The sequence below is a fragment of the Eleutherodactylus coqui genome, chromosome 8 (assembly GCF_035609145.1).
Source record: "Eleutherodactylus coqui strain aEleCoq1 chromosome 8, aEleCoq1.hap1, whole genome shotgun sequence".
Lineage (NCBI taxonomy): Eukaryota > Metazoa > Chordata > Amphibia > Anura > Eleutherodactylidae > Eleutherodactylus > Eleutherodactylus coqui.
This window is the reverse complement of record NC_089844.1, coordinates 160,451,053-160,595,231: the sequence shown is the minus strand read 5'-3', so window position 1 is coordinate 160,595,231 and position 144,179 is coordinate 160,451,053. Positions and strand designations below refer to the sequence as shown.

General features: G+C 44.5%; 2 protein-coding genes and 1 long non-coding RNA gene across 3 annotated transcripts; all 3 read left to right on the top strand.

Moving 5' to 3' along the window:
• The first annotated feature begins 12,269 nt into the window (after positions 1-12,269).
• LOC136577646 (uncharacterized) lies at positions 12,270-23,270 on the top strand. The gene is made up of 4 exons (XM_066577555.1): positions 12,270-12,474; positions 12,870-13,208; positions 21,948-21,981; positions 23,054-23,270. The coding sequence occupies exons 1-4, from the start codon at positions 12,303-12,305 to the stop codon at positions 23,184-23,186; spliced, it is 678 nt and encodes a 225-aa protein (XP_066433652.1). The 5' UTR covers positions 12,270-12,302; the 3' UTR covers positions 23,187-23,270.
• A 42,218-nt stretch (positions 23,271-65,488) lies between these two features.
• On the top strand, positions 65,489-116,368 carry LOC136577082 (uncharacterized). Its single transcript, XM_066576794.1, has 16 exons — positions 65,489-65,514; positions 78,606-78,898; positions 79,029-79,085; positions 79,535-79,834; positions 80,590-80,937; positions 81,711-82,025; positions 88,056-88,403; positions 90,653-91,006; positions 91,851-92,162; positions 99,922-100,260; positions 103,726-104,052; positions 104,425-104,736; positions 106,244-106,570; positions 113,070-113,408; positions 113,654-113,965; positions 116,327-116,368. Exons 2-14 carry the CDS (start codon positions 78,622-78,624, stop codon positions 113,219-113,221), a joined length of 3,768 nt encoding a protein of 1,255 aa, XP_066432891.1. The 5' UTR covers positions 65,489-65,514; positions 78,606-78,621; the 3' UTR covers positions 113,222-113,408; positions 113,654-113,965; positions 116,327-116,368.
• Positions 116,369-119,681: 3,313 nt separating this feature from the next.
• On the top strand, positions 119,682-122,470 carry LOC136577645 (uncharacterized). The gene is made up of 2 exons (XR_010786537.1): positions 119,682-120,059; positions 121,751-122,470. It is a non-coding gene; the product is annotated as an uncharacterized lncRNA (long non-coding RNA).
• The last annotated feature ends 21,709 nt before the right edge of the window (positions 122,471-144,179 follow it).

The following is a 144,179-nucleotide window of genomic DNA, read 5'->3' as shown; positions in this document are numbered from 1 at the left end:
TAAGGGAGTTGTACCTGCCTTTGTCTACTTATAAAAAAACCCAGTCTGACTGGGGCATGCAGTGTGGGCTGAAGCCCACCAGTATTTTATCTGACGTTAGCTCTGCTGTCCAGGGCACTGCAATGGGATTAATTCATGTACCGCTGGTGGCTTCCTGAGACCTACCCATGCTGTGGGTGCACACGCAATTCACATAGGGGAGTTGTACCGGCCTGTGTCTACTTATAAAAAATCCCAGTCTCACTGGAACATGCAGTGTGGGCCGAAGCCCACCTGTATTTAATCTGACGTTAGCTCAGCTGTGCAGGGCACTGCAATGGGATTTATTTATGTACCGCTGGTGGGTTCCAGGGAGCCACCCATGCTGTGAGTCCACACGGACTTCACATAAGGGAGTTGTACCTGCCTGTCTCTACTTATAAAAAACCCCAGTCTGACTGGGGCATGCAGTGTGGGCCAAAGGCCACCAGTATTTAATCTGACGTTAGCTCAGCTGTGCAGGGCACTGCAATGGGATTTATTTATGTACCGCCGATGGCTTCCTGGGACCCACCCTTGCTGTGGGTGCACATGCAATTCACATGGGGGAGCTGTACCAGCCTGTGTCTACTTATAAAAAACCCCAGTCTGACTGGGGCATGCAGTGTGGGCCGAAGCCCACCTGTATTTTATCTGACGTTAGCTCTGCTGTTCAGGGCACTGCAATGGGATTTATTTATGTACCGCCGGTGGCTTCCTGGGACCCACCCATGCTGTGGGTCCACACGGACTTCCCATAGGGGAGTTGTACCTGCCTGTGTGTATTTATTAAAAAAACCCAGTCTGACTGGGGCATGCAGTGTGGACCAAAGGCCACCTGTATTTAATCTGACGTTAGCTCTACTATCCGGGGCACTGCATTGGGACAAACTACAGGAGCAATACAGCGCTAATGAGACGTTCACAGCTACGCTAGCATTGGAGTCTGCTCTAGGCCCATGATTGCTGAGGGTTTGTGCAGAGGCCTATGTCCTGGGTGCAGTGAAAGTCTGCTTCCTGCCTACGATTGCTGAAGCTGTGGGCCGAGGCCTATGTCGTGGGCGCGGTGCAAGTCTGCCATGTTTGGCCGCTCAGATTTATTAATTGTTCATGTCTTGGGTTGCCTAGGACCCACCTATGCTGTTGGTGCCCAGTTAGTTCCCATTACGCGGTGTTTGACCTGTCTGGCACAAAGACACTGACTGACTTGGGTACGGGGCAGAGTGCAGATGGCTTTCCCCTTGCGGTGTCGATTGAGCTATGCGACACCTTGACAGAATGAATACTGTGTGGGCACATGGATTCCCCATTGCTATGCCCACGTTTGCAGCTCCTGACGGAGGTGGCACAGGATTGGATTTCTCATTGCTTCTGTACAGTATTGTGGGCTATCGTCCCGCCCTTTTTTAAAGAGGGTCGCTGCATGGCCCTGCCAACCCTCTGCAGTGTGTGCCTCCGGTTCCTTCTCATGGCAGACGCACTTATAAATAGACGCAGGGTCGTGTGGGGGGGTTGGGCAGCATGTAACCCAGGAGAAGAGGCAGCGGTGGGTCCCGCAGGCAGTGATTGTGCTTAGTTGGAGGTAGTGTGGTGCTTAGCTAAGGTGTGCCTTGCTAATGAGGGTTTGTCCGAAGTAAAAATTGTTTGGGGGGGGCACTCTTGCCGCTATTGTGGCTTACTAGTGGGACCTGGGAACCTGAGATGCAGCCCAGCATGTTGCCCTTCGCCTGCCCTATCCGTCTCTGTGTCGTTTCCATCACTTTTCCGGGTTTGTTACTCGAAATGAACTCTCGAGCATCGCGGAAAGTTCGACTCAAGCAACGAGCACCCTAGCATTTTGGTGCTCGCTCATCTCTACTGTTGATGGACAGGTGTCTGTGTGTTGACCGCATATTCAGTATGAAATTGTCCATCTACAGCATACCTAGAGCCATCACTCAACAAGGTTAAGTCGGGACTAAGTAGTGGAGTGTCCTTTTTTTTTTTCTTTTTTTTTTTTTTGAACAATCTCTTTTTATTCGCATATCAGATTTGAGAATGAGAATCTTACATAGAAAGCCATTGGTGTTGATTACATTTCAAACATTTCTGAGTTGTTCTATACAAGTAAACATGTACAATTAGTGTCTTTAGACATTAGATACAGTTGTGAGACAACGCTTATCAATTCAAAAAAAATTTGACATTCCTAGCAGATTTCGCTAAAGGGTACATTTCACGTTGGCCATCCCAACCTCTTGTGAATAGTGAGTGTGTAATTACATGGTTAAGGAACATCTCCTAGAACATAGTGACAATTGGAGCAAAAGGTCTTCATTTTTGTTTTTTTTATACATATAAGACTTAGACCAGGAGTTTAATCTTATTGGAGCTTTGAAGAGGGCTAAGCGCTCATCCAATTACTGTCTTGAATCTTATAATGTCTAGAGTTCTTAAAAACTGAACCATTGAGTCTCAGAACCTTATGACTTGTAAGTCGACACTGTGTATCTAAATAAGAATGTTGAAACATTAATGGGCCGTGAAGCTCCGTTTTAGTTGCCCACGTCGGGCTATCAACTCTTACATCAAATATGTAGGGCTTGTTGTAGGTCCCCTGTCCCAAACCATCCGTGGCTTGCTTCACAGCAATGTACTGTCTATGTAAAAATGCTAGCTGAGAAAAAGTAAAATAAAGAAAAATTTAAAAGAAACTAGGTCAATAAAAGCTAGAACTAAAACTAGGTCAACGAGAGGGTCATCGGAAAAAATCTTATTGTGTGAGTTTGAAGTATCACAGTGGTGAAAGTGAAATGGGCTAATTTATGTGGTGTATACCCTTATATGTGTCAGCCATGGTGTCCAGGTTTCAAGAAAAGTGGTTCTGGATCCAGCTTCCCATGCAGCCAATTCCTCAAATCTATATATTTGTGATACCTTGTCTATCCAAATCGACACTGTAGGTATTTGTTTTTCTTTCCAAAAACAAGGAATAAGGAGTTTTGCTGCTGCGATCAAAGTTGTAGGGAGGCATTTTTTTGAGGGCTTAAACTGTTTTGAAGGTTTCCAGAGCAGAACCTCCTCGGTAGAAAATGAAAAGGAGGCTCCACAGATTTTATTTATTTGTTCCGTTATTGCCGGCCAATAGTGTTTAATGTTTGGACAGTTCCACCATATGTGTAATAGGTTGTCCCTCTCTGAATCGCATCTCCAACAAGTATCCGCCTGTGAAAGGTTAGTCTTATGAAGTGAAACTGGGGTTTTATACCATCGGGTGAGTAATTTATACGAGTTCTCTTGAATGCGGACACACTTGGAGAAACCGTGGGAATTATTCAATATTCTCTTAATATCTTCTTTATTAAAAGTGACCCCCAATTCCCTTTCCCACATCCTGAGGAACCATGGTTTATCAGAGGATGCACCCAGTAGTAAGCCTCTGTAAAGATGTGTCATAAGCTTTCGCGGCTTCTCAGGAAGGGAGAGGTAAGTTTCAAACCACAGAGGATCTTTCAGATCGGTTCGGTATCTCACTTGAAATTTTTTGAGTGTAGAGTATATGTTCAGGGTTTCCAGAAAATTAAAAGAATTGCCTGGCAGCAATGACTCAATGTGAGAAGGGTTGTCAATTTTGGCTCCTTTAATAATATCATGAACTGTCAGTGAATTGAGCTTTGTCCATGGGTTCACTGTTTTTTGTATCTTGTTGGCTAAGATAGAGGGAACTAAAGATACAGGTGTCATTGGTGCTAAAATGTGGTGGTCCCTACTACCTGATCTAAGAGAGCATATAACTTTGATTGTGCCCCTTGTAGTTGGACTTAGTGCTTGTGTTCTACATAAGACGTTGTTACTTGTCCATAGGAGGTATTGCCCTACTTGATCTATTAAGGTCCTTTCTAGGTTAAAGGAGGGTGATTCCACACTGTGGTCCACTGAGAAAATCCATCTGGATATATGTATTGCCTTGTAATATAAAAGGATCGGGACTAAGTAGTGGAGTGTCCTTGATGGAATCAAACTTACAAGTTTCCATCTGCATTATTTGGGCGCAGTTGTGATTTTCTTCTTGAGTCGCTTGCTCAGTGTCATCCTGTTCCAGTAAAAGAGTAGCAGGATTCAAAGTCTGACAGTGGGTGATGGTTACGTTTGCAGGCATCAGGAGGGCACATTGGAGTCTCAGACAACGGGCTGCAGACAAGCACTTGGGCTGAACCTGTGTTAGAATGGCAGAGATATCATGTGGTGCTAACAGTTGTACCTCATGATCCAGAACTAGGTCCGCTGACTTGTCCAACGTCCTGGAGATTGACGCTACTGCTCGTAGACAGGAAGGTGATCGTCTGACGATGGGTCCATCCTACTGGAGTAGTAGGCTACGGGTCGTTAGTGCCCTCAGTGCTGCTGTGTAAGGACTGCTGCTATGTGTCCATTGTTCTCAATGCAGTAGAGCCTAAAGGGTTTGTCGTAGTTGGGCAGGCCAAGGGCTGGGGCTGCCAAGATGGCTACTTCTGTAAGTTGGAAGGTTTCTTTCTTGAGACAGTTATACAGTGGCTACATCAGCTGCGAAGCATTCACAGTCCATGGTCTATAATAAGAAACAAGTCCTAGAAAGGTATGTAGTTTAGAGACAGAAGCGGGTACCTTAATGTCCATAATGGCAGATCCTGGGTGAGATGATGAGCTCCTGCCGTGAGACAATATCCAAGAAAAGTCACAGATGAACATCAGAAGTGAAGCTTCTTCTTTGACGCCTTACATCCATTCTTTACCAGGAATTGGAGAGAAATTGAAGTTTCTACACATGTAGCTTTGTCTGTAGCACAGAGCAAAAGGTCATCAACGTATTTTAACAAAACGGCCTGTGATTCAGGTTGCCAGCCTTCCAACACTTGACCCATGAGCTGTGAGAACAGGGAGGGTAATATCTGAGCTCCCTGCAGCATCACAACCCCAGGTATATTGTTTGCCTATGTGTGTGAAAACAAACAAATACCTACTGTCTTTTATACAGAGGGATAGAGAAATACATGGCAGTGGGACTCCTGGTTTCAACCTAACCTGAACTGGTGGTACTGCTAGTCTGCCTATATTCGATGTCCCCTTACTCCAAAGGCGGGGCTGGAGACTTGTTGTAAGCATTGTTCCAGCTCCTCCTCTGACAACAAAGGTGTGCATATGGCTATAGGGGTTTCTAAAGACTGACAAAATGCAGCTAGTATACAGATTTCTTTCTCTGCTAACTGACCCGTGATTTTAACCAACCCATCCTCTCTAAACTCTAAAGGTGTGGATTTTCTGCAGCAAATCCGCTCCTAATAGGTTGAGAGGAGTGGTTTCATTAACCAACATTCAAGTAGTCAGAGAATAATTGGTTGTGAACTTCACTTCTATTGGCTTAGACAAAGGAGTATCTTTTGGTGTTTCATGTACTCATACACATAAAAGACTTTGTTTACTGATGTCACTCTCTTTGACATGTCTGCTGTGTATTACACTGGTGTCTGCTCCAGTGTCTACCAGAAAGGGAAGAGGATCTTCTAAACCTACAGTCAGAGACAATAGCTACTGGGCCCTTTCTGGAGTTACTAATTTGCAAAGGGCAGACGTCATCAATGAGTACAGACACTGGATTACCTGTTTCCTAATGGTCAGAGGAGGACGGTCTGGATTTGAACTGTCCATTCTGAGCCTTAGGAGGTGCCCTACATTGTCTACACATGTGGCCCTGTTTGCCACAGTTGTAGCAAGTGATAGGGTTTCGGGACTCATTATTGTCCTGGTTCACAAGTACTGTGGTACAGGATCCTAGCTCCAAACCGCAGACAACTTGAAGAAGAACCTGAGCCTCTAGAGTACGCCATTCAGGACGGGCGGCTTCTAGTTTGTCCTTCAGGTTCTTTTTAAGACCTCCCACAAAGGCTTGCGTAAGAAGTTGGGCATGTGCAGGGACATTAGGACTGTATCCCAAGTCCCTCCATGCTACCAGAATCCTAGACAAAACATTTTTCTGTTGATTCTATCTCCTCCTGCCTAACATCATGCAGGGTAATTCCTAACTCTGTCATACACTTTGAAGCCCCGTCTTTCAGATGACGTAGGAAAATAGCCCTTGAACCTGACACCTTAGGGTCACGTGGTGGATTAAATTCCTCCATCATCAAGCGGAAGAAGAAGCAATCAGCCTTATGTCTGGCCACTTCTTCTAGGTCTTTATAACAGCAGTCATAAACTCCTGCTAACTGTAGACAAGCTCTGTTTCTCAGGATCTGGCATTCTTATTCTGTACTTACTGACACCATAATTTTCAATTCTTTCTTCTATCTTTCCTTTACCAACCAGGCGGGCACATCTGTCCCACCCTTCAGCTGCCTCCAGGAGTTTAGCATCTTTAAAACTACCTTTATATTCTATCATTGCATTTGACCTCAGACGGGGACTAAGGGTCCCCTGTCTGGTGTCTTGTTTCATGATAGACATCAAAGCCTTACATTCCTTAGCTATTTCTTTACCTTCCATATTCCTTACTATGTTTTTGGCCATTATCCATTCTGACTCATCCAAGGTGGCTTTCTTAGACCATTTATTACCCATGTTTCACTGGTAATCTATATGGGTTTTTAATAACCTTTTTCCTCCTTATTTGAGGAGAGGGTAACCCCATCTGAGGATATCATGTCAACTATGGCAAGAGATTCTTGTCACAAATCAGACACTTTTCCTACAGACAACATACAGTACAAGTGTTCCTGCTGTGTGACTCTAAAAACTCAGACTTCACAGTGCAGGACCCACTTAAACCATATACACAGGTGTTCCCACTTTGTGACCCTAAAAACTCAGGCTTCACATTGCAAGACCCACCTAAACCATCGGTCCCTCGTCAGAGATCCGGAAAACGTTACCAGTAGATTAGGGAACTTAGATCATAGAATAGCCACACTAGGACAATTATTCAACCTATTGATATTATTATGGCCTTTAAACACACATTCATTCAAACCTAGACAACGAGACAGCTTATTTGACAGGGTTCTTTGTCATATAAAATAGACCGAGTTTAGACCTTAAATGAATTACTCAATGTAAATGAACACACTTACCCAACTTTGACCAGACAGAATCACAGAGACACAATGAAGGATAAGAATAACAGTTTCTTACCAGCCGGCTTTGTCCTGATTATGGGTCTGTGCATTCTGTCCGTTTGAGAGTAGGTCGGGTCAGAGGTTCCGGTCACTCGGTCCCTGTTTGGGCGCCAGCTGTTATCGGACCATACCGATACCGATCTGATGACCTCGTTGCCAGGTGCCAAATTGGTAGATATGGAAGCCCGTGATGAGAAGATTTGCTAGCAAATATCTATCAATAGCATGAAACCACTCCATGTTATGTCAAGACACTTCTCCATGAGAACTCAATGAACTCTACCTTATTATCAACAATACCAACTCTTACAGAGGAAGAGGAAGGCGTATTCACAAGTTACTTGGTACAAAGATTAGTGTTACATAGGTGACAGCTTATTGATCATAAGGCTTATTTACATCTACCAAATAGTCTCAAAGCTCTTAAGGCCCATCTCAGACATAGAAATTACTTAAGTCAGGATATTGCTGTTGCATTAGACAATATTTCTGCTATAGTTGTGTGTCTTCTCTGTTACTATAGCTTAGCCTTATTTAATTTGTCTGTTGACTTCTTATCTTAAAATTCCAGTTACAGGCACTACAAAGCATAGGTTTTAGTCTTCTATTTAAGGGTCAATAGTCCAATACAAGGTAAGAAACATACACTTATTGCATTCTGAAACTTAACACTTTATAGTCCATGACAGCTGCAACATTTCATTGTACTGTGCATATATTATATCACTTGGCTAAAGACATCAGCAGTAGGAGATGGTATTTTTGTGGAGGATGAGGCAGAAATTGGGTTTAGTAGAGGGTAAAACATTTTTTACTGCCTTCCACTTCTATGTAATATGAGCTGCCATTACACATCACATCCTGACATGTTACATACAGTACATATCTGTGTGATATTTATTGGGGGGATGTTTTTTCTTTGGAAAGTTGGCATAAAATTACAAAACATTTTCTTCTTCTTCTCTGTAGATTTCAAATGGCGTCCAATTGTAGGAAAGATTCAGATTCCCCGTCTACTTCACGGCGTCCCGGTCGTCCTGCGGTGTAATATTTCGGGGTATTACCTAGATAAAATCTATGTAAAATGGTGGAGAGTTGGTGAACTTAGGATGGTAGATATCCAGAGAGTGACATGCAGGAGAGCGGCCAAAAACATCTACAGCTGTAAAGCCCGTCTGCCCATCACCCCTAAACTGGGGGAACATCAGGGGGCCGAATATATATGTGAGGTGTACCATCCCGCCTTCATGAAACCCATAAAGAAAAGCACAGGGAGGCTACAAGTCACCGGTGAGTGTATATTTATAGAAATATATAGCTGCCTCCGGCTTTACAGAAAAGGATCAGTTTTATTTACTGACTTTTGGTAAATAGTTCTCCCATACCCCGAGACCAGATGACAGGCGTGGCGGAGGAGTAGGTGCTCTTCTCTCCCCAAACTGTACCTACCAGGTCATCCCCCCTGTACCCTCACTCACTTTTCCATCATTTGAAGTACATATGCTACGGCTTTTCCGCCCGCTGTCCATGCGAGTAGCAGTTATCTATCGCCATCCCAGGTGCTGCTCGCCTGTTTTTGGACCACTTTGCTGCCTGGCTCCCCCACTTCCTATCCTGTGAAATTCCAACCCTCATCTTAGGTGATTTTAACATCCCCACTAATGACCCCAACTCCCAATCTGCCTCTCAGCTTCTTTCACTCACCTCCTCCCTTGGTCTCTCTCAACTCACAGCCTCTCCCACTCACAGGGATGGCAATACTCTGGATCTGGTCTTCCTCCGGCTGTGCTCTGCTTCCAACTTCACTAACTCCCCTCTCCCACTCTCGGATCATAACCTCCTCTCTTTCTCTGTCCCGCTCCCTAACATCTCTCCAGACCCACCTACCTACAGTACCTACAGGAACCTTAAGGCCATTCACACCCAGAACTTTGCTGAATCCCTACAGTCCTCTCTGTCCCCCATCTCTCTCCTCACCTGCCCCAACCTGGCTGCCGCTCACTACAACACCGCTGTCAAACATGCCCTGGATGAAGCGGCGCCCCCCAAGACCCGAGCCATCCGATGTAGACCACGGCAACTCTGGCTCACTCCTCAAACGCGCTTCATCCGGCGGTGCTCTAGAAGTGCTGAACGGCTATGGAGGAAATCGCAAACATCCGCAGACTTCCTCCACTACAAATTCATGCTCAGAACCTACAACCTTGCCCTCCACCATGCCAAACAAGTCTATTTCACCTCTCTACTCTCCTCACTATCCCACAACCCTAAACGTCTCTTTGATACTTTTCACTCCCTTCTCAGCCCTAAACCGCAGCCCCCGGTGACGGATCTCAGTGCTGAAGAGCTGGTTGCTTACTTCAAAAAGAAAATTGATGACATCCGTCAGGAAATAACTTCCCAACCCCAGACTAGCCCTGACCCTAGTCTTGTCAGCACTGCATCTAGCTCCTGCTCACTGTCTGTACTCAGACCAGCGACAGAGGAAGAAGTCTCCAAATTGCTCTTCTCTGCTCGCCCCACCACCTGCGCTAGCGACCCCCTCCCCTCACACCTCCTCCGTTCCTTCTCCCCAGTGGTCATCTCCCATCTCACCACTATATTCAACCTCTCTCTGACCTCTGGCATCTTTCCCTCTTCTTTCAAACACGCCATCATATCCCCACTGCTAAAGAAGCCGACTCTGGACGCGACTGATGCTGCCAACTACCGACCCATCTCAAACCTCCCCTTCATCTCCAAACTACTAGAACGGCCTGTTTACTCCCGCCTTGTAAGCTACCTATCAGAGCACTCTCTCCTAGACCCCCTACAGTCTGGCTTTCGACCTCAACACTCGACAGAAACTGCCCTTACAGGGGTATCCAATGACCTACTGACAGCCAAATCGAGGGGCATTTACTCCCTACTGATCCTCCTCGACCTCTCCGCAGCATTTGACACTGTTGACCACAAACTCCTCCTCAGTATGCTATGCTCCATTGGCCTAAAGGATACTGCCCTCTCCTGGTTCTCTTCCTACCTATCTGACCGCTCTTTCAGTGTCTCCTTTGCTGGCTCTACCTCCCCTCCTCTTCCCCTTGCTGTTGGGGTCCCCCAGGGCTCTGTCCTCGGCCCTCTTCTTTTCTGTATCTACACAGCCCCTATTGGACAAACCATCAGGAGATTTGGCCTCCAATACCACCTGTATGCTGATGACACCCAGCTATACACCTCTTCCCGTGACATCTCTGCACCTTTCCTCCAAAACATCACTAACTGTCTGTCCGCTGTCTCTAACACCATATCCTTTCTCTACCTAAAACTAAACCTCTCTAAAACTGACCTGCTGGTATTTCCACCCTCCATTAACCGACCTCCTCCTGACATCTCCATCTCAGTGTGTGGCGCTACCATAACTCCTAGACAACATGCCCGCTGCCTTGGAGTCATATTTGATTCTGATCTCTCTTTTACCCCCTACATCCAATCTCTGGCCCGAACATGTCAGCTGCACCTCAAGAACATCGCAAGAATCCGCTCTTTTCTCACTGTGGACACGCTAAAAACGCTTACTGTTGCCCTCATCCACTCCCGGCTCGATTATTGCAACTCGTTGCTGATCGGCCTCCCCTGCACCAGACTCTACCCTCTCCAATCCATCCTGAATGCGGCAGCCAGGCTCATCTTCCTGTCCAGCCGCTACTCGGACGCCTCTGCCCTGTGCCGGTCACTGCACTGGCTGCCCGTTAAATACAGAATTCAATTTAAACTCGCCACCTTCATCCACAAAGCCCTCCACAGTGCAGCGCCCCCCTATATCGCCTCCCTCATCTCAATCCATCAACCAGCCCGGGCTCTCCGCTCTGCTAACGAAACCAGACTGAGCGCCCCTTTAATTCGAACTTCTCATTCCCGCCTCCAAGACTTCTCCAGAGCAGCACCGGTCCTCTGGAACGCACTACCAAAGGCTACCCGAGCAATCCAGGACTCGCAGAACTTCAGGCGTGCTCTAAAAACGCACCTCTTCAGGGAGGCGTACCGAATTCCCTAAACAAACCCCTCTGTACTCCGCCTGATAACATGCTCCCTGACCTACTGACTGCAATCCCAGCTAGCCATCATAAACCGCTCCTGCAGTCATACTGTTTCTGCCGTCACACGGCCAAATGTCTGACCATTGTCTGTGTATAGCATCCCTCTCTCTCCACCTCGCCATACCGTGCACATCTCCAGCCCCTTTACCTTCTGTATCACCCCATTACTTGTAGTATGTAAGCTCGTTGGAGCAGGACCCTTGCCCCTATTGTTTCCATCAATTGATTACTATGTAACCGTGGTTCTGTAATGTTTGTACCTTTGTCTTTCTGTATCCCCCTGTCTATGTAAGCGCTGTGGAATATGTTGGCGCTATACAAAAAAAGTTTATTATTATTATTAATAAATTAAAATAACAAAATATCTCTTGATATATTCTTCAGTTAAACTCCCCCTCAGAGTCCGGCTCTACTCACATTGCATTTGGACTCTATATCTGGCATACATGTCAGGAAGATTTTTACAACCTATGTACCAACACAAGGTCCAATGCCCACGGATGGAAATTCCGCTGCAATTTTTGCTACAGAATTTCGGCTGGGGCACGCTGTCATAGGATTGCATTCGTTTATGCAATCCTATGCTCACAGCCGTTATTTGACCTCGTGAAAATTCGTGCGGTAAACAAATTGCGGCATGTTTGATTTCTCTGCAAGCCTCGCACAGAAACTTCACTGCCGGCGCGTCGGCTTCACTCTGCGTGGCTGTGCAACATTTGGCACATCCCAGAGCGGAGGAGAAGATGCCGGACAGGTAAGTAAAAAGGTCAATGCTGGGGCACAGGCCTAAAGCCCCAATGTTTGCCAGAATATAATACACAGACGTATAATAATCATCCATAAGCCTTATGTTGAAAGCAAAATGTAAACCATGCATTATGTGTTTATTGGGGGCATCTGCTGTAGAGGAAAGTGTAACAGGCTGTGTGTTCACATTTCAGTAAAGCCCAGGCTGTCACAGCCGGCGATGAGAAGTTTGTGTATCTCTGGAGAGATGAAGTATTTGCTCAAGTTAGAGAACTTTTATCCTGCAAGCATCAGGATTACATGGAGGTGCAGAGTGGGAGGATCAGAAGACGTCATGTCATCCACTGAATTATTGGATGATAATCCTGACACAACCTACAGCATCTCCAGTGAGGTCCGAATCCCTGAGGATCGTCACAAGGATCCAAGATTCACAGTACGAGTGACCTGGGAACATGAATCTATGGAGAGCCCGGAATCCAGGGAGCTGTCTATCACAGATCCAGGTGAGGTGCGGAATGTTACCTCCTCGCTGACCTCTAATACTTGTATATATGGAGAGCGCAGGATGAACCCAAGAGACTTTCTCCGGCACATGAGGACTAGCTGTCTAGTTTGGCTTTAACATTTCATTGTACAGCAAATATATAATATCCCTGTGCTAAAGATATCAGCAGTAAGAGGTGGTATTTTTGCAGCAGGATGAGGCAGAAATTGGGTTTAATGGAGGGTAAAACATTTTTTACTGCCTTCCACTTCTATGTAATATGAGCTGCCATTACACATCCCATCCTGACATGTTACATACAGTACATACCTGTGTGATATTTATGTGGGGGATGTTTTTTCTTTGATAAGGTTGGTTTAAAATTACAAAACCTTTCCATGTCCTGTTCTATAGATTACAGATGGCGTCCAGTTGTAGGAAAGATTCAGATTCCCCGCCTAGATCATGGAGTCCCGGCCGTCCTGCAGTGTGATATCTCGGGGTATTTTCCGGATGCAATAACTGTTATATGGTGGAGACGTGCTGGACATAAGAACCATGAGGTAGCTGATGGTGCTGCTAACCAGAGTGTGACATCCAGGAGAGCGGCCGATAACACTTACAGCTACACCGCCAGTCTGCGCATCACCCCCACACTGGGGACACATCAGGGGGCAAAATATATATGTGAAGTGGACCATCCCGCCCTGGAGAAACCCATAGTGAGAAGCACAGGGAGGCTACAAGTCATCGGTGAGTGTATATATATATATATTTGTAGAAATATATAGCTGCCTCCATGCTAATCTGTTCCTGGGCTGGTGGGAGGAGCATATGGTCTTTACAGAGAGTAACGCACAGTGGACTGATAACATCCCACTGTGGTTACGATATATTGATGACGTGTTAATCCTAGGGTCAGGGACTAAAGAGGCATTTATTGATTTTGTTGCATCTCTGAACATCAATCCCATCAATTTAAAACTTACAATGGAGATACAGGAACAATCAATAACCTTCCTGGATGTGAGAATATTTAAAACCTTAGAGGGTACCCTTATGTCAACCCTCTATAGAAAACCCACCACCACAAACAGTCTCCTTGCCTGGGGAAGCTGCCACCCGTACCCTCTGAGAAGGAGAATCCCTAAAGGCCAATACTTACGCCTAAGGCGAAATTGTTCAGATTTGGATGACTTTAAAAAGAAGGGTGTACAATTAGGAGAAAGATTCGTCAAAAGAGGTTACCCAAGGAGTGTCATTGAGGAAGCATATAAGTATGCGGAAGAACAAAGCAGGCCCAGTTTCCTGGTCCCTAAAAGAAGGGACCCTGATAAAACGATACAGATCATTACAACCTTTGATAATGGGGTACCCTACATGAGAAACTTGCTAACCAAATATTGGGACATCCTGCAGGATACAGATCGGAAAGAAATTCTTTCAAAAAACCCCCTACTGACCTTCAGACAAGGTAGAAATGTGAAGGATATGGTAGTCAAAAGCTACCTTAAACCACCCAAATCAATATAGACCTGTGGGGAGGTTCCCCTGTTCTGATTGTTTGGCATGTGATAACATTCTAAAAGGACAGGTGTTCAGAAGCGCAGCAACGGGGATCTCCTATAAGATCGGAGAGTTCATAAATTGTCGCACTTCTGACCTGGTTTATGTAGCTACTTGCCCATGTAAAAAGAATTATGTGGGCAAAACTAAACAAGAATTCAGAAGGCGCATTCTAGCGCACATCGGGAACATCAGACGGGGTGATAATACACCGGTAGCAAACCACATGAGAAAACATCATAATGGCAACCCCGATTTGATCAAATTCCAGGGGATTGAGACGATACGAAGTTATGGACGCCGAGGCAATTTGAACAAAAGACTTCTACAGAAGGAAGCGCAATGGACGTATAGGTTGGACAGCGTTCAACCTAATGGACTAAATGAGGTCCTATCATTTGTGAGTTTCTTATAGCCATGCATGCGTCCTTTTTGATTTATTTGATACCAAAGGGCCCACTTTTGTGGCCGGAGTCTACTTTCACTAACCATGCTTGGCACCCCCACCAGAAGTCCCTTTAACCGTAAATGAAGCATTCACACTCACTTGACAGTCCTCCTCATTAGGCAACTGGCCAATACTGTACTTCCTCTTTCAATGAATAACATCATCTCCAGTTGGATTTGCATTTTTACTCCATCGTAAATTCTAGTATTAATCTTATCCATCCAGGACTAGAATTGATTAAAGCAATAGACACTATCACTTTTACTGGCATCTATGGGACACACGTTACCCCCTATTAGAATATTTGTGATGCATAATGGTCTCTAAAACGGGATATATCTATCATACTTACCCTTTATTCCATCTTGTGGATTATGGTCCCGTTTAAATCCCACTCCCTTAATTATAATGTGTAGCAATGGGTAAGCATGATGCGTCGGAGCGTGCTGACGTCATCATGCGTGCCGACGTAATTACGTGACCCGGCGGCCGGACTGAGCGCTAAGCCTCGGGATTTAGTCTGGCGATCAACCTGAAACATAGCCATGCTAAACATAAGGAGCAAACCGCTGCAGGATGGAGATCCTTATATATGGGGATGGATGCCTTTTTAGGTAAATCCCAGCACAGTTGACACAGAATGAGGAGGTTCGGCCCCCTGCAGGGGGTTGTTCTGTTATTGTGGTGAGTGATTGGCTCAGGGGAGACCACTCCCTTTATGGGTGTGGTGATTGCCTTTATAAGATCTGATCCAACACTTTGCAAGTCATTAGCCACTGGCCTACCACAAGGGTCAGTGATGCTGTCTGTTTGTTATTTTGTCTCTGATAGGGATTGAGGTGGGGGCTGGGTACTTTTAGATACAAGCTGCAGCCTTCGAGTTCTTAAGTGGACTCCTCAAATTCCGTCAGCATAGACAGTACTATTAGGCCTGTCTTTTGGTTGGAAAGTGATTTATGCACCATCCACTTTTCCACTATCTAGAAAGGTTCCTGATGAAACTACTTCATTTGTAGTGGAAACGCGTTGAACCTGAACCTAGGAATTTATACTCCAAACTAGATTTTCTTTTAACTAGTATAGTGTTTATTCTGGTGGAACTTCGTTTCCAAAGACCTTGATCAGTTACATATTAGTATGGGAAGTAGCATTTATACAGCCCAGGCCACTGATTAGAAAAGCCCTATTGTATGTGGCAGTCCACTACTTTAGCCACTAGGGTATTTGAGCAGAAGCCTCAGGGGCAGATGACAGGTCCTTAATTCCGCTACTTTCCGTCCTGCCTTTTTTCAGGCATTTGTTTTGTAGTCTTATTTTGTCCCCTTGTGTCTTGTGTGTTGGTCTAACCAACGATTTAAGATTTAATTACAATAAAGGTTATATTTTAGGAATACAGAATCCTTACAGTGAAACTCCCTTTTAGTGATCTAGTTGATTCTTCTGCCTTAGTGGAAGACTTTGAATTTTGATAGATAGCAGGTTTTCTTTCAGCCAACATGGATATGAACTCTTGGTTAGCAGATGCTAACTCTGTTTTTTCTGATAAAGTTTTTAGTCCGCAGTTACTACATACCAATATCAAAACATGTTTCAAACACCTTAATACTATCTATAAAGAATACACCTGCAATTGGTGGGAAGTACAAGGCCTACAGAAGTATCTGGAACATCAGATTGTACCCCGCGGTCTGAGATCCCTCTTATTACCACCACCCAAGTGCCGCACACTCGAATTTATGACCAGATGGGAGAAAGAAAATACTGAATCCTCCGTTAGACTTATCAAACCTTTGCTTGAGAAAGAAAAATTGAGCCTTGAGAAAAACTCAAGGACTCTTAATGAAGCGATTGAAAAGGCTAAGTTATTCTCCGCTGATCCAGATTTTCCAAATAAGGAGAAACAATTACAAGAGAACTTTGATAAATATGTATTATACATTAAAGAAAAGAACCATCGCTATTTCATGAGGGATTTACAGGATTTTAGAGATAATAAAGTCTATAGGATGACGGATATGAAATTTGGGACGGACATAAGTTCCTCGGAGACCGAGATATCGGAGAGGGAATCGAGTTATTCCAATGCATCTAGGGTTCATTTTTTAGGGGGAAGCCGGAATCGCCAGAGGGGGCGTCCTTGCGGCAGAGGCCGACAGCCCACCCAGAAAAATACTGGTATCCTAGGCCAGCCAATCGGCCAGTACTTTATGAGGGAGCAAAGAGAACCCAATTAATTCCATCTAAGATAGGGGAACGCTCCCTAAATAGATCAGCAAGATCTGATCGTGACCCAGCAAAAGGTATAGACAGTAACTCTCCTACAACCAGTGCCCTCTTGTCACTGGGCTTACCTCATAAGGGGGATGAAGGATCCAAAATGTTGGGGACATCCCCAACATTAAAGGTTATATTTTAGGAATACAGAATCCTTACAGTGAAACCGACATTTGGTAAATAAATTAAAATAACAAAATATCTCTTTATATATTCTTCAGATAAAACCACCCCCAGAGTCCGGCTCTGCTCACATTGCATTTGGACTCTATGTCTGACATACATGTCAGGAACATTTTGCAACCTATGTACCAACATAGAGCCCCAATGATTGCCACAGTATAATACACAGACGCATAATCATCCATAAGCCTTATGTTAAAAAAAATGTAGACTGTGCGTTATATGTTTATTGGGGGCGTCTGCTGTAGAGGAAAGTGTAACAGGCTGTGGATTCCTATACAGTAAGGCCGGTGGCACGTGAACAGATTTGCATTGTCGAATGCGCGATCGGTGTCCGCAGCGCGGATCCGCAATAACTTCCAACACACTTGCGGAATCGAATAGCAATTTTCGTGGAGGAGGAAAAATCGTAGCATTCTCTATTTTTGTGTGAATTTCAAAGACAATGGAAACCATCCGACCAGCAGCCTATCCATAATTGACATTGCAGATAGGTCGCAAGTAATCGCGTCATCGCCTAGCGACAGCGCGGGAAAAATAAACATTTTTTAAAATTTGTACTGCGCATGCCTGACGGTGAACCGCCGGCTCAATCCGCAATAAAGATTTAAACATTTCCGTTGTGGACACTAGCCGCATTCGGAGCAGGATTCTGCTATGTGCTCCAGCATGCGTAATCCGACCCATTCGTGTGTCGCCAGCCTAAAGAAAAAAAAGTATTCTAATGTACTATATATCTACTTAGTGGATGTCGAGGGCACTCTTGGCATCTGCCATGTCAATAATGCTCCATGGACCCCTTCAGCATATTTATCAGGAGGTACAATGAACATGGCCTTAGATATATCTTTATGGAGATAATGATATCTTCACAATAAAGGTCTTTTTAAACGGTCCTGATATCAGCATTAATGTTCCTCTGAACGTTTGTTCGCCCGACAATCAGGCCGTGTAAAAAAGACAATTATCCAACTAATGAGTGAGCGCTCGCTGGCTGATCATTGGTATTCAGTGAACATGAAGATGCTTTCTGATCGGCTCTGTATGTCTCTCCATGTGAACAGGGAGGTATATAGCCATCCAGTGGGGCACAAACTATCTTACTAGTGTTCATCTCCATAATCCAATTCTTGGCCGGTGTAGAAGAAAATTAAATGAGCTCCTGATTTATTATAACGAATGACAAACTGATACAAGTGGAGACTAATGTTTCTGTTTTTGGACTGATTTGTTAAAAAGAGGAAACCTTAGTTTCTTTTTGTTTCAGTTTGGTATCTGTGTCTGAATAGGTTTGTAGGATTGTAGACAGATCCATTAACCTGTCTCCTCCCTACAGCACTAGAAACTAAGGCCGGCAGCATATGATATTTGGGGTCGTATTCGTGGATGAAAATTGCTCATTAAAGACTTAGGGCGGACACCCACTGGCGATTTTTTTCTATCTTGTGCTGCGAGAGCAAGTGAAAACACTCTCCTCACAGCACAAGAAAGTCGCCGGGATGAGAATGGGATATCGCCAGTCTTTTCAATGGGGCCAGCGGCAGCAGCGCTAGCCCCATTGAAAAGATAGGGAGAATACCTGTGACAGCTGTGACAGCTGTGGCAGAAGTGCAGCATGCTATCCCATGCTGAAAGTGCTGGACAGCAGTGTCGGGGAGCCTGCTGGAGGACATGTCTGAGCGGCGGAGAGGTGAGTAAATTTTTTATTTTTTTTTTACCACTTAATGATGATTTTTCAGAGAAGTGCTTATATTTCAAGCCCTTCCCCCAAAATCATACTGCAGGGTTTGCCACAAACCAACTGCTTTCAATGAGACTGGCAGCAGCGCCGATCCCATTGAAAGCAATGGGATAGCATGCTGCACTTCTGCCACAGCTGTCACAGCTGTGACAGCAGTGGTAGAAGTCTGCAGTATTCTCCCTATCTTTTCAATGGGGCTAGCGCTGCTGCCACTGGCACCATTGAAAAGACTGGCGATATCCCAGCATCATCCAGTTTTTTTTCTCGCACTGCAAAGCGAGTGTTTTCACTTGCTCTCGCAGCGCAATAGAGAAAAAAATGCCAGTTGGTGTCCACCCTTTGGTTGCCTAAAATAATGCAGTGAATATGCAGTAACATCTGTGTTCACATTTGTCTCTTTTTTATTGCACCCATGTGTTCTGTGGACTGTGAAAAAACTGGCATCACTTGGGCCGTCTTGGCTTTTTTTGCCGACGCATAAAAAATGCAGTGGAACTGGATGCAACAGAGATTTACAAAAATGCATATATGCACCAAAAATACATATACACAAACAGCAAAAATGGGGCATTTTTCACGGAGCAAAGTTGCATATGCCTGTGTGAATAAGGTCCGAGGTCAATGGAACTGCAAACCTGCATGTAGAAGCAATCTGCAAACACTGAACATGTTGGTTCATAAAGGACATTGCTATTATATTTACTGTGCTCATAATATATAAGGCTAGTAGTGCGCATCTCCATCAGCTGCCAGCGACCAAGTGACCCATTTAGGCCTCTCTTGGGGCCTAAGGCCTCATGTCCTCGGGGAAAATCAGGCCCGCTAAGGATTCTCCATGGAGAATCCGCAGCGGGTCCCTCCTGCCCCGCGGACATGAGCGCTGAAAATAGAATATACTCACCTGCTGCAGGTCGTGCGTGTCTTCCCTTCGGCCCGGCGGATGTGCTCGGCATGCCGGCTGCATGCGGGCCGAAACAAGAAGATCCGGCCGGGAAGGAGGAAAGACATGCACGACCCGCAGTAGGTGAGTATATTCTAATTTTAGGTCTCCCGCGGATTCGGACGGCTTCCATAGGCTTCAATAGAAGCCTGCGGGAGCCGTCCGCGCGGGAGACCCGCACGAAATGGAGCATGGTCCGGATTTTTTCCTGCACGCAGAGAAAAATGACATCCGCAGGTATTTAACTACCTGCAGGTGTCTAATGCATCCCTATGGGGCGCGGATCCGCGTGCAGGAAAAACGCTGTGGATTTTAAATCAGAATTTGTAAGTGGACATGAGGCCTAGGTCTCCAAATGAACTCGGGGAAATTTGAATCCAGATACAAGATACTATAATGAAAAGGCTTTGGGACAGATGGGTGGATAGGACAAAAAAGGAGGCAGCCCCTCCCCCACCTGCACACTGCTAAACAGACTAAGTTCTTCTGTACTTCCTACATAAATGCGCTCACACTCGTACACCATAGCTTCTACATGCAGTAGACACAAACAGGAGGCACACAGTAGCAGAAAGCTGCAGCCCACTTTCCCTGACTTCATTTGGAGGCTCGGACCCGAACAGAGGTGAATGTTTAATGTCGGGTCCCATCTACAAGAGGTGGCTGGCAGACGGGTCCCACACTGTGATGGAGATGTGCGCTAGGAGCCCCGTGGTTTATGTGTGCGGTATATATACCAGTTACACAATATAAGCCCCACATATACAATGTCTGTAGCGCTCTGTGCCTCATGCTTACTTCTGCTCTATGTAATACCCATGGCGTACCGGCTCCGCACACATATGTAGGACCTGATCACCGACTTGGTCTATTCTGCATTATGCAAATTGATAATGGAGAGAAAATAATTCATTCCTATCTGTTGTTACACGGATATCAATGCGATTAAAAAGAAACAAAACTTATACTGCAGCAGCTGTGTAAAAAATAAGAGTAAGCGCGGCTTCACATGGGTATGTACTATGTTGGGCACACCTCAGAGCAAAGTTTTTTGCACCTTGAGTGAGGCTATTTTGCGCATGGATCGGTGTAATTTACTGTACTTTTTCTGCCCCGAGTTCATCCAGTTGTGTATTGTCCCACATTTGCGCATCTCCCCCCCCCCCCCGATTTCTATGGGGACCTTTAGTGCGCACAAAAGTATAGCATGCTGCGGTTTTTTCAGCATGCGTTAAATTTAAATGCAAAACAATGGGTGTGAGCACGAATCCATTGAAGTCGATGGGTTCTATTCTGTGCATATTACACACACAAATTTCATGCGCGCAAAAAACACATGCAAATAAGCCAGATTCATACGGCTTTAGTCACAACTTTCATTGAACGCCACACAGACACCCGTCTGAGCTCGATGGACCCCAACATCCAGGGTCCATGGATACGGAAAATAGACAAGAATAGGACAGGGCAGCAATTTTTTTTTCAGTGCTTGGTAAAATCATTCATGTGAACGGCATCATGATCTGTAATGGAGCCGTGTGCAGAGCATGGAATACACGGACCACACACGGCCTGAAAATACAGCTTTGTGAACGGGCCATAATTTATCACTGAGTCTGTCACTAAAGGGGGACACAATTGTTATATACTGTATTTTCTGCTTTATAAGATGCACTTTTCTTCCTTCCAAAGCGTGCAATCACGCTAACTAAATCGCGGTCGCACAAAGACCCTTGCAATCGCGCGAACAAATGTGCGGTCACTCTCCAGTTTTCTCTCCTCCCCACTGCCCCCATACATGCTGTTGATTGGTGGTGAGTGCCGGCAGGAACTGCTCCTGCATCCTTGCCTCCACCAATCGGCTTCCCCCCCACTTGACAAACAAGCACTGCTGTGACATGGAGCTCTGCTGTTTCAGACCTCTGCTGCTCCATCGCCCGGCACTATCCCCTGCACTGTCCCTGGGTGAGTACAAAATATTTTTTCCCTATTTTCTCCCTAAAACTGGGGTGCATCTTATCATCCGATGCATCCTATAAAGCGAAAAATACGGTAATCATTCCTGGCAGTACATGAGATTACTGATAGATGATATTTGCAGCCTCACACTACAGCGCAGCGTGACGTCCGTCCCCCGAGGATGTAATGACTATATAATCCCAGAATGTCAGTGCTGTATAATGGGGACATTACAGGGAGACGGGTGGGATGTACCTGCGAGGATCAGGTGATATGGAGCAAAATTTCCCCAGCAGTCGAGTAATTATCAGATTTACCAGTTTCTGGAATATTCTTATGTCACATTGTAAATTCCTACTAAATCATCTCCTTCTGTTTCAGATGTAGAAAAGAAAAGTAGAGGCATCCTAAGATGGTAAGTCATTCTATTAATCCAGCAGAGTTATTATATAGTAAATGGTAGCAGGTGTGATGAGTCATATAGGTGACAGCTGGGTGAGGATGCCGTCACTGACCGGTCACATCTCTACACGGACATCACTGATTCTATAGTGTGATACTGTGTCTGACTTATGTGGGGGTCTATAGTGGGGGGCCACAACCCTTCCAGTGAGGGGATTACTGAGCCCACCATGAACTGAGCTTTATGTTTAATCCCTGTATAGTGAGCGCTTGTATAGTCTACATCACCTCCTCCTTTAGATTGTAAGCTTTCAGAGTCAGGTCCATCACTGTGAGATGCTATTTAGTTCTGAGTGTTAAGTATTGTGGATCAGTTTTATTAAGGTTATTACTAGAGTTAAGCAAACATGCTCATCCGAGCTTGATGCTCGTTTGAGTATTAGCATACTCGATGGTGCTTGTTACTCGAGCGAGTACCACTCCGAATTTGACTCCTTCCCGTTTTGACCCCTCACCGCATTAACACTTCCTGCTGTGATGTGCCAGTGTCCGTATGTCCACAGCAGTATGTGGAGAGATAGAGAGAGAGAGAGATAGAAAGATAGAGATAGAAAAAAAAAACTCAGCACCGGGCGGGTCAAATACAAAAATGCTCGGGTCTCCCTTTGACTTCAATGGGGTTTGTTACTCGAATAGAGCTCTGAATATTACGAAAAGCTCGACTCGAATAACGAGCACCCAACCATTTAGGTACTCGCTCATCTCTAGTTATTACTATTACCACTACACCATGTACAGTCCATTCCCACCGTGTCACGGTGACTGTATGATTTCTGCAGCGCTCAGTATCCGGTATATACAGTCCTCAGTCTTTGGTGATCTCCTGTTCTCAGTCCCCGATGACCATGGAGTTACCTCTGTGCCCCCTGACTATTATAGGACTTGTAGCCAACAATAAGATAAATCAGCTGATCCATAGACGGACGTCTCCTGTATACAGAACCAGCCGACATCACAGAACACCCTGATCTTTATGGCTTTAGAAATTGGGTTAAAAGAGAAATAATCGGTGTTGTCTTTTGTAGGCTTAAACCAATACCCACATTTGGTGCCGAGGAAAAAGTGGATCAGCGAGCAGTTGAGGTAGATGAAGATATAAAAGAAGAGCCGCAAGAAGAAAGAGAAAACTTAACTCTTGAGAAAGACAATGGAAGTTAATGTCGTTCTTGTATGACCAATCAGGCGTTTCAAAGATCGCAATGGATGTTTATGTGTGATGTATGGATTCCCACAGTTGGGAGCAACAATGTCCGAGCCAAAGTGCCAGAGAGATTTTTTATGTGGATTCATTCTACAGAGCCATGATTATACTTCACTCTTTGTGAATTCATGAATGGGTGAGTGAGTGCTGCCTCTGATTGGCTGAGCGCAGGGACCAATCAGAGGCAGCTCTCAGGAGAACTGCCGGCCGGATGCGGCTGAACTCCGGCTGCTGGGAAAAGCTGAGTATACATTTTTTTTTAATTTTTACACATTTTAGGATGATTTTCAGGGAAGGGCTTATATTTTTAAGCCCTTCCTGAAAATTTATCCCGCACTCGCTGGCAGCCCATTGTTTTCAATGGAGCCGGCTGTATTGCCGGCTCCATTGAATTCAATGGGCGAACATCGTTCTTCTCTGCCACAGCTGTTACAGCTGTGGCAGAGGAGAACGATCTTTAGTATATGTTCTCAATGGGGTCGGCGCTGCTGCCGCCGGCCCCATTGAGCGCATATATAGAACACAGCGATGCGCAGAACACACATAGGCGCGTTCTGCGATTCGTTGTGTCCTATAATTGATCGCACATCCGCATAAAAAGACATGTGACCAATCCCATTGGGATGCATTTGGTCTATAGATCTGCAGATCGCAAGCGCGTCTGCAGATCGGACCAAAAAACGGTTGTGTGACCGAGGCCTGAGGGGGCAGCAGGAGCTTGTGTGTCCTTAAGTAGTAAAACGAGTACAGGACTGCTGGTGGGCTTCAGTATGAGGGAACAGCAGGGGCTTGTGGGTTCTTAAGGAATAAGATAAAACTGAAAATTAATTTTGTACAAGGAGAAAAGAAAAATAGGAGAACTTTAGTGCTCAGATAGAGTTTCAATAAAAATCTGTCTCTTCAATGCTGCAGAAATATTATTTTAATTTTTATTTTATGTACACAATCAATAGTCAGAATTCATTTTATGTTTTGGTCAATTCAAGACCTTTATCAGATAATCTGACATAGTATAAAGTTTCTTGACATTAGATAAGAATACCAAATACTAAAAATGTATAAAGTATGGAAGATCTTCCTTTTGTTAAATAAATTTTTTCAGCTGATTCAATATTCAACCTCTGCCTTCTGGAGTCCCTTCTCACCACTGTAACATCTACACAGAGGTACCACACTACACTCTAGGGAAAAGAAAACAAGGTTATGGTATTGGACACCCCTGTGGTGCCCAATCCCCACACCTTACTGGCGCAGGTGCCACATACCTACTTCACAGTGTTGGACTTAACAAATGCTTATTTCAGTGTTCCCCTCCCCCCAGACTGCCAATACCTTTTTGCCTTCACCTTTAAAGGTAAACAGTATGTGTGGATGGTTCTCCCGCAGGGTGCTCACAACTCGTCAAACATGTACACTCAGGCACTCCAGTCAGTGTTGCTGTGTTGGCCCCTTCCACCTGGGGTGATATTTCTGTAATATGTTGATGATCTTTTACTGTGTGCTGATGATTTGGAAGCCTGCCAACAGGCTACTATCTCACTGTTGATTTTCCTTGCAAAAAATGGCTGCAAAGCCTCAAAGAAAAAACTACCGGTTTTGCAAAGAAAAAGTTGTTTAATTGGGCCACTACCTGGCTCAAGGAACCAGATATCTGACAGAGAAATGGAAGGTCGCTTTCCAGGTCATTCCTGTGCCCTCCTCTGTTGCCAAACTCTAAACCTATTAGGCCTTATCTCCTACTGCCGTCCATGGATCCGCTCTGCTTCATCTCTCATGCAACCACTCTATGACTGTCTCTCAATCACTCCCTGCTCTCTAACTGCAGAATCAACTGACAACTTTCACACTTTACAACTCTCTATTCTCAGCTCTCCAGCCTTGGGAATTCCTAACTATACTCTACCTTTCACTCTTTTCTGCACTGAACTCTCTGTCCATGCAACAGCAGTATTGACACAAAAACATGGAGGGTGACCAGGACCGCTTGGATACTACTCCATGCGATTGGATCCAGTGGCTCAGGGAGCTCCCTCAAGTGTCTGTGTGGTGGCAGCAGTATAAGCAATGGTTGACAAATCCTCTGAATTAGTACTGGACTACCCCCTAGTGGTCCTCACCCCTCATGACATTCAGAGCATACTGACACAGGTCCAACATAAACATTTGTCTTTGGCACGTCAAATCCAGCTACAATGTGCCCTGTTTATGACCTTTTCAGCATTGCACTACGTTGAACCCGGCTACTCTTCTTCCAATCCAGTACCCTGGTTCAAATGGGGGAGGAAGAAACATAGGTGATTTAGGTACTGCAGATCTGTTATTTTTAAATCCTTTGCAGCAAGACTCTGATTTATTTGAAATAGAACATCACCATTACTGCCTAGCATTGATGCAACAAGAAACTGCAGGTTTTGAAACAGTTACTGAAACCCTATTTGACAATGCACATTTTGAGCTTTTTGTAGATGGCTCCAGGTACCAGGCTGAGGATGAACGATTCCACACCGGATATGCAGTGGTCACATAACATGATGTCCTAAAAGCAGAAGCACTGCCTTTGCATGTCTCAGCACAAGAAGCAGAACAGAAAGCCCTCACTGAAGCATGTAGAGTGGCAGAAGGTAAGATGGCAAACATTTACACTGATCCCCGGTATGCATTTGGCATTGCTCATGATTACAGTCCACTATGGAATTAAGAATGGTGCAGCAGTGCAGAGACTTATGGAGGCCCTACTCCTACCTGAAAAAGTAGCAGTCCTCAAGGTGAAAGCTCACACCAAAGCCGACACTGGAGAAGCAAGAGGCAATGCCCTAGCAGACTTCACAGCAAAGGCAACGGCCCTCAAGCCGTGGAAGAAAGAAGAAAAAAAGATACTGACTGCACAGTTCAGAGACAAAAACTTAGACATTGCTATGCTAAAAATTTTACAGTCACAAGCCAGTAAGGAAGAAAAGGATAAATGGACTAAGATGGGAGCGACAGAACAGGGCGGCGTATGGCGAACAGACAACAGAATTTGCCTACCCTTATCCCTGTATGTCATGATGGCCCAGCTGATGCATGGAAAGACACATCTATCAAAAGCAGCAATGATGTTGACGCTTGAACGAGGATTGGTGGCCCCTGGATTCTCTGTAGCTGCTGCATCATTTGTTCTATCTTGCATGATCTGTGCCATAAGTAACCCAGAACAGAAGGTAAAGGTGCCACAAAAACACTTGCCTAAGCCACTCTACCCATTTCAGAGATGGCAAATTGACTATATTCAGCTTCCACCTGTTGGGAAGTATGAATATGTGCTTGTTTATGTTGATGTCTTTTCAGATTGGATTAAAGCCTACCCTGTCACCAAGGCAACCTCATAGGTAACTGCAAAGAAGCTCATGAATGAGGTAATCTGCAGATTCGGGGTACCAGAAGTGATTGACTCAGACAGGTGGCAGGAGCAGATGTCTATTACAACTTTACCTGCAATAAGTCTGTGGTAGGGAAATGTGCACAAGTATCACTTAACCAGATGTCAGCAACAAATGATTCAGTGATCCTGTGCAGCCGAACAAAATGGCAAAATATGATCAATAGTATGAGGTGTAACAACACTGTAAAAAGCCCTAGTCATAATAGGCATGTCAAATTACCCACCGGTTGGGTCTTTTCTTGTGGAAATATTACATATACCCACATTCCTGCAAATATTACAGTAGGACCATGTGTTCTGTCCCGTCTAAGTATTTTTATGTATCAGAAGCCAGAACATCTGCACCAGAGCAAGAGAGACAAAAGCGTTAAACTAGAACTGTGAAGGACCTCCAACCTTTCTAAATAACTCAGAACTCTATCCTGTCCTCACCTATGCACAGTTAACATGCACTGTTTACTTTCTTACTTAGCCTCAAACACCCTAATGCCAGTAACAAACGTAACAGTCACCCTCATAAGTCTCCTAACCATCTGCACATGAGCTCCTCACTCAGCACGAATGTAGAGTGATGATAGCAACTACAGTAGCTGAAAGACTATTGCACTGAAGAACAGTACGCACCACAACTGAAGTACGTAACCCTGATGTAAGGCTCGTGTAAAACCAGAGTACAACACTTAGCACGGTGAGAAGGAACGTACACATGGTAGAAAATAGCCACACATTAAGCTATGCCGAACGGTAACACCACTCCAGGGAGGAGGAAGCCTGGCCCTAACCTGGCAGGTGAGGTGAAGGGTCCCTACCTAGCAGCGGAGTATTTGCCCCACAGTCTTCATCCTGGGCCCTGACTGTCCCTGAAGGGACCCCTCGAGAGATGAACTGAACAGCTAAGCAAAACAGAAATGAAAAGCAAAATACAACTGAAAAGAAACCTGCAGCAACTTATCTGCAAGTAGAAAAATACCCAGCACAGCTGGAATGGAATAAGCAGCACTGATCACCAGGAGGTGTGAAAATATAAAGCCACTTTGCACCTTAAAACTAGCAGAGTGAAAACCACACCTCCACCCTACTCCCAGGCATGACTAATCCAGCATGCATCCATGCAGCAAAGACAGACAGCACCAGCAGTCTCTGCACATGGTGCATTAACCCTTGACCTGCATAACAAGGCAACAGGTCTTTACCTGTGCTTAGGCCACCCTGCCACGATGTTGTTGCGACCAACAAGCTGCGACAATTTGGATATTGTTGTGTTGCTGCATACAATGTATACCTTCTTTAATCTATATATATAAAGACGAAAGCCCTCACTGACTGATTCACTGACTGACTCGCCACTAATTCTCCAACTTCCCGATGTCGTAGAAACATGAAATTTGGTAAGAGCATAGATTATGTCCAAATAGGAAAAGTAAAGCGGTCCCAACTCGGTTATTCAATTCTAACGCAAAAGAATTAGCATCGAAATTTTACGTACATAATCTAAATCTCTCACTTCCCAATGTCATAGAAACTTAAAATTTGGCACGAGCATTGAATATGTCATAAAAAGGAAAAGTTAATCGGTCCCAACTCGATTATTCAATTCTAGCACAAAAGAACTAGCGTCCAAATTTACGTACGGAATCTAATTTTCTAACTTCTTGGTGTAATAGAAAGTTGAAATTTGGCACGAGCATTGATTATGTCATAAATTGGAAAAGTTAATGGGTCCCAACTAGATTATTGAATTCTAAGCGCAAAAGAATTAGAGTCCAAATTTTAAGTACGGAATCTAATTCTCCAACTTCCCAATGACATAGAAATTTGAAATTTTGCACGAGCATTGATTATGTCATAAATAGGAAAAGTTAATGGGTCCCAACTCGATTATTCAATTAAAAATTCCAAAAAAATTAGCGTCCAAATTTTAGGTATGGAATGTAATTCTCTCACTTTCCGGTGTCATAGAAACGTGAAATTTGGAACAAGCATTGATTGTGTCATAAATAGGAAAAGCTAATGGGTTCCAACTCAATTATTCAATTCTATACGCAAAAGAATTAGCGTCCAAATTTTACGTACGGAATGTAATTCTCTCACTTTCCGGTGTCATAGAAACGTGAAATTTGGAACAAGCATTGATTGTGTCGTAAATAGGAAAAGCTAATGGGTTCCAACTCAATTATTTAATTCTATGCGCAAAAGAATTAGCGTCCAAATTTTACGTACGGAATGTAATTCTCTCACTTTCCGGTGTCATAGAAACGTGAAATTTGGAATGGGCATTGATTACATCATAAAGATGAAAAGTTAATGGGTCCCAACTCGATTGTTTGATTCTAAGTGCAAAAGAATTGGCGTCCGAATTTTACGTACACAATCTAATTCTTTCACTTCCCCGTGTCATAGAAACTTGAAATTTGGCACAGGCAATAATTATGCCATAAATTGGAAAAGTTAATGGGTCCCAACTCCATTATTCAATTCTAAGCGCAAAAGAATTAGCGTCCAAATTTTACGTACGGAATCTAATTCTCTCCCTTTCTGGTGTCATAAAAACTTGAAATTTGGCACGGGCATTGACTTTGTCATAAATTGGAAAAGTTAATGGGTCCCAACATGATTATTCAATTCTAAGCGCCAAAGAATTAGCGTCCAAATTTTACGTATGTAATCTAATTCTCTCACTTCCCGATGTCATTTTATATAAAGGAAACATTGCATGCTTACCTCCACATGGTGTTTCCTGGGTAACGCAAAGAACCATGCAAAATGGTGAACATAATTTTTTCCCGGTATTTCTAAAGGAACCACGACTTCATAAGATTTTCCGTGTGAACACCAGATAAATACCAGTGCAAAATTAACTCAGGCGAAGCCGGGTATATCAGCTAGTCTATATATAAAGGCGAAAGCCCTCACTGACTCACTGACTGACTGACTCACCACTAATTCTCCAACTTCCCGATGTTGTAGAAACATGAAATTTGGCAAGAGCATAGACTATGTCCCATACAGGAAAATTAAAGGGTCCCAACTCGATTATTCAATTTTAGCGCAAAAGAACTAGCGGCCAAATTTTACATGCGTCATCTAATTCCCTCGCTTCCCGATGTCGTAGAAACATGAAATTTGGCGCGAGCATTTATTATGTCCAAAATAGGAAGAGTAAATTGATCCCAACTCGATTATTTAATTCTAGCGCAAAAGAATTAGCATCTAAATTTTACGTATGTAATCTAATTCTCTCACTTCCTGATGTCATAGAAACATAATATTTGGCAAGAACATTGATTATGTCATAAATAGGAAAAGTTAATAAGTCCCAACTTGATTATTCAATTCTAAGCTCAAAAGAATTAGAGCCCAAATTTTACGTACAGAATCTAATTCTCTCACTTCCTGATGTCATAGAAACATGAAATTTTGCATGAGCATTTATTATGTCATAAATAGGAAAAGCTAATGGGTCTCAACTCGATTATTAAATTTAAAGCACAAAAGAATTAGCGTCTAAATTTTACGTACGGAATCTAATTCTCTTACTTAAAATTTGGCACGAGCATCGATTATATCATAAATAAGAAAAGTTAATGGGTCCCAACTCAATTATTCAATTCTAAGCGCAAAAGTAGGAGCGTCCAAATTTTACGTACTGAATCTAATTCTCTTACTTCCCGATTTCATAGAAATTTGAAATTTGGCACGAACATTGATTATGTCATAAATAGGAAAAGTTAATTGGTCCGAACTCGATTATTCAATTCTATGTGCAAAAGAATTAGCATCCATATTTTACGTACGGAATGTAATTTTCTCACTTTCCGGTGTCATAGAAACGTGAAATTTGGCACGAGCATTGATTATGTCATAAATAGGAAAAATTATTGGGTACCAACTCGATTATTCAATTCTAAGCACAAAAGAATTAATGTCCAAATTTTACATACGGAATCTAATTCTCTCCCTTCCCGATGTTGTCGAAATATGAAATTTGGCACAAGCATTGATCTATATATATAGAAGACGAAAGCCCTCACTGACTGCCTGACTCACTGTCTGACTGACTCACCACTAATTCTCCAACTTCCCGATGTTGTAGAAACATGAAATATGGCACAAGCATAGATTATGTCCAAAATAGGAAAAGTAAACGGGTCCCAACTCGATTATTTAATTCTACCGCAAAATAATTAGCGTCCAAATTTTATGTACAGAATCTAATTCTCTCACTTTCTGATGTCATAGAAATTTGAAATTTGGCATGAGCATTGATTATGTCATAAATAGGAAAAGTTAATGGGACCCAACTCGATTATTCAATTCTAAGCACAAAAGAATTAGCATCCAAATTTTACAAACAGAATCTAATTCTCTCACTTCCTGATGTCATAGAAACATGAAATTTTACATGAGCATTGATTATGTCATAAATAGGAAAAGTTAATGGGTCCCAACTAGAGATGAGCGAGTATACTGGCTAAGGGCAATTGCTTGATCGAGCATTGCCCTTAGCGAGTACCTGCCCGCTCAGGAGCAAAGATTCAGCTCCTGGCGGCAAGCGGGGAGGAACGGAGGGGAGATCTCTCTCTCCCTGTCCCCCCCCCCCCGCTCCACCCTGCTGACTGCCGTAACTCACCTGTCACCCGTGCCAGCAGCCGAACCTTTTCTCCCGAGCGGGGAGATACTAGCTAAGGACAATGCTCCATCGAGCAATTGTCCTTAACGAGAATGTTCGCTCATCTCTATTCCCAACTCGATTATTCAATTTAAAGCACAAAAGAATTAGCGTCCAAATTTTATGTGCAGAATCTAATTCTCTCACTTGAAATTTGGCACGAGCATCAATTATATCATAAATAGGAAAAGTTGATGGGTCCCAACTCGATTATTTAATTCTAAGCGCAAAAGTAGGAGCATCCAAATTTACATACTGAATGTAATTCTCTTACTTCCCGATGTCATAGATATTTGAAATTTGGCACAAGCATTGATTACGTCATAAATAGAAAAAGTTAATGGGTCCCAACTCGACTATTTAATTCTAAGCGCAAAAGAATTAGCATCCAAATTTTACGTACAGAATCTAATTTACTTTCCAATGTCATAGAAACTTGAAATTTGGCACGAGCATTGATTATGTCATATATAGGAAAAGTTAATGGGTCCCAACTCGATTATTCAATTCTAGCGCAAAAGAACTAGTGTCCAAATTTACATATGTAATCTAATTCTCTCACTTCCTGATGTCATTTTATATAAAGGAAACGTCGCATGGTTACCTCCACGTGGTGTTTCCTGGGTAACACAAAGAACCATGCAAAATGGTGAACAGATAATTTTTATCGCGGTATCTCTAAAGTAACCACAACTACATAAGATTTTCCGTATGAACACCAGATAAACACCAGTACCAAATTAACTTGGGCGAAGCCATGTATATCAGCTAGTATCTCTATATATGGGATGTTTTGGGCATGCAAGAAACAGTCTTGATAATACCCTTAGCCTAACCACACGTTAAACAGAAGTAATAATAATGCAATCTGATATTTTTTTAACCTGTGGAAATGATGTTTTCTTTGTATTTTATGTTCAATATTTGGTTCTGCCAAGTACGGAGACAAGCAAAGAGACTTCAGAATGCCTACCTGTATGAGAAATAAAACAGCCACTGAAGAGTCAGTTATGGTGGGAATCGGGTAAGAAAAACAGAAGAAAAATAAAAAGACAAGCCCCGCAGGGCTGAAATACAAAACCTTGAATGTACCTTTAATGCAACTTCACCAAGGATCTTCAGATAAACTGCTTTAAATGGGGGAAATATTAAGTTCTGTCCTCCATTTAATGTCTCCTGTTAGCCATTTTATGAACATTAACTTTCTCATCTCCTCTTAGAAAACTCATGAACTTTAGCCTAATTCTTTTTCCAAGCCGAGATCTGGATTTTCTGGGCTTGCAACCAGTACCGCCAGCACAGCGATTCTCATGAAACATATCTAAGTTGTTATGTCTTGAGGTGGTGTGGAAATGAACTGTTTATCAGTTTCTCATGAGATCATGTTATCATTTGTCACCTCATTTCTCAAAACAACTTGCATACAGCTTTGGCATAAAGCCACTCCCTATCTTTCTCCATAAATGTCTATGTTTTTAGAATAAACTTTAGAATTCTTTAAGATACAGCAACCTGTATGTGTCATTGACTTCTCTGGAATATCCCCAACACATTGCATACTCATGGTCTGAGGTGGTTGTCATTATAGGCGGTGCAATGCATCATCTGTACTTTTGTTAAAATAAAGACGGTATTGTACCTACCTCCTGGTCCAGCACTCTGAAGGGTCCTAGGGAAGCCTAACAGGTGATAAGTAGGCAGACATATAAGGGAGCATGCACTGGTTGCAGTGCTAAGCTAGCAGGTGATTTGGAAGAATCAGCACCAGCCAAAACCTTAGTTTTGAGTGTCCAGAACTCAATCAGGAAGCTTCACTTGCTTTCCAGTCACAACTGCTGACAAATCAACGATAACTCCTATTATGGTTGACATAGGCACAGACACAGTATACAATGTTGTCCTTGCTAGAACTAAAACCTCAAATACTGCAGGCCTCATGGTGGGGAAACATTCCATCCCTCTCCCTCGTCCACCATAACCTATGCATGAGGACCATGAGCGTGAACCCCAGCAGAGGATTAGCAGCATGCCATAACATTATGCATCTGGTATAAGTCCTGGGATCCCTTTGGTAATTTCAAACAGGAAATGTTATGATGCCTCCACCTATTGGAATATAGTTTTAAGTCAATGTCCAACCATTTAACAGGCCTGACTGGGAATATCAGCCAAACCAGAGTAATCTCCAAAAGGAGGAGATAACCCTCTGCAGACAGTTGTTTCCAAGAGGAACAGTGCAAGGCCTATAAAGTCTACTCACATCTACTAAGTGGTCTCCACAAGGAAACACTCTACCCCACCGTCACACATCGCAAGCCTCTCACTCAGCCAAATAGAAGCCTACTGCCTATGGATAAAGGGCAAGATCCCCAAACCAGGCTGTTTGTAGGTTGTATGTTTTCCTTATGGAGAAGACTCTGATTGGGTTTATATTCCCAGTCATGTTGTAAGACCTGTTAGAAGGTTGGACATTGGTAGGGAAGCTACCTTCCAATAGGTGGCACTGCAGAGACTTTGTACCATCGTCAATTTACATATCATATAAACAAGGAATAGTCTAAGTCCATCAAAGTTCTCCAGTCCATCAGGGAAGCGGAAGAAACTGTTCTATGTTATCAGCCATTATAGGCCAACAAAAGACCTCCTGCTCCCCAGCTCACAGGACAAGAAGGATAAAGAAAGAAACTAAAAATTATTGAACCCCCTTAATTATTTCTTCCCTGTTGTATATGTCCCACCACCACAATCTGTAGAGCTGTACTGTACATATTGTAGATGTAATTGTCAGCTTCTGTCCTTTAACAACCTGGTTAATATTTACCACCGAGATCACATCTGACCTCTAGGAATGGATATTTTTTCTGGAACATGTTCATGTTATCAGTTACTGAGAGAAGTAATTACACATATAAGTGAATGTGCAGAACATCACTGTGTGACCCTTCTAGTACCTCATCTATTCCAATACATTACATGTACAATAACAGTTAGAGGGGTCGTCTGATGGACATTCTCTGTGCAAATCCCCTAAAATCACATATACATCAAAAAGGAGGGTCCTCCACTAAGGACATGTGTCATATGGCTTATTCACATGGGTGTAATATATGTTGTGTCCAGGAAATTCAGATGAAATACACATGATTATAGTTAGTAGCAGGCAAGCATAACAAAACTCATCCATCGTGCGTCCGCAAAAAAACAAATGCATTTTATGCAGTGTGCAATTCCATATGCCGTCCACATGCAGTCCATGTGTCCACACTTACTTCAGTAAATCATACATTTCTCACATCAGCAAAAGAAACAAAATTTTTTTTCTGCATGTCTTATAAAATATGGACCGCACACAAACTGCACGTGGGGGGCAATCAAATGCTGTCCGATTTCTATATTCCCACTGACTTAAATTAGCGAATCTTGTTTATAAATTGCATCAGAACTCTGTATTCTATGAGTGTTTTTCTTGTGATCCAATTATTGGAGTAAAAAAAACCCGATGTATATCTTGATACACTGACTGATATGGGGCCATATGCTGTCTGTGTTACAAAGACTGAATATACTCTTGTACGCCACCAGGCTTAAACCTCTGGCTCACTAGAGTTTTTTCAGTCCATGTTTTCAGTCCATTATCTTAAGATAATGGACAGTTTTCTTATTTTGGGGACATGAAAAACGGATGGCACATAAAACTGACAACAGATAAAAAAACATTGGACGCAAAACACTGATACATTTTTTTACACTAGTGTATTGAGGGCTGGGGGCTCTAACAAATGAGCCATTCAGTGTATGTCACTAAAATATGTTCATAGTGTCCCTTCATTTTCCATATTGTGAAGGAAATAAAATGTAAGACTTAAAATACAATTAGAGAGCCTCATGGAATTAGGGAGCGAGATAAGATGGCGGTGCATTATCTTATATGGCAGTGTTAGGAGTAGGTAGTGTAGGAGTCACTGTGGGGTCAGGACAGGAATACTCGGAGAAGGAGTATTCTGCCCAGTGATGGTTGGGATAATACCAGCAGTGGATTGGACGGAAAAAACGGTCGGAGAACTGATCTGGTTGCCAGGCAGGTGCAGGTGGCCTGGCAGCAGCTGTGAATTGGAGCAGTGGAGCCAGCGTTTTTTTTTGTCTAGGGGTCTATGGGACTTGTTAATGTTAAAATCGAATCGCGCAAAATCGCGATTTCGTGGTAAATTGCGATTTTTGCCGCAATACATTTTTAACATTAGAAAGCCTCATAGACACCTGGGAAAAAATAATGCAGCAAATTCACAAACGCTAGTGGGTAGTCACCCTTAGGCCTCGGTCACACGGGGCGATTTTTCACGTGATTTGCGCATGCGATCTGTGATTTTATAGAATCATTGATTTGCAATGGTATCAGACACATGGGTGCTTTTTATGCGCTTGTCCGATAAATTATAGGACACAAGAAATCGCAGATCGCGCCTATCTGCGATCTGCGATTCCTTGTGTTCTCTATATGCGCTCAATGGGGTCGGCGACTGCAGCGCCGACCCCATTGAGAACATATACTACACAAATCATTCTCCTCTGCCACAGCTGTAACAGCTGTGGCAGAGAAGAATGATGTTTGCCCATTGAATTCAATGCAGCTGGCAATACAGCCGGCTCCATTGAAAGCAATGGGCTGCCGGCAAGCGCGGGATGAATTTTCGGGAAGGGCTTAAAAATATAAGCCCTTCCCTGAAAATCATCCAAAAATGTGTAAAAATAAAATATATATATATACTCACCTTGTCCCTGCAGACGGAGTTCAGCCGTGGCTGGCAGTTCTCCTGAACTGCTCTGAGTAGTATTCAGCAAGCGGGGATTTAAAATCCCCGCCTGCTGAATGGGCTGCCTCTGATTGGTCATAGCCCTCACCAATCAGAGGCAGCTCTCACTCACCCATTCATGAATTCATGAATGGGTGAGTGAGTGCTGCCTCTGATTGGCTGAGCGCAGGGACCAATCAGGGGCAGCTCTCAGCTATTGAATGACAGCTGAGAGCTGCCCCTGATTGGTCCCTGCGCTGAGCATGCAATAAAAAAATAACGCTTTTATTCCTCCATAGAAAATGTATCCTTATATCTATAAGATCCTCTTTTTATGTATATGGTATGCATATACGCACTCATTACTATCTATTATTATTCCTCGTGTGTACCTAGCAGATGGTTTCCAATGCCCTTTGATATTACTGGAGAGTTATGTTTGATCCGCACTACATAACAGTGCTGATGTGCATGTATGGATACTGCTGGAGAGCTATATTTGTTCCACATTATATAACTGTACATATATGGCATCACCACGGGTTTCTGTGCATTTGTTTACCTGGATAACCATATAAATGGGGATATTTTATTGAAGTTTAGATACGGAACTATGGTGCAATTTTGGATTTTAGTGCATGCGTAGTTATGTTATAGACCTGCAGGCTTGTTCTATTCCAGGGGTTGCTCGGCAACTTTGATGCTGTATTGATAGTCACTAGAGATGAGCGAGCACCAAAATGCTCGAGTGCTCGTTACTCGAGTCGAACTTCCCACGATGCTCGAGGGTTCGTTCCGAGTAACGAACCCCATTAAAGTCAATGGGCGACTCGAGCATTTTTGTATATCGCCGATGCTCGCTAAGGTTTTCATTTATGAAAATCTGGGAAATTACGAAAGTGATAGGAACGACGCAGAAACGGATAGGGCAGGCGAGGGGCTACATGTTGGGCTGCATCTCAAGTTCCCAGGTCCCACCATTAAGCCACAATAGCGGCAAGAGTGCCCCCCCCCCCCCCGCACTGTCAGCATAAAGATCGTTCTCCTCTGCCACAGCTGTAACATCTGTGGCAGAGAAGAACGACGTTAGCCCATTGAATTCAATGGAGCCAGCAATACAGCCGGCTCCATTGAAAGCAATGGGCTGCCGGCGAGCGCGGGATGAATTTTCGGGAAGGGCTTAAAAATATAAGCCCTTACCTGAAAATCATCCTAAAATGTGTACAAATAAAAAATTATGTCAGCATAAAGATCATTCTCCTCTGCCATAGCTGTACCAGCTGTGGCAGAGAAGAACGATGTTAGCCCATTGAATTCATTGGAGCCGGCAATACAGCTGGCTCCATTGAAAGCAATGGGCTGCCGGCGAGGGCGGGAGTGAGACCTCCCCTCTGGGTGAGTGGGTGCTGCCTCTGATTGACAGCTGAGAGTTGCCCCTGATTGGTCCCTGCGCTGAGCCAATCAGAGGCAGCACTCGCCCATTCATGAATTCATGAATGGGTGTGAGTGAGAGCTGCCTCTGATTGGTGAGGCTGTGACCAATCAGAGGCAGCTCATTCAGCAGGCGGGGATTTTAAATCCCCAGCTGCTGAATACTACAGAAAGCAGTTCAGGAGACCTGCCGGCCAGACGCGGCTGAACTCCGGCTGCAGCGGAAAGGTGAGTATACATTTTTTTTTTATTTTTACACATTTTAGGATGATTTTCAGGTAAGGGCTTATATTTTTAAGCCCTTTCCGAAAATTTATCCCGCGCTCGCCGGCAGCCCATTGCTTTCAATGGAGTCGGCTGTATTGCCAGCTCCATTGAATTCAATGGGCTAACATCGTTACAGCTATGGCAGAGGAGAACGATCTTTATGCTGACATTTTTTTTTTTTTTTACACATTTTAGGATGATTTTCAGGTAAGGGCTTATATTTTTAAGCCCTTCCCGAAACTTCATCCTGAGATCGCCGGCAGCCCATTGCTTTCAATGGAGCCGGCTGTATTGCCGGCTCCATTGAATTCAATGGTCAGTGCTTGTTTAATCGAGACGAGTACCGCGTGGTGCTCGTCTCGAGTAACGAGCATCTCGAGCACCCTAATACTCGAACGAGCATCAAGCTCGGACGAGTATGCTCGATCATCTCTAATACCACAATAATAGAGGAGGGACTGCAGCACTACCAAGACAGCTGAAGAAACAGCTGAGGGAAAATGGGGGAAAAAAAAAACCCAATGAGTGCACGCCTATCCGGACACTGGACTCCAAGTGTCCATAAATGAATGCATGCAATAAGTATAAGAAAGGCAGCACACTGGAATAGATCCTCTTACCAGTAGATGTCCATAAAAATGTTTTTATTCATGATCCACATACAAAAAATTGCGACGTTTCGATCATCCGCTGTGATCTTTCTCAGGCATATACACCAGCAGACAATGATCGCTTTAAATAGTGACATTAACCTATCACCCACATTGTATCCACCCACATTCAATTAAAACATATAACTCACAGGTGTTCAACAGGCATCCGCCGCTCCACCGTCCATACAGCGTCTCATACATCATCATGCAGCGTCCATTTAGTTTGTTCAGATCCTCCCACATCGGGGTGTGCACAAGCATATGCAGAATCGATCCCTGTGTCATCACACAGCGCATCCCGGCGTCATGACGTCATCACGCTGAGCGTCATCATGTGACTAGTCACATGACTTGCAGCGGCCATCTTTGATTCCCCATAAAAACCATATTTATCAAACAATACATCAGGATACACAGAGGGCAAAGGAAAATCTACAACCAATGATCCTTGTAGTAATATATATGTCCCTGCAGCATTATAGTCATGACATCTACAGCAGGTAATTACTGCCTATCAGAGTAGTATTGTATTATTTAGGACAATAAATGTATTCTACATCCATATTGATGTTAAAATGGAAACACAAAACCACTAAATGATACATCAGGGGGTATCCTATGTGTTATGTTATACTTTAGTGTGTTAATCATAGAGTCATAGATATCTAATGAAGACATCATGCATCACATTCATAATTTGTATATCTCTTTATTAGTTGCATCAGAAAAACAAAAAAATTTTTTTAGACAAATGGGACAAATTTCCCTAGACACGCGTTCAAAAATAATATTAGATGGTACAGAACGAATCCAGATTGGACGTATAAACTGCATGAAGGTGGAACGACAGATATCATAGAACAATCCTGTCAAAAAAAACAAACACATAATTAATATAAAATGCATAAAATCAATCCATTTATATACGCATATATGTATTGAGGTGTTATATAGGCAACTGATGCATATAAGAGGTCATAATGGATAACTTATATATTCACAGGTTTAAAGGGGCAGTACATAGAAACACATCAGAATGGGATGTGTAGGCATAAATTACAGATGGGGAGTAACATGATATTCAATGTTTAGGCCCTTAGGGCATAGGGTCTCCAATTCAAATATCCATTTTAATTCAAGATATTTCAATTTTTTTTTATTCTATCCCCACCTCTCAAGTCAATCGGAACATGATCTATCACTCGATAGCGTAATTGGCTGACCGAATGGCCAGCCTCTCGAAAATGCTTAGCCACTGGAACGTCAGTATATCCCGTTCTAATTGTGCTTTTGTGTTTGCTTATACGTGATTTAACGTCCTGTATTGTCTCGCCTACATACATTAAGCTGCACGGGCAACTGATCAAATAAATCACATATGATGTATTACATGAGTACGTGCCCCTAATGTTGTATTTTTTACCGGTTCTGGGATGTGTAAAAGAGTCTCCCCTGATGAGATTATTACATCCTGCGCAGTTCAGACAGGGGAAATTGCCATGTCTGTCAGAAACACGAATAGCCGAAAATTGGGGTGGGTCTGTCTTCATCAAAGAATCTTTAAAGTTCCGCCCCCTACGGTATGACATTAATGGGGGGGGAGGCAAATTCCGTAATTTCAGGATGACCATTGGGCAGTATTGGCCAATGTTTCCTCAAAATTTGGGCAATTTTTCCACTAACTGGACTATACGTACTAACAAAGGGGATTCTCACTGTTTCCTTCCTTGTTGTACGTGTGTTAGTCAAAAGAGAATCCCGTTCAACATGTTTTACCTTCTCATTTAATTGTTGAACCAGCCACTCAGGGTAACCTCTGGACATAAACTTTTCACACATTTGTGTGAGTCTCTGATCGACATACCTGTCGTCCACAATGCGACGTGCCCTGAGTAGCTGGCTCCATGGCAATGACCTCACCATCTGTGGAGGGTGGAAACTGTCAAAGGTCAAGAGATTGTTCCTGTCAGTGGGTTTGACATACAGATCAGTTATTAAACGACCATCTAGATTAGTAATTGAAACATCCAGGAATTGAATTTGGGTTTTTGAATAAACCAACGTAAATTTGAGTTCCGGATATATATTATTTAATTCCTGATGAAACGTGTTAAGTTGTTCCACTGACCCCTTCCAAGTAAAAAAGATGTCGTCAATATACCTCCACCAAGACTGGACAAGGGTCCAGCTTGGGGAGGTATATATGTAGGTGGTTTCAACATCGTCCATGTAAAGGTTCGCATAAGTGGGGGCCATATTGGACCCCATCGCGGTACCTGTTTTTTGGCGGTAGATCTAATCGCCAAATAAGAAATAATTCTTCTCCAGAACCTCCTCTAGTAGGGTAAGAAGAAAGGATAGACTGCAATTAGACATATCAGTGACTGTTAATCGTTTCCTCACAGCGTCAATACCTTTGTCATGGCTTATGTTCGTGTAGAGCGACACGATATCAAAGGAACCCATTATTGTCTCAGCATTAACTTCCAATCCCTTGATTTTATTTAAAAAATCAGAAGTGTCTCTCACATAAGACGCCGATTCTGTAACATATCTATGTAACACCACATCCAGAAATCTGGAGGCTCGGCTAAACAATGAGTCACGTCCGGAGACAATCGATCGTCCGGGAGGATTTACTAAGTCCTTGTGGACTTTCGGAAGAATATACAGAATCGGAGTCTTAGGATGGTCCGGTAGGAGAAAATTACATAACTTTTTATCAATGATGCATTGATCAACCGCATCCTCCAACAAAAATCGTAGGTTGGCCTGGTACTGGATGGTAGGGTCATGTTCAAGACATTCATATACCTCTGTGTCATTAAGCTGTCGATGAACTTCATTGTTATGCTTGATTGTGTCCCACACAACCACCGCTCCACCCTTGTCGGCCATACGTATGGTAATGCTGTCATCATCCCTCAATGATTTTAGGGCTGCCCGCTCAGTGTGTTTCAAATTATTTTTGATATGTGCATATTTATAATTTGCTCTTAATTCAGCCACGTCTTTTAACACCAATTTTTCAAAGGCATTGATAACACTATCAGAAGTAGGGGGTTGAAACATACTCTTGTTGCGCAGTCCAACCCCAACCGAGGTAAAAACCTCACGGGGGTTGGACTGCGCAACAACGGCCGAATCACCCACACTTTGTACAGAAAAAAATTGCTTAAGCTTAAGACTTCTAAAGAGTCTCCTGCAGTCTAAATCGGTGCGAAACCAATCTACTGTTGGGACAGGACAAAAAGACAAACCTTTTGCCAAGACTTTAATCTCAGTTTGAGAAAGTACCTTAGATAAAAAATATTGATGACCAATGTCTGTTCATCTATTGGGTCCGCTGTCGTGCCTCCGCCCTCATGATTATACGATGTCCTCCTCTTCCTGGGTCTCTGATGTTTGGGGCCGCCCCTCCTTCTCCGGGGTCTCCAATTACACTCCCCCTTAGATTCATAAGTGGGGGGCGAGACCCTAAAAAAGAAGAGGTAGAAGAAGCAGCGGAATTTGCGGAAACCTCTCTTCTCCTAGATTGTTTCCTATATCCAGACGAGATATTCTCACTTAGTGTTTCTGGTGGAACCAAGATTCGTGTTTACTTTCGCTTGGCATTCATTGATACCACAGTCCTGCCATTCTTTGGATGTGTGTGAGTGCTGCCTGTTGACATTTTTTCTATTCAAGTTGTGTTCCGATTATTACAGGCCTGCACCCCGAAAGTAGACTGCCATAATGGATAATCTCCTGGGTGATGCACCAGGATCTTCTATCATGTTTACCTACACTGAAGAGGACGCTCAGAGGATACTTGCGGGGGCCAAATGTGATGGATCATTTCTGAGCACACCATCCGTTGAAAAACTTTGACGTAGATGGAAAACGGAAAAGAAGGAGGAGTTATCACTGATGTTTCATATGACAACTCTCAGTGAATACTTCAGAATTAAACGCATACTAAGGGGTTTGCGACCCCATGTGCGTCCTACACTTATCCCTAACAATTCAGCTTTTTGTGCGAAGTTTATTACCATCATAAATAAGCTTTCTTTTGACATTATTCTCCTAAACATCTAATATTTACAAATAGAAATTCAGATGTGTAAGAAGAGGAATGCCGATTAGAGATGAGCGAACGTACTAGTTTCGGGTGTTTTTGCACTCGAGCACCACTTTTTCCGAGTAACTGACTACTCGGACGAAAAGATTCAGGGGGCGCCGGAGGGTGGGAGGCGGCGTGGTGAAGCAGGGGGTAGCAGTGGGGAACAGGGGGAGCTCTCTCTCTCCCCACTCCCCTCTGCAACCCCCCGCTCACCCCCGGCACCCCCCGAATCTTTTCGTCCGAGTGGTCAGTTACTCGGAAAACGCAGTGCTCGAGTGCAAAAACACCCGAAAAGAGTACGTTCACTCATCTCTAATGCCGATATTGAAAAATTGTTATCAGAGGCTATACCAACGCAGGACCGCGAACTGTTCTATAGAAATAAATCCTCCTTATTGACACGGCATAAAGAAGAGTTGGGAGACATTAAACGTGCCACATGGTTCAGAACATTATTCATGACACCATCACAGACACCACATCCAGAAGCATAAGGCCTCCTCCCCAATTTAAATTATGGCTAGCCAGGGAAAATTTATATGACACCACGGGATGTCTACACTCATCAGAAAAAGATGCTACATATTACTCCACTCATCACAATACTTACACATGAATAGACATGTTCATTACTAGAGATGAGCGAGCATGCTCATCCGAGCTTGATGCTCATTGGAGCATTAGCATACTCGAGAGTACTCGTTACTCGATCGAGTACCACGAGGTGCTCGAGAAATTTTCATCCTCTCCTCCACACATGTTTTGCACCTTTTCTTAGCCAATAAACATGCAGGGAAGGCTTTGGCACCTCCTGCTATGACGTGCCAACCCAGTGCACATCTATAGCAGTGACTGGCTGGCCGGATCAGGTGACCTACGAGCATAAAAACTCAGGTCACCTGATGCTCGCCGCACACGCAGGCTGGATTAGTTCAGGGAAAGAGCTGCTGCTAATCAGGGAGAGTATAATTTAGAGGTTGCGTTTAGGCAGGGATCCCCTTTACAAGAACCCAACAGTCCTTTTTGGGACTACAAGTCAACTTTTGTGCATCAGCAGTTTGGCTGGCTAGGAGCAGTAGTGCGCACAAACCATTCACAAGCATCCTGGCTGTATACTGCATACTGTTACTGGTTGTATTCAGTATACTACTAGTGGTGTACACAGAGTAGATAGGAAGTAACAAAACTCCTAACATTTTTCCTTTTTTTACTTGTTTGGGGGCTTAAAGCAAACGCTATATACCCCTGTGTGTGTCCTGTCGATGCATGCTCCGTAGCTTGACTGTACGCAGTTTACAGTGCATATTTTGGCCTAAAAGCATACGCTATATACCCCTGGGTGCGTCCTTTCAAAAAACAGTATCTAACAAGACTATACGCAGTTCACCTTTGTTTTTTTGGGGCTTAAAGTGTATGCTATATATTCCTGTGTGTCTTGTCAATGCATACTCTGCAGCTTGACTGTATGCAGTTTACACTGTATTTTTTTGGCCTAAAAGCGTATGCTATATACCCCTGGGAGCGTACGTTCAAAAAACACTTTCTAACAAGACTATTCGCAGTTTACTTTTGTTTTTTGGGGGCTTACAGTGTACGCTATACACCCCTGTGTACGTACTTTCAAAAAACACTTTCTAACAAGACTATACGCAGTTCATTTTTCCATTTTTGGGACTTAAAGCAAACGCTATATACCCCTGTGTGTGTCCTGTCGATGTATACTCTGTAACTTGACTGTACGCAGTTTACAGTGCATGTTTTGGCCTACAAGCGTACGCTATATACCCCTGGGTGCGTCTTTTCAAAAAACACTATTAAACAAGAGTATGCGCAGTATACTTTTGTTTTTGGGGGGCTTACAGTGTACGCTATATACCCCTGTGTATGTACTTTCAAAAAACACTTTCTAACAAGACTATACGCAGTTCACTTTTGCATTTTTGGGAAAAAGTGAAGGCTATATACCTCTGTGTGTGTCCTGTCGATGCATACTCTGTAACTTGACTGTACGCAGTTTACAGTGCATATTTTGACCTAAAAGTGTACCAGTTTGGATTTACAAGAGGACAACAAGCTCTCGATGGCACGAGACATTTGATAGACCTAGTAGATGACACAGCCTTAAGTCAAACTCCTTTTCCGATTCTCTCCCTATACACGGAGGTGTCCGATAGGGTTCACTGGGAATATATGTTCCAGATACTAGAAAGTTTGGGATTGGAGGGTTTGATATCTTAGAAATACTGAACCAATTTGGATCTTTGTCATATTACAAAATTAACCCCACAAAATCTTAAGTGATGGGAATCAATCTAACACAAAAGAAATCCAAACTACCTAATTACTAATTTACCATTTCGCTGGAGCCTGCAGTCAATCTATTATCTAGGAATCAAACTCACCTACAAAACCAGTGACTTGGTAGGTGCCAACTCCCCCCCTCTCTTTCTAACCCCTTAGTGACGAAGCCTGTTTGAGCCTTAATGACCAAGCCAAATTTTGGTAATCTGACATGTGTTAATTTACCATAGAATAACTCCGTAAAGGTTTTGCATATCCAAGTGATTTTGATGTTGTTTTTTCGCCACATGTACTTCATTTAGGTAGTAAAAATAGTCTGATTGAATTTGTGTATATTTATTAAAAGCACCAAAATTGGGAACATTTTGGAAAAATTGGCATTTTTTCACATTTTCAATTGTAATTTATCAAATATGTGCAAACATACTGTACACATTTTTGATAAGATATATATTTTTATCTGTTTACTTTATTCTGGATGCACATTTGAAAAACTTTCCCTGTTTTTTAACCATTTAGGAGACTTACAAATTTAACAGGGGATTTCAACATTTTGAGGAACACTTTCTTTTCCTACACCAAGCCAAGATTTCAAAAGCTCATAGGTATCAGAATGATAGATACTGTGGAAGAATTTTTTAAAAAAGGACACCTAACTCAGGTAAAATTAATAAGTATACATCACAAGTGACTGTGCTGTTAACAAAAACTCAGAGAAGAGATCTGAATTCAGTCAATGATAATGGGGTTCTGGTTCTCAACCACCCAACACCGTAATTTTATTAAAAGCAAAGGAAAGGCATAACCATCATATAGATGTGGGATGGATTATACAAATGTCACATATGCAAGATATATGGATAAATACATTTTTGGCTGCAAGATGATTTTCCCAAGCTAAAATATCATTTTTGGCATAACAACATTGGTATTTGCTGATGTCGTGCAAACAGAACAATTAAAGGATAACCCCTTCACACTCAGCACTTCTAGGTGCATCCTGATTCCATTTCTGAGATAAATTGGCAAATAGTTGTGTCTCCAACATTCTGGGAAAGTACAAGATTTCATGGTTCATGAATGGGGCATGATAACCTCTCTGAATGCCTTAAAGGGATCATCAGAATGAACTATTTCTTTCAACCAATCTAAATTCCGCTCACAACTCCCTCCTTTTTATCTCAGAAAGGGCTTTCAAGGATGCTATACTATGCTAGAAAACTTAAAACAAAGTAGACCTGCTATACTTGCTATGCTCACTAGCCCTGCCTGAAGAGACCTGCCCTGAGGAAAGTCAGGAGATTTTCCTCCTACTCCTCTGTCCCATCCTCCAACTGGTTCAGGTCTCAACTATCCCTGTATCTTCCCTAATTAGGATACCTCAGACAAGTAGCAAGAGAGGGGTTATATACTAAGGCAATTCACCATAAATTAGTTTATATATGCATTAATAAATGAGTCCAATAATAGTTATTATATTAAATTGTCTATTGTATGCACATTGTAATCCTTTAGTTCTTTCAGCAGTCATAGAACTCTTTAGTGTACGATCGTTTATCAACAATACATGCAGTTGTCAAGTTTCTGCAGCGTATGTTTTCCACACAGGGTACAAGGCACTTTGTCAGTTGTCAAAACAGTCATAACGTGAATTTCAGGGTTTTGTGAGTCCAAAGGCTCCTTAGGAGATTGTTCTGAAAAACATCTACAATTAGTACTTATAATTTTCTTGGATATCATAATAACAATCTTAATGACTATAACAATCACCAGGATCAATAATACTCCTTGCAAAAGATTGTTTACAACCCCTGAAATCATACCACCCAATCCCTTGAACCAATTTACTGGGATAGCCACTCTGGCCACTTAGTCTCATCATTAGATATAGCTTTGCGGTATAGTTCCTTCACCTTTCTGACTTGCTCCAGGTCATGCATAATCTGTAATGTTCCCAGACATCATGCTGCTGAACATCGAATTCTTGCGAGAAGAAGTGACAGCCTGTAAAGAAAGGGCTACGATGACCGAAAGGCAACTTAGGGAATCTGTTCCTTCCCAAGATTGGAACATTTGTTATAAGAAAAAGGATGATCTTTTGAAAAAATATAAAGAGGATCTGGAATTCACAAAGAGAAAGAAGTGGTTCCGAGATTTGGAAGACTATAATCAGAACCAGGTTTACAGTTGGCATAGTCCAAGGAATGCAACTTCACAACAGATGGGAGATAGAAGGCGGAGGCAAAGGAGAAGATTTCGTCCACGTAAGGACTTCGGCTTTTCATCAATGGGTTCCAGCTCAGCTGAGGACCTGAACGATGATGGTTAGAGAGAGGAGCCTTTTTTGGCGACTGGTGGGCCACCTCGGAGGAAGAGGAAAGAAAATCCAAACTCAGGAGGAGACGGGGTGGACGCAAGCACCACAGGTCACGGAAGAATGGCAGCCGGTATGTGGACCAGGTCGAATGGACGGCCACCGCAGATGGAGGAGAGAGGTGTGAGGACCCCAAGGAGAACTTAGTTGTAAACATCCCATCGAGAGAACTTTCGGATGCTGAGAACAAGGTATTGAGTAAAGGCTTAACGTTTTGCCCGACGAATCGGGTTGACTGGTTCCAGACTGATTTGGACTTGTAAAGGTTCTTCAGGATTTTGCGTTTGAAAGTACATTTCTCTGGTGATCAAGATGGTGCGGCGGTTGCTGCGCAGTCCAACACCCGTGAGAGTTTTTCTCTCGGTGGTGTTGGACTGCGCAGCAAGAGCCATTTTCAGCCACCTGCCAATAATCATGCTGTGGAAACATATGTTAACCTGGTAGAGGAGGATGTGCAGAAATTGAGGTCTAGGAGTTTTGTGAGGAGGAGGAGATATGATAGCAACATCTCTAGAAGGGAGAGGGAAGCTGTTAGATCTTTATCTGAGGATAAAAAAATTACTATACGGTCAGCTGATAAAGGGGGCGCAATAGTGATTCTGGATACAGAGTTCTATACACAGGAATTAATGAATCAACTAGCTGACACGCAGGTGTATGAGAAACCCGATAAGAACCCCACCTCAATTTTCCAGAAAGATCTAAGGATTATGTTGAATGAGGCCCTTATAAATGGCATTATTGATCAGCCATTAGCAGACTTTTTGGAGGTGAAATATCCAAGGGTCCCAATAATATATACCCTCCCTAAAATTCATAAGGACCTCCAGCATCCTCCGGGTCGCCCCATAGTATCGGGGTGCGACTCAATTTTTTCGAATGTCTCCAGATTCCTAGATAGGATATTGTGTCAGTTTGCCTTTAACGCAGAGTCCTACATTAGAGATACCAGTCATTTTCTTGAAAAATTGAAGACGATTGAGGTGTCTGATACAACAGTGCTTGCAACGTTCGATGTGGTAGCATTGTATACGTCCATTGAACATCGAAAAAGAATTAGTGCTGTGAGACGTTATCTTGAGCAGTCTGACATCACTGGTGGATGTGTGGCCTTTACCCTGTCGCTGCTGGAGTATATCCTCACCAATAACTACTTTGTTTTTGGTGAGGTATACTACCGGCAGCGACAGGGTACTGCTATGGGGTCGCACGCAGCCCCCAGTTACGCTAATATTTATATGAGAGCCTTTGAGGAAGATTTCATACGTACCTCGCCATTTTGGACATCTATAAAAGCGTGTTGGCGCTTTATAGATGATATCTTTGTAATTTGGGAGGGCTCCGTAGATGATCTACTACAATTTCAGAGTTCTATAAATGCAGTGTATACAGAATTAAAATTTACTTTAACGCACTCTTTAAGAGACATCCAATTTTTGGATGTACGTGTGTTAAAGACTCAGGGCACGTTGATAACTGATCTGTATACCAAGCCCACAGACCGGAATAACATCCTCCGCTATGAGAGTTTTCACCCGAGACCTATGTTAAGGTCTTAAGGGTAAAACGTATAACAAATGATGGATCTTTTGAGGACCGTTTGGAACAAATGTGTTGCAAGTCTAGATCTAGAGGTTACCCGACACCTTTACTGGACAGCGTTAAAAGAAGAATTAGAGATGTGGATAGAGAACAACTTTTTGTGCCCAAAGCAAAAGTAGAGAACAAGAGGGTTCCATTCGTGATGACATATAGTGACATGAGTCACAAAATTGCATCTGTTGTGAAGAAGCACTGGCCCATAATACAGAGAGGCTGTAGAGGCATACAAGAGTTTGAGACAAAGCCTATGTTAGCATACAGGTGGGGAAAGAATTTGAAAGATAGTCTGGTCAACACAATGACTGATGTTAGTAGAGTTGGTAGACAGGGGTTGTTGGCACCAGCTCGTGGTGGCAATTTCCCATGCCTATCACGTGTTTGTTGCAACAACATGGTGAAAGGAGATTCCTTTAGGCACCCCTTAACAGGTCGTGCTTTCTCGATCAAAGAAAGGTACACGTTTAATAGCAGCTATGTGATCTATTTGTTGACTTGTCCCTGTGGTGTCGGTTATGTGGGAGAGACTACACAGGAGGTCAAGAAACGGATTATACAACATAAAAGCAATATACGTACAAAAAAAAAGGATTTACCAGTTTCTAGACACTTCATGGAATGCCGACACTCAGTTAATCAACTCCGTTTTAGGGTTATTGATAGTGTCCCTGAATTGAGTAGGGGAGGGGACAGATCCTTGTTGCTGAAACGTAAGGAATTAATGTGGATCCACACGCTTGACACCATGCACCCTAAAGGGTTAAATCTGTAATACTGCTATTTACCGCATATTTGAGCCGTTATTTTTTAACACTTTTTTTATTGTACTGATGTCAACACTAATCCCTGTTTCTCTCTTTTGTTGTTTCAGCTTGCTGTGTTATCCGGTCCCCGAACACAGAGTTACTTCTACGTATGCACGATTAAATTAATTTTCACGCTGTTTTTGGATATTAAGTTAAGATTAGAGATGAGCGAACGTACTCGGATAAGCACTACTCGTCCGAGTAATGTGCTTTATCAGAGTATCTCTCCGCTCGTCCTGAAAGATTCGGGGCGCTCCGCTGCTGACAGGTGAGTCGCAGCGGGGAGTGGGGCAGAGTGGGCGGGAGAGAAGGAGAGAAAGATCTCCCCTCCGTTCCTCCCCGCTCTCCCCTGCAGCTCCCCGCTCCGCAGCGCGTCCCGAATCTTTCAGGACGAGCAGAGAGGTACTCGGATAAAGCACATTACTCGGACGAGTAGTGCTTATCCGAGTACGTTCGCTCATCTTTAGTTAAGATCTTATAGGTCATATAATGTTGATTGCTTGATATCATTGGCAGTGGTCTATTTTTGGATATAAGTATTGGCATAATAAAGATTTATAATATTGATTTGTCTTGGTTATATACTTGTTGTGGGTGGTTATTAATCACTACAGATTAAATAGCCATGTATACAGATAATGTGAGAGCATTCCTGTATGGAATATAAAAGGTTAATGCTTTTGGAGCTTTAATATTTTGGTCAAGTACTGAATCTTTATATGAGTAGGAGGTACTTACAACATACAAATCTGGGATATGTATGAGTTCATTATGCCTTACCAGTCTATGGCAGATAATACAGGGCCATGCTAGTGTCTTTTTTACGCCAACAAAATGGAAGTGTACATTCACTAGCTAATCACCGTGGTGATTAGATGCAGGACACCTATTGGCTATAGAATGGCATGCCTCCTCAGCATGGTCAGGTGTTGCCATGGACACCAAAAGGTTTATTTTCAGTAGATCGCTGCTTGAGCACATGATGTGCCGGGATTGAGCGTAATGATGTCACGGATGGGCGGGGCGCGCATAGATCATGCGGCGCCGCGCGTTGTGTTGAAGCCATGGATTCTATTAGGTTATGCCAGGATCGAGCGTACTGACGTGATTGATAGGCGGGGCGCACTTGGATGACACAGCGCCGCACGGGGTGATGACATCGCGGCGTCTGCCCCTCTTGTTGTTAGGAGGGCGCCGGAAGATGATGCGGCGCGGTGCACTTTGATGACGCTGCGGCACCTGCCCTGGATACCAGAGCTCAACTATTGGCTGGATGAGGCTGAAGTGCATTACGTGGGAGACTCTGTGGTAAGGTGACCGGAACCAGCAGCTGTTTGATATACATTGATTGTAAGATGGGAGTGGTGATTAGGGATTGATTGCATTGGTTGACATGTTTGTACTTTTAGTATATAAGGTGGGGGGATAGGGGTCAGTAGCATGCTTGATAAAGACCAGCAATGGTCGAAACGTCGCTGCCTGTACCATCTGTTTTTATGGATTTCGAATAAAAGAACATCTTTTTACATCATCTCCTTGTCTGCTGTGGATCTTCTTCACTTTTCAAGTTTTTTCGTTAACTAGAATGCCCCCCTTCACGTCCTCCGCAACGTCTGCATCTGCAGTCTATGAAGGGGTAGAGGTTAATCTTCTGAACATTCTAAAACAGCTGCATACTTACTCATTTAAGTATATATCATATAACCATGAATTTCTGTTCAACATTCCTGTCTAGGTGCAAATTCCCTTCATCTCCATACCTGCTCTTGAGTATTTTTGCCTCATATACCACCCATACCAGATCCTATCATGTAATTTCCCTGATCAGCTTTTCCCCGATCCCATCACATCGTGGGTATTCTCTAATCGGTCATGGGTCCCATAGAAACCGTGAAAAGTAGCGAACTTTGTTTTCAGTATTTGCTATGTAAAATCTGTTTATGAAAATGACACCTGGCCGCGGATTGCGATCCTTTGGCTCTCTGTCATTACCCCTGGCTAGTGTCCCACACATTACAGTAGCCAGTTTAATCCAGGCAACCAAATACAGACCAGCAGATTTTGGAGAGGAACTTGCACTTGTAACCCTTAAATATATACTTGCGTAAGTGATTATGTAGTATTTCTAGCAATACAATACACCCACTAAAATCACAAGAATATAGTCATGATATAATGGTTGCACCTATGTGCCAAGCAATTAAAGGAGCTTTGGTTTTCTATTCAGTTAAAGTTACAGTATAAACACACCAGTCCATAACAGACCATTCTCGTGAACATTTTAAAATTACATGGCAAGTGAAAAACCCATGCTACTGATTTATTTAGACACGAACCACAACGCATTCACCCAAAGCTCACATTGCAACACTGTACTCAAACTTATACAGGCAAAAGTAACATCCACACATCAATCAGCACACAAGTAAAATTTGTTTTAGAGTAGTAAGAGAATATAAACATACAGTTATGAACATAAAAAGGTTATACAGTGAATAACCACCGTATATTATCCAATTAAAATATATTACCATACATAACTAAAGACAGTTAAAGAGGAGATTGCATGATGAAATATGGGCTACGCACTTGGCACAGAACCAACAGACTATCAGCTATGCACCCACAATCGCAGTGCAAACACACAATTAACAAACTATTCACATCAGAAAATTAAATCTAGTCATGATCGATTATATTTCATACTCATATACATAAAGGTAACAGATTCATCAGACAGCGCTCTTACATTCTCTTTTTGCATAACTTACTTAATTGCACATTAATAAAACATCTGGTTTTAATTTAACCTTCCGTAGTGTAACATATTAATACTTTACTAGTGTTAACAACAAAACTCCTATGGGCATGTCACATAGCATTCTCTACCCCCCCCCCCCCCCCTTTTCCGTCCTCTTAAACATCACTACGTACATCTATTAATCCGCTCCACCTTACCACTACTCTGTGGGTGGTATAGAGTATGGAATGCCTGCTCTATTCCCAAGGCCTTTGTCACCTCTTGACATACTTCAAAAGGTAAGTGTATACCTCTGTCACTCTCAATCACCGTTGGTATTCCATGCCGACACATACTAGGACATATTCATAGATTTCATTCTTAGGAAGCTGGATGAAATTATTCTGCAGTCGCTGAAAATTGGCGCCAGGCACTAAGATAAACACTGCCAGTTTTTGGAAATTTGGCCTTCTGCAATATGGTATCAGTATTCTTCACTGCAGCCTTCCCAAATGTAATTTTCCCCAAATCAACAATTGTTGGCTTATACTTTGACATCCTGTTGAGTTTGGTAAGAATCACCCCCATTGCAATCCGGCAGGGAGAGCCAGTCCCGTCTTCAGATATCTAGCTATGTAAATGACCTTTGTCTCGCAACTGTCAGTGTGCGGCTATCCCACAGCCCAGTTACATGTATCTACACTCTATTAGTAGCCAAAACCGTAGAGTCATAGTAAAGCACTGTATAAGGCAAGCGTGAATTAAAAAAAAAGAAATGCAAAACATTTCAAAACCTACGCGTCAATACCAGAATGCCGTTTCGAAGCATCAAAATTATTTGTACATTCAAGCTCATCAATTGTACAGAAAACAACATAGCAGCCTTCTGGGGTATAAGCAATGTAGCAAAGCTGAATAACGACACAGGAAGACAAGGCAGCAATGGGAAAGGGAAGAGTTAAAGCGTGAATACAAAGCAGGAAATGATATGTAGCGGAGGCTTTACTGCGCTGCTTGTAGTAGGACAGGAAAATAATGAAACAAATGAAACAACAAAAAAAGGAAATACAAAGAAGATACAAATAAGCAATAAGGTAATTTTACCTGATAGGGAGCAAGTTCAATAATGCTGAAGCTGTACACCTGACACTGACACCGTAGACGACCCCCTCTCTTGGGAGAAGTCAAGAGAAAATCTCTTGCCCCGGGGTACTGCTTCGTCCGAGAGAAGAAGGGCGTTGCTCTCTGTTCAGTAATAAGTGTAAAGGAATAGCATCTCGCTGGGGCCTCCAAACTGTGGAAGAACATTTTAAATAAGTACACCTAACTCAGGTAAAATTACCAAGTATACATCACAAGTGACTGTGCCGTTAACAAAAACTCAGAGAAGAGATCTGAATTCAGTCAATGGTAATGGGGTTCTGGTTCTCAACCACCCAACACCGTAATTTTATTAAAAGCAAAAGAAAGGCATAACCATCATATATTTATGGGATGGATTATACAAATGTCACATATGCAAGATATATGGATAAATACATTTTTGGCTACAAGATGATTTTCCCTAGCTAAAATGTCATTTTTGGCGTAACAACATTGGTATTTGCTGATGTCGTGCAAACAGAACAATTAAAGGATAACCCCTCCACACTCAGCACTTCTAGGTGCATCCTGATTCCATTTATGAGATAAATTGGCAAATAATTGTGTCTCCAACATCCTGGGAAAGTACAACATTACTAAGTGTCTCATGGTTCATGAACGGGGCATGATAACCTCTCTGAATGCCTTAAAGGGATCATCAGAATGAACCATTTCTTTGAATCAATCTAAATTTCACTCACAATACCCCCACAAATGATCCCATTTTAAAAAACTGCCCCTCTTAATGTATTCAATAAGGGGCATTATGAGTATAATGACTCCACGTTTTTTTTTTCAGGAGTTAATGCAATATAGAGGAGAAACATTAAATTTCATATTTTTGAAAATATGTCATTTTAAAGTCAGGTTTTTTTTTCTAGAGTGCACATGAAAATCAGAATTGACACCCCAAAATGAATACTCCTGTTTGTCCTGTATTCAGAAACATGCCCATTGTGGCCCTAATCTTATGTTTGTATACACTACAGGGCCCAAACTGAAAGGAGCAGCCGGAGGCTGAATGAATCTAAACAAAGCAGAAGGGAAAAATTACAATTTTCTTTTTTTTGGCAATTGTGTCATTTTACAAACAGTTTTTTTTGTACAGCACACATTTGAATGAAGACTTGCACCACAAAATGGATACCCCTGTTTGTCCTGTGTTCAGAAACATACCTGTTGTGGCACTAACCTTCTGTTTGCATGCACTGCGGGGCTCAAACCGAAAGGAGCAGCAGGTGGCTTTCAGAACAGACATTTTGCTTGAAGGTGTTTTAGGCTAATTGCACAATTGTTTATTCCTTGAGCTGCCAAAACGATGGATAGCCCCTTACGCATGACCCCCTTTTGAAAACTAGACCCCTTAGTGAATTCATCTAGGAGTGTATTGTGTTTTTTTGATTCCACAGTTTTTGAATGAATCTAAGCAAAGTATAAGAAAATAATTAGGATTTTAATTTTTTTGGCAATTGTGTTTTTTGTATAGCACACATATGAATGGAAACTTTCACACCACAATGGATACCTCTGTTTGTCCAGTGTTCAGCAACATACCCATTGTGGCCTTAAACCTCTTACAGGACACATGGCTAGGCCTATAATGGAGGGAACACCGATTGGATTTCAGGGCACAACTGGATAAATTCCAGGCCCTATTGCCCACTTAAAGAGCCCTTGAGCAGCTAAAACAATAAAGAACCCCCACAAATGACCCCATTTTGAAAACTGGACCCCTAAACAAATTCATTTAGTGGTGTACTATGTATTTTTACTCCACAGTTTTTGAATGAATCTAAGCAAAGCAGAAGGAAAAAATGTTTTTTTGGCAATTGTGTCATTTTAAAAAAAGATTTTTTTGTACAGCACACATATAAATGAAGACTTTCACCCCAAAATGGATACCTCTGTTTGTCTCGAGTTAAGAGACATACTCATTGTGGCCCTAAGCTACTTACAGGACGCATGGCTAGGCCTATAATGGAGGAAACACCCATTGGATTTCAGGGCACAACTGAATAAATTCCAGGCCCCCTTGCTCACTTGTAAAGAAAAAAAATTGACGCGGCCGTATGTGGAATCCAGTTGCGTCCGCCATTATGCTGAAGGATGCTTTCATCGAAGTCAGGGTAAGGTATACGGATAAAGATCCCATCTAGGGTAAAATATGGAAATATTGGGTAAGTAATTTCATCTCCCCTCACAGATACGATCCGTAAGGGGAGATGAAACTTTAACTTTTTAAACTTTTTTTTTTTTTTTTTACACTTTTTAACTTTACATGATCATTGTTATTTGATGGATAACAGTGATCATGTGACTGGAAAACGCATACAGCAGTCCCCAGTGACATCTCCCTATCCTCCATTGGATAACGGCGATCACGGGCCTGGGGACCGTTCACTGCGGTCCCCGGTGACATTTCCTGCCTCCCGGCTACCTTCAGGAACCGGAAGCCAGGAGATTTCAAATTTGCCAGGGCTCCCAGCCTTCTGCGCTTGCGGCTAACATAATGCCGCCTGGCACGCATGCACAGAAGGTAGGCATTGGGTCCCGTGGACCAGAACACTGCGGGACATCGTGGAAGATGGGAGTGAGTAATCTCAACTGCCCTCATGTATCCAATCCATGGGGGCAGCTGAATCTTTAACTTTTTAAAAACTTTTTTGCACTTTAATGCTATCAGCGCTATCCATTAAATAGCACCAAACACATTGCCGGAGTGGGGGTGGGGAGTTTCCCACAGCCCGGGATGACAGCTCCATGTTGTCAGCTACCTCCAGGCACTGACAGTATGGAGCTGCCATGCCCATAGTCCACATGGTTTTAATCCCCACAGGATGCATGTTTCTACGTCCTTGTGGATTAAAGCCCACTTAGGCATGATGTAAAAACACTATGGGTGGTTCAGCAAAGGGTTAAGGTCAATATAAAAAGGATTGAACAGACTAGCTGCTTAAACTGAATGGGAAGAATTAGGAGGTACAAAATCTTAATACTCCCTAAGATCCTGTATCACTTAAGAACGCTGCCAATTCTTATTCCATTAATAATCTTCTCCTCTGTCCACAAACAAATTAATGCATACATCAGACAAAAAACAAAACCCCGGGTCGCTTTCCATACAATGACTAAGTTCAGGAAACACGGAGAATTGAGCCTTCCTAACCTAAATAATTACCACAAATCATTTCTATTAGACCAATCCAAATTTTTAAGCACCTACCACCTGCCAAAAGTGGCGTCTTATAGAATCCCATTGTGGATTGGAAGGCATATTTAGTGACATTCCATAAATATTTTTCTCTTTCGGAACCGGCACCATGGAAAAAAAATCTCTAACAAAATACCCCGCAAAATCACAAAACAATCAGAAAACTCCTATCCCCTTTTCAGGATCCCAACCTAGGATTTTCAAGTCCCAACCTTTCCACTGAAACATGGTCCTCTTTGAGAATCAAATCAGTCATAGATTTTTTATCACCATGGCCAACCTATACCTTTTTTCCCTGTTAAAAGAAAGACCCGAAGTTTCCTCATCAGAATTCTACACCCTTATCCAAATCAGGAAATTTATCCACCCAGATACGTATGTTTATATACCAACTAGCTGATATACCCGGCTTCGCCCTAGTTAATTTGGTACTGGTGTTTATCTGGTGTTCACACGGAAAATCTTATGAAGTCGTGGTTACTTTAGAGATACCGGAAAAACATATGTTCCTCATTTTGCATAGTTCTCTGCGTTACCCAGGAAACACCATGTGGAGGTAACCATGCAACATTTCCTTTATTTAAAATGACATCAGGAAGTGAGAGAATTAGATTTCATACGTAAAATTTGGACGCTAATTCTTTTGCACTTAGAATTGAATTATCGAGTTGGGACTTATTAACTTTTCCTACTTATGACATAATCAATGCTCGTGCCAAATTTCAAGCTTCTATGACATCGGGAAGTGAGAAAATTAGATTTTGTACGTGAAATGTGGACGCTAGTTCTTTTGCGCTTAGAATTGAACAATCGAGGTGGGAGCCATTAACTTTTCCTATTTATGACATAATCAATGCCCGTTCCAAATTTCATGTTTCTATGACACCAAGAAGTGAGAGAATTAGATTCCGTACGTAAAATTTGAATGCTAGTTCTTTTGCGATAGAATTGAATAATCGAGTTGGGACCCATTAACTTTTCCTATTTATGACATATTCAATGCTTTTGGCAAATTTCATGTTTCTATGACTTTGGGAAGTGAGAGATTTAGATTATGTACGTAAAATTTCGACGCTAATTCTTTTGCGCTTAGAATTAAATAATCGAATTGGGACCCATAAGCTTTTCCTATTTATGACATAATCAATGCTCGTGCCAAATTTCACGTTTCTATGACACCGGAAAGTGAGAAAATTACATTCCGTACGTAAACTTTGGACGCTAATTCTTTTGCGCTTAGAATTGAATAATCGAGTTAGGAGCCATTAGCTTTTCCTATTTATGACATAATCAATGCTCGTGCCAAATTTCACGTTTCTATGACTTCGGAAAGTGAGAAAAATGCATTCTGTATGTAAAATTTGGACGCTAATTATTTTGCGCATAGAATTGAATAATCAAGTTGAGACCCATTAGCTTTTCTTATTTATGACATAATCAATGCTCCTGCCAAATTTCGAGTTTCTATGACACCGGGAAGTGAGAGAATTAGATTCTGTACGTAAAATTTGGACGCTAATTCTTTTGCGCATAGAATTGAAAAATCAAGTTGGGACCTATTAACTTTTCCTATTTATGACATATTCAATGTTCATGGCAAATTTTTATGTTTCTATGACTTGGGGAAGTGAGAGATTTAGATTATATACGTAAAATTTGGACGCTAATTCTTTTGCACATAGAATTAAATATTCGAGTTGGGACCCATTAGCTTTTCCTATTTATGACATAATCAATGCTCGTGCCAAATTTCACGTTTATATGACACCGGAAAGTGAGAAAATTACATTCCGTACGTAAAATTTGGACGCTAATTCTTTTGCACATAGAATTGAATAATCAAGTTGGGACCTATTAACTTTTCCTATTTATGACATATTCAATGCCCATGGCAAATTTCATGTTTCTATGACTTGGGCAAGTGAGAGATTTAGATTATATACGTAAAATTTCGACGCTAATTCTTTTGCGCATAGAATTGAATATTCGAGTTGGGACCCATTAGCTTTTCCTATTTATGAAATAATCAATGCTCGTGCCAAATTTCACCTTTCTATGACACCGGAAAGTGAGAAAATTACATACCGTACGTAAAATTTGGACGCTAATTCTTTTGCGCATAGAATTGAATAATCGAGTTGGGACCCATTAGCTTTTTCTATTTATGATATAATCAATGTTCGTGCCAATGTTCACGTTTCTATGACACCGGAAAGTGAGAAAAATACATTCCGTACGTAAAATTTGGACGCTAATTCTTTTGCGCATAGAATTGAATAATCGAGTTGGGACCCATTAGCTTTTCCTATTTATGACATATTCTATGACCGTGCCAAATTTCACGTTTCTATGACACCGGAAAGTGAGAAAATTACATTCCGTACGTAAAATTTGGACGCTAGTTCTTTTGCACATAGAATTGAATAATCGAGTTAGGACCCATTAGCTTTTCCTATTTATGACATAATCAATGCTCGTGCCAAATTTCACGCTTCTATGACACCGGAAAGTGAGAAAATTACATTCCGTACGTAAAATTTGGACGCTAATTCTTTTGCGCATAGAATTGAATAATCGAGCTGGGACCCATTAGCTTTTCTTATTTATGACATAATCAATGCTCCTGCCAAATTTCGAGTTTCAATGACACCTGGAAGTGAGAGAATTAGATTACGTACGTAAAATTTGGACGCTAATTCTTTTGCGCATAGAATTGAATAATCAAGTTGGGACCTATTAGCTTTTCCTATTTATGACATATTCAATGCTCATGGCAAATTACATGTTTCTATGACTTTTGGGAAGAGAGAGTTAGATTATGTACGTAAAATTTCGACGCTAATTCTTTTGCGCATAGAATAGAATATTCGAATTGGGACCCATACGCTTTTCCTATTTATGACATAATCAATGCTCGTGCCAAATTTCACGTTTCTATGACACCGGAAAGTGAGAAAATTACATTCCGTACGTAAAATTTGGATGCTAATTCTTTTGCGCATAGAATTGAACAATCGAGTTGGGACCCATTAGCTTTTTCTATTTATGACATAATCAATGCTCGTGCCAAATGTCCTGTTTCTATGACACCGGAAAGTGAGAAAATTAGATTCCGTACGTAAAATTTGGACGCTAGTTCTTTTGCACATAGAATTGAATAATCGAGTTAGGACCCATTAGCTTTTCCTATTTATGACATAATCAATGCTCGTGCCAAATTTCACGTTTCTATGACACCGGAAAGTGAGAAAAATACATTCCGTACGTAAAATTTGGACGCTAATTCTTTTGCGCATAGAATTGAATAATCGAGTTGGGACCCATTAGCTTTTCCTATTTATGACATAGTCAATGCTCATGCCAAATTTCACGCTTCTATGACACCGGAAAGTGAGAAAATTACATTCCGTACGTAAAATTTGGACGCTAATTCTTTTGCGCATAGAATTGAATAATCGAGCTGGGACCCATTAGCTTTTCTTATTTATGACATAATCAATGCTCCTGCCAAATTTCGAGTTTCAATGACACCTGGAAGTTAGAGAATTAGATTACGTACGTAAAATTTGGACGCTAATTCTTTTGCGCATAGAATTGAATAATCAAGTTGGGACCTATTAGCTTTTCCTATTTATGACATATTCAATGCTCATGGCAAATTACATGTTTCTATGACTTTTGGGAAGAGAGAGTTAGATTATGTACGTAAAATTTCGACGCTAATTATTTTGCGCATAGAATAGAATATTCGAATTGGGACCCATACGCTTTTCCTATTTATGACATAATCAATGCTCGTGCCAAATTTCACGTTTCTATGACACCGGAAAGTGAGAAAATTACATTCCGTACGTAAAATTTGGATGCTAATTCTTTTGCGCATAGAATTGAACAATCGAGTTGGGACCCATTAGCTTTTTCTATTTATGACATAATCAATGCTCGTGCCAAATTTCGAGTTTGGTCTGCCTTTACTCATCTTTTTTCACACACTACAATCTTGGCACCATTTCTTAATGTCATCTCTCATGCTAATCCAATAGAAACATCTATGAATAGTTGATTCAGTCTTTTGTACACAAAAGTGTCCTAATTGGTCATGGTAAGCAGTCAGATTCATACTTGCATCTTGCCGGGGAATTAATATTTGTTGTACTCTGTGACCGATAACAGGATCAATAGAATTTCTGCATAACAGATTTCTTCTGAGGAACAGTCTCTTTCTTTGTCACCATAGCTGTTGTAGTTCTGTATCTGGATGGCTTTGTCTAATCCTCCTGCGTGTGGTGCCTGAAGAAAGGTAGTCTATGAGTTCACAGATTATTCAACTTTCTGTTTGCAGACTGAACAACTGTTGATCTTCTTTCTGTGTTGCTGGTACAGTGTCTTTGGTTTGAAAAGCGTTCAGATGAGTGGTTTTGGCACTGAAATCTGGTATTTCTATTTCCTCCTATTGATCATCCTCAACATCTGCAGAGTCTCTTGCATAAGGAAAACAGGATAATGCATCGGTGTTGGCGTTGCTTTTTCCAGCTCAGAATGTGATAGCAAAGTTGAAGTTTGGAAAACTGGATACCCACTGTTGCTCTAAGGCACCCAATTTGGCAGTGTTCATGTGAGTTAGGGGGAAGTTGTCAGTGACGGCCACAAAGATAGATGAAGTAAAATAGTCTTTAAATATCTGGGTGATGGTCCAAACCAGCGCAGTAATTCTAGCTTAAAGAAACTGTAGGTCTGGTCATTTCTTTTGGTCCTTCTGAGGGACAGACTGGTAAAGGCGATGACTCTTTCTTGCCCGTCTTGCACTTGGCTGAGTACTGCTCCTAAACCCTGGAGACTAGCATCAGTGTACAGGTGAAATGGCAAACTGTAGTCAGGGTAAGCTAAAATAGGAGGGGTAGTCAGTCTCTTTTTAAGAATCTGAAAGGCCTGTTCCTGCTCTTCCCCCAGTGTATAGCTACTGGTCTACCTGGTGGAGTTTTGGGCTGCCCTCTCAATAGTTCTTTCAAAGGAGCTGCAATAGTGGCAAACTTTGGGATAAACCTCCTGTACTATCTTACAAAGCCTAAGAAATGGTGTACATCTTTGAGTATCTTTGGGGTAGGCCAAATGGTTACCACTTCTTATCTTTTTAGGATCAGGGCTAACTCCTTGTGCAGTGACAATATGCTCCAGATAGTGAACTTGTTACTTCAGGAAATGAAACTTGTAAGGTTTTACTTTCAACCGGTGCTTGATCAGGATCTTGAATACCTCATTCAAACGTTCCAGATGTTTCTCGTAAGTTTTGGAGTATAGCATGACATTGTCTAAGTACAGAAGAATGATTTCAAAATTCTTATGGCCCAAACATTGTTCCATAAATCTCTGAAACGATCCTGGAGTGTTACATTGGCCAAAAGGCATGCAGTTCAACTCAAATAAACCCATAGGTGTAGTAAATGCAGTCTTCTCATGAACTAGTTCTGCCTTAAGAACCTCTCAATAAGAGCCTGGCAGTCTTCTCCTTGTGGACCAGGTTTGGCATCATAACAGCATTTCTGTGCAGGAGATATGATGAAAGGTCTTACATCTTTGATCCTTGCTCTTCCAACTTTTTCCCTGGGGTTTTTGAATTTCTGTTGGGCAGATAGAACCTTAATACTAGTTTGGTTCTTGTCCACCACATGTCAGTAAATTCCTGTTTTTGTCCCAGGGGAAATGTTAGTTAGGAAACACAGGTGTGGGATTTTGATATGTTACAATAAAATTTATTTTTGGACGTATCTGGTATTTTTTATTGAATGCACAGGCAGATGATCATATTACTTCCTTTGTGTACTCCTCAAGGACTGAAATCACACTTCTTGGTGATAGCTTGGGCACAGTCAGAAATACCAGAAACAATGTATACATTTTCCTCATTTGAATGTATAGAAACACTTTCAAAAATTGCACAATTCTCCTTCAGGTTGACCATTCAGGACAGGCCATATTATAGTGAACTGCTAAATGCAAATAAAAAGAGGGCCTTGAGAGGAGATGGGGTATAGAAGACAGGAGGAAGATAAGCCATCACACCATGAAACAGGTTTTGTTGAGTATCTCAACCCACTGTCCTACAGGCTTTCCATATACCCCACCACCACCACCACACACACACTTGTACGCCCTTAAAGGGGTTCTGTCATTAGAAAAAAAAATGAATACTAGGTTACCTTTTCCTCCTCAGACAGCCTTCTTACCACATCTCTTCGCCGATCTTCTCCTGGCTCCTCCAGCCCCCAGGTCACGTCACCTCCCGCCGGCCTGATCCTCTTCTTTCTGTTATGAAGCGTACATTGCCGACATTCTGCTTCCTGCACATCAATGTACAGTACATAACTAATGACATAGCCTTCCATGCCTAGCAGGAAATGCCGAATCCTATGTCGGTCTATTGCCAAGGCTGCACATGCATAGTTTCTTGATGCGAGTGTTCATATACTATTACTGCAAGACACCACGCATGCGCAGTCGCAGCAATAGTCCAGCATAGGATTCAGTATTTCCCGCTAGGCAGTGAATGCTACATTATTAGGTAATGGGTACACTGACCTGCAGGACACAAAATGCCTGTGCATGTACGCTACATCACAGGAAGAAGAGGATCCAGCTGGCTGGAGGTGAGGTGACCTGGGGGACTAGAGGAGCCACGAGAAGATGAGGCAGGAAAAGATGCAGTAAGCAGATGTCCTGGGGAGGAATAGGTAAGTACAGATAGTCCCCACTTGCGAACGTTCGAGTTACGAATGTCGCAAGTTACGAACAATCTGTGAGCACAGTATGATGTAATGCTATGGCATTACATCATACTGTGCAGGGACTGGACAAGCTTCTATGAAGCCTGTCCGGTCAGATCGCGGGACACTGTGCGATTGCTAGGCAGCCGGGGGCCTTCTGAAAGATAGGCGCTAGATAGGCACTCTGCATAGGCAGCCCTGGGGCCTTTCAGAAAGCCCCCGGCTGCTTAGCAACCGCACAGCGTCCTGCGATCTTATCGCGGGACACTGTACGGGACCCCTGAACGTCGGAGGCAGCAGTTCCGACGAGCTGCGCCGCTCATCGGAACTGTTAACGCTTTAAATACTGCTCTCTATTCTGACTGCTGAGTTCCGCTGAGCAGCGCAGCTTGTCGGAACTGCTGCCGCTGGGTACCGGCTGTTCGGACATACAAACAAATGTACTTGTGAACAGGCTCCTGGAACGGAACCTGTTCGCAAGTAGGGGAGCATATGTATTGATTTTTTTTTTTTAAATAACAGAACCCCTTTAACCCTTTCTCCAAAGGCTTCTTCATCCTGCCCAATTTTTCTTCACGGTTGCCCTCCGATCATCCATATCTTTCATTCTCCCCTCTTTTAGCCCTATCCCATATACATTACTGTCTAATGGCAGAACCAAACAGTGCTGAGCGGACCCCATTGACTACAATGTGCTTTTTCTCCCAGTATTTTCTACCGGATCACCCTGACATAGTAACATAGTATGTAGGGCTGAAAAAAAGACCTTTGTCCATCCAGTTTAGTCAAATCACCCCCCCCCCCCACCCCCCATTATTCATACAAAGGAAGAACAAAAACCGCAATGAGGTAGAAGGCAATTTTCATTTTAGGGGGGGGGGGGGGGGGGGGATTCCTTTCCAATTATTCCAATCTGAATAATCCCTGGATCAGCAATCCTTCTGAGTAATCAGTGATTATAACATGTAATATCATAATGCCCTAGAAAGGCGTGCACTACAAAGTAATAAGGTAATAATTATAATACAAGGAAAAAGGAGGGAACATGAGGTGACCCTGATAGGTTAGAGTTATTACTAATAAAGGGACACTCGAGTAATTTTTTTCCCAATTATTCATTTTGTAGCTATCCCCCCATTATATATAAGTGGTCTAGTGTTACCTTGGGTAGTTATGTCTTTTTGCTTAAAACTCCTGGCCTCTTTCTCCTTAGATGGTCATGTGATCTCAATTCTGGCAAGCTCAGATCTACTTGGGGTTGTGTGTTCATTTCATAGTCAGATTCTCAGTCTGTGTGATGTTATATGCACCTACCACTGAAACTGCCTATATATGGACACAGACCCTCCTATCACAGTTACTGATGATGATCACACAACTGTTGTCACACAGGTATTATAAAACAGATCACAGCTCATCCGCCTGACCATAAGCTTATGGTCTGTAGCTTATTTAGGAGAATATAGAAGGTAATAATATTTAAACTGTCCCCCAGCAAGGCAGAAATGGTATAGCCTCAGCTAATGCTGTGCTAATAAATCATGAGATTGATGTGAAAGTAAAAATTCTCACTCTGAGGATGGCGGCTGATAAGCATCAGACAGGGAGCTGCACTGCAGGTAAGTGGCTGTAATATACAGAGGAGACCTTCAGAGTATTACTGGCATTCAGGTGAGGGTGGCAGGGTAAGAAAAAATGTTTTCCGCCAAAGTGGCCTTTAATAATTTTTTCATAAGGCAGCCTTATGGACATAAGCTGCAGCACAGATGTGAACAAAGTTTTATGGATCTCCTACAAACAGCACTCAGGTATATGGAACAGCCTCCCAGTATAAAGTACAGGTGAGAAGTGACCTTTCATCACGGGGCTGAATATAAAAACCCATCCAGCATATCTCCACAATAGGCAGAGCTGGTCGACCTCATTGCCTCCTCCCTGAGGGGAGGGGGGATGAATGTTGTTTCACTTCTGAAGAGGCCAAATTAGCAAGGAGGAAGCCAAGCAGGAACAAAACAATGTAAGTGACTCCAGCGCCCGGAATATTCCCTTCTCTGTACGTACAGCACTCAGGTATGTACAGCACTCAGGTATGGAAGAGCTCACAGGTTGTATCTAGTAACTCTCTGCAGGGGACTGTGCATTATATTAGAGTGTAAGCTCCTACGACAAGTGCTGAAGCTTTGTGTGTCTAGGCACAGCATATACAGTGATGTAATCGCTCACATCCGCACTGACTTCTACAGACAGGAAATGCTTCAAACTGAAATTAGCAAAACCGAGAAATGTGCTATATGTGTTGGGCCTCGTCAGTAAGACTGGAGGGTGGAGGATCCGGGGTTTGCTGCTTATCTGCGCCATAAACTTGCTGAATATTTAACTCTTGCTTGACCTCACTGTATGCAGCAACCAACGTACAGACTAGTACTGACCGCAGTCATCAGAAGGGGAGAAGAGAGCTGATCCTCAGATACATTGTATTACTAGATGCTACATCCAGAGAGTCAGAAGGTTACAGAGGGTGGAGTTCCCTAGGGCCGCTTTAACACAGGTGACAAAATCGTGCGATTTTCTCACAATGCAACAATGCTATAAATCACATGAATGTGAAGCCAGTGCTTTTCAATGGGTTCCTTCACATTAGCAATGTTTTGTAGGCTGCTACATTGAGAGAAAAAAAATTGCAGCATGCTCTATACAGCCACGATTTACAATATTTTGTAGCCCGTGTTTTTCTATGGATTCCTTCTTTCTGTTGCATCGTACAAAACTCAGTTTTTGTGCGGTGCGATGCAACTTTTGCAGTAGGAAGTATTGCTGTTTGTCCCTAAAATAAGCCCTAGCTACATCTATATATATAAAATTGAATGTATGTGTGGGTGTGTGTGTGTCTGTTTGTCCTTTATGCGCTACTACACCATTCATCCGATCGCCATGAAACTTTGGGAAGTTGTTGAGTACACTCCTGGGAAGATTATAGGCATAGTACATTTATCCTATGATAAATAGCGTGCGTGCGAGCGTCGTCGACAGTTACGCCCCCCACGTAGATCGTTCGATTTCCTTCATTGCCACTAATTCACTCACTTCCCGATGTCGGAGAAACATGTAATTTGGCACGAGCATTGATTATATCCTAAATAGGAAAAGTTAATGGGTCTCAACTCGATTATTCAATTCTAAGCGCCAAAGAATTAGCATCCAAATTTTACATACGGAATCTAATTCTCTCACTTCCCAATGTCATAGAAACTTGAAATTTAGCACGAGCATTCATTATGTCATAAATAGGAAAACCTAATTGGTCCCAACTAGAGATGAGCGAGCACCAAAATGCTCGGGTGCTCGTTACTCGAGACGAACTTTTCGCGATGCTCGAGGGTTCGTTTCGAGTAACGAACCCCATTGAAGTCAATCGGCGACCCGAGCATTTTTGTATATCGCCGATGCTCGCTAAGGTTTTCATTTGTGAAAATCTGGGCAATTCAAGAAAGTGATGGGAACGACACAGAAACGGATAGGGCAGGCGAGGAGCTACATGTTGGGCTGCATCCCAAGTTCCCAGGTCCCACTATTAAGCCACAATAGCGGCAAGAGTGGGCCTCCCCCTCCAAACAATTTTTACATCTGAAAAACCCTCATTAGCAAGGCATACCTTAGCTAAGCACCACACTACCTCCAACAAAGCAAAATCACTGCCTGCATGACACTCCGCTGCCACTTCTCCTGGGTTACATGCTGCCCAACCCCCCCTCGCACGACCCTGCGTCCGCAGCGCACACCAAAGTCTCCCTGCGCAGCCTTCAGCTGCCCTCATGCCACACGCTGGCCTCATAGCCACACCACCCTCATGTCTATTTATAAGTGCGTCTGCCATGAGGAGGAACCGCAGGCACACACTGCAGAGGGTTGGCACGGCCAGGCAGCGACCCTCTTTAAAAGGGGCGGGGCGATAGCCCATAATGCTGTACAGAAGCAATGAGAAATCCAATCCTGTGCCACCTCCATCAGGAGCTGCACACGTGGGCATAGCAATGGGGAACCCATGTGCCACACACTATTCATTCTGTCAAGGTGTCTGCATGCCCCAGTCAGACCGGGGTTTTTTATAAATAGTCACAGGCAGGTACAACTCCGCAATGGGAATTCCGTGTGCACCCACAGCATGGGTGGCTCCCTGGAACCCACCGGCTGTACATAAATGTATCCCATTGCAGTGCCCTGGACAGCAGAGCTAACGTCAGATTAAATGCAGGTGGGCTTCGGCCCACACTGCATGCCCCAGTCACACTGGGGTTTTTTATAAGTAGACACAGGCAGGTACAATTCCCTATTGTGAAGTCCGTGTGGACCCACAGCATGGGTGGCTCCCTGGAACTCACCGGCGGTACATAAATAAATCCCATTGCAGTGCCCAGCACAGCTGAGGTAACGCCAGGTTTAATGCAGGTGGGCTTCGGCCCACACTGCATGCCCCAGTCAGACTGGGGTTCTTTATAAGTAGACACATGCAGTTACAACTCCGTGTGGACCGACAGCATGGGTGGGTCCCAGGAAGCCATCGGCGGTACATAAATATATCCCATTGCATTGCCCAGCACAGCTGAGGTAACGTCCGATTAAATGCAGGTGGTCTTCGGCCCACACTGCATGCCCCAATCTGACCAGTGTTTTTAATACATAGACACTGGCAGGTACAAATCCCTCATGTGAAGTCCCTGTGGACCCACAGCATGGGTGGCTCCCTGGAACCCACCGGCGGTACATAAATATATCCCATTGCATTGCCCAGCACAGCTGAGGTAACGTCCGATTAAATGCAGGTGGTCTTCGGCCCACACTGCATGCCCCAGTCTGACCGGTGTTTTTAATACATAGACACTGGCAGGTACAAATCCCTAATGTGAAGTTCCTGTGGACCCACAGCATGGGTGGCTCCCTGGAACCCACCGGTGGTACATAAATATATCCCATTGCAGTGCCCAGCACAGCTGAGGTAACGTCAGGTTTAATGCAGGTGGGCTTCGGCCCACACTGCATACCCCAGTCAGACTGGGGTTCTTTATAAGTAGACACATGCAGTTACAACTCCGTGTGGACCGACAGCATGGGTTGCTCCCTGGAACCCACCGGCGGTACATAAATAACTCCCATTGCAGTGCCCAGCACAGCTGAGGTAACGTCAGGTTTAATGCAGGTGGGCTTCGGCCCACACTGCATGCCCCAGTCAGACTGGGGTTCTTTATAAGTAGACACATGCAGTTACAACTCCGTGTGGACCGACAGCATAGGTGTGTCCCAGGAAGCCACCGGCGGTACATAAATATATCCCATTGCATTGCCCAGCACAGCTGAGGTAACGTCTGATTAAATGCAGGTGGTCTTCGGCCCACACTGCATGCCCCAGTCTGACCGGTGTTTTTAATACATAGACACTGGCAGGTACAAATCCTTAAAGTGAAGTCCCTGTGGACCCACAGCATGGGTGGCTCCCTGGAACCCATCGGCGGTACATAAATGTATCCCACTGCAGTGCCCTGCTCAGCAGAGCTAACGTCACATACAATACAGGTGTGCTTCGGCCCACAGTGCATGCCACAGTCAGAGTGGTAATATGTACCTTAACAGTAACCGTGTTGATGGGAATGTGGTGGCGACTGCGGACCTAGTAGCGCGGTTTTATTTAGTTGGTTTTCGGAATGTGGCCAGGATTAAGTGGGCCATGGCGGGGGGATGGTGGGGGGGCTCCCTTGTTGTGTCGGTAAAGGTGAAATTCTTGGACTGCCACCAGACGGACCAATGCAAAGGTATTTTCCAAGAATGTTTTTATTGTTGGAGGAGGAGGGGGATGTTTTTGAGGCTCTGTGTGTCCTCTCAACGTGTCCGTGGTTATATGCACCTTAACAGTAACCGCATTGGTGGGAAATGGTCTCGCCACCATCATGTCTTTGGGAAGCCTCCGTTTCCACACCCCAGTGACATAGCATTAGCAGCGGTATAGATAGAGCCCAGAATTAGTAACATTTCAGCGGTAGCATTAGGGACAGGCCCCAGTAACATATCACTAGCAGCATTATAGGGGGAGCACAGTATTAGTTCCATTTCAGTAGTAGTAGCAGTCCAGACAGGCCCCAGTAACATATCACTAGCAGCAGTATAGGGGGAGCACAGTCTTAGTTCCATTTCAGTAATAGTAGCAGTCAAGACAGGCCCCAGTAACAATTCTGAAGCAGCAGTACAGGGGGAGCACAGTATTAGTTCCATTTCAGTAGTAGCAGTCAAGACAGGCCACAGTAACATTCCCATTGCAGCAGTTTAGGGAGATAACAGTCTCTTTCACATTTCAGTAGTTGCAGTATAGACAAGGCCCCAGTTACATTTATGTAGCAAAAGTGTAGGCCAACCCCACACACCTTGCTGTAGCATGAGTGCAGGCGAAGCCCATAAAAATTACTAGGATTACACTGTAAGCAAGGGCCCCAAAAAATTGGTGTACCAACAGTACTAATGTACCTCAGAAAAATTGCCGATGCCCAAGCAAGAGGGCGGGTGAAACCCATTAATCGCTTTGGTTAATGTGGCTTAATTTGTAACTAGGCCCGGAGGCAGCCCAGTTAAAATAAAAATTGGTTCAGGTGCAAGTTTCAACGCTTTAATGAGAATTGAAACGTATAAACATTGTTTACAAAAGTAATATGACTGAGCCTTGTGGGCCTAAGAAAAATTGCCAGTTCGGCGTGATTACGTAAGGTTTCAGGAGAAGGAGCAGGAGGAGGAGGATGAATATAATACACAGATTGATGAAGCTAAAAGGTCCCCGTTTTTGATGGTGATAGAGAACGATGCTTCCATCCGCGGGTGCAGTCTACGTATTGTTTAGGTAGCGCTGCTGTCCGCTGGTGGAGAAGAGAAGTCTGGGGAAATCCAGGCTTTGTTCATCTTTATGAGTGTAAGCCTGTCAGCACTGTCAGTTGACAGGTGGGTACGCTTATCCGTGATGATTCCCCCAGCCACACTAAACACACTCTCTGACAAGACGCTAGCCGCAGGACAAGCAAGCACCTCCAGGGCATACAGCGCGAGTTCAGGCCACGTGTCCAGCTTCGACACCCAGTAGTTGTAGGGGGCAGAGGCGTCACGGAGGACGGTCGTGCGATCGGCTACGTACTCCCTCACCATCCTTTTATAGTGCTCCCGCCGACTCAGCCTTGACTGGGGAGCGGTGACACAGTCTTGCTGGGGAGCCATAAAGCTGGCAAAGGCCTTAGAGAGTGTTCCCCTGCCTGTGCTGTACATGCTGCCTGATCTCCGCGCCTCCCCTGCTACCTGGCCCTCGGAACTGCGCCTTCTGCCACTAGCGCTGTCGGATGGGAATTTTACCATCAGTTTGTCCACCAGGGTCCTGTGGTATAGCATCACTCTCAAACCCCTTTCCTCTTCGGGTATGAGAGTGGAAAGGTTTTCCTTATACCGTGGGTCGAGCAGTGTGTACACCCAGTAATCCGTAGTGGCCAGAATGCGTGTAACGCGAGGGTCACGAGAAAGGCATCCTAACATGAAGTCCGCCATGTGTGCCAGGGTACCTATACGCAACACATGGCTGTCCTCACTAGGAAGATCACTTTCAGGATCCTCCTCCTCCTCCTCCTCAGGCCATACACGCTGAAAGGATGACAGGCAAGCAGCATGGGTACCCTCAGCAGTGGGCCAAGCTGTCTCTTCCCCCTCCTCCTCATGCTCCTCCCCCTCCTCCTCCTCAACGCGCTAAGATATAGACATGAGGGTGCTCTGACTATCCAGCGACATACTGTCTTCCCCCGCCTCCGTTTCCGAGCGCAAAGCGTCTGCCTTGATGCTTTGCAGGGAACTTCTCAAGAGGCATAGCAGAGGAATGGTGACGCTAATGATTGCAGCATCGCCGCTCACCATCTGGGTAGACTCCTCAAAGTTTCCGAAGGACCTGGCAGATGTCTGCCAACCAGGCCCACTCTTCTGTAAAGAATTGAGGAGGCTGACTCCCACTACGCCGCCCATGTTGGAGTTGGTATTCCACTATAGCTCTACGCTGCTCATAGAGCCTGGCCAACATGTGGAGTGTACAGTTCCACCGTGTGGGCACGTCGCACAGCAGTCGGTGCACTGGCAGATGAAACCGATGTTGCATGGTGCGCAGGGTGGCAGCGTCCGTCTTGGACTTGCGGAAATGTGCGCTGAGCCGGCGCACCTTTCCCAGCAGGATGACAAGCGTGGGTAGCTTTTCAGAAAGCGCTGAACCACCAAATTAAAGACGTGGGCCAGGCATGGCACATGCGTGAGGCTGCCGAGCTGCAGAGCTGCCACCAGGTTACGGCCGTTGTCACACACGACCATGCCTGGTTGGAGGCTCAGCAGCGAAAGCCAGCGGTCGGTCTGCTCTGTCAGACCCTGCAGCAGTTCGTGGGCCGTGTGCCTCTTCTCTCCTAAGCTGAGTAGTTTCAGCACGGCCTGCTGACGCTTGCCCACCGCTGTGCTGCCACGCCGAACAACACCGACTGCTGCCGACGTGCTGCTGCTGACACATCTTGATTGCGAGACAGAGGTTGCGTAGAAGGAGGAGGAGGGTGGTTTAGTGGAGGAAGCATACGCCACCGCAGATACCAGCACCGAGCTGGGGCCCGCAATTCTGGGGGTGGGTAGGACGTGAGCGGTCCCAGGCTCTGACTCTGTCCCAGCCTCCACTAAATTCACCCAATGTGCCGTCAGGGAGATATAGTGACCCTGCCCGCCTGTGCTTGTCCACGTGTCCGTTGTTAAATGGACCTTGGCAGTAACCGCGTTGGTGAGGGCGCGTACAATGTTGCGAGAGACGTGGTCGTGCAGGGCTGGGACGGCACATCGGGAAAAGTAGTGGCGACTAGGAACCGAGTAGCACGGGGCCGCCGCCGCCATCATGTTTTTGAAAGCCTCCATTTCCACAAGCCTATATGGCAGCATCTCCAGGCTGATAAATTTGGCTATGTGCACGTTTAACGCTTGAGCGTGCGGGTGCGTGGCGCATACTTGCGCTTGCGCTCAAACAGTTGCGCTAGCGACGGCTGGACGCTGCGCTGAGAGACATTGCTGGATGGGGCCGAGGACAGCGGAGGTGAGGGTGTGGGTGCAGGCCGGCAGACGGTAGTGCCTGTGTTCTGAGAGGGGGGTTGGATCTCAGTGGCAGGTTGGGGCACACGGGGGGAGAGGCAGTGGTGCAAACCGGAGGCGCTGAACGGCCTTCGTCCCACCTTGTGGGGTGCTTGGCCATCATATGTCTGCGCATGCTGGTGGTGGTGAGGCTGGTGGTGGTGGCTCCACGGCTGATCTTGGCGCGACAAACCTTGCACACAACAGTTCGTCGGTCGTCTGCACTCTCAGTGAAAAACTGCCACACTTTTGAGCACCTCGGCCTCTGCAGGGTGGCATGGCGCGAGGGGGCGCTTTGGAAAACAGTTGGTGGATTATTTAGTCTGGCCCTGCCTCTACCCCTGGCCACCGCACTGCCTCTTCCAGCCTGCCCTGCTGCTGCACTTGCCTCCCCCTCTGAAGACATGTCCTCAGTAGGCTTAGCAAACCAGGTTGGGTCAGTCACCTCATCGTCCAGCTTCTCTTCCTCCGAATCCTCTGTGCGCTCCTCCCTCGGACTTACTGCAATTACTACTACCTGAGTGATAGACAACTGTGTCTCATTGTCATCGTCCTCCTCACCCACTGAAAGCTCTTGAGACAGTTGCCGGAAGTCCCAAGCCTCATCCCCCGGATCCCGGGAACTTTCCAAAGGTTGGGCATCGGTCACGACGAACTCCTCCGGTGGGAGAGGAACCATTGCTGCCCATTCTGGGCAGGGGTCCGAGAACAGTTCCTGGGAGTCTGCCTGCTCCTCAGAATGTGTCATTGTAATGGAGTGAGGAGGCTGAGAGGAAGGAGGAGCAGCAGCCAGAGGATTCAGAGTTGCAGCAGTGGACGGCGTAGAACTCTGGGTGGTCGATAGATTGCTGGATGCACTTTCTGCCATCCATGACAGGACCTGCTCACACTGCTCATTTTCTAAAAAAAGGTCTACTGCGTGGACCCATTAATTGTGAGATGAATTTGGGGACACCAGAAACGTGCCTCTCTCCTAATCCCGCAGCAGTCGGCTGCGATACACCTGGACCAGGAGCTCGGCCTGTGCCCACACCCTGACTTGGACCTCCGCGTCCTCGCCCACGTCCTCTAGGCCTACCCCTACCCCTCAGCATGGTGTATTACGAGTAGAGCAGACACAGAACGCTGTAATTAAATGTGCCGCTTATTGGCCTGTGGTTGGAGGCTGACTTCGCTTACGGAACGCACAGCAGAGCCAGGAAACAATTTTGCGCACGCCTGTAGTGAGACGTAGGTGCGTATGACTGAGCTAGTGGAATTCACAGCGCAGAAGCAGTCAAGTGGCCAAAGGGCAGTGGTAGGCCTTAAGTATTGTGCTTCAATTTTTTTAAATGGTGAGCTGAAACACCAGACAGATACTGTATGCAGCGTATATTATGTATACTGTTTCCCTCTGGTGCTATGACGGCGGTGATGTAACGGGCACAGCAGAGCCAGGAAACAATTTTGCGTACGCCTGTAGTGAGACGTAGGTGCGTATGACTGAGCTAGTGGAATTCACAGCGCAGAAGCAGTCAAGTGGCCAAAGGGCAGTGGTAGGCCTTAAGTATTTTGCTTCACTTTTTTAAAATGGTGAGCTGAAACACCAGACAGATACTGTATGCAGCGTATATTATGTATACTGTTTCCCTCTAGCGCTATGACGGCGGTGATGTAACGGGCACAGCAGAGCCAGGAAACAATTTTGCGCACGCCTATAGTGAGACGTAGGTGCGTATCACTGAGCTAGTGTAATTCACAGCGCAGAAGCAGTCAAGTGGCCAAAGGGCAGTGGTAGGCCTTAAGTATTTTGCTTCAATTTTTTTAAATGGTGAGCTGAAACACCAGACAGACCCTGTATGCAGCGTATATTATATATACTGTTTCCCTCTGGCGCTATGACGGCGGTGATGTAACGGGCATAGCAGAGCCAGGAAACAATTTTGCGCACGCCTGTAGTGAGACGTAGGTGCGTATGACTGAGCTAGTGGAATTCACAGCGCAGAAGCAGTCAAGTGGCCAAAGGGCAGTGGTAGGCCTTAAGTATTTTGCTTCAATTTTTTTAAATGGTGAGCTGAAACACCAGACAGATACTGTATGCAGCGTATATTATGTATACTGTTTCCCTCTGGCGCTATGACGGCGGTGATGTAACAGGCATAGCAGAGCCAGGAAACAATTTTGCGCAAGCCTGCTGTAACACTTAGCTGCGTATTAATTAGGACTACTACCCCCAGCAGACACGCAGTACACTGAAGATGGTCACAGGCAGCCCAAATATAGTATTTTTCCCCACTTTTTTTTGAAAAAGCCCACTGCCTATATAGACAGTATATCTCTTTCACCTTTCCCACTGTCCCTGCCTCACCAGTACTGCCCCTATACTCTGTACAATGACTGCAGACTGAGGACGCAATGGTCTGCATGCCCGATATACAAAAAAAAAAAATTGTGCAACACTGCTCCCAGCAGCCTCAACAGTACTGCACACGGTCAGATGTGGCCCTAAGAAGGACCGTTGGGGTTCTTCAAGACGAATATAACACCTAACGCTCTCCCTATAGCAGCAGCAGCATCCGCAGCACTTTCCCTGATCTCTGTCAGAATGCATCTGTGGCGAGCCGCGGGCGGGGCAGATTTTAATACTCGGGTGTCACCTGATCTCCCCAGCCACTCACTGCAGGGGGGTGGTATAGGGCTGGAACGTCACAGGAGGAAGTTGTAATGCCTTCCATGTCTTTCTATTGGCCAGAAAAGCGCGCAAATGTCTCAGAGATGAAAGTGAAAGTAACTCGAACATCGCGTGGAGCTAGTCTCGAGTAACGAGCATCTCGAACACCCTAATACTCGAACGAGCATCAAGCTCGGACGAGTACGCTCGCTCATCTCTAGTCCCAACACAATTATTCAATTCTACGCGTCAAAAAATTAGCGTGCAAAGTTTACGTACGGAATCTAATTTTCTCACTTCCCGATGTCATAGAAACTTGAAATTTGACATGAGCATTGATTATGTCATAAATAGGAAAAGGTAATAGGTCCCAACTCGATTATTTAATTCTATGAGCAAAAGAATTAGCGTCCAAATTTTACGTATGGAATCTAATTCTCTCACTTCCCAATGTCATAGAAACTTGAAATTTGGCACAAGCATTGATTATGTCATAAATAGGAAAAGGTAATAGGTCCCAACTTGATTATTAAATTCTAAGCGCAAAAGAATTAGCGTCCAAATTTTACGCACGGAATCTAATTCTCTCACTTCCTCATGTCATCTATCTATATAAAATTGAATGTGTGTCTGCGTGTCTGTCTGTTTGTCCTTTATGCGCTACTACACCATTCATCTGATCGCCATGAAACTTTGGGAAGTTGTTGAGTACACTCCTGGGAAGATTGTAGGCATAGTACATTTATGCTTTGATAAATGGTGCGCGTGCGAGCGTGGTCGACAGTTACACCCCCCCCCCCCCACGTAGATCGTTCGATTTCCATCATTGCCACTAATTCTCTCACTTCCCGATGTCGTAGAAACATGAAATTTGGCACGAGCATTGATTATGTCATAAATAGGAAAATTTAATGGGTCCCAACTCAATTATTCAATTCTAGGCGCCAAAGAATTAGCATCCAAATTTTACGTACGGAATCTAATTTTCTAGCTTCCCAATGTCATAGAAACTTGAAATTTGGCACAAGCATTGATTATGTCATAAATAGGAAAAGTTAATGGGTCCCAACTCGATTAATTAATTCTAAGCGCAAAAGAATTAGCGTCCAAATTTTACGTACGGAATCTAATTTTCTCACTTTCCGGTGTCATAGAAACGTGAAATTTGGCATGAGCATTGATTATGTCATAAAAAGGAAAAGCTAATGGGTCCCACCTCGATTATTCAATTCTAAGCGCAAAAGAATTAGCATCCAAATTTTACGTATGGAATCTAATTCTCTCACTTCCTGATGTCATCTATATATATAAAAATGAATGTATGTATGTCTATCTGTCTGTCCTTTATGCATTACTACACCATTCATCTAATCGCCATGAAACTTTGGGAAGTTGTTGAGTACACTCCTGGGAAGATTACTGGCATAGTACATCTATCCTACGATAGGTGGCGCGCGTGCGAGCATCGTCGACAGTTATGCCCTCCAGACAAAGATCGTTTGATTTCCATCTCAAGCACGAAAGCAAAAGGCATTACGAGCAAGTGTGTTCAACTACAAAATGATGCATCCGCCAAAACGGTTCGCAAGACAGTTGCTGGATATTGAGAATCCTGAGGTAAAATGAAAGCTGTGCTGTGATTGGTTGCTATTTCTTATACTGCTGAGGTAACATGAAAGCTGTGCTGTGATTGGTTGCTATATATTATACTGCTGAGGTAACATGAAAGCTGCGCTGTGATTGGTTGCTATATATTATACTGCTGCGGTAACATGAAAGCTGCGCTGTGATTGGTTGTTATATATTATACCGCTGAGGTAACTTGAAAGCTGCGCTGTGATTGTTTGTTATCTAGATATATAAAAACGAATGTATGTATGTATGTCTGTCTTCGCAGCAATGCGCGACGGGTAAGCTAGTAAGAAATAAAAATAAAAAACAATACATCACCTAACAGGCGCTGCCCGCTCCCCCACACTTTTACTGAAGCTCCGGAACTTGTCTGTAGCCTTCAGCCAGTGCTTCCTGTTTGGAGGTTTAAAAACCCAGTCTCCAGGAAGCACAGGCTCTGATTGGATTAGCCGCAACACTCGAGAACCAATCATTGCAGTGCTCGATGAACCAATCACAGTGATTCAATGCGATTGCTGTGATTGGTTCATCGAACACTGCAGTGATTGGCTGAGCCACAGCGTTTGAGAACCAATCAGAGCCAGCAATTCCTGGAGTTGGGATTTTTTTAACCCTGTCAACAGGAAGCGTTGCTTGAAGACTACAGACAAGTGCCGCAGCTTCGGGAGAAGTGCATCAGAGCTGACAGCGCCTGTTAGGTGATGCATTGTTTGTTTGTTTTTTATAGTAACCAGAGCTTATTTTTTGGGATAGGGCTTATATTTCAAGCCTCCCAAAAAATCCCAGTAAAACAGTGCTACAAAGTAGCGCAACTTTGTAGCACCACGAAATCACAATATTGCCACAAGAAAATGCAGCAATATTGCACGGAACACAGCTGTGATATCACTGTTGCCTGAGAAAAGAGGCCTTAAGACCATGTGACCCATCAATTCACCATCACACCAAATTAATAACTTCCTACACAAATCCAGAGATAAGGTCAACAGAAATGTCATTATATGATATACAGAAAGGCTGAGCCTATTTTAACTCCTTAAGGACCAGGGTGTTTTGATCCTATAGGACCAGACACTTTTCAGGGATTTGACCCATGTGGTGGTGTTAAGGCCCTATTTTTTTTCCTTCAGCTACCAAAATTATTTTTGTTGCGTTTTCTTTTTTCGTTTTTAAGGGCTATTTTTTCGTATCCTTTTTCACTGTGTTTTTTTTCTGTTTCTTTTTGCTTTATTACAGGTAAAAAGCAAAAAAAAAAGTTTTCACACTCTCATTTATTTTTATATTTCACACTTTTCCACTGTACCTGGGCCGTCCATAGGTGGAGCATCCATATGAGCCCACATTAAATGGAAAAGCATCTCACAGTAGTGACAATAATAACTGGAAGATCTCATCTGGGTTTGCTAAGCGATCACTGGATCAAATACTAGAAGCCACACTTCCACTTACTCATTGAGCTCTATGTAGTCCACAAAAGTAGAGGGGAATATACGCCATGACAAACTGCTACAGTTCTAGACCAAAGGAGGTCCAATGCTACTAAATGGGGGTCTCTAATAAAGTGGTCATTTAGTGTCCATTACTGTCTCCTAGATTTATTTCTATTGTAGTCTTTAATGGAGTTGTCTTACAAAAACAGTGCCTGCAGTAAGGTGGATGTCATGTGACAGTCCCTTATAGGAGGAGATGGGGCTGACGGTGAGAGACGCCCTGGTCTACGCTTTGGAGAATCTGGAGAAGATGGGATTTAAGAAGTTCTGCAATCAGTTACCTGAAATTAAAGTAAAACCGAACTATAGGAGGATCCCGAGGGGCAAACTGGAGGGCAAGGACTGGGGGGATGTTGCTGATCTGATCAAGGAATACTACAAGGATGTTTATGGGGTTGAGGTGACTCTGGAAGTTCTAGACAAGATCAATGAGAAGAAAGTAGCGGAGGAACTACAGGAAGACTTGAAAAAAGGTAACAGGATGCCTTAAAATAGTTAAACTATCCAAAGGAAGCTCTGAAATCACAGTATTGGCACTTTCACTAATTATTAAGTCATGTGACCTGTTCGCTGCCATTAACCTTTTCCTCTATTTCTGTACAGTGAACCGATTTGTAAGGCTAAAACAAGTGGGGGAATCGAGGTGTTTAGATCCTAAAGGTAAGAATAAGAAAGCACAGCTGTTTTGGGGTTATTGGCCCTCATCAGTGCACAATAGGGTTGGCCAGAACCCCAAACACCTGTCTGTAGATGGGTGACTTGTACTTATGGTTAAGACTCTGGTTTATAACTTTAGTCATGTTATAGGGCTTGTTAAAAGGTCAGTCATTGACTTATAGGAAGGCTACTTTACAATAAGTGTCAGTCTAGAGACATTTTTCCATCTCTATTTGTATACCTTTTTCCCAAGGAGCCCTGCATGGCCTAAAAGAGTCCCTACAACATCTTGGCATTCTCCACAAGTAGAACCAAGTGTAATATTGAAATATCCCTCAGCTGCAGGAAAGTACAGAAGTACCGATGGAGGTTTTATTAATGCAGAATCATTGGCTATTTGGAAGGTTAAATAATTGTTTGTAATGAACATGAAGATATTTTGTGGTTTTCAGCCAGACCCATGACGCTACGCCTGAGTGACACGGGCGAGGTGGTGTGCTCTGTCACCCTAGACACATTTTATCCCGGATATCTCCGCATGGAATGGAAGTGTGGAAGAGAGAAGTCAACAGACGTGTTATCATCCCAGGACCTCTACGAAGAAAGTCCTGATCAAACATCATTCTCAGTGCGCAGTCAAGTCACAATTTCTGAAGATTCCCTCCGAAGTCCAGAGTCTGAAGTACACGTCAGCTGGGAACACGAGTATACAAACACTAGGGGGCAGCAAACACGGTGTAGCAGAGATCAAGGTAGGAAGATGTATATAAAGAGCTATCAAATACAATACAGTTGTAAGATGATTCGTGTTTTGGAATGGCCGAATCAGAGCCCTGACCTTTAATGGGGTTACCTGGCAATTTCTATTGATGACTTATCTTCTCAGATTCCTGTGTGGTGGGCAGTGCTGGTAATTGCAGATGCAGCACCCATTGATTTTAATTACTAATGCTAGCTACTTAACCAGAGGTGGAGCGATCTGCTTCCGCTCTGTACACTGTGTTATGGATCCTGAACTGCGAAACACAGCCGATCAACTATTGATGACTTATCCTGAGGATAGGTCATCAATAGTTGATCGGCTGTGTTTGTGTGACTTGAAGAGGGCTGTGCACACAAGGCATCCCAGAAATATTGATAAACTGAAACACATTTGTAGGGCAGAAGGGTCCAAAATTCACACTCACCATTGTGTAAAGCTTATTTACTGTGGGTGAGTACTTGATGTGCTCAATAAAAGTCATGAACAGCACAACTGTCCGCGTCTTTTTAGTTAGTTAGTCTATAAATGTGGCTTAGATACAATGAGACCATAATTTATTAGTGATCAATTTAGAAATTCCAGGGAGTTCACTTACTTTTTTGCAACTGTATATCACCAACTCATACCTATTTCCTTCCCTCGGGAGATAATTCAGAAATCTGAAGTTATTGGGGCTGTTTGGTGGGATTGTCACTCTGGTGTTTTGATTATTCTACATCCGCATGTAATGTGTCTCTCCGGCAGATTTCCCTTGGAGGCCAGTAGTGGATGACATACAGGCACCACCATGTATATATCACACCGTCCCCGCCATCCTACAGTGTCACATATCAGGATATTACCCGGACGCTGTCACTGTGAAGTGGTTCAAGAAAAATAAGAGGACTCTGGAGTTATGTGAAGAAACTGATGATGCTCCCATTCCAAAAATCAAATCAACTAAGAATCCAGACCACACCTTCAGCTGTACAGCGCAGCTAATGATAACACCTGCAGTGAAAAGCCACCAGGGGTCTGAGTATATTTGCCAAGTGGAACATCCTTCTCTGGAAAAGGCAATCAAAAAAAGTGCAGGAGGAATCAAAATGCTGGGTGAGAGTCTAGAAGACACCGATATGTAACAAAGGTGATCACATGTCCTTAGCATTGGTTATTTGCATATGGTGCATTCTTTAAGCTCAGTGATGGTGTGATGGAGAATTAAAGGGGTTACCTAGGACTCAAATAGTTTTTGAAACTTGCTCAGGGTGATGGAAAACTATAAAAGAAGGTGCACCTGCCTCACCCGATCCCCTGCTTACTGCGTTCCACTAGTATCTGGTTAACTGCTGCTCTGTGTTTCTTCCCGTAGTGATGATGTCACATGTAACCACTGCAGCCAATCACTGGCTTACTTCAGATGCTACTGCAACAGGAGGTGAAGAGATGTGAGGGAGCCGGCACTAGCAGAATGAGGCTGGCAGGAGATATGTTTTTTCTGATACGGATCTGATACTTGACCTGCAGCAGAAATCATGGCTCAGTCTCAGAATGCTGCAAATTTGCATGTAGATCCGCACGTGAATTTAACCCCATGGGACATATATGTGTCTCGATATGGTTTCTGTGCAGAAACTGCGCCAAGAATTGACATATAATTTTTTTTTTCGCAACATGGATCTCAAAATTCACACGTGTAAAAATGCATTATAGTTAATGGAAAGTAACATAGTTCAGGTTCTGCTGTGGATTTCAGCACTGAATGCACACAAACAATCAGCCGTGTAAACTTGGTCTTGGGGTGTAATTATATGTGTCTTTTTGAGGTTTTTGCCTCTGTTGTCATACATTATCTCACCTACTTTATAAATGTCTCCACTCTGCAGCTAAACCTCAGCTGGAGCCGATAGGGAAGACCCTGCTGGACGGCATGCTGGTGCAGTTTTCGTTGCATCTTCATAGCTTTTACCCTAAAGACATGAAGGTGAAGTGGCATCGGGGGGAGCAAGAACACAGAAAAGGTGTGAAGCAGGGGACGAGACACATGGAAACATTCACAGAACAGGAAGATTCATTGTTTTGCATGATCAGTGAATGCTGCATTCTGGGAGATGGCTTTACAGATCCTGAGTATAAACTGTATGTAACCTGGGAGCACGAGGCTATGGAGGGACCTGAGACAAGGACGTTGTCCGTAAGAGGTAGGAGATGGCACTAATCTATCATGTACGGCATTCTGATTGTGGTTCAGACTCTTTCCCCTTCCATCGTCTCAAAACACACCTCTTGGCTCTTGATTCACATCTCTAGTTCCCTTGAGTTTGGGGCTCCATGTATTCCACTCATGGTGCATGTACCACACCTCAGGAATCAGTGCATGGGCATTGATCTTCCCTGCTTGGGCCATCTTGCTTGCTGATGCATTCACTTTTGCGATTCACTTTTACTCCCTGGGAAGCTGCTGAGACCACGGTGCATGCGTGTGAGGTCAGCACACAAGATGGTCTTAGTAAGGACCTATTCCAAAAGTTTAACAGTGGGTGGAGCACGCAATGCCAATAAAGAGCCAAGGGGCATGTATAGCAGGCTCTGGGATAGCCTCTACCCTCTCAACCTGAGGCATAAGCCACTGCGGGTTTGGTTCATGAGGTCTTGCGTCCAATGTAGGGGCAATGAAGAGTCACGCTTCTCTGTACAGGCCCTGGCCTGTTCGATCACTGGAAGGCTTTGACGGAATCCATGGTTACATCCAGCTTGCTTGGCCTGTGTAGTGGTGGCAAGAAATTCATGCTAATTCCACATGCTGGACAAGCTGGAACACGATTTGTGAACACAACAACAGCAGTCATTACTGTCAAAGAACACAGTCTCTGAGTGTCTGGATTGACATTTGTTGTCCTATCCCTCTTGGCTTGGGAAAATTTTGAAAAAATTGTAATTTTTTCACATTTCCAACTGCAATATCTTAAATATGTGCAAACATACTATAGAAATTTTTGCTAAGATATATATTTCCACCCCTTTACTTTATTTTGGGTGCACATTGGAAAAACTTTCGTGTTTTTTTAACCATTTAGGAGACGTACAAATTTAACATTACTTTTTAGCATTTTGAGTAACAGTTTGTTGTCCTACACCAAGCCAAGATTGGAAAGGCTCATGAGTGTCAGAATAATAGATACCCCCACAAATGACCCCATTTTAAAAACTACACCCCTTAGTGTATTCAATGAGGGGTGTCATGAGTATTTTGACCCCACAGTTTTTTTTCAGGAATTAATTCAATTTAGAGGAGAAAAAGTAAAATTTCATATTTTTGCAAATCTGTCATTTTAAAGACATATTTTTTTCATATAGTTTACATGAAAATGAGCATTTACACCCCAAAATGGATACCCCTGTTTCTCCCGTGTTCAGAAATATACCCATTGTGGCCCTAATCTTATATCTAAGTCCACAACGGGGCCCAAAATGAAAGGAGTAGTCAGTGTCTTTCAAAACAGAAATTTTGCTTGAAGTCCTTTTAGGCCCCATAGCACACATGTAGAGTTCTTGAGCACCCAAAACCATAGAAAACCCCCACAAATGACCCCATTTTGAAAACTAGACCCCTTAACGAATTTATCTAGGGGTGTACTGCATATTTTGACCCCACAGGTTTTGAATGAATTCAAGCCAAGCAAAAGGAAAAAATTAGGATTTTCGTTTTCTTGGCAATTCTGTCATTTGCTTTTTTTGTACAGCACACACATGAATGAAGACTTGCACCCCAAAATGGATACCCCTGTTTGTCCCGTGTTCAGAGACATACCCATTGTGGCCCTAATCTTATGTCTGGATGCACAACAGGGCCCAAAATGAAAGGAGTAGTCAGTGGCTTTCAGAACATCGATTTTGCTTGAAGTCCTTTTAGGCCCCATTGCCCACTTGTAGAGTTCTTGAGCGGCCAAAACCATAGAGAACCCCGACAAATAACCCCATTTTGAAAACTAGACCCCTTAACGAACTTATCTAGGTGCGTACTTTGTGTTTTAACCCTACAATTTTTGAATAGATCTAAGCAAAGCAGTAAGAAAAAATTACGATTTTCATTTTTTGGGCTATTGCGTCAATTTAAAAACAGTTTTTTTTGTACAGAACATGTATAAATGAAGACTTTCACCCCAAAATGAATACCCCTGTTTGTCCTGTGTTCAGAAACATACCCATTGTGGCCCTAATAGACTTACAGGACACATGGCTAGGCCTACAATGAAAGGAATACCCGTTGGATTTCAGGGTACAACGGAATAAATTCCAGGCCCCATTGCCCACTTATAGAGCCATTGAGCGGCCAAAACTATAAAGAACCCCCTCAAATGACCCCATTTTGAAAACTAGACCCCTTAACAAATTAATCTAGGGGTGTACTGCATATTTTGACCCCATAGTATTTGAATGAATCTAAGCAAAGCAGAAGGAAAAAGTTACGATTTTCAATTTTTTTGGCAATTTTTTAAATTTAAAAACAGTTTTTTTGTACAGTGTACATAGGAGTGAAGACATTCACCCCCAAATGGATACCCCCGTCTGTCCCGTGTTCAGAAATATACCCATTGTGACCCTAATTTACTTACAGGACCCATGGCAAGGCCTATAAAGGAGGGAACACCCGTTGGATTTCAGGGCACAACTGAATAAATTCCAGGCCCCATTGCTTATTTGTATGGAATAAAAATTGACTCCCTAAAAAATATCCCCCCCCCCCCCCGCGCCCTTTTCGGCGTTCGCAAATCTTAGATAAAAGTAATAATGTGAACTGTGTGGTATTTCCGAAGACGGGTAATTACGGAGGCTGGTTGGAATGGGCACATGGGGCAATAAAACCGTGTATCCCCCATCCTCTCATGCTTTTTGGGGGTATTTCTTGACCTCAGTGGCGGGTATGGGGTGTAAAAAGTGGCGCTCTGTGAGTTTCCGTAAGCTTGCTGAGGTGCGGTGGTCTCTCACAGAAGACGCTCAACAAGGTGCTCCTGGAACTGCAGGAAGGCAAGCATTCCCGGGGCTTCTTGTAAAATACGTATTACTGGTAGCAGTCTGAATAACGCCGGGCTCACGCAGCCGTAGGCAGAATCCGCTTGCGGAGGCCCGCAGCGGATCCCATCTGTGAGCCCGGCTGTGACCCTGCGTACGGCCGCGTAATGTACTGCGCATAACTGCCTACTCACACAGGCAGTCATTCATTGTACAATTTTTTTTTTTGTTTGTATTTCCCGCACCGTCACTTAGCAATGACGCGGGTACCCGCAGCCTGTATACAACGTAGTTGCGTATGGGCTGCTGGTATATCCGCGACCATAGAGCACAATGGGCTCTATGTTGCGGATATCCGCAGTAAAATAGAACCTGCTGCATTCTCTTTTCTGCGAGTGGATTACGCAGTTCCGACCCACTAATGTGAGTGGAATTGTGTAATCCAATGCGATTGATCTGCGTAATACCGCAGATCAGACGCATGCGGAATCCGTAATTCCTTTCCGGTCATGTGAGACCGGCCAAAGGTAGAACGCTACCTTTTTATCACGTGACCGGGGACCGCTCAACGAGGCCACCCGTCACTGCTCCAGGCTCTCGGCGACCGAGATTTTACGTTTCCTGGGCTCCCCGCCTACTGCGCATGTGTCCGGTATTTTGCCGGCGGTCTCATGTGCAGAATCTGGGAAAGTTCACGGAAGAAGATCGCGTCGGGGTGCAAATACGGAGACCTCCGGTAAAAAGTTTCATCTCATCTCACCGATCGCATCGGTGAGGGGAAATGAAACTAACTTTTAAAAAAAACTTTTACGTGATCGCCATTATCCATTGGATAACGGCGAACACGTGATCAGGAATCGCTCACCGCGGCCCTCTGTGAAATTTCCAGTCTCTTGGCTAAGTTTTTTACACATGGCAGCCAGGAGCAGAGGGATTTTAAATTTCCCGGGTCCTGAGCCTCTCTGTGCCCGCGCTCGATGTCAATCATCGGGCACGCATGCGCAGAGGGGGCCTCAGGTCCCGGAAGACCGGGACACCGCTGAGGACCGGGGGTAAGTATTTTTACCTCCCCTCATGGATCCGATCCATGAGGGGAGGTGAAATTAACCTTATTTTTACTTTTCTTTAACTTTTTCGCAATCACCGCTATCCACTGGACATCCCCTCATTCCCCCGGGGACATCCCCTCATTCCCGGCTACCTTCAGGATCCGGGAACCAGGAGATTTTAAACTCCCCGGGGTTCCCAGTCTTCTGCGCATGCGCGTGACGTCATTCATCTGGCGCGCATGCGTAGAAGAGCCGAGCCGGGTCCCGGAGGACCCATTCCTCGCGGCGGACATCGGGGAAGTCGGGTGAGTACTTTCAGCTGCCCTGATGGATTCGATCCGTCAGGGCAGCTGAATCTTTAACTTTTTCACAACTTTTATTTACTTTATTGCGATCGGCGCTATCCACTGGACAGCGCCAATCGCAATGCCGGGGGGGGGGGGGTCACCGCAGCCCGGGATGACAGCTCCATGCTGTCGGCTACCAGCGGGCACCGACAGCATGGAGCTGTCACGTCCATAGCCCACGGGGCTTTATTCTCTGTAGGACGCATGTTTTTACATCCTCAGAGAATAAAGCCCACTTGGGCAGGAAGTAAAAAACACTATGGCCCGGTCGTTAAGGGGTTAAAGTAATGATACACCATTTTTACATGCTAATGACAAAATTGGATAACAGTGTAAAACAATATACAAGAATAAAACACTATAACGGCGTACACCCCATTACAAACATGAAAACAATGGAAAGGGAAGAGAGCCTAGACCAGTCTTGCTTACCATAAACAGTGCACCTTAGGGAGAGCATTTAGGAGGTGAGTGAGGAGACTTATAGGGCCCCCCATGCTCCTCTGGGTAATATGCAAATAAGGAAGATGGAACAATACCTTTGCAGCGCCACCTATTGGATGGCAGCATTCCTTCAAATCAATGCATACCCTTTATACTGGTCTGTAGAGCAATGATTGGGAAATTAAAACCAAGCAAGAATCTATACACAGACAGCTGTTTTGGGGTTTTTGTCCCTCATCAGTGTGCAGTAGGATCCTGACTTGGCTTTTAAAAGGCCTATGACGTAGGTCAGGAGGGGTAACAGTACTCCTTAGGGAAAGCACCAAGAAGGTGAGTGAGGTGACTTTTAAGACCACCCATGCTCCTCTTGGAAATATGCAAATAAAGTGGTGTTACCCCTCCCGACCTTTGTCATAGGCCTCTCACTAGCCTAGCCCGGAAACTAATGCATATCGATGAGAGTCAAAAACCGCACAACAGCTGTCTGTGTATGGATTCTGGCTTGGTTTTCAATTCCCAATTATTGCTCCTCAGACCTGTATAAAGGGTCAAGCATTGATTTGAAGGAATGATGTCATCCCATAAGTGGCACTGCATAGGTATTGTTCCATCTTATTTACAAATATTACAACAATGGCACCTTCAGGGTATTGGAGTCACTGTGAAGAGATGTTACAGTTAGAATCATCTGGAGATCCCACATCTTTGGTTAGGATTGGTTAAGGGTGATAACTTTAGGAGATGGACATCTTTAAGCAATATCTAATCTCTTTACCATTTATGACAAGTTGGTGTCACTCGCCTATCGGATAGGTTTCACACATGCATAAAAGATTAAGGAAACTTGGAGTTTATTTTAAGTCCTGGCATCTGCTACGGTAGTATTTATTCTATCTACAGCACATGCACTACTTAGTACATACAGTCCTCATGGTTCAGAACCCACAGTTTCTCTGTCATCACCCCTCACCCCGGAAGTCTAGAGGTGTGCTCCTCTATCAGACTTGGGAAGGACCCCGACTCGTTTGTGCCGGACCTCAGGCTCCTAGTTCTTTATGTCGCATCTTCACAAACCTCTCACTCTGGCTCTTAGCAACTTCCCCCCTGATTGTTGCAGGAACTGATACTTTTATGTTGCTTCCTACCACACTCACAGGTGTTACCTCTTATTTCTGCATCCTGAATACCTGTCTACCACCTTCTGCAGGCCATTCTGTGTATTGCGCTCCTACACATTATTAAAGTAACAAGAAATACAGTGGCAGAAGTCATCAGAGTCACAGAAACTTTCTAAATGTCACCATAAGAGTGTTCCATGTTAGCGCTGCTGTGACTCTAATACATAAAATAAGAGTTGACTTTGAATGTTTTCCCACAGATCTTCCCTGGAGCCCGTGTGTGGATGAAATCTTTGTCCTCAGGTTAGAAGATCAGCTAAGAACCTGCATGATGTGCTATATTACCGGCTACTTCCCAGATAAACTGAGTGTGTCTTGGTATAAGACGGAGAATGAAGTTACTTCTGCCGTGCAGGACTCCCAGGACACGGCGACAAAGATTGAACCGCGCAAAAGGGAAAACATGACATTTGGTTGTACTGCAGTTCTACATTTTACTCCAGATGCTAAGAAGGACCAAGGATCAGAATTTATCTGCAGGGTGGAGCATCCCAGCCTGGAGCATCCGATAGAGAGAAGCAGCGGACCCCTCCGTATATTAAGACAAGGTAAAGAGGAGTGATTACAAACATGGATCCCACTATTCTGCAATGTAGAGACTTCATCTGTTTATGGACCCCGTTGTTTATCTCTAAAGGAGTTTTACCAACAAAGAAAATGTTTGATTGCTGGGGTTTCGAACAGAGAGCTTGACACCCAGCCACAGCACACCACAACTACCCCATGTGAATGTTCTATGAGATGGAGGGGGATTGCTGAGCACATTCATCTCCGCCTGTTCCGTAGAAGTGAATGAAACAGAGGTTGGACATATGCACAGCTGATCAAATCACATGGGGCAGTTAGGGAAACCTCAATGATTAGACATTTTTCCCCTATCCTGTGGGATAACTCCTTTAGGGCTCCTGCACACAGGCGTAAGCATATTCACACTCGCCAGAGGAAGATGTAATTGCACTCTGAATGGAGCGCTATCACATCCTCTGGCGAGCAGATCCACGCTCCATTCTGTAGTTTTACCCACTGCCAGCCCTGTTCACATCAGCACAAGACACACCCGTGCCATGTTCGAACAGAAAGGATAGTCTAATGAGTAGACTGACCAGCCTAATTAGTCCTTGGTGTTATCTCTCATATTAACATCTCGAAATTTCATTATGAACAGGTGAACATTTGAGCACCCCTTAGACTCCTATGGGGCCTTGGGTGCGCAAATGCGTACAAAAATGGAGCAAGTGGAGGAAACCAATTGAAACCTATGGGTTTTAAAGGTTGCAGTTCCTATAGCTGATTTTCTGCAAGTGTGCAGGAGGCGTCAAACAGGTTGTCTGGTATACAAAACACAGCCTAAGGGCTTCTACCCACTAGCGCTTTTTTTTAACACTGCGATATCGCTGCGTTTTTTTAACGCAGATGTCAATGGGACTTTCTATTGTTAAAATCACAGAAAAAGCGCAAACTTGCGATTTTTGTGTGATGCGATTTTAACATTAGAAAGTCCCATTGACATTTGCATTAAAAAATCGCTGCGATATCGCAGTGTTAAAAAAACCTTAGTGGGTAGAAGCCCTAAGGCTAATTTCACAGGGGCGAGGGCGATATAGGGCTGCAAAACATGTGATTTTTGTCACAGATGCAAGGCATTTTTTGTTCCAAATCACCTTGCATTACTTCAGGAAGAAGCGGTCCTCCGCCGCTGCTATCGCGCAGTCTGTCCCTTTGTTTTCAATAGGGAAACCTCGCATCTCATCACACCGCCTGCACCTCGCACGTGGTGCAATACTGTTTCCGGCCCCATTGAAAACAAATATTTGATGCGATGTAAGAGCACGCTCAACGATAGCATGTGCAGCTATTAGTTTCCCACATCGCGGTGCGGTAAAGCATCGCTCATGCGTATCACCTCATTCGGGTACATATTAGTGCGAGACTTGGGTGTCTTGTAGCACACAAATCTTGCACGAAGGGGAATTCTAATTCAGCAGGATTTCAATACTTGTCAGAGAAGTTTCCCAAGATCAGTGCAGCAAAACAGAAGGAATTTTTGTTGGAACCCAAATTCGGGAGGTTTTGCAAGTTATAAAATTCAATGATGCTCTTAACATTAAAGAAAGAGAAGCATGGCAGCTTTTAGATGGGTTTGTGAAAACCTTCTGGCCAACCATAAGTCTTGTGCTTCTGAAGCTGGTGTTCAAAATGTTGCACAATGCATTTCAGGAAATGGGCTTCATATGTCTTTGAAAATGCATTTTTTGCATTCGTATCTCAACTTTTTTCCCAAAAACCTGGTAGCAGTGAGTGATGAGCAAGGCGAGCGTCTTCACCAAGATATTCAACGGATGCAAAGTCGCTACCAAGGATTCTGGAATGAAAGCATGATGGCAGATTACTGCTGGATGTTGTATGGTGATGATCCAGGCAAAGTGTCCAAAAGAAAGTCATATTTACAGCAATTTTAACGTTTTCTTTGGTAAAAAGTATAATATGAATAAAAATGATTTCATTCCTGGTACATTCTGAAATATACTTAAAATCGGCAAAAATCATAGGTGGTCATATTTCAAAAACTGAACGTGGTAGGAAAAACTGAATGCATATTCGGAATCAGCATGAAAAGTTGGTTTTTAAAAATGTATTTTTGTTTATGATGAGAAAAAAAAGTTTTATTCTGTTGACCAGTGAGAGTTTAAGAGAACCTTCTAATGAGTCCATGTGACAATATATCAGATGGAAATCCATACTGCGGCTTCATGTTATTGTACATGTAATGTCTGATCATTTTATCCTGTTCCTACAGCTAATGTATCATTCATAGTAAGAGACATTGAGGGTCCTCCAAAGCTGATTGATGGAAAAGTAGCCACCCTCTACTACACAGTGGACCACTGCCCTGAGGACCTGAGTGTGACGTGGCTGATGAGGAGAGCTGGACAGGTCCAGAAAATCCAGACGTCTCCGATGGGAGGACATGAAGTAGAGAGCTTACTGGATACATCCTATGTGATCAGATCACAACGGGAGGGACGTCAGTATGTAACATCACTGAGCTTCATACCACGTATGGAAAGACACAAAGATGTGACCTTCATCTGTAGAGGTGTCAGCAATCAGCATAATGACGAGAAGACGTTTCACTGTAAGACCATTTATGGTAAGATATCGACATTATGATATATAAACTAAGAAAGCATATATATGACCTACTACATGGACGGGGTGCACTTACTCTTCTGTACAATTAGCTTGTGGACAAAATGTCCTTAAACCTGTAGAGAGAATTATCTATGGGGACCATCATCAGCTGTTTGCTGTGTTATTCTTTTGTGTTGCATCTCTGTGATCTGAGAACTGTTATCTTTTACCTTCTCACTCAACCTACCCATACGAGGGTTTGTTCTTTGTGATAAGTTGTATGTTTTAATGGCTATATCCTGGGGTACATATAACTTTGGAAAATGTTAGTTTGTTAAAGGAAATCTGTCAGCACTTCCCCTCCAAAATTACTGTACTGGCCCGATGGCTCAAAAGACACGGATTATGAATGTTACTTTTATCTTTCTACTTAATAATGTTCCCTTGATGTCTGAGTGATGGTCTGTATTATGAATGCCTGATGATATCAGATAACCTTTAACGGGTTGTCCCAAGATTTTATCTTATCCCCTTTCCACTAGATTGGTGTGGGTCTGACAGCTAGAAGCCCTACCAATAACAAAAATTTAGGCCTGTGTCCTCCTGTATCAATAGAGCCAGTAGTTGAGTATACTGCTCCATTCATCTCTGCTCGACTACTGAAAAAAAGCCAAGTACTCTAGGCCTGTAGTGTGAATAAGCAATAAGTTGAAATTCCAGGACAATCCCTTTAAAGTAAACTGTAAAATGTATCCAGTTGCCGATGTTCAATGAGCAGACATGAGATGTAGTTATTCAGCCTGGATGAAGAGTGTTATGACATGTGGAGAGATGTACACCTTATTCTGTCCTTCACATTTCAGTAAAGCCAAGGCTGTCACAGCCAGTGATGAGAAGTCTCTTTATCTTTGGAGAGATGAAGTATTTGCTCAACTTGGAGAACTTTTATCCTAAAAGTATCAGGATTACATGGAGATGTGGAGTGCGAGGATCAGAAGATGTCATATCATCCACTGAATCATTGGCCAATAATCCTGACAAAACCTACAGCGTCTCCAGTGAGGTCCGAATCCCTGAGGATCATCATAAGGATCCAGAATTCACAGTACGAGTGACCTGGGAACATGAATCTATGGAGAGCACGGAATCCAGGGAGCTGTCTATCAGAGATTCAGGTGAGAAGCGGGACGTTACCTCCTTACTGACGTCTAATGAAAATACTAATGACCACCTGTCTGTGGGTAATAAGTGACTGACTGTGGGAATTACATGTGGTGATGTCACCATCATGTGATCAGTACCAGGCTTCTGAGCTCCGCCCCTGATCATGACGGTGACAGCATCACAAGTCCTAAACTATGCTGAACCTGACAGCAGCCATGTTTACCGTTGTTCAGTGTTGAAAAAAAACGTTGCTTTTGTGCAAACATGTCAGTATGTGACATGCATGTAGCAGAGCTTTGTGTGTGACATGCATGTAGCAGAGCTGTGTGTGTGAACACTAGTAGTATCTAGAGATGAGCGAGCACCAAAATGCTCGAGTGCTCGTTGCTCGAGTCGAGCTTTCCGCAATGCTCGAAAGTTTGTTTCGAGTAACGAACCCCATTGAAGTCAATGGGCGACTCGAGCATTTTTGTATATGACCGATGCTCGCTAAGGTTTTCATTTGTGCAAATCTGCAAAACCTACGAAAGTGATGGAAACGACACAGAAACTGATAGGGCAGGCGAGGGGCAACACACAGGGCTGCATCTCAGGTTCCCAGGTCTCACTATTAAGCCACAATAGCGGCAAGAGTGGTCCCCCCCCCAACAATTTTTACTTCGGACAAACCCTCATTAGCAACGCACACCTTAGCTAAGCACCACACTACCTCCAACCAAGCACAATCACTGACTGCGGGACACACGGCTGCCTCTTCTCCTGGGTTACATGCTGGCATTGCTGTCCAACCCACCCGCACGACCCTGCGTCCGCAGCGCACACAAAAGTGTCCCTGCGCAGCCTTCAGCTGCCCTCATGCCACACGCTCGCTTCATAGCTACACCACCCTCATGTCTATTTCCACATGCGTCTGCGATGAGGAGGAACCGGAGGCACACACTGCAAAGGGTTGGCAGGGCCAGGCAGCGACCCTCTTTGAAGGGGGGGGGGGGGGGGCGATAGCCAACAATGCTGTTAAGAATTGATAATAGATTGACGTTCCATCTTCATTTCAATCCGTTGCCACATCTGTCAGGAGCTGCAAACGTGGGCATAAAGGGGAGTCCGCTGCCAACCCAGCAGTTCAACACATTTCCACAATGCAGTAATACTAGATGTGGGAAGTATGTGAGCGGGTCCTGTCCCAGAAAACACCTTGTGTGGCCAAGGTGCTGCGAGTGACATAGCAATGGGGACTCCATGTGTCCACACACTACTCATTCTGTTTGGGTGTCAGATACCTCATCGACAACACAAGGGGTAAACCATCTGCACTCTGCACCCTACCCAAGTCTGTCAGTGTTTTGGGGACATACAGGTAAAACACCTCAATGGGAAATCTGTGTGCACCCGCAGCATGGGTGGCTAGCAGGAACCCACAGACGGTACATAAAGAAATCCCATTGCAGTGCCCCGGATAGCTGAGGTTACGTGAGAGGAAATACATGTTGGCTGCGGCCCACAGTCCATGCCCTAGACATTCGTGTTTTTTTTTAAAGTGCCAGGCAGGTACAACTCCGCTATGGCAAGTCTGTGTGCACCCACAGCATGGGTGGCTAGCAGGAACACACAGACGGTACATAAAGAAATCCCATTGCAGTGCCCCGGATAGCTGAGGTTACGTGAGAGGAAATACATGTTGGCTGCGGCCCACAGGCCATGCCTTAGACATTCGTGTTTTTTTTTTAAAGTGCCAGGCAGGTACAACTCTGCTATGGCAAGTCTGTGTGCACCCACAGCATGGGTGGCTAGCAGGAACACACAGATGGTACATGAATAAATCCCATTGCACTGCGATGGGAAGACTTAGTGCACCCATAGAATACACAGACCCCTGTAATATTCCTGTAGCAAAGGTATATGCTGACCCCAGTAACAGTTATGTTGCAGAAGTCTAGGGAGACCCCAGTAACATTTCTGTAGTAACAGTATAGACAGACCCCAGTAACATTTCATTAGCAGCAGTATATGCAGACCCCTGTAACATTTCAGTAGCAGCAGTACAGGCAGAGCCCAGTATTTGTAACATTTCAGTAGTATCAGTATAGACAGACCCCAGTAACATTTCTGTTGTAACAATATAGACAGAGCCGAGTAACATTTCTGTAGTAACAGTATAGGCAGACCCCAGTATCAGTTCTGTAGCAGCAGTATAGGCAGACCCCTGTAGCATTTCTGTAGCAGAAGTATAAGCAGACCCCTGTAACATTTTTGTTGCAGAAGCATAGGCAGACCCCTGTAACATGTCTGTAGTAAAAGTATAGGCAAACCCCAGTAACATTTCTGTAGCAGCAGTATAAGCAGACCCCCTGTAACATTTATGTGGCAGAAGTATAGGCAGACCCCAGTACCATTTTTGTAGCAGAAGTATACGCAGACCCCCTGTAATATTTACATGGCATACCATTAGCGTAGGCGAAGGCCGGAAAAATTAGTTGGATAAGAGTTTTGGGCTGGGCCCCAAAAATTAGTGTACCAAGAGTACGAGTGTACCTCTGAAAAATTTATTAACCGAGAGGGCAGGTGAAACACATAAAATTTTTTTTAAAGATACAGCTCATTGTTGCTTAATTTGTAACAGAGCCTGGAGGCAGCCCTGTTGAAAAAATTGTTACAGTCTCAATACTTTTGAAACTTAGAAAAATTGTAAAAACATTGGTAGATGTAGATGAGCCTTTTGGGCCGCAGAAAAATTGGCCGTTCAGCACGATGACATGTTGTTTCTGGAGGAGGAGTAGCAGGAGGAGGACTAATGTCAGAGACAGATTGACAAAGTTAAATGCCCCGTTTAACGGTGATAGAGAAGAGTGCTTTTATCTGCGGTTGCAGCGAAAACAATTTTTAGGTTCCGCTGCTCTCCGCCAGTGGAGAAGAGAAGTCTGGGGAAATCTAGGCTTTGTTCATCTTTGTAAGTGTAAGCATGTCGGCACTGGCAGTTGACAGGCGGGTACGCTTGTCCGTGATGATTCCCCCAGCTGCACTAAACACCCTCTCTGACAAGACGCTAGTGGCAGGACAAGCCAGCACCTCCAGGGCATGCAGCACAAGTTCGAGCCACGTGTCCAGCTTTGACACCCAATAGTTGTATAGAGAAGAGGCATCACGAATGACGGTGGTACGATCGGCTACTTACTCCCTCACCATCTTTTTACAGTGCTCCCTCTGACTCAGCCTTGACTGGGGAGTGGTGATACAGTCTTGCTGGGGAACCATAAAGCTGGCAAAGGCCTTGGACAGTGTTCCCCTGCATGCGCTGAACATGCTGCCTGATCTCCGCGCCTAGCCTGCTACTTGGCCCTCGGAACTGCGCCTTCTGCCGCTGGCGCTGTCAGATGGGAAGTTTACCATCAGTTTGTCCACCAGGGCCCTGTGGTATTGCATCACTCTCAAACCCCTTTCCTCTTCGGGAATGAGAGTGGTAAGGTTCTCCTTATACCGGGGGTCGAGAAGGGTGAACACCCAGTAATCCGTAGTGACCAGAATGCGTCTAACGCGAGGGTCATGAGAAAGGCAGCCTAACATGAAGTCAGCCATGTGTGTCAGGGTACCAATACGTAACACATCGCTGTCCTTACTAGGAAGATCACTTTCCGGATCCTCCTCCTCCTCCTGCTCCTCGTCCACAGGCCATACATGCTGAACAGATGGGAGGCAAGCAGCATGGGTACCCTCTGCAGTGGGCCCAGCTGTCTCTTCCCCCTGCTCCTCCCCCTCCTCCTCCTCCAAAACGCGCTGAGATATAGACATGAGGGTGCTCTGACTATGAAGCGACATACTCTCTTCCCTCGTCTCCTGTTCCGAATGCAAAGCGTCAGCCTTTATGCTTTGCAGCGAACTTCTCAGCAGGCATAGCAGAGGAATGGTGACGCTAATGATTGCAGCATCGCCGCTCATGTGCAGCGTAGAGTTCCACCGTGTGGGCACGTCGCACACCAGCCGGTGCTCTGGCAGATTAAACCAATGTTGCAGGGTCCGCAGGGTGGCAGCGTCCGTGGTGGACTTGCGGAAATGTGCGCAGACGAGGCGCACCTTGCCGAGCAGGTGTGACAAGTGCGGGTAGTTTTTCAGAAACCGCTGAACCACCAGATTGAAGACGTGGGCCAGGCATGGCACGTGTGTAAGGCTGCCGAGCTGCAGAGCCGCCACCAGGTTACGGCCTTTGTCACACACGACCATGCCCGGTTGGAGGCTCAGCGGCGAAAGCCAGAGGTCGGTCTGCTCAGTCAGACCCTGCAACAGCTCGGGGGCCATGTGCCTCTTGTCACCTAGACTGAGTAGTTTCAGCACGGCCTGTTGACGCTTGCCCACCGCTGTGCTGACACGCCACGCCACACCGACTGCTGGCGACGTGCTGCTCACATTTCTTAATTGAGAGGTAGAGGTCGCGTAGGAGGAGGAGGAGGGGGAGGGTTGAGAGGAGGTGGCATAGACTGCCGCAGATACCAGCACCGAGGAAGGACCCACAATTCTGTGTGTGGGTAGGACGTGTGCAGTCCCAGGCTTTGACTCTGTCCCAGCCTCCACCAAATTCACCCAATGTGCCGTCAGGGAGATATAGTGGCCCTGCCCGCCAGTACTTGTCCACGTGTCCGTGGTTAAGTGGACCTTCCCAGTAACGGCGTTGATGAGGGCACGATTGATGTTGCGGGAGAGGTGCTGGTGTAGGGCTGGGATGGCACACAAAGAAAAATAGTGGCCACTGGGAACCGAGTAGCGTGAGACCGCCGCCGCCATCATGTTTTTGAAAGCCTCCGTTTCCAGAAGCCTGTACGGCAGCATCTCCAGGTTGATCAATTTGGCAATGTGCATGTTTAATGCTTGAGCGTGCGAGTGCGTGGCGGCCTATTTGCGCTTGTGCTCCAACGCTTGTGCTAGCGACTGCTGGATGCTGTGCTGTGAGACATTGCTGGATGGGGCCGAGGACAGCGGAGGTGAGGGTGTGGGTGCAGGCCGGGAGGCGCTCGTGCCTGTGTCCTGAGAGGGGGGTTGGATCTCAGTGGTAGGTTGGGGCACAGGGGGAGAGGCAGTAGTGCGACCAAGAGGCGGTGAACGGCCTTCGTCCCACCTTGTGGGGTGCTTGGCAATCATATGCCTGTGTATGCTGGTGGTGGTGAGGCTGGTACTGGTGGCTCCCGGCTGATCTTGGTGCGACACAGGTTGCACACCACTGTTCATTGGTCGTCCGCGCTCTCACTGAAAAACATCCACACCTTTGAACACCTAGGCCTCTGCACGGTGGCTTGGCGCGAGGGGGTGCTTTGGGAAACAGTTGGGGGAGTCTTCGCTTTGGCCCTGCCTCTACCCCTGGCCACCCCACTGCCTCTTCCAACCTGTCCTGCTGCTGCACTTGCCTCCCCCTCTGAAGACCCCTCTTCAGTTGGCTTAGCAAACCAGGTCGGGTCAGTCACCTCATCGTCCAGCGGCTCTTCCTCCGAATCCTCTGTGCGCTCCTCAATCGGACTTACTGCCCTTCGTACCTCACAGATAGACAACTGTGTCTCATCATCATCGACCTCCTCATCCACTGAAAGCTCTTGAGACAGTTGCCAGAAGTCCCCAGCCTCATCACCCTGACCCCGGGAATTTTCCAAAGATTGGGCATTGGTCACGGCAAACTCCTCAGGTGGGAGAGGAACCATTTTTTCCCAATCAAGGCAGGGGCCCGAGAACAGTTCCTGGGAGTTTGTCTGCTCATCAGAATGTGTCATTTTCATGGAGTGAAGAGGCTGGGAGGAAGGAGGAGCAGCAGCGAGAGGATTCAGAGTTGCAGCAGTGGACGGCGTAGAAGACTGGGTGGTCGATACATTGCTGGATGCACTTTCTGCCATCCACGACAGGACCTGCTCACACTGCTCATTTTGTAATAAAGGTCTACGACGTGGACCCATAAATTGTGATATGAAGTTGGGGTCCCCAGAAACTTGCCTCTCTCCTAATCCTGCAGCAGCCGCCTGCGATTCACCTGGACCAGGAACTCGGCCTGTGCCCACACCCTCACTTGGACCTCCGCGTCCTCGCCCGCGTCCACAGCAACGTTCTCTAGGCCTACCCCTCAGCATGGTGTATTACGAATAAAGCAGACACAGAGCGGTCTGAATAACTATGCAGTTAGTGGCGTGCAGTTGGAGGCTGACAGCGGTTATGTTACACACACTGCAGTCCGCAAAAAATTATACGCTAGGCTGCAAAAAGGCCTAGCTGGGTAATAGTGAGCCACTACAACTCCCAGCGGCCACGCAGTAAAATGCACACGGCCATAGGTAACCCTAAGAAGGAGCTTTTTTTCAATTTTTTTTGAAAAAGCCAACAGCTTAGATAGCATGTATATGACTTTCCCTCTATAAGCGGCTGTGGCCATACACTGTGCGTGAAGTTGACGGGACGCACAGAGCGGTGTAAAAAGTTATGCAATTATTGGCTGCACTTGGAGGATCACAGCGGTTATGTAACGCACGCTGCAGGCCGAAAAAATTATACGCTAGGCTGCAAAAAGACCTAGCTGGCTAATAGTGAGCCACTACAACTCCCAGCAGCCACGCAGTAAAATGCACATGGTCACAGGTAGGCCTAAGAAGGAGCTTTTTTGTGGTACTTGTTGACAGGATTCTACACTAGCACTGTCCCTGCCTCACCAGTACTGCCCCTATACTCTGTATAATTGACTGCAGACTGAGAACGCTATAGCCTGCACAGCCCAAGATGAAAAAAAACAAAATTTGTGCAAAACTGCTCCCAGCAGCCACAACAGTAATGAACACGGTAAGATGTGGCCCTAAGAAGGACCGTTGGGGTTCTTGAATCTGCTACCAGTAGCCTAACACTCTCCCTATAGCTGGAACAGCAGGAACAGCACTCTCCCTAATCTCTGCCAGTGTGTGTCTGAGGCCAGCCGTGGGCAGGACAGCTTTAAATACTCGGCGGTCAGTTGATCTCACCAGCCACTCACTGCAGGGGGGTGGGATAAGGAGGAAGTGGTAATGCCTTCCCTGCATGTCTATTGGCCAGAAAATGGCGCAAAACATGCGGGGAAGGAAATGGAAATGACTCGAGTACCGCGTGGTGCTCGTCTCGAGTAACAAGCATCTCGAGCACCCTAATACTCGAGCGAGCATCAAGCTCGGACGAGTACGCTCGCTCATCTCCAGTAGTATCCCTTCAGAAGCTTTCCAGGTTTAAATGCTGCTGTATCAGTATTGCGATTTTGTACATTCATAGTTGTTTGCACTGTCAACAAATTGCAAATAATAACAATAGCTTACTATTTGCACAGGAACATTTTAACTAACTCCAATCCCTTTCACTATGTTATAGTTGCTCGATGCATCTGATGTAAATGGTGCATTTGATGAAAGCGGTGCATTGCGCCAATAGAAAACCTAGTACTATAATTTCCTAATAATTACTAGTACTGCTAAATATGGAGAGCAGAAGATGAACCCGGGAGACTTCCTCCGGCACATGAAGACTAGTGCTCTAGTTTGACTGCAACATTACATTGTACTTTACATATATTATATCCCTGTGCTAAGAGATGGTATTTTTGAAGCGGGAAGAGGCAGAAATTGGTTTTAATGGAGGATAAAACATTTCTATGTAATATGAGCTGCCGTTAGACATCACATCCTGACATGTAACATACAGTACATACCTGTGTAATGTATATGTGGTGGATGATTCTCTTTGGTAAAGTTGGTTTAAAATTACAAAACATTTTGCTGTCCTGTTCTGTAGATTACAGATGGCGTCCGGTTGTAGGAGAGATTCAGATTCCCCGTCTACTTCACGGCATCCCGGCCGTCCTGCAGTGTGATATATCAGGGTATTTCCCAGATGTAATCACTGTGATATGGCGGAGACATGCTGGACCTCAGTTATATGAAGGGACTGACCCTACTGCTAACCAGAGTGTGACATCCATGAGAGCGGCCGATAACACCTACAGCTGCACTACCTGTCTGCCCATCACCCCCACATTGGGGGAACATCAAGGGGCAGAATATATATGTATAGTGGACCATCCCACCCTGGAGAAACCCATAGAGAGAAGCACAGGGAGGCTACAAGTCAATGGTGAGTGTGTATACATTTATAGAAATATATAGCTGCCTCCAGCTTTATGGAAAAGGATCAGTTTTATTTATTGATAAAAAATTAAAATAAGAAAATATCTCTTTATATATTCTTCAGTTAACCCCCCCCCCCCTCCCCGAGTCCGGCTCTACTCACATTGTGTTTGGACCTTATATCCGGCATACATGTCAGGAGCAGTTTGTATCCTATGCCCCAACATAAAGCCCCAATGTTTGCCACAGTATAATACACAGATGTATAACCATTCATAAGCCTTATGTTGAAAATAAAATGTAAGCCGTACGTTATGCGTTTATTGGGGCGTCTTCTGTAGCAGAAAGTGTAACAGGCTCCACTGGATCGCGAATCTCGGCTGCCGCTCCTCTCTAGAACCCAGACGCTCATCTTCATCTTTGCTCCTCTCTTACTGGTGACTCTCCTCTCCTTCCGCCCGCTTCATGCGCTCTTTACTACCTGAGTTCACTTTTTCTGGGCTGCACACGACCCCTCCCTCTAGGTCCCATGATCAGTTATCTCCAATCACATAAGTTCTCTCCGACGTAGAGGATGACCAATCAGCAATTTAGCTGCAGGCAGTCAATCGTCAGGCGCCCATTTCTTGGTAGATCACCTTTAACCCGTTATGCAGGAAAAATCACTATTTTTCCTCAGAACAGTGCCTCTTATGTCCCCCTAAGGGCTCATAGCGAGGTCCCCAGGACAGGCTACCCCTTTACCTACACTGTAGGACCCTCCAAATCACTACAGTTGCCCCCTACTTAAAACATAGCCATCCTCAGTGTTAACTATGATCCAAGGAATTAGACAGGTGTATTCATATATATTTTGACTACATGCAAGTTTATAGTATTTTTGAATTGAAATCTTGGGTTAGGACGAAGTCTTAGATTCCAGCTGGTTATGAGGCCCCTACATTATACTTCTCCCCACATTCTGAAAATTGTGCATATCACAGTAATGCATAAAATTACATTTTAACAAACTGTAAGGCAGGTAACCTGGAAGGGAAGAATTAATAGGTTATCAGCCGACAAAGGTTATGAATCATAAGTCCTTCAATAGTTCACATTATTGAAACAACCTGAAAGCAGGTGTAGAAGGCTTCTAGGTGACTGCCTTTTGGTAATGGATTTGGAGATCATCTCCTGGTGCAAAGGGGCACGCAGATTATGAATTCAGGAGGCACCTGGTGGTCTCCTAGGACTGGATTCTCCATAAACAAATAGGAAACCAAACAAATATCTCCAAGTAGTCTCCTGGGGCAAATTTCTTTGAACATTGCAAACTCGCTGAGTAGTTTCTCAGCGCACAAACTTTGTAACAGTCTCTGAGTAGTCTCTCAGGGCAATTCTTAATATATTTAATCCACGGGTAAACAGAAAAACGCACCAAAAACCAAAAAAATAAATAGAATGCAAAAAAATAACTGTTCTTGTGGAGAATGGGGAGGCAAGTAGTTATTCGTGATAACGAGTATGTAGCTGTTCTCTGGTGCTTCTTGTGGACAGTCCAGAGGTCCACACTGGGGTTGCTGGGAGTCTTCTCCTGGTGGAAGTGTAGAATGGGTAGGAATCTGCTGCAGACTCAGCTGTGGATTCTGAAGTGGAGTCCGTGGTGCTGGGGACTGTAACATCATCAATTGACTCTGGTACCCAGTCATGGGATTAGCAAGGTCAAAGGCAGGTGGACACAGAGTGTTTGTTTTTTTCGGCATACTCGGCTTGGGTTCAAAGTCAGTGTCCATCCTTTCCGCTACAAAATCCGTCTGTTCCGGAGGTGGTGTGTTTGCACAGAGCTTAAGTCGATTGATGAAAAATATGAGGTCTCTTGTTAGTCTGGGTAATACAGTACTGTCCCTTCTCCAGAGAAGGAATAGATGATATCATGTATGGTTGTATCTCCCAGTGGGAATCGAGCTTGCTAGTTCGATGTTCATTTCAAAGCCAGACTTGATCTCCACTCTTACAACAAACAGTAACTTCATCAACAACATTTTAGGCATAGAGTGACAGACATTTATCCCTTGACCGTCTCCTGCTAAATAGGATGAAGCCACCAGGCTAGGTTAAGTGATTGCTGTACTAGAAGGTTATTTGAGGAGGAATGAAGAGGACAGCGCAGGCTCTCCTGTGGACACACTGACCATGTAGGGGCAAGTTAACTCATGGTTGCGATGAAAGGAAACCCTGCCATGTCTGCACTAGCTCAGGTTCTTTCTGGCAGGGTTGAAAGAGACTCCGCTCCCGCTCCTGGCTCCACCAGATTGCGAATCTTGGCTGCCGCTCCTCTCTAGAACTGACTGGCTCCTCTTCGTCTTTGCTCCCCTCTTACAGCTGACTCTCCTCTCCTTCTGCCCGCTTCCTGCGCTCTTTATCACCTGACTCCACTTTTCCCGGGCTGCACACGATCCCTCCCTCTGGGTCCTGTGGACAAATCAGCAAATTAGCTGCTGGTGGCCAATCGGCAGGTGCGCTGTTGCTGGGTAGATCACCATTAACCCATTATGCAGGGAAAAGCAGTATTTTTTTCCCTAAAAGGTTCCTCCTATGTCCCCCTAAGGGCTCATAGAGAGATCCCCAGGACCTATTACCCGTTTGCCTACCCTGTATAACCCTCCAGATCACTACACAGGCTGAGTTCTATTTTCGCTAACAGATTACATAATTCCAACCTGCTAATGGGAGCTGAATTATGTAATCCAATGCACATGATTGAACAGTGTATCATACAATTGCGGAATCAACAATTCAAATCTAGTAGTGTGAGACCGGCCTAAGCTATAGTGCGGTTATGGGATTTGACAGGAGTAATTTTTTTTATATTCTTGCCCACTCCCACGATCCAGGGGCGTCCCGCTTTGAAGTCAGTGGGCGGCATGAAAATCTGGCTCTTTTCAGTGTGACGTGCGCATGCTTTCCTATACAAGTCTATAGGAGAGCTCTGGATTTTCAATTAGTGTGCAGGCTTTGCAGGTAGACAACGCAGAACCAGCAAGTAGATAAGTAAGAAAAATATGGCAATTGATTCACTGTCACCTGCCCTATTTCCTTTTGATTTTGGAGCAATTGTTTCGGTCAAACAATTGTAAGGATATATGGAGAGCTCAGGATGAACCCGGGAGACTTTCTCCGGCACATGAAGACTAGGGCTCTAGTTTGGCTGGCACATTTAATTCTACTGTACCTATATTATATCCCTGTCCTAAAGACATCAGCAGTAAGAGATGTCATTTTTGCAGCGGAATGAGGTAGAAATTGGGTTTTATGGAGGGTAAAACCATTTTTTCCTGCTTCCACTTGTATGTAATATGAGCTGCTGTTACACATCACATCCTGACATGTTACATACAGTACATACCTGTGTGATATTTATGTGGGGGGGATGGTTTTTTTTTTTGGAAAGTTGGTTTAAAATTACAAAACACTTCCATCTCCTGTTCTGTAGATTACAGATGGCGTCCGGTTGTAGGAGAGATTCAGATTCCCCGTCTAGTTCACGGTGTCCCGGCCGTCCTGCAATGTGATATTTTGGGGTATTTCCCAGATGCAATCACTGTGTTATGGTGGAGAGTTGATGAACTCACAATCTACGGTGCTGTTAACCAGGATCGGATATCCATGAGTGTGGATAATAGCACCTACAGCTGTACCGCCAGTCTGCCCATCACTCCCACACTGAGGGAACATCAGGGGGCAGAATATATATGTAATGTGAACCATCCCGCCCTTGAGAAACCCATAGAGAGAAGTACAGGGAGGCTACAAGTCATCGGTGAGTGTATATACATTTATAGAAATATATAGCTGCCTCCAGCTTTATGGAAAAGGATCAGTTTTATTCATTGACATTTGGTAAATAAATCAAAATAACAAAATATCTCTTTATATATCCTTCAGTTAAACCACCCCCAGAGTCCGGCTCTACTCACATTGTGTTTAGACTCTATGTCCGGCATACATGTCAGGAGAATGTTACAACCTATGCCCCAACATAAAGCCCAATGTTTGCCACATTATAATACACAGACGCATAATCATCCATAAACCTTATATTGAGAAAAAAAATGAAAAAATGTGTGTCATGTATTTATTGGAGGCGTCTGCTTTAGAGGAAAGTGTAACAGGCTGTGCGTTCACATTTCAGCAAAGCCCAGGCTGTCACAGCCGGTGATGAGAAGTCTGTGTATCTCTGGGGAGATGAAGTATTTGCTCAACTTGGAGAACTTTTATCCTAAAAGCATTAGAATTACATGGAGGTGCGGAGTGGAAGGATTAGAAGACATCATATCATCCACTGAGTCATTGGCCGATAATCCTGACAGAACCTACAGCATCTCCAGTGAGGTCCGAATCCCTGAGGATCGTCACAAGGATCCAGGATTCACAGTACGAGTGACCTGGGAACATGAATCTATGCAGAAACCAGAATCCAGGGAGCTGTCTATCAGAGATTCAGGTGAGGAGCGGGATGTTACCTCCTCGCTGACCTCTAATACTGTTATATATGGAGTGCCTGGAATCCTGGGAGCTGTCTATCACAGATTCAGGTAAGGAGCAGGATGTTACCTCCTCGCTGACCCCTAATACTGTTATATATGGAGAGCCTGGAATCCTGGGAGCTGTCTATCACAGATTCAGGTAAGGAGCAGGATGTTACCTCCTCTCTGACCTCTAATACTGTTATATATGGAGAGACCGGAATCCAGGGAGCTGTATATCAGAGATTCAGGTGAGGAGCGGGATGTTACCTCCTCGCTGACCTCTAATACTGTTATATATGGAGAGCCCGGAATCCAGCGAGCTGTCTATCAGAGATTCAGGTGAGGAGCGGGATGTTACCTCCTCGCTGACCTCTAATACTGTTATATATGGAGAGACCGGAATCCAGGGAGCTGTCTATCAGAGATGCAGGTGAGGAGCGGGATGTTACCTCCTCACTGACCCCTAATACTGTTATATATGGAGACACGGGAATCCAGGGAGCTGTCTATCAGAGATTCAGGTGAGGAGCGGGATGTTACCTCCTCTCTGGCCTCTAATACTGTTATATATGGAGAGCACAAGATGAACCCGGCAGACTTTCTCCGGCACATGAAGACGAATGCTTTAGTTTGGCTATAACGTTTCATTGTACTGTACATATTGTAGCAAGGGGGGTTCACTTGCCTCGGGATCGCTGACCTCTCGTACCAGAAGTGGCGCACCATACGGGTAAACACGGCTCAGAATTGGCGTATATCTTTGTCTGGCTTCTGCCAGCGTTGATTTTACAGCACGTCACAGCGCAGCAAATCACACAATGTCCATAATGTCAGTAAGCACCCCAACTTGGGTGGGAGTCCAGGGGCGTCACCCCTGTCGGACTCTTGCCTTTTCAGGCCACCAGCCTGCAGCATCTTCCTGTGCTGCGCTGGCCCTCTCTCTCTCTAATGCTTTTTTAGCAGGAACTGGCTTTTATCTGGTTCCTGCTCCACCCCTTGGTTAACCCTCACACCAGAAGTCCTGTCTCTGGCCCTCTACAGGCCCTTCTGTGTATTGCACTACTACAATATATTATATCCCTGTCCTAAAGACATCAGCAGTAAGAGATGGTATTTTGCAGAGGAATGAGGCAGAAATTAGGTTTAGTGGAGGCTAAAACATATTTTACTGCCCCCCACTGCTAGTGCTCTAGTTTGGCTGGCACATTTAATTCTACTGTACCTATATTATATCCCTGTCCTAAAGACATCAGCAGTAAGAGATGTCATTTTTGCAGCGGAATGAGGCAGAAATTGGGTTTTATGGAGGGTAAAACCATTTTTTCCTGCTTCCACTTGTATGTAATATGAGCTGCCGTTACACATCACATCCTGACATGTTACATACAGTACATACCTGTGTGATATTTATGTGGGGGGGATGGTTTTTTTTTTGGAAAGTTGATTTAAAATTACAAAATATTTCCCTCTCCTGTTCTGTAGATTACAGATGGCGTCCGGTTGTAGGAGAGATTCAGATTCCCCGTCTACTTCACGGCGCCCTGGCCGTCCTGCTGCAGTGTGATATCTCGGGGTACTTCCCCGATGCAATCACTGTGACATGGCGGAGAGGTATTGGACAGCAGTTCTGTTTATATACTGACCGTTCTGTGACATCCATGAGAGCAGCCAATAACACTTACAGCTATACAGCTCATCTGACCATCACCCCCAAACTGGAGCATCTGGGGGCAGAATATGAGTGTTTGGTGTTCCATCCCACTCAGGAAAAACCCATACAGAGAAGTACAGGGAAGCTACAAGTGACCGGTGAGTGAATACACATTTATAGAAATATATAGATGCCTCCAGCTTTACAGAAAAGGATCAGTTTTATTCATTGACTTTTGGTCAATAAATTAAAATAACAAAATATCTCTTTATATATCCTTCCGTTAACCCCCCCCAGAGTCCGGCTCTACTCACATTGTATTTGGACTCTATGTCATACATGTCAGGAAAATCTTGCATCCTATACCCCAACATAAAGCCCAATGTTTGCCACAGTATAATACACAGACGTATAATCATCCATAAGCCTTATGTTGAAAAAAATATATAGACCGTGCGTTATGTATTTATTGGGGGCGTCTGATGTAGAGGAAAGTGAAATAGGCTGTGGGTTCCTTCCTATACAGTAAAGCCGATGGCACACAAAAAGATTTGCATTGCAGAATCCACGGTAGACATCTGCACCACAGATCTGCAGTAAATACCGTATGGAGCATACAATGCAAAATCGCCTTTTCCTACACACCCAAAGAATTGAATTGCGATTTCCGTGAGCAGAGGAAAAATTGCAGTATGCTCTATTTTCATACAGATTCCGAACGGACGGGTTCCAATGAAGTCAATGGAAGCCATCCGACCCGCGGCTCATCCATAATTGACGTTGTAAATAGATCGCAGGTGCCTGCGTCATCGCCTAGAAACCGCGCGTGATAAATAAACATTTATTAGGAACCCTGTAACGTGTATATCCGACGGTGAGCCCTCTGGTCCATCCACAATACAGATGTAAACATTTCGGGGGGGGAAAACCAGCCACGGGCATAGCAACATTCTGCTACAAGCTCCCGCATGCAGAATCCAACTCACTCACATGCCGCCGGCCTAAAGAGAAACAAAAAGTATCCTGACGTGCTATATACCTACTCAGTAGATGTCAAAATTGCACTCCTGGCATTTACCTAGTCAATAATGGTCCATGGACCCTTTTAGCATATGTATCAGGAGATACAATGAACATGGCCTTAGATAGAACTTTATGGAGATAATGACATCTTCACAATAAAGGTCTTTTTAAACGGTCCTGATATCAGCATGAATGTTCCTCTGAACGTTTGTTCGCCCGACAATCAGGCCGTCTAAAAAAGACAATTATCCAACGAATGAGTGAGCGCTCGCTGGCTGATCATTGGTATTCAGTGAACATAAAGATGCTTTCTGATTGGCTGTGTTCGTCTCTCCATATGAACAGGGAGGTATATAGCCGTCTTGTGAGGAACGAACTATCTTACTAGCATGACATGGGTATAGCGGAATCCTTGTCGCTGTGAGCATACCCTCTTTTAACAAACAAATGCCAACACGCTATCTTGGATTAAATTGGCCTCAGCAGCCATTTTATTAAAAATAACAAAGGGGAGGTCCTAGGAGCCACAAAAACTAATCTGTCGCCTCACCAACCAGGGAAATAAGTTGTACTCCCGCCACATACCACCGTCTCAGGAGACCCTTTTTCCCAACAACACGCCCCCCGTCGCAAACCAAACTGGCTCGGGAGATGCACATTGCCTACCTCCCGACACCGAGGCCTGCTAGCCCTATGCGGGCTAGCCACTCCACCCATCTTTGTAGGGCACCGCCTTGTCAAAACCACGAGGCGACAGATCCACCGACTAACACTATAAAGAAAGAGAGGCGACGGTGGCTCTCTAGCCCCTGCCTTCACCCCCCAACCCAATTTACTCAATCCCCAGGACCCCCCTTTATGCCAGTTAGCAAGGCTTGACCCTCTCAAGCCAGCAGCGCACCCCACAACACCAGGGCATGCTTATATCCTTCTGAACTCCTTCTAACCACAAATCCATCCCAATGGCATTTAAATGCACCTAATCATCTCTCCAATAGTTTCCCTCACCTCCCTCCAAATCTCTGCGTCCAACCGCCACACCACCATGTTTTCCCACAAAACGAGACACTTCTCTATTCAATTTAATGCAAGCTTTATCCAGCCCTTTAACAGATCTGGCAAAGCACCACATTTTTTAAGCTCCAAAAAAAGGCCAGTCAAAAAGCCGCCTTACATAGCAACCTCTCAAACTGTTCCCTGCAAATCTCATCCAATGCAACCCCCAACTTTTCCAACAAGCCAAAGGAAATTGGCCTCTGCACATCCCCACCACCCATTCCTCTTCTAAAATCCTTCAAAGCCTGTTTCACAAAAAAATTCTTAGTAAAATCGCACTCCCCCCTAAACTTACAGCTAAATGCCACTTCTACCATAAAACAATTTACCCATCCTATTGTAAACTTCTGTTGCGTTCCTTTGCCCAACCAACTCAGTAACACTTCCACTCTATCCTTCTCTAACTCTCCGACCCCAAATCATCCTAACCACTCCCCCCATTCTCGCCCTACCGCTAATTAATTCGCCCTAGTCCCCTGAGCCAGTAACCCCTCAATTAGGTGTTACACTGCTCGCTTACCAAGCTCCAAAGTCGAACCGAGCTTGTCTTCCCTTCTCTGTCCGCTCCCGAGGCAAGCCCCCTGAACCACTCCCACTGAAAACGAGAGAGAGCATCTGCAATTGAGTTATCGACCCCTCAAACATGGACTGCTACGAACCAGTTATTTAATGACAAGGCTCCCAGCACCAGATAACACACCAGGTTCACTACCATTGGTGAGGAAGCTGTCAGCGAGTTGATGACCAGAACCACTTCCATGTTGTTGCACAGGAACCTAACTTTTTTGTTTCTAAAATGGTCACTCCACAGCGCCACTGCTACGACTATCGGAAACAGTTCCAGCAGTACCAGGTTACGAACAATCCCATTCTCCCTCCATGCATCCAGCCAACTTCCAACGCACCACTGGCCTTGAAAGTGGGCCCCAAATCATGAACTACCTGCTGCGTCAGGAAACAGCTCCAAGTCCACATTCATACAAGCCTCCTCCATCACTATCCATTATATTTATTCAAAAAGGAGGCCCAGACAAATCGACTTTTTGGCTCCATCCTAAACGAATAAAATGATGCAGAGCCTTCACCACAGTCATAGCTGCTGCCAGCCTCCTGCAAAACACTCTCCCCATTGGCATTATTTGAAAGCAAAATTGAGCTTCCTTAATAATGATTGCAATTCACGCAGCATGATTTTTGTCAACCTTCTGCCCTTTTCCACCTCAGCCTTCAAATTCCTCAGTTTCTCAATGCCTCGGTAACCTGCATTTCATCAATGCCGTGTTGATGGTGATGCCCAAAAAACTCTGACAGGACATGGGACCTTCTGTCTTGTCGGGGGCCAATGGTACCCCAAACCGACAAGCGACCCACTACAATGTCCCAACAAAACCGCGCATGTTGACGAACCACCTAGGCCTACACACAGGAAATAGTCAAGGTAATGAATGACTAATAGCATTCCTACGGTATCCCTAACCACCCATACCAGGAAAGAACTGAAGGCTTTAAAATATGCACATGAGATGGAGCATCCCATGGGCAAACAACGATCCGCAAAATAGTCCCTTTTGCAAAAACACCCCAACGGTTCTGCTGGCAGCAAATGAAGTGCTGACCCAATATCAGCCTTCGCCAGCAATGCCCTGGACCCGTACTTTCTCACCCACCTCGGCGTTGAACGATGTATACACCACCCAACACAGCTCTGGGTCTGAAGCCAGTTGGTGAATGTCTGCAGAATTAAGCACCACCTCTGTTTCTCCTCCTTTTCTAACTTATACTCCATCCTGTTCACCTTATCTAAATTAATCTTCTCCAGCGGGACCAGGGAAAATATCTCCATGTATTTGTCCCGCCAGATTTTCTCTCTCACCTTCATCTTCAACTGTGCCCCTAATGGCCCCTCAAAGCACACATATACCTCACCCTTGGCCTTATCATCTAACCACACCTCATCACCGTCCTTTTCAGTCTGCACTGCAACAGCCACCCCATCACCTGTTCCATCCCAGTTACCCCAGCTGAGCTTCCTGCTTGGACGCTCTAACTGCTAGTAAACTCTCTTGACAGTGTTGTCCCTGCCGACACCAGTGACAGACGCCCTCCCGACGCTCGTCTCCAACAAAGTTCCCATAGCTGACCAATAAAATTCTGCCTAATGCACACGAACCCCCAACTTCCTAACCAAGCCACCCATTGCTGGCGCAAACTGCCCCGCTACAGTTCACACACATGACAAGGATTGTTACTCACCCGGCTGTGTAGGAGCTGTGAACCCACCAGCCGCTGGTCCATCTTCAAGTTACTGGGGCCTGTCCTCTTCCATGCTTCTCCTCTGGCTCATCTGCTTCTGTCCCCGCTGCTGCTTTTCTTGGGTTTGCAATTCTTCCTCCCCTTCCAGGGTTAGCCGATTACCGCCCCCTGCTATCACTCCCACAGTCATAACTCCTGGGGCTCCCATCTTCTCCTGCTGCCCTGGTCCTCTGCGCTGACCTGCTGCTGCAGGGCTGCTCCCTGCAGGCTCTTCACTGGCTGAGCAGCCCCCACCTCTGCCTGCTGTCCCTGTATGCAGTCGTGAGCTAGGCCCTGCCCCCCTGATGGCACAGGGCCTAGTGCCAGATGCAGCACCGCGCCGCCTAAAAAGAATTCTCCCAGGCCTGTTCTCCCCTCTCTGCTGTGTCCCAGAGGAGGACAAGGATGAGGCAATCGGGGACGGGCTCCCTCTGCGACAGCAGTGCGCAGGACCCTGCTCAGGGCAGAGACATGCAGGCACATTCGCCCTCCATGGCCTCCTCTCTGTTTACCACTCCGGCCACTGGCACCGACCCCTCCATTGTCAGCGCTGCTCCAGGCATCTCCTCCAGCCACTGCAGTCCTCTCTCCCCTCCACTGCGGCTCTGATCTTCTCCAGCAAAGCCTCCATCACGGTAAGTCTTGGGACTTCTCTCTTCTTTCTTCCCTCAACAGTCTTCACCTCTTTTAGCGGGCTTTTCTCCTCATGCTTCAGACTCTTTTCTTCACTTTTCAGGCTTCTTTCTTCACTCTTCTCCCAGGTTCTCCTTCTTCCTCTGGAAAATGGCTCCTTCTGCTTTGTCACCAGACCTTTTCCCCGGCAGTCTCCACCCCTATCCCACGGTCCCCCCTTACCCTCCCCTTTTCCAGAACAGTCCTCTTTGATTAACTCCCTCACTCCCCATTAACCCTGTCATGCCTGCCTCCTCCTATTGCCCTCCAGGCTCTGGCTCCGGCATTCCTTTCATCTCCATAATCCAATTCTTGGCCGGTGTAGAAGAAAATTAAATTACCTCCTGTTGAGTGATTTATTATAATGGATGACTAACTGATACAAACAGAGACTAATGCTTCTGTTGTTGGACTGATCTGTCAAAAAGAGGAAACATTAGTTTCTATTTGTTTCAGTTTGATATCTATTTCTGAATTGGTTTACAGGATTGTAGACAGATCCATTAAAAGGGAATCTGTCACCTCCCAACCGCACTAGAAACTAAGGCCGGGCTCACACAGCCGTATGCGGAATCTGCGGTGGAATTTAGTTGTGAGCCCGGCTGTGACCCTACATACGGCCGCGTATTCACACGGGCAGTCATGCGCAATACATCTTTTTTTTGTTTGTTTATTTCCTACACCGTTACTTAGCGATGATGTGGGTACCTGCAGCCCGTACACAATGTAATTACATAATGGCTGCGGGTATATCCACGACCATAGAGCACAATGGGCTCTATGTCATGGATACCGCAATAAATAGAACATGCTATTTATTTCTATTTTCCATGAGCAGATTACGCAATTCCAAATCACTGATGTGAGCAGAATTATGTCATCCAATGCATTTGATTGAACAGCGCAATACCGGGGATCATACAATTGCGGAATCCACAATTCAAATCTGGTTGTGTGGGATCGGCCTAAGTTATAGTGTTGCAATGGGATTTGACAGTTCGTCAAGGGATGTATTTTTTATAGCCACTGGCTCTCGTGATCCAGTGGTGTCCCGCTTTGAGAACAACGTGCAGCATGAGTCCTGTGCGCATGCTTTCCTATACAAGTCTATAGGAGAGCACGGGACTCTGAAAAGAGTTAGCGCATGGACTTTGCAAGTAGGCAGTGCAGGAACTAGCAAGCGGATGAGTAGGAAAAATATGCCACCCATCTCCCTGTCACTTGCCTTATTTGCTTTTGATTTTGCTCAAAAAATTATTTGGATATATGGAGAGCACAGAATTAACCCAGGAGACTTTCTCCGGCACATGAAGACTAGTGCTCTAGTTTGGCTGTAGCATTTCATTGTACTGTACATATATTACATCCCTGTCCTAAAGACATTAGCAGTAAGAAATGGTATTTTTGCAGCAGAATGAGGCAGAAATTTGGTATAATGGAGGGTAAAATATTTTTCACTCCCTTCCACTTCTATGTAATATGAGCTGCCATTGCACATCACATCCTGACATGTTATATACAGTACATACCTGTGTGATATTTATGTGGGGGGACAGTTTTTCTTTGGTAAAGTTGGTTTAAAATCGCAAAACATTTCCCTGTCCCGTTCTGTAGCTTACAGATGGCGTCCGGTTGCAGAAGAGATTCAGATTCCCCGTCCAGTTCACGGCGACCCAACTGTCCTGCCGCATAATATCTCGGGATATTACCCAGGTCAAGTCAACGTAACATGGTTGAGAGGAGCTGGACATAAGATCAATGAATAAGACAATCGTGCTGCTAACCAGAGTGTGACATCCATGAGAGTGGCCGATAACACCTACAGCTGTACTGCCCGTCTGCCCATCACCCCCAAACTGGGGGCACATCAAGGGGCAGAAAATATGTATGTCTTTTACATTCCCGCCCAGGAGAAACCCATAGAGAAAAGCACAGGGAGGCTACAAGTCATCGGTGAGTGTATATACGTTTATAGAAATATATACTGCCTGCAGCTGATATGTCCGGCATACATGTCAGGAAAAGTATGTCACCTATGCACCAACATAAAGCCCCAATATTTGCCACAGTATCATACACAGATGGATAATCATTCATAAGCCTTATGTTAGAAGAAAACCAAAAAAACATGGATTATGTGTTTATTGGGGGCATCTGCTGTAGAGGAAAGTGTAACAGGCTGTGTGTTCACATTTCAGTAAAGCCCAGGCTGTCACAGCCGGTGATGAGAAGTCTGTGTATCTCTGGAGAGATGAAGTATTTGCTCAACTTGGAGAACTTTAATCCTAAAAGCATCCGGATTACATGGAGGTGCGGAGTGGGAAGATCAGAAGACGTCATGTCATCCACTGAATCATTAGTCGATAATCCTGATGGAACCTACAGCGTCTCCAGTGAGGTCCGAATCCCTGAGGATCGTCACAAGGATCCAGGATTCACAGTACGAGTGACCTGGGAACATGAATCTATGGAGAGCCCGGAATCCAGGGAGCTGTCTATCAGAGATTCAGGTGAGGAGCGGGATGTTACCTCCTCGCTGACCCCTAATACTGTTATATATGGAGAGCCCGGAATCCAGGGAGCTGTCTATCAGAGATTCAGGTGAGGAGCGGGATGTTACCTCCTCGCTGACCCCTAATACTGTTATATATGGAGAGCCCAGAATCCAGGGAGCTGTCTATCAGAGATTCAGGTGAGGAGCGGGATGTTACCTCCTCGCAGACCACTAATACTGTTATATATGGAGAGGCCGAAATCCAGGGAGCTGTCTATCAGATTCAGGTGAGGAGCGGGATGTTACCTCATCGCTGACCCCTAATACTGTTATATATGGAGAGACCGGAATCCAGGGAGCTGTCTATCAGAGATTCAGGTGAGGAGCAGGATGTTACCTCCTTGCTGACCCCTAATACTGTTATATATAGAGAGACCGGAATCCAGAGAGCTGTCTATCAGAGATTCAGGTGAGGAGCGGGATGTTACCTCCTCGCTGACCCCTAATACTGTTATATATGGAGAGCCCGGAATCCAGGGAGCTGTCTATCAGAGATTCAGGTGAGAAGCGGGATGTTACCTCCCCGATGACCTCTAATACTGTTACATATGGGGAGCCTGGAATCCAGGGAGCTGTCTATCAGAGATTCAGGTGAGGAGCGGGATGTTACCTCCTCGCTGACCTCTAATACTGTTATATATGGAGAGCCTGGAATCCAGGGAGCTGTCTATCAGAGATTCAGTTGAGGAGCGGGATGTTACCTCCTCGCTGACCTCTAATACTATTATATATGGAGAGACCAGATTCCAGGGAGCTGTCTATCAGAGATTCAGGTGAGGAGCGGGATGTTACCTCCTCGCTGACCTCTAATACTATTATATATGGAGAGACCAGATTCCAGGGAGCTGTATATCAGAGATTTAGGTGAGGAGCGGGATGTAACCTCCTTGCTGACCTCTAATACTGTTATATATGGAGAGCCCGGAATCCAGGGAGCTGTCTATCAGAGATTCAGGTGAGGAGCGGGATGTTACCTCCTCGCTGACCTCTAATACTGTTATATATGGAGAGCCCGGAATCCAGGGGGCTGTCTATCAGAGATTCAGGTGAGAAGCGGGATGTTACCTCCTCGCTGACCCCTATTACTGTTATATATGGCGAGCCTGGAATCCAGGGAGCTGTCTATCAGAGATTCAGGTGAGGAGCGGGATGTTACCTCCTCGCTGACCTCTAATACTGTTATATATGGAGAGCCTGGAATCCAGGGAGCTGTCTATCAGAGATTCAGGTGAGGAGCGGGATGTTACCTACTTGCTGACCTCTAATACTCTTAGATATATGGAGAGCCCAGAATCCAGGGAGCTGTCTATCAGAGATTCAGGTGAGGAGCGGGATGTTACCTACTTGCTGACCTCTAATACTCTTAGATATATGGAGAGCCCAGAATCCAGGGAGCTGTCTATCAGAGATTCAGGTGAGGAGCGGGATGTTACCTCCTCGCTGACCTCTAATACTGTTATATATGGAGAGCCTGGAATCCAGGGAGCTGTGTATCAGAGATTCAGGTGAGGAGCGGGATGTTACCTCCTCGCTGACCTCTAATACTGTTATATATAGAGAGCCCAGAATCCAGGGAGCTGTCTATCAGAGATTCAGGTGAGGAGCGGGATGTTACCTCCTCGCTGACCCCTAATACTGTTATATATGGAGAGCAGAAGATGAACCCGGGAGACTTTCTCCGGCACATGAAGACTAGTGCTCTAGTTTGACTACAACATTTCATTGTACTGTACATATACTATATCCCTGTGCTAAAGAAATCAGCAGTAGAGATGAGCGAACGTACTCGGTAAGGCCGATTTCGCAATCGAGCACCGCGATTTTCGAGTACTTCACTACTCGGGTGAAAAGATTCGGGGGGCGCCGTGGGTGAGCGGAGGGTTGCAGAGGGGAGTGAGGGGGAGAGGGAGAGAGAGAGAGCTCCCACCTGTTCCGCGCTGCTACCCCCCGCTCCACCACGCCACATACCCCCCCCCCCCCCCCGGCGCTCCCCGAATCTTTTCACCCGAGTAGTGAAGTACTCGAAAATTGCGGTGCTCGATTGCGAAATCGGCCTTACCGAGTACGTTCGCTCATCTCTAATCAGCAGTAAGAGATGGTATTTTTGCAGCGGGATGAGGCAGAAATTGGGTTTAATGGAGGGTAAAACAGTTTTCACTGCCTTCCACTTGTATGTAATATGAGCTGCTGTTACACATCCCATCCTGACATGTTACATACAGTACATACCTGTGTGATATTTATGTGGGGGGGGATGGGTTTTTCTTTGGTAAAGTTAGTTGAAAATTACAAAACATTTCCATGTCCTGTTCTGTAGATTACAGATGGCGTCCGGTTGTAGGAGAGCTTCAGATTCCCCATCTAGTTCACGGTGTCCCGGCCGTCCTGCAGTGTGATATCTCTGGATATTTCCCAGATGCAATCATTGTGATATGGCGGAGAGGTGTTGGACAGCAGTTATATTTAGAGAATGACCCTACTGTTAACCAGAGTGTGGCATCCAGGAGAGCAGCCGATAACACCTACAGCTGTACAGCCTGTCTGACCATCACCCCCACACTGGGGGCACATCAGGGGGCAGAATATATGTGTGTGGTGGACCATCCCACCCTAGAGAAAAACATAGAGGGAAGAACACAGAAGCTGCAAGTCATGGGTGAGTGTGTATACATTTATAGAAATATATAGCTGCCTCCAGCTTTACAGAAAAGGATCAGTTTTATTCATTGACTTTTGGTAAATAAATTAAAATGACAAAATATCTCTTTATATATCCTTCAGTTAAACCACCCCCAGAGTCCGGCTCTACTCACATTGTGTTTGGTCTCTATGTCCGGCATACATGTCAGGAGAATCTTGCATCCTATACCCCAACATAAAGCCCAATGTTTGCCACAGTATAATACACAGATGGATAATCATCCATAAGCCTTATGATGAAAGCAAAATGTAGACCGTGCGTTATGTGTTTATTGGGGCGTCTGATGTAGAGGAAAGTGAAACAGGCTGTTCGTTCCTATACTGTAAAGGAAAAAGAAAATATCCTGAGGTACTGTATACCTACTCAGAGGACCCCCCTGGTATCTGCCAGGTCAATAAATGTCCGTGGACCCCTTCAGCATCCTATGTATCAGGAGATACAATAATCTTGGCCTTAAGGCTGATTTACACGCAACGATTATCGCTCAAAATTCGTTCAAACAATGGCTTTTGGGCCATAATCGTGCAGTGTAAATGCTCCTATCGTTTGCTTTTTTGCTGAAAGAGGGATTTCATGCAAGCATGAAATCCATCATTCGTGAAAGCAGGGACCACATGCTGAACTCTCCACAGGAGCGCTGATAACATTGTTTTCAGTTGCAGTCCTATGGCAGAACAAAGGCGCTGTATGCGGATAACGGACCTGCTGTTATCTGCATACAGTGAAGAGAGGCTCATTTACATGCAAATGAAGCTAATAATCTACTAATAGGCATTAGTGCCCATTAGCAGCTTATGCAAAATGATCTCTCAAACTGTCAATCAAACTATCTTTGGAACAAATTTGGGGCGATGATCTTTGCGTGTAAATGGGGATTTACACTTAACCTTTATAGAGATAATGAGATCCTCACAATAAAGGTCTTTTAAACGGTCCTGATATCAGCACAAATGTTCCTCTGAGCGTTTGTTCGCCCGACAATCAGGCCGTGTAAAAAAGACAATTATCCAACCAATGAGTGATCACTCGCTGGCTGATCATTGGTATTCAGTAAACATAAAGATGCTTTCTGATTGGCTCTGTACGTCTGCCCATGTGAACAGGGAGGTATATAGCTGTCCGTGGGGGCCGAACTATCTTACTAGTGTTTAGCTCCATAATCCAATTCTTGGCCGGTGTAGAAGACCATTAAATGAGCTCCAGTTGACTGATTTATTATAACAGATGACAAACTGATACAAGTGGAGACTAATGTTTCTGTTTTTGGTCTGGGTTGGCAGGGGTAACATCACTACTTAGGGAGAGCACCAAGAAAGTGTGAGGAGCTCCTCTATGCAAAACAGGGAGATTGAACAATACCTTTGCAGCGCCACCTATGGGATGGCAGCATTCCTTCAAATCAATGTTTGACAGCTGTCTGTGTATGGATTCTTGCTTGGTTTTAAATTTCCAGTCATTGCTCTGCAAACCTGTATAACGGGACAAGCATTGATTTGAAGAAATGCTGCCATCCAATAGGTGGCACTGCAGAGGTATTGTTCCATCTTCCTTATTTGTTTTAGAACTAATATGTCAAAAAGAGGAAATCTTAGTTTCTATTTGTTTGAGTTTGGCATCTGTTTCTAAATTGGTTTACAGGATTGTAGGCAGATCCATTAAAGGGAACCTGTCCCCTCCCTACAGCGCTAGAAACTAAGGCCCGGCTCACATGGCTGTATGCGGAATCTGCTTGCGGAGGCCCGCAGTGGATTCCAGCTGTGCACCCGGCCATGACCCTGGGTACATCCACATGACCACATACTCACATAAGCGGTCATGAGCGGTACACCTTTTTTATATATTTCCCGTGCAGTCACTTAGTAATGACACGGGTATCAGCATCTCATACGCAATGTAATTGCATATGGGCTGAGGGTATACCTGCAAACATAGAGCACAATGGGCTCTATGTCATGGATAAATTGTGACTATCACTCTGAGTGGTAAATGCATGGCTTTGTGACAACCTTCAAGAAAAAAAGTAAGCAGACATTAAAGTGATAGTTCACATATATTCATCATCTTTGCAGTAATTACATTATCAAATAATCCAATGGGCGTTCCACACCAATCTTAGTGAGCTCTTCAGACTGTTTGTGGAGCTCTGCATCACTCGCCTTACAGCCTCCCATTCTCTGCAAGCAACATGGAGACGTTCTGCACACCATCACACATGTAGTCCAAGTCCTTGACCTCCGAGACCGGCACATATGCAGTTGGAAGGCATGAATCTTCTTACAACAGGGACAGATGTGCTATGCATGTGCCGGTCTCGGAGGTCATGGAGCATGTGCGAGATTTGGACCATGGTTGTGCTGACATAAAGAACATCTCCCCATCAGTTGCAGAAAGAGGGGTGATGTTGGTGGAGTGACGCTGGGCTCCACAGATAGTCCAACCAGAAACAATGATCAGCCCAGCACACCCACAGGACTTAATGCTCGTAATTTGCATGAAGTGCCGGACAAATAAAACTCTAAATTTTGAAGGTATGCTTGACACGCCGCAGATAGCTAATTAAGAGCTGAAATAATCAATTCTTCAGTGTTTTTTAAAGACGTTTGCAGATTTGTGCAAAACTGGTGACAGGTTCTAGAGATGAGCGAGCGCCCAAATGCTCGGGTCCGCGTTATTCAAGTCGAGCTTTTCGTAAAATTCGAGAGCTTTACTCGAGTAACAAACCTCTCTCTCTCTCTCTCTTCCCCTTCCCCTCCCACAGGCACGTCACAGCGGGGAGGAGCCAAAAGCTGGGGCGGGGTCGAACGCGATTTGATACTCGTTCGAGTAATGAGCACCATCGAGTACGCTAATACTCGTACGAGCATCAAGCTCGCCAGAGTAGGTTCGCTCAACTCTAACAGGTTCCCATCCAGCCATTACCGTAGTTTCCAGGGGAATCTGTCAGTATAATTTCCAGTTGTAGGACAGAGTTATTATATCCATAACACAGCCCATTACTCCATATAGACACTGGACCAAACTCCTGCTTCTTCTCTTCCAGCTGCACCCCAGATGTTGGCGCCCATAGAGATCATTAGGGCAGATCCAAATACTTTATACTTCTCTCTGAAGCTACAGAACTTTTTTCCTGAAGATATAGAAATCTCCTGGCACTATGAAGATGTGTCTGGTAAACACATGTTATTACCTATGCAAACCATCATAAACCAAGGCAATCCTCTCACATATAACATCAGCAGCGTTGTTGGGATTTCTAATAATGCATTCAAAGATCCACGGATGAAAATCATTGTAGAGTGGAAACACGAAGCTATGGAGGCACCGGAGACCAGAATAATAAGTGTCACAGGTAAAATTGTCATTCTGTCTATCTACAGATGTATCCACCATTACCCTGGCTTCAATTCATTAAGGACTACAATTTCCTGTGATAAAACAGCGATACATTCTAGCTCTAGTGGCTGATGGATAACTGATGAATGGCATCTCTCACAGCCAACAAGTAAAATAAAGTATATGTTTATGTTTACCATGTAAACCTATGGTGATGGATGGCATTCATCGGTGGCTTCTGTTTGACATATAGTTTTTGAGAGTCCAACAAGGAAGGTATCAGGTACTGAAAGAGCATGGCAGGAGCAGAGGTCAGGACCGAGTGAAGGTTTGTAACCAGGACTAGCAAAGTACAATACATAAAAAACACTAATCTGAGGATGAAGTAATGAATGGAGAGCCAGGAGCACTTAAGTAGGCTGCCAGTGGTGATGTTAGCAGGTTGTTAGCAGTTTCCATGGACATTGGTCACAGTCAGTAAGGGAAAGGAACGTCTGTCTAGTTATTGCAGTGACCACTCTGGGGAAATAGTTCAGGAATGGTTTAATATGATGAGGAGATCGGGATGACAACATTCAAATTCACCAGATCTCAGTCTGATTGAGTTTCTATGGAATGTGCTGGGAGAATCAGTTCTTGGTGTAGTACGATTGGCTGGGCAAATGGACTGCCCTCCACTCTCCAGGTTGTGTCTTCTGGATCCAGGTGCAACTCCGGATTGTAGAGTTTCCCTCATGCAATAGAGGATTAAATGCTCCTATTGTTTGCCTTTTTGCTGAAAGATGGATTTCATGCGAGCATGAAATCCATCATTTGTTAAAGCAGGGACCGCACGCTGAGCTCTCCACAGGAGCACTGATAACATTGTTTTCAGAGAGGGTTACCTCTGGGTGCCTACAGGACTCAGGGCTTATGGAGTCCAGACCTCAACAGTTCAGGGAAAAAATATACAGTGTGTGTGTGTGTGTGTGTGTGTGTATATGTATATGTGTATATATATATATATATATTGAATTAAAAAAAATCTGGAGCATGAAAAAAATGGATATGCTCCATTTAGGTGCGGGTCTCCCGCAGGGACGGCTCCCGCAAGCTTCTATGGAAGCCGTACGGATCCGCAGGAGACCCGCGCCTGAATTAAACTCACCTGCTCCGGGCGATGCAGATCTTCCTTCCTTCGCGGCAGGATCTTCTTTCTTTGGCCCGGCGGATGTTCCCGGCACATGCGCGCGGCACGCAGCCGGTGTGCCAAGCACATCCACTGGGCCGAAGAAAGAAGATCCGGCCGCACAGAAGGGAAGACCTGCACGGTCAGCAGCAGGTGAGTTTATTCTTATTTTAATGCCTCATGTCCATGGAGAATCCGTAGCGAACCTGATTTTCCCCATGGACATGAGGCCTAAAGGGTGACACAATTGTTATATAATCATACTGGCAGTATATAAGATTACTGATAGATGATATTCCAGCCTCGCACTAAAGTGCAGCGAGACGTCCGTCCCCGAGGAGGTAATGACTATATAATCCCAGAATGTCAGTGCTGTATAATGGGGACATTACAGGGAGACGGGTGGGATGTCTTATGGGGGGGTTATCTGTGGGGATCAGGTTAGAATTATGCTCCCATTAGGACAACATGTCTTTCAGGGACGGCCTTGAGAATTTTAACAAGACAATGCTAAACTACATCTGCATCTCTTACAACAGCATGACTTTGCAGAAGAGGAGTCCGGGTGCTGTATCGGCTGCCTGCAGTCCAGACCTTCCACCAATAGGAAACATTTGGCGCATTATGAAATTAAAAATCTGACAAAGACGACCAAGAACTGTGGAGCAGCTAGAATCCTACATCAGACAAGGGTGGGGCAACATTCCTCTCCCAGAACTCCAGCAATGGGTCTCCTCACTTCCCAGACGTTTACAGACTGTTGTAAAAAGAAGAGGTAATGCTACACAATAGCAGACATGGCCCGGGCCAACTTTTTTGAGGTGTGTCGGTGCCATCAATTTTTAAATGAGTTATTTTTTTTAAATGAACTGGAAAAATGTCTCCCTCTCCCCTTCTGATATGTTCCATGTGCTATTGTAAATAAAATATGATGATGGCCCCCTGCACACGGGCGGAAATTCTGCAGCGGCATTGAAAAACGCAATTCTATGCACACAGCCGCAATTTGTCTTCGTGAAAACACATGCGGAAAACAAATCGCGGCATGTTCTATTTCTCTGCAGGGCTCGCAGAGGCTTGTACAGAAATGTCAGTGCTGCTGGGCCGGCTCCGCTCTGCACACGTGCCGGTGCATAGCAGAGACGGAGGACGCCAGGAGCGGGTGAGCTGCAGGCCTCTGCAGGGGCACTGGACCGCAAGAATTCTCGCAGTGGGATTTGACCCGGCCGTCTGCATGGGGCCTATATGAGATTTCCAAATCATTGCATTCTATTTTTTCTTTACATTAATTTACATTTTACACAGCGTCCGAATGTTTTTGGAATTGGGGTTGTATGTAGATGTATCCCAGCGCAAACCTTCCGGGAATATCCAAATGATCTAATGGGCTGCCGGCTGGTTTCCATAATTTCCATTGAGATTAATATGCTGCGCTGTTTTGATGACAATCACAGAAAAATGGCCGTTACTTACTGACTGAGGAGTGCATATAGATGCATCCTCTCACCATGCAGGTAACTGACTACCAAATGGTATTCAGCTACCTGCATGGTGAGAGGATGCATCTATATGCACTCCTCAGTCAGTAAGTAACTGCCATTTTTCTGTGATTGTTTTTAATTCTTGATTTCCCCTTCTGTGATGCGCTGTTTTGATAGATTCAGTTTTTCTCCGGTCACACTATGTAGCTGTGTAACGCTATCACTGAGGCCTCGGTCAGACGGGCTTTTTTTTGCGCGATTTGCGCATGCGTATGCAATCCGCGTATATATAGACCCAATGGTTCGCAATGGGATCAGTCACATGTCCGTTTTTTAGGCGGATGTGCCATAAATTATAGGACACAACGATTCGCAGAACGCGCCTAACTGCGTTCTGCGTTTAACTGTGCGCACCAAAGGCATGTACTACAACTAGCTGCGTTTTTTCGCTGGCGAGCACACCTCACTGTATTCCCGTCATCTGCGCAAGTGCATAGTCTTCTAGGAAGTGATTACTTGAATGAAATGGCAAAGGCTGACAAGGTGATCGTAATATGGGGGCAACAGGTTATCTTATCAAATCTTTGCAATGTGTATTTTATAAATGAACAAAATGTTCGCGCCGCTACTTTAGCGCACAATAGAAGAGAAATAGAGTATCACAACCCGGCCAAACGGCTTTTTTTGAGGGGGGGGGGGGTTACATGCACAACGAAAAAGTTCCAAAAAAGTTCAGTCCGGTCCAAGATTTCATGCGCATTTTCATCCGTTATGCGATGCGCAAATCGCGTGAAAAAACGCCCGTCTGACCGAGGCCTAAAGCTCATACAGGATTATAAAGCGCACAAAGTAGTAAATGTGTGTTGGAAACCATAAATAATATTTCAGTTGGGTTCCGCTCGACGTCTCCGGTGTAGATCCATATGAAAATCGCAGATGATTTAGTGTAGCGTTGTGCCCTATTCTGTCAGGGAAATGCCTGAGAGTGTGATGGAAGCTGGTTGGGCCCCATTATAGCCAGTAGTGTCCGCCTGACGCCGTTTGGTTCTGACTTTCCGTTTTTCTGTTCTCATGATGGAACAAAAGAATGGAAAGCAAAATTTTCGTGCGTAATATGCAGCAAAAAAGACACTCGTGCGAGAGTGGCCTTATTCTAATGTTATTCTTGATGTTTTTCTTTTCTCGTTTTCCTATGAGTACAATGGGAGCTCAGAATGGTAGTGATATGAGTGTGAACACACAAGGGCATATTTTCACAATTTTGATGCGTGTGCCAAAATTGCAACTTTTGGAGCTTTTATACTGGGTCCCATTACTTTTTAATAAAAAAGTGGGAGGGGCTTAGTGTTACGGGGCAGGGCTACGCACAGCCTGTCACATTTACTATAATGTACTCCAGAAATGGGCGTACATTATAGCAGAAACAGGTTATAGCAGTTAGTGTGAACTTTCATATCTGTGGTCACTCTTTTACCCCACCTAGATGATACTAATTTGGTTATTGTCCACCACATGTCAGTACATTCCTGTTTTTGCCCCAGAGAAAATGTTAGTCACAAAACACTGATGTGGGATTTTGATATGTTACAATGAAATATAGCTTTGGATGAATCTGGCATTTTTGATTGAGTGAATGGGCAGCTGATCATATCACTTCCTTTGTGTTCTTCCCAATGACTCGTATCACACCTCTTGGTGATAGCTTGGCCATAGTCAAAAATGCCAGAAAAAATGCAAATATCAGAAAATACACAATTCTCCTTTGGGTTGACCATTTGGGAGAGGTCATATTATATTCAACAACTAAATGTGGATATAAAGAGTGTTAGACGGGTACAGAGATAAGACTGGAAGTCCCTAAAAACCACCCACACCTCTGACCCTACCTACTTGCCTCGCCCTGGCTAAACCCAGGGGGACAACTGGGCGGCAGTCCCTATACTGTTTAGGGATAACCTGATACTATAGAGGAAAAAGTGAAACTTGCCAGCTGCTGCCTCTTATCCCTAGCAAAGGGGCGGAGCCAATGACATTCTGGTGGGTGGAGAAAGAAGACCCACCCACTCACATCAGAAAAGGCTCCCAGAGCCGCGCGGCCGCCCTAAGGGAACCGGCGCCGGACCCGGAAGGAAGAACGCCGTGGCTGGACCCCCGCAGCTGGACTGGCGTGCTGCCGAGACCCAACCGCGCTGCTGGTAAGTTTCCTCCTAACATTACCCCCCTCTTACGGGGGATCTCCGGGACCCCGATAATCGGAGCAGGTTTTTGAGGATACCTCCTATGAAAAGAGCGCACAAGATGAGGAGCATGAACTTCTCTGGCAGGAACCCAAGAATATTCCTCCGGACCAAATCCCTTCTATGCAATGAGATACTGAAGGGAACCATGAAGCATCCTGGAATCTAATATCCTCTCCACCTCATACTCTAATTCTCCCTGAACGAGGGTGGGCGGTGGGCACCACCGCAGGAATGAATTCCTTCAATAATGTCTTGTGGAATACCTTATGGACTCTCCAGGTTTTGGGCAATTCTAACTCGTAGGCCATTGGGTTGATGACCCGAGTAATAGCAAATGGTCCCACAAACCGAGGCATGAACTTAGGGGAAGGTACCTTTAATTTGAGGTTCTTGGTAGACAAGTAAACCAATTGACTCACTGAAAAAGGCTGAGAAATAGTGCACCTCTTTCTGCTACGATCCTGCATTTCATTACATGCCTTTTCGATATTAATACGCACATTATTCCAAATCTTTTGAAATTCCTGAATACGATCCTCTACCGCCGGAACGTTCAATTCAAGAAAATTGAAAACTGAGAATTGAGGATGCAGACAAAAATTACAGAAAAACAGAGCCTTCTTAGTAGCAGAATTTACATGATTGTTAATGGCAAATTCTACTAGCACCAAGAATTCTGCCCAACGACTGGGGTTGTCACCGACAAACAACCTAAGGTATTGGAGAAGTTCCTGATTAGAGATGAGCGAGCATACTCGGTTTGGGTGTTTTTGCACTCAAGCACTGCTTTTTCCGAGTAACTGACTACTCGGACGAAAAGATTCGGGGGGAGTCGGGGGGCAGGGGGCGGCATGGTGTAGCGGGGGGTAGCAGTGGGGAGCTCTCTCTCTTCCCCCCCCCCCCCCACTCCCCTCTGCAACCCCCCGCTCACCCCCGGCGCCCTCCGAATCTTTTCGTCCGAGTAGTCAGTTACTCGGAAAAGGCGGTGCTCGAGTGCAAAAACGCCCAAACCGAGTATGCTCGCTCATCTCTATTCCTGATTCATCCGTTCAGTCTGCCCATTAGATTCGGGATGGAAGGCAGAGGAAAAAGATAACTCAATACCGATCCTCTTACAAAAAGTTTGCCAAAACTGAGCTACAAATTGGACACCACGGTCAGAAACAATGTTGATGGGAATGCCGTGTAACCGAACAATCTCCTTAATGAAAACGGTGGCCAATTCAGAGGCAGTGGGTAGTTTTTTTAAGAGGAACAAAGTGAGCCATCTTAGTAAATTTAGTAATCTAAATTCCAGTAAGTCCGTGATAAAATCCATAGAAAGGTGCGACCACAGTTTGTTTGATATTGGTAAAGGCAGAAGCGGACCCTCCGGACGTCTGCGAACAGCCTTCCCTTGGGCACAAACTGAGCAGGCCCTAATAAACCTCTTAACATCCCGCGACATTTGCGACCACCAATAAAGACGCAAACATAAATTCAGGGTTCCTCGAATGCCTGGGTGCCCTGCTAATCTTGACGAATGCACTTCCTCCAAAACCACCAATCTCAAGGTACTGGGAATGAATAACCTCCCTTCCAGAAGACCTTCCGGTACTGTCTGTTGTTCCACTTGAAGTTGAGTTGCCAAGCTAGAGGAGAGAGTAGCCACTACCGTGCCTGGTTGTAAAATATTTACCGGTTGGCACTCCATAGAATCTGGTGCCTCAAAACTGCGCGACAGGGCATCCACCTTGACATTCTTAGTACCCGGAATGTACGTAGTCATAAAGTTGAATCGAGAAAAGAAAAGTGTCCATCTGGCTTGTCAGGCATTAAGGCGTTTAGCCGTTTCCAAGTAAATTAAATTCTTATGATCTGTAAGTACTGTAATTGTATGCCAGGCCCCCTCAAGAAAATGTCGCCACTCATCAAAGGCCCATTTTATGGCCAATAACTCCCTATTGCCAATATCATAATTTTGCTCGGCTGGGTTGAACTTCTTAGAGAAGAAAGCTCAAGGCTGCAAGCCAGAGCCTCCTTGGAATTCCTGCGGCAAAACTGCACCCACACCATGCCCTGAAGCATCAACGTCCACTACGAATGGCCGATTAAAATTAGGTTGAGCTAAAACTGGCGCCGAAGAAAAGTACTTCTTCAACTGAGTAAAGGCTTGGACTGCCTCTACCGACCAAGCATTAAAGTCCACCCCTTTTTTAGTCATATCAGTTAAAGGTTTGGCTATAGTAGAAAAATTCCTTATGAATTTACGATAAAAGTTCGCAAACCCTAAGAACCGTTGCAAGGCTTTCAAGTTGGTAGGTTGTGCCCATTCAGAAATAGCCTTGACTTTGTCAGAATCCATTAGAATGTTAGTAGGAGTAATTACATACCCTAAAAAGGAAATCTTTTGAACCCCAAAAATACACTTCTCAAACTTGGCAAATAAGTTCTGAGTGCGAAGACGAGATAACATGATATGTATGTGTTTTACATGTGTTTTCCAGTCGGGGGGAAAAAAATCAGTATATCATCAAGATAGACCGCCAAAAAGGACCCACAAATGTCATGAAAGATAGAATTCATGAAACTCTGAAAAATGGCAGGAGCATTACACAAGCCAAAAGGCATGACCAAACACTCAAAATGCCCTAAGGACGTATTAAACGCAGTTTTCCACTCATCACCTTCTTTTATACGAATCAGGTTGTATGCTCCTCAAAGATCTAACTTAGAAAACCACTGGGCTCCAACAATCTGATTGAGCAAATCGGGAATAATTGGCAACGAGCACTGGTTCTTAACCGTGATCTCGTTTAGAGTGCGGTAGTCCACGCAGGGACGGAGAGAACCATCTTTCTTTTCAACAAAAAGTAATCCCGCCCCAGTGGGTGATTTAGAGGGACGGATGTGTCCCTTATTCAGACTCTCAGTAATGTATTCCTTCATAGCACTACGTTCGGGAACAGACAAATTATAAATCCCTCCCTTGGGGATCTTGCTACCCGGAATGAGGTCTATCCTGCAATCCCACTCTCGGTGTGGAGGCAAAGACTCAGACAAACGATTAGAGAACACATCTGCAAATTCTTTAATGTATGAGAGTAGGCAAACCTCGGTACCTGATATGGAGGGGAAAAGTACATGAGTTAAATGATCTTGACAAGAAACCCCCCCCCAGCGTACTAACTCAGAATTTACCCAATCAATTTGGGGATTGCGGAGCTTTAACCAGAGTAAACCAAAAACAACATCCACGGATAAATTATCCATAACCAAAAACGAACACGTCTCTGTGTGTAAAGCCCCCACAGAAAATAAGACCTCAGGACTCTTTTTAGTAATGAAGCCAGCCTGGAATCGTGTTGAGTTGATCCCAGAAAACCGGATGGGAGACCTGAGAGAAATAAAGAAAGATGACAGATTTGGCAAAATCGTCATTGACAAAATGACAGCTCCGTCTTATGATGGAATGAAACAGCGCTGAACGGACCCAAATGACTATAATGGGGCCCATTCGGTTTAGCTGCCTGGTTTTCAGTACTTGTATGCAGTGCTTTTTCTTCCAGTATTTTCTGCCGGATCTGCAGCCTATTATTCTTCCCACCCCGCATTGTTGATCCAAAGGAAGACAAAAAAAACAATTTTCCTCATATTAGGTAAAAAATTCCTTCCCAACTCCAATCTGGCAATTAGAATAATCCCTGGATCACTGTCCCTTCTCAGTAATCTGTAATATAACATGTAATATTGTGAAGCTCAAGAAAAGGGTCCAGGCCCATCTTGTACTATATTAGTAAGTTTGCCATCACCAAACCCTCAGTCAGATAGTTCTATACTCTCACTGCTCTTACAGTAAAGAAGCCTTTTCTATGTTGTGTAAAAATTGTCTTTCCTCTAGCTGCAGAGGGTGCCCCCTTGTTACAGTCGCAGTCCTGGGTATAAATAGATGATGGGAGAGAGCTCTGTATTGTCCCCTGAATATCTGCAAATATTGATATTTTCTATATTTTCTAAAAACATATTAGAGAATAGGACCCAATACTGACACTTGTGGTACCCCAAATGTAACAATGACTGCTATAATTTTGACCCCTGCAGTACCCCACTATCTACACCCCCAAAATATGTCGGCTAGTGTTATTTGGTTAGTTATTTCTTTCTGTCTGAAATTCCTGGCCACTGTCTTCTCAGATGGTCATGTGATCTCAATTTTAATCAGCTCAGATCTACTTGGGGTTATGTATTCAGTTTCTAGTCAAATTCTCAGTTTGTGTGACCCATTCAGAGTCTGTACCATTAATAACCGCCCTCTGCTTTCTATCACTGAGCCAGTTACTCACCCACTTACACACATTCTTGCCCAGACCAAGCATTCTCATATACCTATTAGGTCTTTGTCACGCTCACAAAGCGTGACAAAGACCAAATAGGTTGAAACGTTGCGCATATTGGAGGAATAAAGTCTATATTTTAGCATCACTTATGCTGCCACTCTTCCTTGGAACTAATTTGGATCTTTGTTCTACTACAAAATTAACCTCACCAAATCTCAAATGATGTGAATTAATCTAGCACCAAAACCCCAAAACTACCTAATTACTAATTTCCCATTTCGCTGGAGCCTGAGGTCGATTCCTTATCTAGGAATCCGATTCACCTCCAAAACCAGTGACTTGGTAGATGCCAACTTTCCCCCCTTTTAAGGTCAATACAAAAAGAACTAAACAAATTAGCCACTCAGAATTAAGTTGGATGGGAAGAATCCCGATAGACAAAATGTTAATACTCCCCAAGATCCTGTATCACTTAAAAACGCTCTTAACCCTTTCCAATCCACTGTCTGACGTCTAAAGACACTCTGATTGAAGGCTGTAAAGCGCTGATGTCGGAAGACGTCCGGCAGGGTATTCTTACTATAGATTACTGGCCGCTCTGTTGTCAGGGGCCTCTCCAGTATGTCATGTACTGCAGTACTGGCTCCAGCCAGCAGATGGCACCATTGTATAATAGCAAAAAGAGAAAGCCCCCTAGGAAACCCTGAATCCAAAATTGGATTGCAAAGGGTTGATTCCTATCCCGTTAACAATCTTTTCCTCTTTCCACAAACAAATAAACGCATACATCTGACAAAAATCAAAACCCCGGGTCGTTTTCCATACAATGACTAAGTTTAGGAAACACGGAGGATTGGGCCTTCCTAACCTGAAGAATTACCACAATTCATTCCTAGTAGACCAATCCAAATTTTTATGCACCTCCCACTCCGACAAAGCATGGCCTCATAGAATCCCATTTAACACAAATTGTGGATTGTAAGGCATATCTAGTGACATTCCATAAATATTTTTCTCTTTCGGAACTGCCATCTATACTTTCAGTACAAGCGACTCTCTCCGCATGGAAAGAATGTCTAACAAAAAACATGGAATCACAAAACAATCAGAAAACTCCCGTCCCCTTCTCAGTACTAAATCATCTAAGCCCTAACCTGTCCACTGAAGCATGGTCCTGCTCAGGAATCAAATGAGTCCTGGACTTTTATCACCACGGCCAACTTGTACCTTCTTCACTATTACACAGATACACACGTCCGCATACCAATGTTCTTGGGGGACCAGATACTGAACCTCATGAATACTTCACAAAGAAACACAGAACAAATGTACACACTCCTGTCAGATAACAAGTTCCTGGAGAGAACCGGGCACTTCCCCAAGTGGGAAAGAGACCTAGCGAGCCAGTTCTCTATTTGGGATTGACAAATCACTATAAACTGGGCCATTAAATCCACTACATAGTCTTCCCACCACGAACAATATTTTAAATTACTAGTTAGGTGGTACCACACCCGTACAGACTTGCACATATCTTTACTGACACCTCACCTCTATGTTGTAGAGGCTGCGGGTTAGGGCCACGCTTTTACATATCTTTTGGAGCTGCCCACTTATTTCTAGTCTATGGGGCTCAGTACTCCGTCTCTTGAATTTACTCGCCTCTTCACCCCAAATAAAAAGTAGTCCGGGCCTGGACCTTTTGCTTCTCGGCATTGACATCCTCCCAGTGAATTTTAGAACTATTATAGGCCATGTTCTTCATGATTCTTGTCTTATGCTAGCATGAAACTGGAAAAGCAATAGAATATCCTCCATAGAAGATTAGAGATGAGCGATCATACTCGATAAGGCAAACTACTCAAGTGAGTAGTGCCTTATTCGAGTACCTGCCCGCTCATCTCTAAACATTCGGGTGCCGGCAGGGGGCGGGGAGTAGTTTGCCTTAACGAGTATGCTCACTCATCTCTATAGAAGATATCATACTGATAGCTTCAAGCAACTGCTTATATGAAATAATGCTAGCAGTCCAAGGTGGGAAACTAGACACCTTCACCGACAAATAGAACATATAGCTTAACCATTGTCCTTCGTTAATCTAAAAACTCAACCTCTCAATAACTATCACTATGGTGCACACTGGTTAAATGTTATTTCTTGTTTCAAATGATAACAATGTTACTAATAAAATAATCCCAACATTACAGGCTATGTAAAAAATCTGCATACTCGGCCCATATGCTGTGTAAGAATGTATAATCTATCCTTTGTAATTAAAGGGGTTGTCCCGCGCCGAAACGGGTTTTTTTTTTTTTTAAACCCCCCCCCCCCGTTCGGCGCGAGACAACCCCGATGCAGGGGTTAAAAAAACAACCCCCACAGCGCTTACCTGAATCCCGGCGGTCCGGCGTCTTCATACTCACCTGCTGAAGATGGCCGCCGGGATCCTCTGTCTCCATGGACCGCAGGGCTTCTGTGCGGTCCATTGCCGATTCCAGCCTCCTGATTGGCTGGAATCGGCACGTGACGGGGCGGAGCTACACAGAGCCCCATAGAGAAGAGGAGAAGACCCGGACTGCGCAAGCGCGGCTAATTTGGCCATCGGAGGGCGAAAATTAGTCGGCACCATGGAGACGAGGACGCTAGCAACGGAGCAGGTAAGTATAAAACTTTTTATAACTTCTGTATGGCTCATAATTAATGCACAATGTACATTACAAAGTGCATTATTATGGCCATGCAGAAGTGTATAGACCCACTTGCTGCCGCGGGACAACCCCTTTAATACTGATGTCCACAACCATAATTACACCTGTATGTTATGTTACTGAAAATACAATCAAAAATCATTGGACAGAAAAGTGTATATTTATGTATTCTGTATATTGAAATAAACTAATTGTATACTGTTATATATCATGTGTAACATACTACGTGACTTTGTGTGAAACTGTTAGTTAATAAACATGGTATAAATTATTTTTATTATTATGACAATATGTTGTGTGTCATACAAGGGGAAAGGAGGGAACATAAGGGGACACTGATAAGCAAGAGTTATTATTAATAAGGGCCACTCCAGTGAATCTTTTTCTTTTCATTCAGTACGTAGGTATCCCAACTCCACCATCCCCCCCCCCCCCCCCCCCCCCCACACACACACACACACAACCACCACCATTATATATAAGTCGGCTAGGTTGAAATTGGATAGTTACTTCTGTCTGAATCTTCTAGCCTCTTCCTCCTTAGATGGTCATGTGATCTCAATTCTGACCAGCTCAGATCTATTTGGGGTTGTGTGTTTTGTTTTCTAGTCAGATTCTCAGTCTGTGTGATGTTGTTATATGCGCCTACCACTGAAACTGCCTATTGCTGGACACAGCTCTCTTATCACAGTTACTGATGATAATCACACAGCTGTTGTCACACAGGTATAATAGAAGAAATTACAGCTCATCCGCCTGACTATATACTTATGGCCTGTAGCTGATTTAGGTGAGCATAGAAGATAATAATAATTAAACTATCCCACAGCAGGCAGAAATGGTATAGCCTCAGCTACTTCTGATACTTTTTGGGATTGATGTAAAACTGAAAATTAAAAAAAATTCACTCCCAAGATGGTGGCTGATAAGGAAGTGCACTGCAGGGAAGTGGCTGAAATAGACAGAAATCTGAAGTTATTGGGGCTGTTTGGTGGGATTGTCACTCTGGTGTTTTGATCACTCTACATCCACATGTAATGTGTCTCTCTGGGAAATTTCCCTTGGAGGCCAGTAGTGAATGACATACAGGCACCACCATGTATATATCACGCTGTCCCCGCCATCCTACAGTGTCACATATCACGATATTACCCCCAATATATTTGCCAAGTAGAACATCTTTTTTTCTGTAAAAGGCAAATCAAGAAAAGTACTGGAGGAATCAAAATGCTTCATGAGAGTCTAGAAGACACCGATATTTAAGTAAGGTGATCACATGTCCTTAGCATTGGTTATTTGCATTAGGTGTTGCACCCTTTAAGCTCAGTGATCGTGTGATAAAGAATTTAAGCAGTTATCCAAGCCCAAAAAGCTTTTAAAAGTTGATCTTGGTGATGCAAACTATGAAAGAAGGTGTGCCCGCCTCACCCAATTCCTCTCTAAGATCCTGCTGCCTTTCTAATGTGGCTTGTGGTGCAGGTAGTATTTCCGAGAAAACTACCTTGGAGGTCCTCGTCCTAAGCTAGGATCCTAGGTCTGCCCTACGCTCCCCATCCAATTCTCACTGGAGCAGTCATCTCCCTGGCGTTCAGAGGGCATGTCGTGCTGCAGGGGTGCTGGCTCTGTAATGGCTTCCCCCTCATCTGCCAACGTTGAAAACTTGTAGGGTTGCACCAGTTGAAGACTAGCCTCCCTGGTTCTATTCCATCTACCCCTTCTGTCACCCAGCTAGCTGCCTGCTCCCCCTGGTCTTCCGTACTGCCATCCGCCTCCACCCAAGCGAGTTCATGTTCAGTTAGAAACAAATTCCTTTCCATATTGCCAATGGATCTCAGTATTGCCAGTCACACATTTAGATCCAGGGTTCGGGCTTTCAAATATGCAACGAGCACACGTCTTGCGCAACAGTATGCACCCTTGATTGGCTGATCAATGACCGCATAAATTACACAAGTAGCACATTGGATGGCATTGTCAGGCATGGAGCTCATCCTAATGGGGATTTACAATTTACTTGTGGAAGTAGTGAAGATTGATTAGGTCACATTGCAAATAAGTCTCATCCCGTTTGCAGCCACTCACGCACCTCCACCTGTTCGCAGCCTCTCACATTTTTTCCCCCTTCATTCCTCCATAAATACCTGTCTGGAAGTACCCCCAAATAACTTAGACAGGCGGCCCATCTTCCTGTGCAGAAGAGAACCTAAGATACTAATATGTTGTCTTTGCTGCTCAAGAGAACTGTTGAATTGCATGTTTTCTAAGAATTCTACAAAGTGTGAACTGTTGTTAATGTTACAAGCCTGAAGTCATAATAATAATAATAATCTTTATTTGTATAGTGCCAACATATTGCGCAGCACTTTGAAGCATGGGAGAAATGCAAACAATACAAGAATTACAATGTTAGATACAATAATTTTTTTAACAAATGGGGTGGGGGTGGTACAGGAGGCACAAGGTGGGGGAGGCATGGGTAACACAGGCAGTAGGGGATTTCATATGGAAATCCGTTATTAGATAGCAAACGGGGTGGGGCGGTAAGGAAGTACAGAGCTAGAGGTTGTATGTAATAGGCAGAGTGGAAGGCGTAAGAGCTATTGGGAGGGGCAGGGGACTAGGTCAGGGGATTTGGTTATGCTTCCCTGAAGAGGTGTGTTATGAAGGCTTGTCTGAAATTTCAGGCATCGGGAATTGTCCGGATGTCTTGTGGTAGAGTGTTCTAGGTGATAGATGCTGCTCTGATGAAGTCCTGTAGGCAAGCATGTGAGGTTCGTATTAGAGGGGCGTTTAGTTTGAGAGTGTTAGCGAATCGAAGTGAGTGGATTGGGTGGTGTACGGACAGGAGGGAGGCGATGTATGGGGGGTGCGGTGCCATTGAGAGCTTTGTGGGTGAGGTTAAGAAGTTTAAATTTAGTTCTGCAGTGGATGGTCAGCCAATGCAGTGACTGGCATAGTGCAGAGGCATCTGAGTAACAGCTGGATAGAAAAATGAGCCTAGCTATCGCATTTAGTATGGATTGGAGTGGAGCGAGCCTGGTGCAGGGGCAGGCCAATGAATAGCAAGTTGCAGCAGTCGAGTCGGGAGTGGATGAGGACAACCAAGAGTGTCTTTAGCGTGTCCGTGGTGAGGAACGGACATATTTTAGCAATATTTCTGTGGAATGTGTGACATGTTTGGGCCAGAGATTGGATATGGGGGATAAGGGAGAGGTCAGAGTCTAGTGTGACCCCAAGGCAGTGGGCATGCTGTCTGGGGGTTATGATGGTGCCAGACACTGGAATGGAGATGTTGAGGGGAGGTTGGTTGGAAGGCAGAAAGACTGGAAGGTCAGTTTTAGAGAGGTTAAGTTTGAGAAAAGGGAGGACATAATATTAGAGACCGCGGACAGACAGTCAGTGATATTTTGGAGGAATGGTTCAGAGATCTCACGAGAAGAGATGTATAGTTGAGTGTCATCAACGTAGAGATTTTATTGGAGGCTGAATTTGTGGATGGTTTGTCCAATTGGGGTTGTATAGATTGAGAAGAGAAGGGGACCAAGGACCGAGCCATGGGGTACCCTAACAGTGCGAGAAAGTGGAGAGGAGATAGAGCCAGCAAAGGAGACACTGAAAGAGCAGTCAGAGAGGTAGGAGGAGAACCAGCAGAGAGCAGTGTCCTTTAGACCAATAGAGTGGAGCCTAGTGAGAAGGAGGTCATGGGTGACAGTGTCAAATGCAGCAGAGAGGTCAAGGAGGATTAGTAGAGAGTAGTCACCTCCTGACTTTGTCATCATCAGGTCACTTGATACTTTTGTGAGGGCAGTTTTGGTCGAGTGTAGAGAGTGGAAACCGGACTGGAGGGGGCCGAGGAGTGAGTTGTCAGAGAGAAAGCACGTGAGGCGGAAGTAGACCTGGCATTCTAGTAATTTGGAGATGAATGGGTGGTTTAAGACTGGTCGGTAGTTGACAGCATTGGTCGGGTCAAGGTTTGTTTTTTTTGAGCAGAAGCGATATGATGGAGTGTTTAAATGAGGAGGGGAAGGTGCCAGAGGTTAAGGAGAGCTTGCAAATTGTGGTGAGGTGAGCAATAAGAGCTGGGGAAAGGGACTGGAAGATGGGAGAGGGTCACTAGCGCAGATGGTGGGGCATGCAGCAGAAAACAGCCTGGAGACTTCTTCCTCTGTTGTTGGTTCTAGCATAGAAAGTAAGTGGGTGCTGGATGCAGTGCTAAAGAGACTGGGATGGGGGCTACCCATGCAGTTTTTGGAGATTTACTTTTGTTCTTTTTTTTTCTTTGTTCTATTTTTTTCTTTTAAATAGGCATCTAATTCTCCAGCAGTCAGATCCGTCATGGGGGCTGGTTCTTTGGGGCTGAAGAGGGAGTGGAATTCTCAAAGATTCGTTTGGGGTTGTGAGATAGTGAGGTGACAAGGGAGGTGAAATAAACTTGTTTGGCATGGTGAAGGGCTAGGTTATAAGTTTTAAGCATGAATTTGAAGTGTAGGAAGTCTGTGGACAGCTTTGATTTTCTCCACAGCCGCTCGGCACACCTAGAGCATGGCCAGATGAAGCGCATTTGGGACGTGAGCCAAGGTTGCCGTGGTGTGCGGTTGACGGCTCGGGTCACAGGTGGTGCTGCTTCATCCAGGGCCCAAGCCCACCCCATACTGCTCTCTACTAAAATGCTCCCCCTGCCCTATTCAAATGCGCCCCGTAGAACTCCGAATCCACATGCAACAAACTCCTAACTATCCATGACCTCTTCACCACCAAACACTTTAACCTGTTTGCCCTCACCGAAAAGTGAATACAGCGGTCCAATTCTATCTCTCCCGCTGCATTGTCCTATGATGGCCTGCAGTTCTCCCACACCCCCAGATCAGATGACAGGTGCAGCGGAGGAGTAGGCGTCATCCTCTCGCCTAACTGTACCTTCCAGGGCATTCCCTCATCTCTCTCTCTCACCTTCCAGTCATTGGAAGTCCACAACCTGCGACTCTTCTGCCCACTGCCCCTGCATGTCTCAGTTATTTACTGGCCCCCAGGTCCCACCCACCTGTTCCTAGACCACTTTGCTGCCTGGTTCCCCCTTTTCCTATCCCAACCATCATCCTTGCCGATTTCAACATCCCTACTAATGACCCCAGCTCCTCATCTGCCTCCCGGCTTTTAACGCTTACTTCCTCCCTCAGCTTATCACTAATCTCTGACTCACCCACTCACAGAAAGGGCAACACTCTTGATTTAATCTTCCTCCATCTCTGCTCTGCCTCTCACTTTACTAACTCCCCCTTTCCACTCTCAGATCACAACCTCCGCTCTTTCTCCATCAGGCACCCTAGCATCTTCCCTAACCCTCCTATCGCACCTCTAGGAATCTCAAGTCCGTCCACACACAACAGTTCGTCGAGGTCATTCAGTCCTCCCTGTCCCCTATCTCCTTCTCTGCCCTAATCTGGCAGATGAAAACTACCACACCACAGTAAACTTTGTATTTTTGGTTTACTGTCTCAAAGCTGGTTTGTACTCTTACTTTCTTTGTTACTGGAAACACTACATCAAAAAAGGTACTGGTGTCACGAGAACATTTAAACGACACAATTTTATTGCTACTGTTATTGTTTTGTCACTGTACGCTGGTTGGGCTAGGCCACTTCTGGACATTCCAGGGAGGGACAGTAGAGCTGCCGTTGATAACCATCTGATTCCTCACAGTCTCCCCGCTAAGGTATGCACCCGGCCGCCACTCTAGTATCTGGGAAACTGCTGCTCTGTGTTTCCTCCTGTAGTGATCATGTCACAGAAACAAGAGATATGTGACCACTGCAGCCAATCACTGGCTTACCTTAGCTGCTGCTGCAGTAGCAGGTGAGGTGCAGTGAGGGAGCGGGCACTAGTGTAATGTCCCAGAGTAGGGACACTCCAGACCTTTAATGTCTACCCTCTGGGGTGTTAATGTGTCTGTGTTGTTAAATGTTGTAGACCTGAGCTCAGTGGACTGATTAAGTATTTATCCATCTGCTCAGTTTGTCTGGTGTTTTGAGTGCAAAACAGTCTCAAATTTCTGTGTGTGAACATTTGTCTTTAGATCAAAAAGGGTGTTGTCTCTGCATTTGTATATTATATGTGTCCCATCCAAACCTGTTTTATTTTTGCATTATGGCTGGTCAATAGAAGACCCGAAAGCTTGCTGTAACATCATGTATTTTTTTCAAAATATTTTTTATTGGATTTATAAGAAATTTTCCAAGACTTACAGTTGTATCAAGGATTTTTTCAAAATACATTGCATATACAAAAAGAAACATTATGCTCAACTGATAAGCATCTATATTATTGAAATAATAATACAGAAATTATCTAGCATTTTTTTGCATAATATTTGTGTTAGTGAAAACCAATATTTGCTATACGATATGCTATTGTGGTCCCAATTCAATTATTAGAGGTAAGCTGAGTTCATGAGACTAACATTAAATCACACAGCATGGGATGTCATCCAAAGTAATCTGTTTATTGACTGACACACAGCAGTTTACGTACAGGCACGTGCTCTAATTACAATAATTTGTATTTATTATAAGTCATTTATTACTGTTTGTCAAAGAAACATAAACATGCAAGATAAGGAATTTAATATCTAAATTGCTGAAGGAAAAGCAGCGCATACGTAGTAGAATCCAGCATGATTAACTTCTCAGAATACAATAATTGTTTAGAGAGAAACAGGAGAACAGGGCGCAATGACCCAAGACATTCAATCTAGGGCCTTGGAATGTTCTAATCATCGGGGTCCCTTCTTATTCTTCAATACATTTTAGCAAATCTTGTAAAAGGAAAAGCACAAAATAATTGACACCAAAGATGGCTACTTGCTCACAAAATGGCTATGCATAGGATAGAACATGGAGTCATATTTATTTCACTAACATTTGTTAAATCCAGATGATTTGGGAGATATGAATTGAATCATAACTTAACTCAACATTGTAACAACAACACATATCGCAACCATGGGCTCCAGATGTTATTAAATTTGTCCAATTTGTTATTAGATCTAGCATAAATTTTGTCATAGGTATAATGATCGGCTATCATGTCTAATAATTCTTTCAGATTAGGGGGGGCACGGGATTTCCATTTCCTTGTTATAAGTATTTTAGCTGCTAGTAGGAAGTGGCAGACCCACTTTCTTTATTCCCGTGGGATGCAGTTACACCGAATAAGCAGGAGGCTGAGAGGAGGATTGCATGCTATAATGGTACCTGTTACATATTTGATAACTTGGATAACTTCTTTCCAGAAGGATTGTAAGAGGGGGCATCCCCAAAGGAAATAAAACAGCATACACTCTTGTCCACATTCTCTCCAACATTTGTTGCTCCCCCTTTGAAGGAGTGTAATACCATCTAGTTAGAATCTTATAATGAGTCTGCAGGAGGTTGGCGGAAAGCGTGGAAAGCATGGATTTGCTGGCTCATTCAAATGAGACCAGTCATTGCTCTGGGGAAAATACTACATTCAGGTACCTTCCACAATTTACTAAGTGGATCTTTTTATGCTCTCTCCCTATGCTATCCCCTGAGAGAACATTATAATATCTTCTAGTCAGAGAACCCCATGCGTTCATCCGCTTCGGCAGGAATGCCAACAGTTTGGTTGGACATTTAATTTTCTCTAGGTGGGAGATGCGAAGGAAGAAGCGTATCTGATCACATGTATACACATCATTTAGCATTTGTCTCTCATTGAGTTTATGGAAGGGTTAACATTAGAGATGAGCGAGCGTACTCGGATAAGCACTACTCGTCCGAGTAATGTGCTTTATCCGAGTATCTCGCCGCTCGTCCTGAAAGATTCGGGGAGCGCCGCTGCTGACAGGTGAGTCGCAGCGGGGAGCGGGGCAGAGCGGGCGGGAGAGAAGGAGAGAAAGATCTCCCCTCCGTTCCTCCCCGCTCTCCCCTGCAGCTCCCCGCTCCGCAGCGCGTCCCGAATCTTTCAGGACGAGCGGGGAGGTACTCGGATAAAGCACATTACTCGGACGAGTAGTGCTTATCCGAGTACGTTCGCTCATCTCTAGTTAACATCATGTATTTTTGTTAGTCATTAAAAGGTGTCATATCTACAAGATTACTTGGTTTCTCTTACTGAGAACAATCACACAGACCGTGTATTATTATATGTATTACCTTGTCTGGGTCAATGTTACTTCATTTGTCTGGTGTTTGTGTTACCTAACCATTATAGATGAGCGAGCACACTCGTCCAAGCTATATGCTCGATCGAGTATTAGACTACTCGAGATGCTCTCTACTCCAGTCGAGCACCACGCGGTGCTGGAGTATATTTCATTTCCCCTCTCCGCATGTTTAGCGCCATTTTTTAGCCACTAAACATGCAGGGAAGGCATTACCACTTCCTGCTGTGGTGTGCCAACTCTCTGAAGGTCTACAGCAGTGAGTGGCTGGCAGGATCAGGTGACCGTGAGTACATAAACTGGTCCTGCCCGTGGCTCTCCCCAGACGCATGCTGGCAGAGGTTAGGGAAAGTGCTGCTGAGATAGGGAAAGTGTTAGTGTGGGGTGCAGTTAGGCAGGAATCCTGACTACAAGAACCCAACAGTCCTTCTTAGGGCTACTCCTTAATGTGTGCATTACCATTTTGGCTGGCTGGGACTAGTAGTGCACCATTTTTTTTTCAAGCATCCTGGTTATATTCTGGGTTAATTTTTTCTTGGGCTGTGCAGAGCATCTCACATCTCCCATTTGCGGTGTGCGGTGAATTAGCCGTAGTTATCATCGCTGTAGAGTGGGATTTTTTTTCTGGGGCTGTGCAGAGCATCTCACATCTACCATTCTCTGTGTGTGGTGAATTAGCCATAGTTCTCATTGCTATAGAGAGGGTTAATTTTTTCTGGGGCTGTGCAGAGCATCTCACATCTCCCATTCGCTGGGTACGGTGAATTATCCATATTTCTCATCGCTATACAGTGGGTTAATTTTTTCTGGAGCTGTGCAGAGCATCTCACATCTCCCATTCACTGTGTGCGGTGAATTACCAGTAGTTCTCACCACTGTAGAGTGGGTTAATTTTTTCTGGGGCTGTGCAGAGCATCTCACATCTACCATTCTCTGTGTGCCGTGAATTACCTATAGTTCTCATCGCTATAGAGTGGGTTACTTTTTTCTGGGCCTATGCAGAGCATCTCACAACCCCCTATTCACTGTGTGCGGTGAATTATCCGTATTTCTCATTTGTTCTGGGGCTGTGCAGAGCATCTGACATCCACCATTCGCTGTGTGCGGTGAATTAGCCATAGTTCTCATCGCTGTAGAGTGGGTTAATTCTTTCTGGGCCTGTGCAGAGCATCTCACATCAACCATTCTCTGTGTGCATTGAATTAGCCGTAGTTCTCCACACTATACATTTGGTTCATTTTTTTCTGAAACTGCATACAGCCTCTCTTATCTGCAAGTCTCTCTGAGCGGTAAATTACCCCTAGATATCAGCGCAATACAGCGGTTTAATTTATTCTGTCACAGCATAGAGCCTCTGGTATCTACAAGTCTCTGTGTGCGATGAATTAGCCCCAGTTCTCAGCGCTATACAGTGGGTTAATTTATTTGGGCCCTGCTCTATCCTTTATCCTACATGATGAAGAGTAGGGGTACGGGTCGAGGACGTGAACGTGAATGCGGGCATCTGAGTGAGGGTGTGGGCAGAGACCGAGGTCCTGGGTGGGGTGAACCAGAGCCTGCTGCTGATGAATTAGTAGACTCTGACTATTCCAACTCCACACTAGTGCGTGCAAGTTTGAAAAAAAAAAAAGCAGGAAGCTTGGTCCTGCTCTATCTTTTTCACACATAGTACTAATTATGTGCGAGAAAGATAGGGCAAGTATTATTTTTTCTAGCATTAGAATCTCAATTTAGCTTTGTCCCATTCTGGGGGCTCCTTCATGCAGACATACACTGCAATGAAATGCATTTGCCATGTGAATGAAGTTGATCTATGGATGCGTCTGTGTAGTTTACTGTACTTTTTTGCACATGCAAGGCATACACATATGTGCGTTGAACGCACCCAGGCCCTGATTTAAACAGCTTGTTCTTTTCTTAACTGAATTGCACAGTGTACTGTGCATTTGTTTTGAGAATCATGGCCGCCTAACAGGATGAAACAAAAGCATTGATTTGACGTGGCTTTGTTTCCACTATCGGATTCTCACACATTAATACTATGTGCAAGAAAGATAGGACCTATCTTCCCGCTTTTTTTTTTCAAACTCACATGCAATAGCAGAGAATTTGAACAGTCTGCAAAAAAACAGTTTCATGCGCTAATACGCTCCATCGTGGGGATCATTAGCGCATGCCCCATGTGTTTTTGCCCCTAGATGTACATATTTTGGTGCAGATTTACGTGATCTCAAATTGTGCCGCATCCTGTGGAATAATGTGCATCTGGGTGAAAGGCCTCTTAGGGCTTAAACACATGGACTTACGGGTCAAAATACACAGTACACCCCTAGATGAATTTGTTAAGGGGTCTAGTTTTCAAAATGGGGTCATTTGTGGGGGTTCTGTATCATTTTGGCAGCTCAAGGGTTCTACAAGTGGGCAATGGGGCCTAAAACGCCTTCAAACAAAATGTCTGTTCTGAAAGCCACTGGCTGCTCCTTTCATTTTGGGCCCCGTTGTGCATGCAGATATAAGATTAGGGCCACTATGGGTATGTGTCTGAACACAGTACAAACAGGGGTATCCATTTTGGGTGCAAATTCTCATTTTCATGTGTACTATAGGAAAAACGTTTGTCTTTAAAATGACGTTTGCAAAAATATGAAATTTTATTTTTTCTCCTCTAAATTGCATTAACTCCTGAAAAAAACTGTGTGGTTAAAATACTCATGACCCCCCTCAGTGAATACATTAAGGGGTGTAGTTTTTTAAATGGGGTCATTTGTGGGGGTATCTATCATTCTGACACCTATGAGCCCTTGCAATCTTGGCTTGGTGCAGGAAATCAAATTGTTCCTCAAAATGTTGATAATCAATGTTAAATTTGTACGTCTCCTAAATGGTTAAAAAAACCTAAAGTTTTTCAAAAGTGCGTCCAGAATAAACTAAACACATGAAAATATATATCTTATCAAAAATTTGTACAGTATGTTTGCACATATTTGAGATATTGCAATTGAAAATGTGAAAAAAATGACATTTTTTTTTCAAAATTTTCAACGCGCTACCCAAAACTACCTGGGGTATCCCCGAAACACAAAACGTCAGGCGTGCTCTAAAAATGCACCTCTTCAGGGAGGCAAACCATATCCCCTAAACTGAACCCCTCTTTATTCCACCTGATAACATGCTCCCTGTCCTACTGATTGCAATCCCTGCTAGCCTCAATCAACTGCTCCCTGCAGTCATACTGATTCAGCCACCACACGGCTTATGTTTGACCATTGCTTATGTGTCTAGCATCCCTCACTCTCCACCTTGCCATACCGTGCACATCTCAAGCCCCTTTACCTTCTGTATCACCCCATTATTTGTAGGATGTGAGCTTGCTGGAGCCAGCCTCTCATCCCTACTGTTTCCATCAATCGATTACTACATGTAACAGTGTTTTTTGTATATGTTGTCCCCTCCAACATATTCTACAGCGCTTTCAATGAGGCTGGCACTTCTGCAGCCCCATTGAAAGCAATGGGCTGCCGGCAACCCTGCAGCAATGATTTTCGGGGAAGGGCATAAAATATAAGCCCTGCCATGAAAATCATGGCTAGCTATAAAAAAGGTTAAAAAAAATAATTATACTCACCTAGAAGAGCCGTCCGGCTCTTCTCCCCCTGGCACGGCAGTTGTCTTCTGTGTTCTAGAGGCCAGGGACTGAAAAATCCCTGTCTTCAGAAAGCGCTGGTGTCATTGGCTGAGCACTCAGCCAATCACAGGCAACGCTCAGGCACTGATTGACACCTGAACGCTGCCTGTGATTGGTCTCAGCACTTAGCCAATCACAGGCAGCTCTCAGCCATTCATTGATGAAGAGAGAAGAGCCACGGTCCCCACGGGAATAAAGGTATCCTCAGCCATAGCTGTCAAAGCTGTGGCAGAAGCCGCAATGTATTCCCTATGTTTTCAATGGAGCTGGTGCTGCTGCCACCGGCTCCATTGTAAACAATGAGCGATATTGCAGTGTTTTATCTGTGCTGCGAAGCACTGAATCTCGCATCGCTA

Excerpts from the sequence above, each read along its gene's own strand:
- LOC136577646 (XM_066577555.1), top strand. The coding sequence starts at position 12,303 with ATGTCATCCACTGAATTATTGGATGATAATCCTGACACAACCTACAGC. Across the intron at positions 12,475-12,869 it reads GCTGTCTATCACAGATCCAG|ATTACAGATGGCGTCCAGTT; the intron begins GTGAGGTGCGGA and ends CCTGTTCTATAG. Across the intron at positions 21,982-23,053 it reads AGTAGAGGCATCCTAAGATG|GCTTAAACCAATACCCACAT; the intron begins GTAAGTCATTCT and ends TGTCTTTTGTAG.
- LOC136577082 (XM_066576794.1), top strand. The coding sequence starts at position 78,622 with ATGGGGCTGACGGTGAGAGACGCCCTGGTCTACGCTTTGGAGAATCTG. Across the intron at positions 100,261-103,725 it reads AGGGAGGCTACAAGTCAATG|ATTACAGATGGCGTCCGGTT; the intron begins GTGAGTGTGTAT and ends CCTGTTCTGTAG. Across the intron at positions 104,053-104,424 it reads AGGGAGGCTACAAGTCATCG|CAAAGCCCAGGCTGTCACAG; the intron begins GTGAGTGTATAT and ends TTCACATTTCAG.